The sequence below is a fragment of the Harpia harpyja genome, chromosome 20, assembly GCF_026419915.1.
Source record: "Harpia harpyja isolate bHarHar1 chromosome 20, bHarHar1 primary haplotype, whole genome shotgun sequence".
Taxonomy (NCBI): Eukaryota; Metazoa; Chordata; class Aves; order Accipitriformes; family Accipitridae; genus Harpia; species Harpia harpyja.
In genome coordinates this window covers 6,712,878-6,853,486 of record NC_068959.1, presented here as the reverse complement: position 1 = coordinate 6,853,486, position 140,609 = coordinate 6,712,878, and the positions used below count along the sequence as shown (strand labels likewise).

Here is a 140,609-nt window from a genome sequence, read left to right as displayed (position 1 = left end):
AGCCTGCCTAATCTCACCCAGCTACAACATAATTACTGCCAGCGGCGAGTGCATGCAGCACAGCCCTGATGCTGCCCGGCCGTCGGCTTCCCGAAAGCTAAGGGATGCCCGGGGCTGCTGTGGCAGAGCTCCCCACTCTTGGTGGGTCGAGAGGAGCAGGCATGGCACAGGCTGTGGCAGCCTGAACGCCGCGGTGCAAAAAGACCTCCCCACGCAGCTAACAGATCCCAAAGCAGCTGAGGGTCTTCTTACCCTCAAGCACTAACTACACCCTGAAGTACGAGGATGGGGAAATATGAAGATGGTCCCCTGCATTCTCCTGGGTTGTGGAAGGCTGCGCAGCCCTGAGCAGAGGTGCCAGGACCCACTGTGTGCACCACTGTAACCTCAGACCCTGGGGTATTTGCACACTCAGGCTGGGTACACATAAATGCCTGCACAGGTGTCCCGGGAGCCTCATGTCCTTTCAAACACAATGGGATTATTCAAAGGGTCTTTGCAGCCCTAAAGCCTTTCCCAGTGGTTGGACTTTGATTAGGCAAAAGCGTGTCTGCTCACCGGCTCTTCCGAGAATACAACAATGAATTTTGTGCTTCAGGGAACAAAAATCATGTCAAAAAGCTGAGAAACGGGGCAGAGGAGAGGGCTGCCTTTTCATCGGCCCATAATCTGCTCTGCCTCAGAGAGCAGGCAGGTCCTCGGTCTGAACACCCTGCAGCTGTAAACCATACTCTGTAGCTCAACTTCTGTCATATAAGGAAGGCATGTTATCTGATCGCTCCCTGGGAGAAATCTCTAAGAAATCTGTTACCAAGGCTTCCAGATGCTCCAGTTCATCCTGCTTCATCTGGAGCAGCAACACTGACATACTTAAAAAAAGCAGCTTTTCATTTTTCAAACATCTGTTTAATTCCACCTGCATGTAACCAAAATATTTCCACTGCTCCTTCCTGCAGCGTCAGGCCTGTGTTTTGCTGAGCAGCCTCAGAAGCATCAGCATGTTGTGGTAACACTAAAGCCACTTTTCCATTTGAGCCCCGGAGTTCACGGATGCAGCGGATTTGGGAGTCTGTGATGCATTTGGGAACTAAATTAGCCACAAAGCTGCTCAGAGGTGGGAGGGAGGATAAAAAGCTGTCTGCACCCTCTCTGAATTTAAAAGCAGGTTCTCATTTCGTAACTGCTTTTTGTCCCCATATGAACATTTCAGGAATTAGTGGAGGAGCAGAGATAGCATCAGGGACAAGGTTTTGCTGAAATACCTGAGCGATCTGATACTGCAATGAGAGGCACTGGAGAAGCAGGAGGAGAAACGAGCTGTGTGGGTCGGCTTGGAACTGCGGGAGCTCTGCTCTCGTTCAGGGCAGGCAGCAGATGTGGACACTGAGTGTGTCTTCAGGACGAGGGTCAGTGAGCCAGGACAGAAGAGATCGTATGGAAAGAGATTAACGGGGTGTGTTTCCTACTGAAGAGGACACACATCACCACGCTTCAGCTCCTGGCAGAGCTGGGAGCAGGTAGGGACAGGGCTCTACTCGGGGCAAACTCACAGGGTTCATTTGATTAAGTTGATTAATGCCGATGAGGGTTTACCCCTTCCACTCCCTTCCCACCCCTGGATCTCCCTCCAACACACAAAATCCCCTGGTCATCCTCACATCGGGGCAGAAGGACTCTGGGCAGCTCGGCAGGGTTCCTCCAGGCAGACACCAGCACCTCTGAGCCCAGAACCAGCCCCTGCATTTAGTTGCTGTTTCTGCAAGTCACCGCGCTCAAAGCTTGGCTAATTTATTAGAGGGTTGCTTGTTGTTTGTGTACCGAGCCAGCTAGAAAACAGCTTCTGCAGAAGAGCATAATTGCAGTCAGATAAGCTCTTCGAAGCCGGGATTGCAAAAATACGACACATTGTACACCAGCAGTTGTCCAGATAAACTAGAAATCTGGATGAGTTTTTGGGTAAGAGCGTGTTTCCCACTCTGTCACAGACTCCTTGTCTGACTTTGGGCAAATCCCTTGATGTCTCCAGTTCCCTGTAAGTAAAAGAGGTAATAAAAATGCTTCACTCCGGCACAGACACACATGGAGCAGTGGGCTACGTGCACTATGGGAGACTGGGTGCTTGGATGTGCCTTGCTAGGACAGCTGAGGGAAGACACTTTTACCCCAAGGGATTTCTTTCTAAGTTGCCCATTTCATTTAGGCAGCGTGTTCTGCGATCAGGGTCTTGCTCTCCCAGGCTGGACACTCCTGCTTCATAGTCCCATGGTGAAGTTACAAATCTGTGGCCAGTCTGTCACTCTCAAGATGACAAACAGTGCTATAAATGTTGGGTTGCGGCAGTGAGAGCAGGCAGAGCTGGATGCGTTGATGGCAGCCCCAGCCTAAACTCTACCTAAGTGTCAATACCGAAGGCGATGCAAGTGCCTGGGAAAAATTGAGGGTATGGCGTGTTTTCTGTGGGCTTCATGCTGCCGAAAGGCACCAGGTTGCCAGGAGCTGAGCTCTGGTGCTCAGCACCACCGTAAAGGCAGCAGCATCGCGTTTGCTGCTTCACTACCTCGCTTCCTCTCTCCCAGTCCTGTAGAGACCCACATTAGCTGTCAGCAAGGAGCAGCTTATCCACGCCACGCTCAGCTCCGTGGTGCTGGGCCGGCGGCAGTGTCGGCGCACACGGGCACTGCTGGTGGCTTTTCACACCGGGGCAGGAGGGTCAGATCCACTCCCGATACAAAGCCAGGGATTTGGCTCCCTGTTCCCCAGAAACGTGACTCAGAAGCCACCATCTGACACTGAGAGATAGGTATGACACCGAGTCCTCCAGGAGAAAGAGCAGCATCCCCAGGGTACGAGCAGAGCATGCACAAGCTGAGCGGAGACTGTGCTGGAAAGCACAAAGCCTTATAAAGGCAGTGCTCCGGGTTTGTCCTTCTTTCAGCTCTTCCAGGCGATGAAAAGGACGGCTCACAACCCTAATTAACTGGAACATGCTAATACCACTGAGCTTCCCTGGCCAGCAAATTTGGCACGAGGCACGTGGGACACTTTCCAAACAACTGCTCAGGGGAGCGCGTGCCTGCAATTTATTATTCGATGAGCAGTGTTTCCTCTCTGCCTCCACTGAAGAGCTCAGACCAGACACATGAGGAAGGTGAGTCTGGAGCCTGCAAATCCACTTCAAAAGCCATTTCATGCTGGAGGGAGAAGAGACTTATTTCTCCCCAGGTGCTAAAGGTATTTAAGGTGCCAGGGGAAATACAGCTTTGCGCAGCATTACCTCTGTGAGCACTCAGGGCTTTCAAATGCTGCAGCATGTGGTGCTCAGCTTCCAGCAGGGAAAACCACATTCCTTCAGGGTGACATTCACTCTGGGCAGAAGATGCACAGCCTCCCATGACACCCTCGTTCGGGAACCAGAGCGGTGTGCATCGTCGTTTTGCAGAGCAAAGTAGAGGAGCGCAGCCAGCCCTGGTAGCCGGAGAAAGGGGAAAGGTAGCAGGGGCCCTGGCACCATGTCTCCGGAATGGGTTGTTCCCTGTTTTGACAGCTGTCCTGGGCAAGGCAGTGCCTCAGCTTATTCCCCTTGAAAAGGAGGGAGAAGGAACCTGCCTATCTCCTCTTACAAATTAAATCAGTCTGCAAACCTTGAATGAGGAGCAAAGACCAGGGTTCTGAAAAAGATCCATTCATCCCCGTGGTAAGATCATCACTCTCGGTGTTTACCGTGCTGTCAAAACCGGAGGCAGAAGATGCAGCCGCCTGAAGGCTACCGCCTGCCTCCGGCCTCGGCTTCAGCCTGGCTGCCTCCCACGGTGGCCCCGGCCCCGGGGCTGTTCGGGACTGCTCCAGCACAGGGCTTGGGTGGCAGCGAGCTGCCCGACCGAGCACCACCACAGCCTCACCAGTACGGACACTGGGAACGGGTCAGAAGATTTCTGCAATATGCCCAGGACCGCACTGGTTTGACCACTCATCCTTCCTGTACTCCTGCCCATCACCAGCAGCCTCCTTCATGCCTGTGCATTCCTCATCCTCGGCATCGCCTGCAGCCATCAGCTGCGTGGCCAGGCATGGCACCCTGTGCTTACAGAGGGCACGTCTCTGCCCTCTCCCTCCCCATCGCATCCTTTGCAAACTTCCATTGTTATGGTGACAGCTCCAGAAGGAAAATCTTTTTTAAGATCTTCTAGATTTTTTAACAAAGATAGAGCCACTTGAATTATTTTCCTCAAAGGAGGTGGTTATTTTACTCAATGGCAACTGAATTACTTTCATTTTGTTTCTCGTGGCCACTTTGGTAATGCTCAGGCTCTGGCTTTCACTATGTGGCAGTAAGAAAATGGAAGGGGGAAAGGTAGAGCTAAGTGTGAAGAGCTGCTTTTAAATCCTGCTGGGAGTCACAGGAGGGTGTCTCCAGGCTGAGGCTGCTGAGCTGCAGGCAGTGATGAGTCTAAGTTTCTCCAAAATGAGTGAGATTTTAGAGCACATCTGCATCTTTCTCAGATAGCAAAGTCCAAAGTAAATAGCAAGGGGGAATATTTATGCCCAATAACCTGCGCTTTGCGTGAAATGCTGCACTGAGAGATATTGTTCTTGTGGGGTCTTCTACAGAAACATCCCTTGGCTTTTGAAGGCTGCATGATGGTAAATGAATTCTCTCCATCTCCACCAAATGGGCTGAAAACTTTCATATGTGGCATCAGGGGGTGCTGCAGAGAACTGGGCTCTGTGGCCGTCTCTAATGCAAGTAATGAATATAGCAAACAGCCTCAGACCAGCCAGGGGAAAGCAATCTGGGGATCTGATGTGACCACAGGGATGGATTTCTTGGCTACTGTGTTCTGACCATGGAATACGGATACTAACCAACAAAAGACTCGAGCACCTTGAGCAGCCAAGCCTGTCCAGCCCATTTTTGTAGGGTTAGCTCATGAAGATCTTCCCCACATCCCTGCTGTACAGAGCTGAGGTCAGAAACCTCAAAAAAAACAAACAAAACAACAACAACAACAAAAATCTATGTGCTTCAGGCCCTGCAGAGGCAGCTCGACACATCTGTGAATGCTCAGCAGCCTCACCACGACCCAGGCATCCAAGTGCAGGAGAAGAGCATTCCGGGGCATCCTTCACCCAGGGACCAGGTAATGGGCTGGCTGAGGAGCTGAAGCATGACCCATCGCGTGGAAGGCTGAGAGGACAAAGCTGTTTTGGCCAAGCCCTGTGCTGTGTGTGGAATATCAGAGGGGTTACATGCATAGCTCAGAATAAACAGGCAAACAAGTGGCAGCCAGAAATGTTAATATTTGCAGAAATGTCCTGGTTTTGGCGCCTGGGTGTGGGGAGCTGAAGGATGCTGGTGGAATGCAAATGTGGATTCCTGGCTGCCCGGAGGGGCGGCATGGGGAATCTCACATCTTGGCATGTCAGACTGCCTGGTGGGCCGGCTCGTGATGGTTTACATGAGGAGTCCTGGGGAGGGAGACTGGGCAGAGAAGTTCGGCAGCCATGTGAATCTGGTCCCTAGGAATTCAGCTATTCGAGCATCCCTGGAAAAAAAAACCACGATTAAGCAGTGCTTATCCTCCTGTGCCTGTTCCACGACCTTTTTCCTACCTGCCATCACCAGTGGGCTGTGGGTTAAACCCTCCCACAGCCCCACTGCCCCCAGAGCCATGCAGCATCCAAGGGCTCAGAAAAACCCCAGTCCCATGGTGCAAACTCCCTCCCTCCATGCAGTAGGAGATGGATTTGTCCATGCTGATCCCCAAACCTTCTCCACAAGCTCCTGGACACACGAGGGACAAAAATGACACAAACTCTTAGACCACTGGCCTTACTTGACCTGGGTCCTTTCATAGCATGTTTGGGATGTTTTGAATCTGCTCAACACCTCTCACCATCTCCATCTGGCTCTTATCTGGACCATGGTTGCCAGTTCATGGGGGTACTTGGGGCCAGTCGGACAACTTTAGAGCACAAGGCTCTGGCCTTAGCAAAACAGCAGTGTCATTTGGGCCTGGGAAGAAAATATTGGCAAATAACGGCCTACCCTTTGGTCACCCTCCTCCTCCAGCTATTTATCCAAAGATATCATATCTCGGAGCATTGCTTCATTTCCTACTCGCTTTTCTAACCGAGGCCTTTAAATCATATCCCTGCAGCTGAGGTCACAGAGGGACGCGTAATCCTCATTAATGGTGACGCAGCTGTTACCTTGATTTACCTCATCCCTTCTTCTTTCACTTTTTTCTTTCTGTTTGCTGCTTTCCCTTTCCATTTCTTCCTCCGTCTGGTCTCAGCGCAGGAGAGAGCTGGCAGGAGCCCACCAAAGCGGAGCCTCCTGGGGTGCAGCCTGCTTTTGGGGATGTCAGGAGTCTGGGGATTTCTCCTGGACCGGCAGCACCACACTCCCTCCTGGCCAGGGATGCCGTGGGCAGCGGGAAGGACTGGCTCCAGGCTGCCCCATCCTCACCCCCGTAGAGTCCTTCCCCTGGGGCTTGTCCAGGTCAACACGTGGAAATGACCAGATTTAATTCAGATCCGTGTCTGAAATGTGGAAATAAGGACCGCTGAAGGGTCTCAGGGTAAGGACAGAGGATAGGACTGATAAGTCTTTCGACTGTGTTTAAAACAAAGTCCCACACATGGACCTTCAAACCCAAGTGCTGCTGCTCTTCGTTCCCTCACAGCCGCACCAAAACCACCACCGTGCCCCGCTGTCCGTGGCTGGAGGAGCCCCTGCCTCCCGGTTTCCACTCTGCAGGGGACAGGCTGGTGGGTGCAGGGGGGCACAGACCAGCGAGCACAGGAGTCACCCGCTGAGGGGCTGCCCAGCACCTCCCCACTGCAGGACTCAAGGACTCCAGCCCCAATTTACGCCTCTGCCCCCTCCCCTGCCCTGCGGCCGGGCACCGCTCCGGCAGAGCCGTGGGGGAGAGCAGGATCCAGAGGAACCAAAGTCCTCGGTGTGTATTTGTACTCAAACCAAAGGGAAACAGGGAAATGGAAATGCAAAGTGTTTCAAACCCTCTTGAGCTTTCCTGCCTGCGTTTGGAGAGCCGACACAAGGGACTGATACTGCGGATCAGCAGTTTCTTCCCCTTCCACTCATGTATCGCTGGGACCCCGGTGAAGCCCTCCAGCAGCCGGACCCATGCCACTTCCCACTTCATCCCCTTCCTTCTGTAAGGCCAAACAGTGCCTCTGCCACCCGTCTCCAAGAATACATGTTTACTGCACGGAGCAGAGAACCACGAAGGGGTTTGGACCCAATCCATGAGCTTTCAGCCAGACCCTTCCCGATCCACGTTATCCTTCATCTCCCCAGTGCATAATCAGGCTCTCCAAACACAGCGTTCTCAGGTCCCAGCCCAGAGCTTGGAGCCTCCCGAGAGGAATATGCTAAAAAAAGAAAGAAAAATATTACATTGCCAACTGAAGCGAGTGCTGAAAGGAAGGAGATGCCAGGAGCACTTAAACAAGAATTCAAGACCGAGGGGACGCTCGGGTGTGTGTTTTCAATCCGCAGATGGGAGACGTGTTCATTGGGAAATGACTGCCACTCACCGTTTGCTTTAGACCTCGTAGCTGATGTCCCAGAAAGTGAAATGGCCATGACGAGGACATCCCCGCCTGTATTAGAACTTTCTCCTGGGACTGATGGATTAGTGCAGTGCATAGTAAAATGGTGCCGCTCCTCCTTTGGCTCCAAAGCCTGCATTTGCAGCTCGAACCTGCAAAGGTGGAGGTGAGCAATTTTACATGGCGATCGGTCCTGTCGGCAGCAAGGGGAGTTATTTGGGAAAATCGAGTCAAGACATCAGGGGGTCCAGGACTCCCTTGGGTGCTGCGGGGTGTCCTGCAGCACCTGGACCCAGCTGGCAGCACCATGCCCTGGTGCAGAGCATCGCTCCCATGACAGCAGCATCCCGCAGCCCCGTGCCAGCCCCAGAGGCAGGGTATCCGCTGGCACGGACCCAGCCTGGTGCCGCAGCAGTGGGATGCTCCCGCTGCTCCCGCTGCCCAGAGTGCCCAGGACCAGGCTCCAGCCGGGGCTAACAGGGGAGCTGACAGGGGAGCTCAACATCAGCTGAGCTATCCCAAATTCTGCTGTTTAAGGGTGAAGCTTCAGTTATCTGGCTACAGAGGGACTCACTTTCTCCAAACAACACGCCTGCCGCTGCCCCGGGGTGTATGGAGGTGCAGGCTGGGGGCTGTCACCTCCCTGGGCTCTGTAACCAGCCCCACGGGGAGGGATGAGCTCTCCAAACACAGCGCGGATGCTGATTCACAGGGACATCTCCCAGCACTGATGGCTGGGGCTGCTGGGGGAACATAACCTTTTGCAGCACATTCCAGAGCTCTGCTGCAAAGCAATTACTGATGCTTTTACCTCTGTGCAGAGCTGCACAAATAATGGACCATGGTGCTGCAAGCTGCAACAGGTCAGGGACAGCACCCTGGCTCACCCCAGGCTGCGTGTCCTGGGCTGGTCATCTTGTCTGCTGGTTTGTGTGTGTGTTAATGTGTGTGTCTATGCATAGGCTATAATGCCTCCTGGAGAAACAGCGGCAAATCCAGGAGATCAGAGGCTGGACATGGATGATGAAGCTATTTCCCTCTCAAAAGGATGCAGCTAAACAGATGATTCAGCTCCCATCCAAAATCCACCAGTTCAAAGCCAGCTATTTCTTGGGGATTGCTGGCGCGTGGCGGGAGGATGACACATAACGCCTGCCACTGTCCCGCTGCGCAGGCGCTACCCACTGGCACAGCGGCCGCAGCACGATGGGCTGGCAGCGGTCACTGCTCCCGGCAAGTCCTGGCCTGTTCGCACGGTGAGATCCAGCCTACTGGAAGCACAAATCTCTGTAAATGTGGGGAGCGAGGTTCTGCCGCATTAAGTCACAGCTAAGCGGAGATTGTTCAGTCATCCCTGCATCCCTGTGTCATCCCTAGGTCCCAGTTTCACTGTCCCAGTGACATTCCCAGGGGGACCCCCCTGAGTTGTGCAGTGGAAAGGAGAAAAGGGCAGCAATGGGAGCCGGTTCAGCCTGTTGGAAACAATTCCTGCCCAGCAAGTGCTTCTTGTCCCCAGCGCTCGGTGAGCAGCAGGGGCTGAGCATCTCTGTCCCACTGCCACCATGGGGACCAGAGCAGGAGGGTGCAGCCAACCCCTGTGTTGCTTAACCAGCTGGAGCAGGTCCTGAGCCCCCAGAATAACTGTGTTAGGGCCAGCAGCATATTTGGGCATGGCCTGACCTTGTTGGTGTCCACAGATGCCACTTGCTTGGCTACCCAGAGGCCTCAGGGCACTTTCACAGCAGCCCGCATCCTCCCCACTTGTCCATGGCACCTCTTGGAGCTCAGCGCTTTCCCTGGGGGCACCCCCAGCCCACCCCACCCCACGCACCCCAGCATTCACGCTGCCTACGCCGGGGCTCTGCAGAGCGATGGTGAGCAAAGAGGAGCTTCAGCTCGTCACTGCTTTGCGCCTGGGTGGTTGCAGGAGGCTGCCTGGGGTGCACCTCGCCTGCCCATGGCCAGCATCCCCCAGGACCAATTGCTCCTCATGTAGTCAGTGATGCTTAAAGTCCAAACGTCAGCGTGGGGCTGTGGCTGAACCTGTGAGCCCGAGGGGCTGGCGGAGACAAGGGGGAGGCTGATGCCTGCAAGCAGGGCTACTGCAGCCCCATGCCACTGAGCAAGCACACACAGCGCAAGAGAAAGCCTGGGAAACTCCCTCGGACAAGCAAATGAAGATGGGTGGAAACATTTTCTGCATTAATTGCACTGCTCTAATGGTGAGAAAACACAGAGCAACAGTGGCAGGAGGAGGGTGGTAGATTTTGGGGGGATGCTCTGATTCTAACAGCAGTTAGAAGATAGATGGCCTGTGCAACTGTTGCTTGTCGCTGAGCCTCCCCTCCTTTTGGTTCTATTTGTTTTTTCTTGCAGCATTGAAAGCTCTTGTGATTTTTCTCACATGTCCACCAGTGTTTGCCACTTCCCACAACATCCCAGGGCCCACCATCAGGTGACCACACAAGGCTGAAAACCCTTCCTTCTTTTGCTAACAAGCCTGCAGTCCTTGCGATTGCTGGGCAAAACCTGAAGCCGTGACCCCAAAGCATTGCTTGGAATTGCCCTCCTGAAAGCCCTGTGACTTGGCGAGCTGGGTCAGTCCCTGCAAGCTCCAGACCTCTGGCTAAGGGAAACCGGGGAGGAGAGAGGAAGGCTTTTCCCCGGGGCTTATTTCTAAGCTCTGGTTGCTGAATGCAGCAGCGGGGCAGCGCAGGGGCAGTGCAGTTCAAGGGCAGTGCAGTACAGGAGCAGTGCAACGCAATGAAGTGCAACGCAATGAAATTCAACGCAATGAAACGCAACGCAATGCAATGCAACGCAATGAAATGCAATGCAACGCAATGCAATGCAACGCAATGAAATGCAATGCAATGCAACGCAATGCAACGCAATGAAATGCAATGCAATGAAATGCAATGCAATGCAACGCAATGCAACGCAACGCAATGCAATGCAACGCAACTCCGCACAGCACGCGCCCTCCCACGGGCGGCGCCCGCGAGGCGCCAGCAGCTGCCCCGGCCCCCGCACACGTGATCACGTCACGTGCCGGAGCCCCTCCCGGCCCCATCTTCCATCCAATGAACGGACGGGTAGGCGGTACATCCGCAGGGTGATTGGTCGAGGTGGGCGTCAGTCCGCGGGCGGAGCGGGGCGGAGGTTCCAAGTTGGGAGGCTGCGGTGCGGTGCGGTGCGGTGCGGTGCGTGGGTTGGAGGGCGCCGGGGGGGACATCGAGGGGCTTGAGGGCGGTGGGTGCTGCGGGGTGCCCGGGTCTGTACCCGGGGAGCGGGGGTTGCGTGGTGCAGGCCGGGGTGCGCACCTCAAGCTGCAGCGGGGGGTGCAGGTGGGCTCCCCTTGCAGCGGAATGGCGGCGGCGGGGGGGGAGGGTGTGCAGGATACGGCCCTGCCGGGCTGTGGGGTTCAGGAGCTCCCCAGGCTGCAGGGTGGCTGCTTGCAGCCCTTGGGCCGGGTGACCCCTTCGCTGGGGCCCTGTCAGGGACACACGGCCAGTCCCTGTGAGTAGGTTTGCTGAAGTAATGGGAAGCGGAGAGTTGTTATTCTGCAAAGGGACTGACCCTTTGCCAGGACTGTTCTCTCATTCCCACCGTTTGGGGCTTTCCAGGGCTGGATACAGCCCGAGGGACACCTGGGCAGGTCCTGTGCCTCTCACCCAAGGTTTGGTAACCAAACCCTGCCCCAGAGCACCCAGCAGAGCCCAGCGTGAGGGGAGGCAGAAGTCTGCTCTAGCTCAGAGGGAAGGGGATTTGGGGATGGCGGTGGCAGGAAACTCAGGGTGGTTCCCGTGTGCCAGCAGGGATGGCCGGCAGGAGCCAGGACCGGAGCCTGCGGGAGGAGCTGACGTGTGCCATCTGCTGCGAACTCTTCAGCGAGCCCGTCATGCTGGACTGCATGCACCATTTCTGCAAGGCCTGCATCCAGGGCTACTGGGAGAGCTGCACCCGCGTTCCCTCCTGCCCCCAGTGCCGCCGAGAGTTCCCCAGCCGGGCTTTTCGCACCCACTACCTGCTCTCGGGGCTGGTGGAGAAGGTGCGGCGCTGCGGATCCACGGAGCACCGGCACAAGATGCAGGTGAGCGGCTTCTGCTCGGCTGGGGGAGAAGGGGACAGGCACCATGTGAGCCCTGTGCCGGGGACCCCTGTGCGTGCCTCACCTGACCCGAGTGCGATGACATCTTTGTCTCTTCCTTACTCATTCCCTCTCACTATTTCCTTCCAGCTGCCTGTCTTTCGGACACTTTCTTCTCTTGCATTTGTTTTCCCTCACTGCTGTGCCTGACTTCTGCTGCAGCCTTGTTGTTTCTCGTGTAGGGACCACGCAGCCAGGGCTGAGGACTGCTCGTGCCAGGTGTACTGCCTGAAGGGTCAGTCCCTGCACAAGTTGGTTCGCAGCATACAGGGTTTAAACCTTCTGCAAACAAGATATCCCAGGCTGGAGCTCCCAGTCTTAAAAATAAATTTGTCTCATTATGTGCACACTTACAAGGTTCTCAAGCCTGTGCATCAGGTGCTTTCTTCTTAGTACCTTTCTTTATAAGAAGTCTTGTTGCAGCTTCCCTCTAATGCTGGCCTCAGGAATTAGGATTGCTCCTGAATCACAGCAGAGCAGTGAAATGGTCTCCTCACCTTCTTTTCCTTGTTCCTGCAGAAGCACCTGGAAGATGCTTTGCAAGCTCGTCAGAAGGAGATGGAGAACTTCTTGCGGAGGAAGCGTGCGACGCAGGAAGATATCTGTGGCCTGACGGTAAAGCCCTGTGATAGCTGCTTTTTGTACAGCCTCTCGATTAATGTTCATAGAGGATCTGTGTGAGATTTAGCTCAGCTTCTTGTACAAATCTAGACGAATAACTATGTAGGGATCTGAACAAACTCCCCCATATGTAGGCCAAAGCCCATCACGACTGAACATTCAGTAGAGGCTTTGCAAAGAGCCATTAAGCACTCGTTAATGCAGCATTTACAAGGTGCGTTGGTCCAGCAGAGCTGGGACAGGGCGAGTGGTGAGAGCTGTCGGCTGAGCAGCCTGTTCTGGCCCTGCAGCGCTGCCACTTTGGGAGAGGGTTAATTCTTGGAAGCTCTAAAATCCTGTTGTGTGTCTGAAGGGGTGGCAGCAAAGCTGAAGAAGCTGGGTCAGCGGCAGTGTTGGCGCTGCAGAGAGCAGTGGACTTGTCACAAGGACCACGTTTGGATTCTCTGCAAAGCTCTGAGATGATGTGAGGAGCCTGAGTGCTCTCTATGGGCTTGAGTGGCACCAGGCTGCCTACTTGTCGCTGATCAATGAAGCAAGAACAGCCACAGGCTGACTGCGTTTCCTTCTTGAGTGATGTAAAAGTATTAAAAGCCAAGAAAGGAGAGTAAGGAAAATGGAAATAGTTCAGAGGTGAGATAAAACTGATGGGAGACTGTCTTCTGATGGGAGTCTCTGATCCCCCTGCCTGCACTGTTTCATACCTCTGTCCCACTGCCAGATTTGGAATAGACCTTTGAGGTTAATGAAGAAGTATTAGCAAATAACCACATGTGGCTGATGTCCTGTTGCAGTGGAAGAGCTGACTCAGACGTGTTTCAAGAGTAAAGGAGCAAATTGCTGATCTGAACAGGGAGACCATGCATGTCCTCTGCAGTTCTGGTGTGTCAGCACAAGCACCTGCTGGAGCAAAGGGAGGCTGGGGTGCTGTGCCGGCTGGTGAAGCTTCAGATGTACTCTGGGGGAGATGGGTTTCCTGCTGGTAGAAAGGGATGTGCGTTTCAGGAAGCGCTCCTCAAGAAAATAATGAGGGCTAAGGTTGCACTTAGAGATTAGAAGCTCAAAGATTGGGAAAATAAAAAGTCATTGGCTGTCTCTTGTAAACAGGCAGGAAGGCAGTGAGAGCACCGCAAGGTGGGCTGGCCGACTAAACAACTGGAAAAAAGTGACCTCTGAAAAGAGCCGAATGGGATTTTATCAGCCTTAACTACAGAGATTAGTTTGTGCAGCTCCCCTGTCTCTCCCATACAAACAGAAGCCCTGAGAGACAGAGGTATCGGAGAAAAAGAACAAGTTGCCAGTGTCAGGCAGCTCTGCGCAGAGTCTGGCACGATTTGAAATAAATCCTAACTAACCTGAACAGCTGAGTCTGCAGCTCCAGAAAAGCAAAAGAACTCCAGTATTGCACACAAGCAAATTCCTGGTGGTGTGGGAGAGGGCTGTGGGCTCCCACTGTGGCTGTGTGCAAGGATTTTTTTTTTTTATTATTATTATTTTTTCCCCCTTTGGCTCTGCAACCTTGAAAGTTGTCCTTGTGTCCTGTTCTCTATCCAAGAAGTTGTGGGTATGTCTGAGACTCTTTGATTTCCCAGACTCTGTAAGCAGGGTAACGGGCCCAGCCATCCTGTGTACCTCCTTCTGTGTTGTAGCTGCCAGAATCATCTTCTGCCTTTTCCCTCTGCTCAGAAGGTGTCTGGGGAGCTGAACTTCAAGATCCGGGCAGAGTTTGCCCGCCTTCATCAGATCTTGGAGGAAGAGGAGAGAGCTGTGCTGGCAGAGCTGGGTGAAAAGGAAGAGCAGTCGCTGGCACAGCTGCATGGGGATGTCCACCGGTTGGAGGAGGGAATGTCGGTGCTGCAGAGGGACATAGAACGCATAGAGCAGACCCTGAGCAAGATGGAAGACGTCTCGTTGCTGGAGGTGAGTGTGCTTGGCTGACCCTGGCAGGAGGCTGAGGGATGTTTTGGGACCCCAGTTTGGGATGGGGAAAGTTCCAAATGACAGCACTAGGCTGTACCTGGAAGTTGTTCTCACTGCCATCCCTCTGGATTATCGACCCCAATCCCTTGGAGTCTGGAGGCTTTAGCCACAAGGGATCTGGTGATCTCTTGGATGTGGTGGGTCTTGGGAGCCTTACTCCTTCTCTGTCACCCCTGTGAAATTGCCTTGGCCCCAGTGCCCTCTCAGTTTCCCCCAGGGTGTGGGTCCTGGTAGGTTGGTTTCCTCTCTCTCTGCTGCATGACAGCAGGAGGCAGGACAGGGAGTTTATTTGTGCAGCTGCATGAATTACAGACAGTGACTGCTAATTCTCTCTGCTCCTCACTGCAGGTGGAGAGCCTGGATATCAGGTACGTGTCTGGCATGAAAGAAGCCAATTCCCTTTTCAGGAGCTTATCTCTGTCCCTGGCTGGGGCCACACGGGGGAGGGATCTTATCTCAAGTTTTAAAAGCATCACAAATTGCTCAGCAAGCTGCTGGTGGTGTGCCGTGTGGGGGCTGGTCCCCAGCATGTTGGACGCTCTTCCCAGGGAGCATGTGTGTTTAGATGGCTGGGCTGGAAGAGCAGGTGGAGGAGACGTGCTGGTTTGGAATGGATGCAAGAGCCATGCATGCTGCAAGCAGGAGCAAGGCTGATACCGCAGACTTGGGTGCTTTGGCATTTCTGCCCTTTCTTAGCTTCTTACAACGCACAGGGCTGCAAAACTGACCCCAAGGTCGGGTTTGTCTGAGGCTGCAAGTAGCTGAGGGCCAGAACTGCCATAGGGGAGTGTGTCCCTGTCCCCTCCCTCCCTGGGAGCTGCAGTGGGATGCAGCCTGGCTCCGCAGGCCTGGTCTGTTCACCCGTGCAGGAGTCCTGTTTGGGTGTGCTGGGTGCTGGTCTGCCATGGGTCACCGCTCCATGAGCGGTGCTGCCAGATCTGTCTCAGTCCACACCACCTCTGCCCCGAGCCACTTGCCATGCTGGGGGTAGCACTGCAGCAGGCGGAGCAAGCAGCTGCCAGGGAGGTTTGTGTCCCATCTTTACCAAATCTGTCACATGCTGGTAGCACGGTGCAGTCCTGACCATGCTCTTCCCACGTGCCTCGCTAGCGGCACAGCGGCGTGGTTGACTGCCGTTCTCTCTGCTCCAGGCCCTCGGTGCGCGTTGAGACCCAGCCTGCCTTCAACCTGGAGCACTACAGGGACAGCCGCAGCGGCCCCTTGCAGTACATCTTCTGGAGACGGATGCTGCAGTCCATCTGCCCCGGTGAGTGCATCGGTGTGAGGGATGGATGTGCTGGATGGTGGCAGGGCCGGGGATTCTCTGCAGAGGGAATATGCAACAGGTAAAATGCCATGCTCGATGTCTCTACAGCTCCTGCCCCACTCACCTTCGACCCTGAGTCAGCCCACCCCAACCTGGTCTTCTCCAGAGACCTGACAGCAGTGACAGAGAGGAATCGAGCCCAGCCCGTCCCCAGCAGCCCCCGGCGCTTCCGTCAGTGCGTCAACGTCCTGGGCTCACAGACCTTTGACAGTGGCCAGCACTACTGGGAGGTCTGGGTGGGCAGCAAAACCAAGTGGGACCTGGGGGTGGCCGCCGAGGCTGTGGACCGGGCGGCAAAGGTCAAGCTGTGCCCGGAGAATGGCTACTGGACGCTTCGCCTGCGGAACAGGACGGAGTACTGGGCCACAGCCACCCCCTGGGTGCGCCTGACTCCCCAACGGCCCCCCCGGAAAGTGGGGGTCTTCCTGGACTGCCAGGAGGGCACTGTCACCTTCTTCAATGCCGGGGACATGTCCCACCTCTTCACCTTCCACCAGGTCTCTGCGGAGAGATACTGCCCCTTCTTCAGCACCTGCTTCAGCGACGGGGGGGCCAACATGGAGCCCATGCGCCTTTGCCACCTGGCCCTGTGAGGGACGAGGAGCAGGGAGCTTTGGGGACACCAGCCTGGCTCCTTGTCTCTGCCGGCTGGCTGCCTGGGGCCATGCTGGAGGCCAGTTTTGCACACACGGACCTGGTGGGTGTTGGAGGGGCTGTTTTGGATTCAGTTTCGAGAGGAAGGAGGGGAATAAGTCTCTTGCGAGCTCCCGTCTGCCCTCCCTTCTCTGTGCCATGGGCTGCGGGTGCCACGCTGCATTCCTGGAGGTGCCTGGCACCCCTTGAAGAACAACCTTCTGTGCCTGAGCATTGCACAGTTCGGTAACCACAGCCACAGGACTGCAGTGGAGATGGCAGCAGGCTGCTTGCACCTCCTGTCCCTCCATGCTCCCACCTGTAAACCCTGTGGAGGAGGGCACTGGTTCTGGAGCACCATCAGGTGCCTCTTGACGCTCGGCTCTGTGTCCCAGCGATGGGCTACCTCTGCCCAAATTGCTTCTTGGGGAAGGGCTCCGGGCTGGCGGCAGAGGGAGCTCGGTGAATGGTGTGGGACCCACTACGGGGCATGGTGGTGCTGCCTCCCTTCTACTTGATCACCATTAAAGCTCATTAGACAAACCACTGCCTGCTGGACCTGCTCATGGCTTGCATGCTGGGGGAGGTGGAATCTATGGCACTGGAGTGTAGCACAGCCTGGGGGAACAGAGCAGCCCCCTGGTCCCTGTTTCCAGCCCAGGCTCCTTCTCTCCGCTTGCAGCACAGGAGGCACGAAAGAGCCACTGCTCTCACTCAGCCCTTCCCTTGGAGTGTTTCCTGCACATCTTGCAGTGGCTCTTGGTCTTTTGCTTACCCCCCCCTGTGTCAGGCTGCTTGGGAACAAGGTGGGGGTTTGGCAGCCCCATGGGCTAGGGAGGTCTGTCTGAGCCCAGACCTGGCCTTAGGCTCCTGGGTTTTAAGATTTGGTCTCTGGCCTGGCTGGGTCTTAAGGATGTGTAGATGTGAAAAAGGCAAAAGTTCCATTTCAGGTCAACTTCACAAAAGCCCAGGCAGCCTTTGCTGCTGGGAGCAGGTGGTCCCAGCGTGGCTCTTTGCCCCACTGGCAGCCCTGCCCCTGTGGGAGGGTGGCCTGCGGCTCCTGGGGGGGGGGCAGTTCGAGTGGATTTGGCTGCTGCGGTTTGTGCTGGCGGGGGTGCTGGCCATGTCCCTGCCTTGCTCACAAGTCACCGGAGTGGACTTGAGGCAGAAGGTGCTGGGGTGGGTCCGAACCTGGCTGGTGGGAGTAATGGGTGGGAGGGAGGATGGCAGTGCCTGGGGTGGGTGGAATTGTCGTGTTTATCCCACTCAAGTCCATTCCAGGGTCAAAGCAGAGGCCAGAGCTACCCTGATCCTGTGTAGCCCCGGTGCTGGCTGGAGCCTGCAAATTCCTCCTCTGCAAAGGCTCAACTTTCTGTGCTGTGGAAAGGGCTCAGTGTGAGGGCTTTCCAGCTCCCACAGCTGGGCACAGGGACACTTGTCAAAGCAAGTCTTTCACTGGTCATCCCCCTGCCCAGTGGGGATGGGACAGGGGACCCTGTCCTCCCACAGTGCCACGAGTGACATTCCCCCTTCCTGTGCATCACTGCTGCAGTGTGCCAGGGCTGGGCTCTGCTGTAGTACCTAGTTTTGGGGTTGCTTAACGCCTGTGCCGGGGCAGGAAAAGACTGTGCTCAGCCGGAGGGGAGGATGATCCATGCAAGATGCAGGCAGACATGCCCTCCTGTGCAGAAGCACTAAGCAGCCCGGAGCTCTGCAGGCATGGGGTGGAGGTGGGTGCAGAGGGGACCCAGTTATTGGGAAGCTGCTGCTCTGTGCAGCCTTACTCGGGGGTTGGGTGTGCTTGGAGGGGATGCCAGGGGTTTCTGCTCCCTCCCGGTCCCCAGCTGGGCTTTAGCTGGTGAGCGAGCTCTGTTCCCTCCCTGCTGAGGCCCTTGGCTGGACTCAGCCTCCTCTCCCACCTCCTGCCTCGTCCTCTCGCTGCCCTCCAGCCTCAGCTGAAATAAGAGTAGAGAAGAAAGAGCTGTTGGCTTGGAAATGCTGCTGTGAGTGGGGCTGTCATCCCCCCTGCAAGGGCTGGGAGCCTCAGCGGGAAGGTGAGGCTGGTTTGATTGCAGCAGGGAGCTGCGGCTGGGGGGGCTGAAACCCATCGCCTCCCCGACCTGCCCCGAAACCACAGCCATCCCCCAAGCGTGAGGGGGAACGGATCCACCAGGCACTGGCAGGCGGCGAGCGCAGCCGGGCTTTGGCGGCTGCCGGCAGGGAGGAGGGCGGCCGCCAGCTCCCGCTGCCCACCGCTGCCGCGTGCCGCGTGGGCCGGTGTGGCGGCACGGGCTGTGAGCATCTCGATGCGACGTGTGCCAGTGCCATCGCTGCCACCTCCTACACCTTCCCCTTGCCAAAGGCAGAGCTGGAGAGCAGTGAAACCTGCTCATCCCAAATCCCTGGGCTGAACAGGCTCCCGAGGAAGCACATCCTTCCTCCTCCTCCTCCAGCCGGGCTGTGTGCGGTGGCTGTGGCGTGCCGCTCCCAGGCAGAGCTGCGTTTTGGGGTATAATGTCCTCGCCTGGCCCTGCCGGCGGGGAAGGGGTCTGGCAGGAAGGCTGGGGCAGGCAGAGCCCCTGCCCTGCACGCCGCACGTACAGCGGCTCCTACGTGCGGGGGAAAACGCTGCTCTGAGCTGCTGTACGTGCAGCGTTAGCCCGGTGAGGAAATGCTACCTGCTGTTAAATCCTGCCTGAAAAATGCATTTCACTGATAAGCCGTAGCACGATGGAGCAGAAACCACAGGTGTGGTGTGAATGTAGCGACTGGCTGGGCCTGGCCCTGGGTTCTGGCAGGAGGGGATGGGGATGGGAATGTGGGCACCATGGGGGCGAAGAACCCCTTTCTGCTCCGGTGTCCGGACTGTGCACCTGCCAGGGCTGGCTCTCGCCGCCTGCCCCCAGGACCACGCTGTATTTTCCTTGCAGGTTATCTTGTCAATTTGTCCCTGGGTGTCCTCAGAGCCACCCCACTCTGCCTCCCCATAGCCGTGTCTGGGGCTGGGCAGTGTCCGGCAGCTCCTGCCCCAGCCCCCTTCTGCGACGTGTCTGTGTCTTTATCCTGTGCTTTGGGGAAGCCTTTGCTTCCTCGGGTCCCCCCCCACGTGCTGGAAGGGGGACAAGATTTTAAAATAAGATCCTTTTGTTTCCCAGGGCGGCAACAATGGAAAGGTCCCATCGGTCCCACAGTCACCCTGTGTTTGTGATGGAAAATTCCCCGTCGTCGCGGGGCGAGCCCTCCCCGGTGTCCTGCCGTTAGATGGCAGCATGGACGGGCTGGTCCTGGCCACCACCGCCTGCACAGTGCCACATTTGGACTGCCATGGATGGGGGATGCCAAAATCCCTTGATTTTTGGGGTGCCAGAGGATCCCCCTCCCCGCAACCCTAGGTCACACCCTCTGCTCTTCTTGCATGCAGCTTCTCCAGGCAGCCCTTTGACTGTGCATTTTGCCCAGCATCTCAACGGTGCGATGTGATTCATCCCTCCATCGCTGTCCGCGCCTCACCACCTCGCTGCTCATCTCTCAGGTACACGATGACCCCTGATGCTCACAGTGGCCCCCAGTGTGGCTGCGCTGCCATGGCAGGGAGCCCGGTGGCTGCCCCATCTCTGATCACAGCCCCTGGCACCGGGAAGGGGTCTGATCCCACAATCTCAGCTCTTCTCCCTGCGGCAGTGGGCAGTGCTGCCCCTCTGTATGGTCCCCAGCTTTGCCTCATCACCCCATTATCATGGTGAGGTTTAAAAAATCTCTCTCCAGAAACTTGCAGGGGTTTGGACACCCAACTGGGAAGGAGGGACACCTCTGCTTTCTGCTCCTTTGGGATCAAAGAGGGAGGTGGTCCAAGATGAGTGTGCCGAAGAGTGATGTCATTGGAGCTCTCGGGTAAAATCTCACTAATTGGGTTGGGGGGAGTCGGGTAAAATAAACTCTGTGGCTCAGAGTTCCTCTGAGGGCTCCAGGAAAGGGACAGGGTGATTTCTTCCACGAGTTTGGCAATGAGAGCAGTTGAGCACACGAGAAGTTTTCATGCCTTTTCGAAGCCATGAGCACACGGTTCTCATTCAGGCTCTTTCTTCGCTGTCTGCAAGCGTACATAATTAATAACCCTCCGGGGTGCAGCGCGGGGCTGTGTTAATTTATCTATTCAGCGCTCGTTGGGTGCGCAGGCAGCTGGCCAGGGCTGTGCCCTCCGTGCCACCGCGCTCCCAAAGCTCTGCCATCGCCTCCGTGTGCAGCGTGTTCGCAGTCGGTTCGCACCGAGCCGGAGCCGCTGTCGCTGGCAGTGGCAGCGGTGTGGGGGCAGCGCCGCTGGCACGCGTGGGGCGGCACCATTCTGCTGCCAAGGCCGCGGTCGTGTGCATGGGTTTCGGTGTACACCTGCCAGAGAGGGGTGCGTGTGCTGCATGTAATGGTGCTGGGGGGCAACGTGGCTGCCCCACGCAGCTGGCAGCATGCACGGATGGACGGCATGAGCGGGGGGCTCTAGTGCACCCCCAAATGAGTAGGGGTGCGAGCGTGTGCACGCAGGTGTGAGGAATTGCGCGTGCATCTTTGTATGCCCCTGGGGGGTTGCAGGAGGAGTGGGGGTTCGGGGGTGCGTGCATATGGGTGTGAGGTGTGGGCTTTGGGGGGGGTGCACGCAGGCACGAAGGTATGTGCGGCAGCAGATGTGAGACGTGTATGTTCACGAGGTGCGCGCACACCGGTGTGAGAGGGTATTTGCGTGCATTCCCTCTGGTCCGAGAGGTCGGGACGTGCACCCAGACGCACACGGGACAGAAAGAGATGTACAGGGGTGCGCACAGGCGTGCAGGGCGCGTGTTCGCGTGAATATGCACACAGGTGTGGGGGGGGGGTGCTCCCGTGTACCTGGGACCGGGATGATGCACACCCACGCCCCCAGCTGCGGGACACCCACGCACCCAGCTGCAGGGGGGGATGCGCACCCACGCCCCCAGCTGCGGGACACCCGTGCTCACAGGTGCAGAGGGATGCAGGCACCCACGCAGGTGCGGCATCCCCCCCCCACCACCACCACCTCTCCCGGTCCCCCCCGTGTCCGCCCCCCGCCCCGCCCCTCCCCGCCCCGCCGCCCGCCCGCCCGGCGCCCCGCGGGCTCGGCGGAGGGCGGCGGGCGGCCCGGGCGGAGGAAAAGGAAGCGGCCCCGGTGCTCCCCGCCCGCCGCCGCGCGTTGCCGCAGCTCGGGGCGCGGCGGGAGCAAAGCTCGGGCAGCGGAGCCCTGCGCTCCGCACCGCTCCGCATCGCTCCGCGCCGCCCCGCACGGACCTGCCCGCGGCCCCGGAGATGAAGAGAGTTTGCACGCTGCCCCTCTGGCTCTGGCTCGGCATTGTCTCGGAAGCAGGTGAGCGTTGCGGGGCTGTCCTGCCCTGCCCGGCCGGGGCTGGGGGCTGCCCGCTCTGCCGCCCGCCCCGCACCTGCGGGGTGCGCTGGGGGTGGAGGGCTGCCCCGGCGGGATGAGACGGGACCCGGCGCTTCCCGCCCCGGGGTCCCCCCAGCCCCGACGGGGACCGACGCAGCCCGCCCCGGGGTCCCCCCAGTCCCGACGCAGCCCGCCCCGGGTGTCCCCGACGGCTGTGACAGCGTCCCCGCAGCGAGAGGACGGGACGGGAGGACCCTGCTGTCGGCCCTGAGGGGTCCGGGGGCCGCGGGGGTGAGGCCGTGGGTGAGCCCACGCTGTGCCCGTGCCGCGGGTGTGCTCGCTGCAAGCGGGGAGAAACCGCACCGGACTCTTGCGGGAGGGATTTCTCTGCGCGGGGAAGCGCCCGGCCAGGAGGGCAAACTGGAGGCCGGCTCCCTGCTCTGTTTATTTATTTTTTCATGCACAGAGTCATTAATTTGTGAGCGCCGGGCAGCGCGTTGGGGGGGAAGGTGTGAGGAGGCGGTGGTCCACGCGATGCCGTCCAGCCTGCCTCTCCCAGCCGGTTGCTGGCAGCTCTGGTCCGCCTGGCAAGTCACCCAAGGCAGATCCTGGTGAAATGCTTTTCCTTCCCGTAGCGCTTCTGGGGCAAAAGGCTGTTGGGCAGCGAGTGGAACCCCCTGGCCACAGCTTGGGTCAGGTGGATGTGGGATCGTGGTAGAGATGGGTGTGCAACGCCCTTCCAGAGAGCAGAGACAGTGGGGCAGAGCAGAGCTGGGTGGGTGCTGCCAGGGCGGCGGGGACGGGGCACCAGCCCCACCAGCTTCCCCCAGGGAAGCTCCTGCTTGCACAGGTCAAGCAGTTACAGCCCAGATCAGAGCAAGACCGACAGAAAGTTAGTAATGCTGGAAGCTTGCGACATGGGGAGATGAATTTTGGGAGCATAAATAGAATTTTCTGTAGCCTCAGCTCAGTGACTCACTGTCACTGGTGGTGTTCGCTGCCATGGTTGAAGTGAGCTCATGGGAGGACTGCAGGTCTGGCCGCAGAGGTGCGGTATGGACAGCATCGCCGGCAGTGGCACTGTCAACCTACTCTGCCCAAAATGCTGCTGATGGCTCTGGTGCCACGGGGCCGAAGGACCCACCGGGCTGCCAGAGCTCAGGGGGAGCTCCAGGAGGCAGGGTAGAAAGGGACCTGCTGCTGGTGGCATCGCGGCGGGAGCTGCGGCTGTTCAAAGCTCTCTCGTTAGCAATTTGTAAAGCATCGTGTAGCTGTTCTCAGGTTCTTTCATCTCCCGGAGGTGTGGGGGGAGCGGTGCCTGGGAGGCTCTGGCCAGCGCGGCTGCGTGATGTGTGGGCCTCGTCAGCACAGGGCTGTGCAGAGCTTTGAAGCTCTCCAGCGCTGCCTGATTAGTGCAGCGACGAAGGGCGATGTGGAGCTCAACTGGGAGATCGTGCCCTGGGGATTTGCTTCCTCTTCTTCCGTGCTACCTGGGACCAATTTGTCAGTGCTGAAAGGACCCACAAATTCCTCATTAACCATAATCCCGACTGGGTGCAAATATTTGATCCCCTTGGAAGCAAGGATGGGGGTGTGAGACTGTTCTACCTGGGAAGGGCGAAATACTCAGGATCATGAAAGGTCTGTTCTGGCTCTGCGTCCTGCTTGTTCCTGTGCGCCGGTACCCGGTTAAATGGGCCAGTGCTAGGAGGGGATGCTGTGTGTAAGAGCACGCAGGCTCTCCCTGTGTCCCAGCTCCGCAGTGCTCCCAGGATGGAGAGGAGTTGGGCAGCTGCCCTTTGCAGGCAGTGAGACGGGGGGAGCAGGCAGAGGTTCAGCCCCAGCATCCCAGGGCAGCTCGGGGTAACCCTTTGTGGATGACGACGAGAGCGTGCACTCCCTGAGCTGCCACGGTCTGAGTGCAGAGCAGCACTGGCCACCCCACAGCCAAATAATCCCGTTGGGGGCTCCAGCTTGCCGCTTTCAAGAGCATAGGTTCTTTGCGTGAGGGAAGGGCCCGTGCTTGTGTAGGACCTGAGCCGATTACGTTGGCTGCCGCTGCCTGCCCTCCTCTAAGATCGCGCAGACCTCCCCGGCCGGGTGCTCAGACAGCCCCACGCTGACCGTGCCAGCAGCAACATTCGCTTTCGCAGCTGGGATTTGAAGCAGTTGCTTTATTGCAAGTAATAAACACGGGCCATTTCAGCAACACCCTTTCATGCAAAAGCTTGCGAGTATACAACAAACCCTCCTCTGGCTTAACCCAGTCACTCGTTAGCAATGAAGCAGAGCCAGGGCCTCCGAAGAGGAGGTAGGTGATGGGAGAGACGCGGCTCAGGGGCTGCCGGGGAGGGGGCAGCCACGGCCCTTGTGCCCCGCTGTCCGCTTAGGGACAATTTCGGATTAATGGGCGGCAACTACTGCCTGGGATTTGGCTTGGGCACGCAAGCCCGCGGCTCGCTGCCTGCACAAACAGGGTGTTTGTTGCTGAGCTCAATTTGACGTCTGGTCAGGGGGACACTCCCCCGGCAGCACAATGTCCCCAGCCGGTGCAAGCGGGGCGGGAGGGGGCTTCCTCCGGTGTGTCCCACCCCACTCCACTGCCTCTCTCCCGTGGGCTTGCTCCACGCAGGATCGCTGTCCCCTGGGTGTCTCTTGGCCCCGCGTTGGTGCGGTGTTTTCCAGGGCAGGCGTGGGAAGAGCAGGTGCTCCCGGCCAGCCAGGAGGGAACAGGCTGTTCCCAGCGTCCCAGGGCAGTTCCTGGGGAGGGAAAGGGAGAGCGGGATCCCACGGGAACGGCTGCAGGAGGAGGCCGTGGCCAGGCATCAGTTTCTCCAATGCCATACAAAGCATCCACAGCACTCAGGAGGTTGCTTTGCAGAGTGGCTGCTGAGCAGGAGGGGGCTCTTGATGGGTCCCCAGGTCTGCCCGGCTCTCAGCAGCTTTGGGGAGCAACGTGAGCCCTGGAGATAGCATCCACCTCACCCGCCTTCTCCCCAGCCACTTGAGCTGGTGCAGCAGAGGCGTTTCCAAATGAACGTGGTGTCTTTGCATTCAGCCTGCTGGACTGAAACAGCTCCAAGCAATGGGGTCAAGGTGGGGGGTTCCCTCACCCCCGGTTTGGGGGGGCTGTGTATTTAAACACAGTGGTGGGCGAAAGCTGCAATAAGCCTGGGGTGATGGGGATCCTGGGGGGTCCTGCAGGTGTGGGGAGAAGCAGAAAGCCCTGCAATGGCCGGACCCTGCAGGCTGTGCTGCTTATGGAGGGTGGGGAGCTGGAGCAGAGGAGCAGCGGTCATGGAGGTGTGAAGAATGACTAAATGTCACAGGACTCTTCCACTGGGAAAGATGGGCTGGGACATCGCGACAGAGGGCTGCAAAATCACGTCTCACTGGGAGGAGGCAGTTCCCAGTGGGTTCCTGTGCTGGGGGGATGCGGAGCGTGGTGGGGGGGCCGGTGGCTTGTCACACTCCACCATGCAGCAATGGAGCTCGTCACCACGGGGCCTTGTGGGTGTTAGACGTTTGCCTGGGTCCGTGGGCAGTTGTGCATGGAAAAATATGTGGGTTTGCAAGGAAAAAAGCCACAGGTGGTTAGTTAAAGCTGAAAGCCCCCTTTTCCCACCCCAGACTGTGAGCCAGAGGTGCCCAGTGCTGTTTCACCTTGACCTGCCCCAGCTACTCCTGCACAGGCAGCTCCTGCAGATCTCCACCTGGGCGAGGGGCAGCAGGGAGCTGGGCACACAGCCCCCCAGAGGGTCCCACGCCAGCCGGGTGCCATGGTGGGGGAACCACGACCACCTGGTATGTGCCAGCGTCTGCTGGGGAGACCAGAGCTGAGCCTTGCCCTGGGCCAGAGCTGGAATTATCTTTTGTCCTTCATTAGGAAAAGAAATACTGCTGCAGCTGCACTGGCATCTAGTGACTGGTTAAATTAATTCCAGGGGTTTTATTGCCTCTGGCTATCCCAGACCTTTGTTTCTTGTTTCACGTTGTTAAAAGAGAGGGTTAGCTGGGTCCCAGGGGGGCTTTTTCTCTCTGGTCAAAATAGTTCTGATGTTTTCGGCACACAGTATTATTGCCCATCTGCGGTGCCTCATTGTTAACGCAAAATAGTGGAAGCGGAGATGGCCTGTGGTCAAGTCGGCAAGGAGGCACAAGCCCTTGAGCCTAGCGTGACCGCTCGTTTTTTTGAGCAGCTACAGGCAAATCACTCCATCTCTAGGTGCAAGTTGTGCAGAAGGAGGGTGAAAACCTGGGCCGGTGGCGAAACTCCCACTAAGTTTTATAAGCTGAGGATATTAAGTGGGGAGTCTCTCCTGGAGTCGTTTCCCTGCTGAGGTAGCAGAAACAGGTTTCAGCCAGTGACTTGTATTTCACCTTACAACTTCTCCCACGTGTGAATTGTTTTTCTTGCTGTGTTTCTGCCCCCTCCTTCCAGGGCAAGGATCTCCAGCGCAGGCTTTGCGGGCCAAACCTGGAGGTGCTGTGGGACAGATGTCATGCTAATGAGGGAGGATTGGTTTGGGGGGGTCAGGAAAAGACTCCAAACTGGGGAAACACAGAGAATGGAGTGGTGGGGAACGGCAAGAGATACGCTGAGCAAGTGCTATGGTTTCCCCTTCTCCGAGCACATAATAATGAGGTGGCTGCTGCTCCCCTGCTCCGCTTCTGTGCGGTGAAAGGCAGCAAGGACCCCAGGGCTATCCCCAGGAAGGACCACGAGAAAGAGCTGAGCAGATTGCAGACTGTCTTGGTCCCCGTTACCGATGGGCAAAGCCCTGGAGTGAGCAGAGAGAAAGAGGAGATGAGATTTTACCTGTCTGCAGCAGCCAGTCCAGAGCTGGTTACAGCTCTCAGCAGAGCCTGGAAAACCCCAGTTGGGTTGCAGAGGGATAAGCGAGAGAATAAGCTTGGCCGTGTTCCCGATCTCAGTGCGTGCAAAGAGGGAAGTGATCAGAGTAGCTCGATGGTGCTTTCGGGACCTGTTGCTGCCATGCAAGGTGTAGCCACCCACCCGCATGCAGGCACGGAGGGGTTAAGCCTTCTCCTGGCCGTGGCTCCAGTTGGCTGGGCGAATGCCAGCCAGCGCGCCGAGTCCACCCACCTTGGTCTGCGGCGCTGTCGCCGGTGACGCAGCACCCACGCACCATCCCACCGTGGCCACACCGCGCGGCACGTTGAGGCCACCCACCTGGGCAGGCTCCGGGGGCCAGGGCATCCCCCTGGGGAAGGGTTAAGCGAAGACGAGCGGTGCCAATGCCAGGCTGGGTGTCCAGGTTCTCCCTTGGCGGAGGTCAGTGGTGGTTCATGGGAAAGGAAAAATTGGCAGCTGGGCCGGATGTCCCTGCATTTCCCCTCTTCCTGCAGCCGCCTGAACGACGTTCCTTATTTAGCTTTCCTGACGGACAGGAGGAATCTGATGGCGGAAACTGTCACTGCCTGATAACAGCTCAGGGACCCCTTTATGATGGGCGGCACGGCAGGGAACGGGGCAGCGCTCCTCCTCGCCGGGAGGGGAGAGCTGGGCAGCCGGGGCTGCCCTTTGCACCGGCTTTTCGGGGGTGGCGGCGGGTAGGGAGGGAAGGGTGCTCGCAGCCCTTCCCTTTGTGCTGGTTTGTGTACAGACCCCCTCAGCGCTATTTAAAAGACTCTCAAGGCCAAGAATGTGTATATATATTATATCGGCATTTTTTTCTGCTTTTTGGTGAGGCATGTGAGCTGGTGGATAGGGCCACGGGTGGGGAGAGGGGAGGCATGGAGCAAAGCCACCCTGCCAAGGTCTGAGACCAGGTGAGGCTTTCCACTCACTGGCAATGAGGATGTGAAGGGCAGCCAGGGCTGGGATGCTTCAGCAGGAGCTGGGAGTGATGAGCAGTGCCAGAAGTTGAGCACACACTTCAGTACTGGGACCGGCTCCCATACAAGGGTGCTCTGACCAAGCAGATAAACACTGTAAAGGAGATGTTACTGCATGTTTTAGTGTCCCCTGCTTTCTCTCCATAGAAGATGGCATCTTGCTAGTGTCTGAGCCATTCTCTTATATGTGCCCACGGTGACCAGCCCCAAAACCACAAAAGGTCCTGAAATACAGCCTGTATTTCAATGTATCCGTTGATTTTTATCTTGCATCTGTGGAGGCCACCAGGCTGCTCCCATACCAATAAGAGCATTGTTTCCATGGCAATTAATGTATTTAAAAAGGGCAGAATGTACAGCGAGACTGTATTTTTTTTTAAAGAGCAAGCCCTAAGCAAGGCAGCCCTTGCTGCTGGGCTGGACTTTGGTCTCTGAGTCTGTGCAATGCACAGACTGGTGTCGCTGTGCTCTGCGTTGGGATGCAGGGCTCAGTGAGCCGGCTCAGCTGGGCTGGGTGGCACTGGGCTCACGCAGACCTGTGCAAAGGCCCCACTACAACCTCTCAGCCCTGAGATCACTGGCCCTCTGCTGCTCAGAGGGTTTTGTGTTCCCTGGGGTGGTTAGAGCTGCGTGCTCCAAGGTGCCTGTCTGACCGTTTCAGTTTTAGCTGAGCAATATTAAAAATCTCCCTGCAAGACTGAAGACCTCCGCAGGAACTCGTGGGAGTTGTTTTGGTGCTCTCTGAGCAATCCGCTATATAACCAGGTCACCTCCCTGAGCATCCGTGAGCTGCAGGATTGAGGTTTAGGTCATCAGACTATGCTGGTACCTCAGGACCAAATGCTTCTTGCTTCAGCTAAGTTCAAATTCCTTTTGTGTTTGCTTTCTGTCATCAAGCGGCACAGGCAGGGAGGTTGGTGCGAAGGGAATTGCTGTATCAGTCCATTTGTGTTCATATATTGCTCTATTGGTGCCACAGGTGTCTGCAAGGCTGGTAGACATGGGAGGGAAGAAGGAGCTCCTGTCTCCTGCCCCAAACCCCGGTGCCTGTTTTGGATGGCCGTGGTGGGGCTGAGGTACCCATGGGGGATAACAGGGCTTTGCATCCTCCTGGCTATTCTGAGGCAGAAAAAGCAGCAAAATTCATATTGCAAGTTATTTGTTTAAAATTATGTGTTTCTTATGGTGTCACTTCCTAGCGTGATGCATAGTTGCCATTGCAGTGAGATGAGTTAACTTCCTGCTATACCTTCCTGGGCAGGAGTCACCTCACCCAGTCCCGGTCACGTAAAAGTTTAGCGTATAGCCTAAGGCACTTGCTCTACAGTCTCGGGGGAAGAAAGGCTCTTTTGAAGGCACTCCATCCCATCCTCAAAGAAGTGTTGGAAGTGTTGCCTTTGGGGAGGTGATGGCTGAGACTGCTCCCAGCCTGCATGGTGTCCGCACACATGCATGTCCCCAGGACCGGCACTGCCCCTCTGCCGGGTTGCATTTCACCCTGCGATCCACCCTCTTCCTCGCCAGCCGCCCCGGCTCCCTCCACCTCAGCAGCTTGCGGCTGCATGAGGGGACAGGCACGGTCTGGCAGAGGGTAAAACGAAAGAGCAGCATCAACCGAAACAACTGATGGCCCCAGCCTCGGGAGACGTGGCCAGGAGGAGGCTGGGAGGTAGCGGGATCATGTGGAGTGAGCAGTAGACAAAGGAAGGAAGTTTTTATTACTGGGCCAAATCCTGAAGTCCTTCAGTTGTATTTAGGCCAATGCCTCAATGACTTCAGTGGAGACTGGTCTGAGTAAAGAGAGAAGAAAGGGCTTCAGGATCTGGCCTCTGGGTAATTGTGTCACGTGGGAAGCTTATAAAGAATTTGCAAGCTCATGATGGCTTTCCTGAGCGGCCGATGCTAGCCAGGCAGCGGTGCCCGTGGCAGCCAGGCCTCCCGCCTGGGTCACTGTCCGCTTCCTCTCTGGGGATGCAAAGCACCCATCCTGCAGCGCGTTCACCATTTTGGCCACTGGCAGGGTTTAACGGGGCTCAGCAACGCCCACAGGGCCCAGCCGGGTGCCCCAAGTTGGGTAGTGGCTCCACAGGTTTGTCAAGGTCTGTCTGCGCATTCACGAGACCCAGCAGACTCACGGAGGGTTTTGGGGTCCTCCGTCAGCTTTCTGAGTTAGAGGCACGTGAGCTTTTCATGTGGCAGGGAACTCTGTAAAAGGTTTACTGGTTTCATGTGTTCCCCCCCCCCAAAAAAGGTACAAAAAGTGAAGGGCTGCGTATCAGAGCCTGGAAAACCCTCTATCGGTTTCCCCGCATATGGAAGGTCCTGCATTGGCTGGGGGAAATGTGTACGTGTCTGCACAGACACACGTGTGTGTGCCCGACAGCGAGGTTCGGCTCCGGGCTTGGCGCTCTGTCTGTGACTTGTTTTCCCCATTTCTGAAATGCTGGTGTCTGCTCAGATGGATGTTAGATATAGTGACCTACAAAAATAAATACTGAAAAAAGTGAGGGTCAAGTCAATAGTTTCAAAGGACAACAGTAAATCTTGATATTTACTAAGGCAAGAAGGTTGGGCACGAGTTGTGGTTTATCCTCAGATTTGGAAACTGCCAGCTCAGAGTAATGGCAGTAAGGAAAATTGCATCCAGCAGAGGTGACGGCATCCAGCGCCCACAGAAATCCATCACGCACGTGGTGGGTTGTCCTAGCCTGAGCAGAGTCCCCAGTGAGGCGTAATTTGGTCTAAGTGGCCATCATCCTTTCACCACACTGCAGTGCTTGGCCCTCGGGAAGCAAAGGGCAGAAGTTTAACGGCATGCCCCGAAAGCATGGTGGCTGGCTGCAGCGCGGGATGCTCCCGTGGGAGATGCACGCATTCACACCAAGAAAATCCCCGCACCGCTGGGCAGGCAGTGTGCGGCCCTTGTGCTGGGATGAAACACGGGGGAAGCAACCACCTTGCCTGCAAACGGAGTTACCCGGTGATGCCTTTGTAAAGCAATTTAGCTAATGTAGCATGTGTCTGGGCCTGATGACTCCCTCATTTGGTTTGTTGGCTGTTGCCAAACTATCAGACTCGGCAGGTCCTGGGCTGCTGTCTGTAAGTGCTGGCTCTGGCAGTACCACCGGTGCTGGGATGGGATCAGGGCATACCCTGGTCTTCATCTCCTCTCTGTGCTGTGACATCCCAGTGAGCAAGTGCAGGGGGGCCACAGCGTACCCCGTACTGCCCTGTTCTGGGCAGACAGGCTCAGACCCAGTACGTGTCCCCTTGGGTGACAGTGTTGCGGTGGGATTTTCCCACTTGGTCAGGTAGATCCACTGCATTTGCTTGCTCGTGTGCTACAAGGACTAATGGAGGCAACCAGAAGGCACGGGTGGTAGCTTGATGTCGCCAATTTGAACACGAGGATGGGTTTTGATATCCCCCAAACCTCCTGTGTTGTAGAGAGGCAGGAACGTTTCCAACGACATTGGTCACACCAGAATTGCACCCAGCCCAAGATACGATGCCCGCTGCCATGGTGCCTGCGTTGCCCAATGCTGCCCCTCCACAGCACTCGGCATTTCACAATATTTATGGCCGCTCCTCACCCTTGGCTGCTTAGACAAATAAAGCCTAATGCAGCCTGAGGCAGTTAATCCCTGGCTCTCCAGCCTCCCAGCAATAACAAGGCCTGGGTGGCATTTCAAAGAATGTACTAGGGGAGAGGGGGAGTGCTGGGATCTTTTTTTTTTTTTTTTTTTTATATGGTGGTGGAAATACAACCCTGCCTTCATTGAAGATAAGTGACATTGGCCAGGCTGAGCTCCTGCTCAGAGGTTATAGCGGTGATGGAAGGCAGGAGACTCTGCATGGTGTTGGCCCCACAGTAACCTTTGCCAAAAGAAAAACACTTCTTAATACAATAGTAGATTAAAAAAAAAAAAAAGAAAAATAAACAGGGCCCCATGTGAACTTGGGAAACCTGTGCTGGCATGAAAAGAGATGCGCATGGTGAAACAGCATGAACAGCACCTGGAAGGACTCTGGCCCCCGGACCCACATTGCTGGGAATGGGAAAGGGCCTGTGTCTGTCCTTGGTCCCTTGGTCCAGCGTGGTGCCAAAACGGCCCTGCTGCCAAACGGCTTCTCCTGCCTTTGTGGTCCAAGCCAACGTGTCTTCCCTTTGCTCACACCTTGATGTTCCCATGGGGCTGGGAAGGCCATCCCCAGCCTCACCGCATGGCTCTGAGGACCACGTACCTTGCAGTGACCAGATAGGGACAGCCAAGGAAGTGGCATGTTGTCTCTTTAGCACAATTTCCCTGTTAGTACTTGTGCTCCTTTGGTGGAAGTCATTAGCACGTGTAAACGCTTCCTTCCCATTGCGTCCGCTTGCGTGCTCTCCCCGCTGAGCTGCGTGGCAAGGGAAGCACCTTGGAATGGGAAAACAACAGTCAACCTCTGATTATTAACAAGAGAGTAACTGGGTGTTTATGAAACTTGGTAACCTTCTTGTAAGCTATTTTTAAAAAGCAGCATAAGGTGGTTTAGCTTACTGGCTTTCAAATGGCACCAGAGTCCAATGCTGCCATTTAGGCTAGGTGTTTCATTGTAGGAATTGTGCTATGATATACAAAGTGTGACATTTCCAACTCAGCCTTTCTTGGCAGGGAATTAGATGAGTTTCATAGCTGCGTGAGGGGTGTTATGTGAAGGTGGAGAGAGAAATCTGTGCAGATGTTAAACAGCCAGCTAATCTCAAGTGACGCGAATGCCCTGATACACTTTGGCTCTCGGAGATGATCATTATCATCTCCTGCTACGGCGGGTCCTGGCTTGCGGTCACAGCTCTGTGCCAAGAGAAACCGAGAGTGCGTGCGTTTGTAACTCGCCATCAATGCCCTGGACAGCCCTGTGGGGCCGGCTTTCCCCCCAGTGCCCCGAGTCTCTCCATCTTCAAGTCTCTTTGCCCAGCAGGGAGCAGCTGGGATCACTGACCTGGGGATGAGGAGCAATCCAGCAAAGCCCTGTGTGGGGGGAGAGCTTTGCTGTGCTCTCTAGAGCCCATCCCTCTTGGGGATCCTGCAGAGAGCAGAGCAGTATTTTTATTAACCACATCAGGGAAGGCTCTAGGTTTGGCCAGCTCCGGCTGCTTTCAAGGATGGTAGAAAGCCGAGCTGTGCGGTGTTTTTCAGGAAGGTTGAAATGTCTTATCTCCTATGTTGCCGTAGGTGCATTTACCCCAGGGAGTTGCACCTCCTGTCTTGCTCGTGTGGATGCCAGGAGGGCTCTTAGGTCTGCAGTGAGCGCTCAGAGCTCTTCCAGCAGCCTTCTCTGCTTGTGCACATCTGACCTCGTACCTGACGCTTCCTTCCTCTGCCGCTACCTCTGATGACTAATTCTCCTTTGAAGAGCATATGCCTGTGATCTTCCTGCCTCCCCTCATGCTCACCCCGTCAGGGGCGGCAGAAGGGGTCGTGCAGATGCGCATGTGCGCACGTGCAGGTGTGCATGCGAGAAGCTGCGCCGTGGAGGAGGGTTTGTGCTCTCCCACTCCCCAGGCAGCAGCTCTTCCTCATGCCCGTGACGACTCTTCCCTTTGCTTTCTTATTATTATTTTTAGATTATACTTGATGCTTGAAAATCCTGCTTTGGTAATCAGGAAGTTTAAATTCCTCTTGCGTCTTTCTTATGCTTCCTACTTTCTGGACCCATCCACATCTAATGTAGCTTTTTCATGTCGCATTGGCTCTGCGATAAATCCATTTTCTTTGTTCCCTGTTATCTATCGTTAGAAGGAATAAGGTTTCCTCCTTTCTTGCTTGAGTATCTTTTTTCCCAAGCCAAAGCAGCTCAGTTCCTGCTGCCCTACGCTCTGTGGCTCAGGCAGGGATGGAGGTACAAAGAAGCTGCATGACAGGCTTGCAGAGAGCCTGGAGCACATGGGGAATTGAATCCAGGTTTTCCAAGGCCAAGATAATCATCTAATTGCAAAACTGTTTCATCCCACTTACCCTGTTCATCAGCTTCTCTCGCACTCAGCAGCTGGAGATCAACTTGAGGATGGGTTGCTCTGCAGAGAAGAACAGGCACTGCCAGCTCCAGGGCAGCTGTTTGGTTTGAGGGCTCTGAGTTGATTTCAATTCACAGCTAAGTAGCAAACATCTGGATGCAAACTCCAGGAACACGAAGACAGAGGAGCAGGTCTTTTCCACTTGGCACGGTGCCTCCCAGTCCAGCTGCATGGCTTGCAGACCCCTGAAAAAGCCCAGCACGGTCAGCCTGGCTGCAGCAGCCTGGGTGGGAGGCAGGCAGGGTCTGCAGGCTTTGCTCACGTGGGGGGAAAAAACCTGCCCTGAGTGGGGTACAAGGATTTCTTCAGTGTCCTGCCCTGCCTGTCCATAAGCCAACAGTCTTGGGAAGAGCTAAACTTCAAAGGCCAGCAATTAAGCCCACACACATCAAGGAAAAAGCAAACCTGCGACTTGCTTTTTTCTTTCCAAATGCTGCTGCCCTTTTCTCTCCGTGCTCAGTGCCGACCCTCAGGCTCTGTCTGACTTCCCGGTCAGCTGCCTCTGCCTCCTCATCTCCCAGCGAGAGTTGGATGCCAAGACCTCACTTAGCTTGAACTCCATCTTCCCCCAACAGAACATCTGCAGCTTGCATCAATGGGAGCTTCACCTGAGCCTCTGGGAACAGCTTATGATGGAGCTGTAGTTAATGATGGACAAACCGAGGGTCTCCTCTCCGCTGCTTCTCAGGCTTTTCCCTTCCTCTGTGTCTGTGCAGCAAAGCCCCAGTGCTGCAGGTGGAAGTCCCTGCCCAGGCACTGGAGCTGGTCCTGGCTCTGCCCAGGCTGTCACCAGCCTCAGTGTGGGCAGCTGGGGCTCCAGGAAAGGGGACGATGCCCTGGCATGGGCAGGGGGATCCTGCCCTGATGCCCCTGCTTTGTTTTGGCAATGGGCAGTTTAGAGACTCCTAGACCTGGATGTCTCACCTGGATTACTGTGTGTAAGAGCTGGTGGTGACTTGTCCTCCAGGAGCTTATTCCTCTCTTTGGGAATGTCTCTGTGGGTATACAACAGTGGCAAAATCCACAGTTTACCTGAGTTGCATGAAAAGGTACTTTGTTGTCTGCCTCGTAAGTTCATCAGGTACAGCATGAGAAGCAGTGGATAATAATTTCCTTTAGTTGTTTACCCTTTGTCACTGTATAGGCTATCATTTCTTCTTAGCGGCCGAAGGTGTCTCTTTAGTGTCCCATGGGTTTGTACCCACTGCTGCCAGAGGTACTTCAGCCCAGTAAAGCCTCCGGTGTTACACCTGGATAGACATGGGGTAGAATTAACCTCTGGCTCCTGCAATAGCCAGGCAACTCCTGAGCAGTCCCAAATAGGTTAACTGGAGGTAGCAGCAGTACAAGCTTTTCCCAAGCCACTTTCCCAGAGATCTCAGACCCCCAGGGCCCACGGAGGGATGTCCCCGGCCCATCCTGGCCCTCTCTTTGTGCTGGCAATGCCTGTCTGCCAGGTACCAGATTTGGACCAACACTCATTTCACACGAGCTGTGGACCATCCATTGCGTCTCTTCAGGTTAGAGATGTAATGAACAGTGCTAATTTTTGTTACCCGTCCCCTAAAGCCATCCGATCCCTCTGCTCTTTCTGTGCCATGTTAATCACATCCTGCAGGGGCAGCGAATGTGAGCAGGCCAAGATTTTGAAAGAAGTAAATTAAAACAGGAAGAGAAGCAACCTGACAGTCCTTAAGATGTGGGAGGATAATTTTAATTGAGTTTTGCAAGGGTTTAGCCATGCAGTTAATAGGGGCCACTGGAAGAGGGGTGGCTATGTATGCTAAGCAGGGCAGCTCGCCTTGGGCTCCTGCAGAGCCGCGGCCGTGGCAGAGTGGGAGCTGCCACAGGCATTTTGGCAGGTCTGAGGATTTCTGCCCCTTGGGGAGTGAATCCTGTGGACAGAATAGGTCCTGTTCCTGTCTGAAGGCGCTGGGCTCCCCTTCCCCTCCCTGCGCATCCCGCTGCGCTGGAGCTGCCCTCCGAAATGTCAGGGAGAGGAAGCAATCCTTGGCTTGTTAGTTTCTACAAGGAAATAAAATGCACAGATGGCTCGAGCATCCTCTGTCTCAAAGGCAGGAAAAGGATTCTCCGGGCAGGAGCAGGCAGCCAACAAACCCGGAGCGATTCAGGGAACGGGGGACCAAACAAAGCGGCGTCTGGCCAGCCCCTGGCCAGCAGCAGAAAGGGTGGGCCGGCGGCCCGCCGAGGGGAAACGAGCCTTCTGATGTACGGGAGCATCCCTCGCCCGAGCGAGAGCAGCAAACAGCCGGCTCCCCTGGGGCCTGGGGAGGCTGCTGACAGCAGAGATCCTGGAGGAGGTCTGCAGGGTGGCCCCGGCTGACCCGCTGCCCCAGGCCGGACATGTGGCTACCTGACAGAGGCTAACTTTGGCTCAGGACGTAGCCTCTCGGGGAGGATGGAGTAGGGAGCGAGCGCGGGGCGGGGGGGCTAGGGAGAGGAAAGACGGCAGGAGACAGAAATGCAAACATGGCCTGACAGCCGTGGGGCAGGGGGAGGGGAGGAGGAAAAAGCAGGGTAAACCTGGCAGGATGGAGCAGGAAACCGGGCTGGAGCGAGGCAGGGCGATGGTGAGATAGTGCTTCCTGCGGAGGGAGAAAGGCAGACAGATAAACGCTCCCAGACGGGCGCTCCTTGACCCCTCTTTGGGAGGACGTGGCGGCAGGTCCCTAGGGCGTGGGTGGCTGTGCCCCTGCAGACCCAAAAGCAGGTGGCGGCATCCTTGGGTGTAGCCCTGCTCTGCTGCCTCGGGGCAGCTGGCTTGTGAAATACCGTCATTTAAACCCCTGCCTGGAGGCACCAGGGGTAAGGGCACAAGGGTAACTTTGCTCCTCGGGACAGCCCAGCTCTCTTGAAAGTGGCTCCTGCTTTCGAGCTCCTCTGTTTCTGTCCCCTGATGAGACTGCCGGCTTGGAAGTCCAAAAGCTGAAGGAGCCCAGAGAGCTCGTGACTTTCTTTGCCTCATTCCCCATCAGTGCAGGTGGTTATGAGATTTTTGTGCCTTGCCAGAAAAGAACCAGTTAATTAAAGTTTATGAGCAACGAGAGGCTAAACAGAGCTGTTGGGGTTCATGCGTTGAGGCCAGAGCAGCCTTTTGGACTGAGGCCACAGGCTGTTTGGCCGGACCTGCGGGCGCTGGATGCACGGCTGTGGTGCCGCAGAGTGCCAGGGGCTGGGGGAGCAGAGCAGAACGCCCAGCTTCGCGGTGCTGCTGGTTTGGCTGTGAATTCTGCTTGTGTCGAGGCCATGCTGCCATCGCATGATGCTCTGTTCGCGTCTCTGCCCACCTCATCCTGCTCCCCGCTTGGCTGGCAGGCAGGGGGATGCTTTGGCTGGGGTCTCCCCTGGCCGCAGGTGCTGAGCTGGAGGAGAGCCCTGATTTTTGCATTCCCCAAATGCCCTGTCCATTTGGACACGTCCTTCCTCCTCACCTGGCATTGCTGCAGACCCGTGGTTCTTGGGGCATCTCTGAGGCTGGGGCCGAGAAAACAGCATTTCCACCAGCTCTCGTGGACCCTTCCTCAGCCCTCATATTGGTCCCTGCTCGGGGGGCTCTTGCCACCATACACCAACTTACCCACTGGTGTCTTGGGGCAAAGTTAGTGTCTCGTTATGCTTTTGGTGTTGGACGGGAGGGATCAGACACCCAATAATGATGATCACTTCTGTGTTTGTAAGTATTGACTGAGTCCCTTGTGTCCCCTGAAAGAGGACAGCCTGCCTCAGCTGGAGCAAAGGAACATCTGATGCTTTGTGAATATCCTCACAAAATGGTGAGGACACGGATCCACTTTGATTTGGTGACATTTCAGGGCTTTGAGGTCCAGGGATGAAAATTGCTGGACCAGAGGAGTGTTGTCTCACCATTGGCATTGCCCGCTGTGAGAAGGGGAAGGGTGTTGCCCCAGGCCTGGGGTGAACTCTGGGTGCGTGGGGGTCAGTTGCATGGCTGGGACAGTGATGCTGCCATAGCACAACACAGGGCACAGAGGGGCTGATCCTGCACAGAGGAGCACAGCTCCTGTGTTTAACCCCTTCTGGGACAGATCTGAAGTGGTGGTCAACCCTGGGTAGCAAAAAAAGGAACATCTTTCACAAACCCCATAAAAGAAGGGGCCTGCTTCCTCTGCTGTTGTGCAAATACATAGTTTTGGGGAGATTTCCGGTTTTCTATCATTATGATTTTTAATTTATTCACTGCTTACACCTCAGTCTGTTTCCATGTTGCCCACAGAGCCTTTTAGCATGCCACCTCTCTGTTTTTCCCCCAGCCTCACCGTGGGCATGGGTGGCTGTCACCCTGCCCTTGCAGCTCCCGGGCAGAAGCTGCTGGGCAGAACCTGCTCCATTTTGGTGTGAATTCCCGCCGTGGTTTGGGGCTCACCCTGCCCGCTCTGAGGCTGGAGAGAAAACACCTGGTGTTTCATCCCCACGTTGGCTGGAGCCTGCCATTCATTTCTCAGCCTCGTGCGATATCTCACCTCTCTGCAAAACAAGCCTTCCTCCGTGCTGGCAAGAACTGGGAGGAGGAAGAGGAGGAGCTCACAGCCCTACGTCCAAATTCCCCCTGCTGCTCTGCCAGCTGCCTGCTCCTTGTGTGACGTGACACTCACGCTTTGCTGCTCCAACCCACAGCTGGATGCTTGCCCCGTGCGTGAGGAGGAGTCGCTCCGTGGGGGAACTTCAGCCCTGTAGGTGGGAAGTGGGGCTGGCTCTGCCTCCGGCACGTGGACTTCCCGTGCGTCTGTGGGCGGCCGTGGGTCCTCCAGCTCCAGGCACCAGCACAGGGCAGGTGGAGAAGAGGTAACTGGAGCAGAGGGGGAAGATGGCACCTGTGGTGCTGGGGTTAGTTCCTGCAGGGCAAGGAGAAATGTTGCACATGCATTTTCGCCAGCAAATGCTGCTAATTTGGATAAGCCCAGCCTGGAAAGCCAGAGGAGAGGTCTGCAGAAAAGGCAGAGCAAGGTTCCTTCTCCCTCTCCCCCCGTGCCAGCTATTGCTGCTCTTCTGCATCAGAAAAGGTCATTCAGTCCCTGTTTCCCCAATTGCCAGCGAGGTACCAGAATTTTGTTGTTGGCTGTCCAGGAGCAGGTCTTTACTCACATAGTAACTACGGTGCGTGATTGCACATCTAAGTGCATGCCTTGCCCTGCTTGCAAGGGAAGAGTCCCACCACTGGCTTTGCAGCCTGCAGGGAGAGCTCAGGGCAGCTAAAGGTTTGGGCTGGGGGTAAAACCCAAGGGAAACGGGAGACACTTTGCAAGATGAGCCACATCAGGCTATATGGTAGCACTGAGCCCTGAGCAATCCCAGGGCATTCAGAGTGCTGTTGAGCCTCAGCCAGGGACAGGCCAGAGCAGCTGCCTGAGCCTGGCAAGTCAGAAGAGGCTCATCCATGGTGCTTTGAGTTGCAGACTTGGGATGTGGGTAAATTCAGGGGCTCCATCCTGGAGCCTCGGTCTGGGGATTCGGTTACCTGGTACAAATCTGCCAGAAATCTCTTTTGTAGAAAGTGTCCAAATCTCAAGTTCCTGCCGTGCTTTGTTGGGATGTTCGTTGACTGGGAATTTTTGCCTGAATACAGCAACGTAGACATGGGGCAGTAGCAGGGTCAGGGTAGCTTTGCTGAGGGAAAGGACACTCTTTTTTTCCATTCCAGCCTATCTTTTGCCCCAGTACAGCACTGGGGTGGGCGGGCTGGGTATGCGAGGTGCAGGGAGACAAGCAGGAGCATGCAGCCTCATCTGGACCAGCTTTGCTCTATGCGTGTTACTTTGCAGCTCTGGTCACAAAACCCCAAAGCAGTAAGTTTGATGGCAGGAGCATGAGCTGTGCCGGTTAGCTGGGGACACGCGGCGGCTGTGGCCAGAGTGATCCAGTCCAGCGCCGGGGAAGGAAGTCAGCGAGAAGGACAGAGTGTGAACAAAATCCCTCTCCGGAAAGGCGCCCCGTTAATCAGTCAGCAGGGCCAACTCAGCAGAGAGGGAGGGAAGGGGAAGCAGAGCGGGGCTGAGGTGGTGTGCGGGGGCTCGGAGGGAGGATCCGGTGCCGGGCTTCCTGCGAGTGGAAGCAGATGGGGAGCGGGAGCCGTGTCGTGCCGTGCCATGCTGTGCTATGCCTGCACCTTCACCCACGCGCAGCCTTTGCCCGGGTTTCCAAAGCCATCGCTCGCTGTGGCGGTGCTGGCTCTGGCACAGACGCTGCTCTGCAGTGATTTAGCTGTCTGCAGCCATCGCAAGGGAAAACCAGGCCCCGTGTGAGGCTTTCTGGCAACGTGCTTAAGGGTGGAGAGGTGAGGTCAGGCACAAGGCTGGAGCCTGTGGGCTGCTCAGTCTCTGCGAGACACCCTAGGTTGGGTAGCACTTTCCAGGGCGAGCATGGCTTCCCTTCCAGGCAGGGAGAACCTTGGGATGCAGGACCCAAGTGGGCAGCCCTGCCGCTGTGCTGAGAGCAGCAGTGATTTCAGGGTGCAGAAAGAGGCAGGGGGGGCCTGGAGAAAATGAAGGAGCCACCAGCGATAAGGAGAAGGCCCTCGGTGCAGCCTGGCCCCTTTCAGAGCCACGCGCTGAGAGATCAAGGCTAGGAAAACCGCTGGGAAACACACTTCTCTGAAAATAGACAAGGTGTGAGTGGCTGTGGGATCCTGCTTCCTCTCCCCGCATCCCATCAATCCCCCTCTGTTTATTTTAATATCCCGCTGCCAACCTGCTTGGAAACGATCTTGAAAAAACAAAGCTTGCCGGGGCTGCCGCATGCCTTTTTAATTACATTAATGCTCTCCCCGTGCAAGGGCGCAATTTGGTGTGCACGAGAGAGTGGGATCTGTTCGGAGGGCTGAGGAGATAAAGCATTGCTGGGGTTGGAGGTGGGGAAGGAGAGACTCGGAGGAGAGGAGACACTCCATGCTCTGGAGGCATCTCCCTCGCACCCTGGGATTTGCCGGAGACACAAACCATCTGTATGTCGGTTAGCAGAGATTTAATGGCCAAACCCAGCACCAAGTTCAGTGCTGGGGAAAGTGAGACACGGGAGAGAGCCATAGCAGGGCACACGCTCCCCCGGAGAGGGAAAGGGCAAGGGCAGCAATGGGGTGGATCCATCTGGCAAGCACAGAGAGGGATGGAGAATTTGGGGGGGGGAAAGCTGATGGCCTTGAAGGTGCTTTTGCAGGCTGGGAATGGCTCTGTGCATCCCTCTGCCTGTCCTGGATGCCACAGGTGGCTGTGGGCAGCAGCATCCCAAGATGCCAGGCCCAGCGTGGGACTTTGGGGTGAGTAGTGGGTCCCCAGTGTGCACCAGTGCCTGCTGCGGGGAGTCCCCGAAGCTCCCAGCAGTCCAGGGCCAGCGAGGAGGCTGGACAGCCACGAGAGCCGGCCCAGCGCTGGCTGCCAGCAGCGGGAGCGTCCCCAGCCCCGCGCCATGGTGCTTTCGGAGGGAGCAGTGGTTCCTTTTCCTGTTGTACTCGCGGAGGGCCGTGCACAGGATGCATCTGCAGGAATCCCACAGCCTCAACCTGCACAGATCGTACTTTTTCTTTCTTCCCCTCCACCCCCTGGCGTTGTTTGCTAACAGGTCACCAGGCAGCACGTGAAGGATGGCAGGGGGTTATTTCTGCAGCCATTCCGCTCCCCCAGAGCCCGGTGGTGGGGCAGATGCAGTGCACAGCATCGGCCAAGAGGCTCCTGCCACATTGGACCGCTTATTTAGTGATTCAAGCAAGGGGGACCACTCCAGTTTTGAGACCCAATTCGGTGCCTGTCGCAGCTAGCCGCAGGGATTGCTGTGCCAGGATTTTGGGGATTAGCTTTCTGCTCGCTGCCCCAGAACACTGGCAGGATGAGAGGGTCTGCTATCCCCATCCAGCCCCATGGCAAGCCATATCTTTTGCATTTTGGGCTGAGCACCACGGGGGTGGCAGGCACCCCCAGCTGCTTGCTGGGGTGATGGACTGGCAGGCTGTGGCCGTCTGGAGAGCGGTGTTTGCACTGGGATAAGCATGTCCGGCATTAATAGGAAATGCAGCTTAGCAGACAGATTCCTCACGCCCCCCCCCCCCCCGGCCTTTTTTTAATAAACCTTGTTACATTTTTAAGGGATTTTACCAAAAATGCGGTCATTTATTTTCACAGCCCCAGGGCACATTTTTGTGTGTGACATCTGACGTCTCCTCCCTCAGCGAAGGGGAGGTTGGAGACAGGAGGCAGGGTGTCCTCCACGGGGGCCGAGGGCCACCCGGCCCCAGGGCCTGCGGTGACGCCGACCCGCGTGTCGAACGACGAACGATGGCGGCTGTTGTTGTTGTTGTTGAGAGAGGGGTGTCTCTAGGATGGGCCATGGGGAGCGGGACCCCTGAGCAGGTGGAGGTGGGCCGGGGCGGCTGACGCCGCCTCACACGGGCAAGGGAAGAGGAGGCGGGAGATGGCGGGGGGAGATGGCCGGTGCCCCGCCGTTGCCATGGGGGCAGCCGCGGGGACACCACCTCGGAGCCGTGCGCAGGCGGGAAGGAAATGGAGAACAATCGGGGAGAACAAGGCCGGCAGCCCTAGCCCGGCCGTGCTGGCGGTGCCGCTCGGCACGTCCCTCCACCGCCATGTTCCCCTCAGCGGCCTCTCCTGGTGGCGGCGGACCCTGGGCACCCCTGGCTTCTCCGTGGGCCTGGCTCCTCGCGCCGCACCTCGGAGGCCTTGCGTCAGAGGGGCTGGCGGCCATTTGGTGTCTCCTGGGGCAGGTTTCCCCATAGAGAAACATTAATCACGTGGCTCTGCCACAGGGCTTCCAAGGCCCGCGGTCCTTAGGCCATGGTTTTGGAGGAGAGGCATCATACGGCATTCCTGCTGCTTGTGAAACCCATGGAAACACCATGTCCTTGAGACTTGTCCCGCCCTGCCAGATCTCTCTGATACATGGGTTTGAATGTTACAAGGGAAGGAGACAGACGTGCATGGAACGCCATTGCAAAAACCTCGCGTTTCTGTAGAAAATTGAGCTAGCAACATACTTTTGCATTCTTTTCTTCCTTAGCATTTAGCATCTACCTGAGTCACAGCTTCACATTTTGCAACTTTTTTTTTTTCCTTCTATTTCTGGTTAGGTTGCTTGCTTGTTTTTGCAGTCACCAAGACTTTTCTTTTGAACTATCTCACGTCTCCAGAAGCTGGAGTTTTACGATAAAGATCAGAAGTAATGTCAGTCAGCAACACCATGCTAATGAAAAACAACGGGCATGTCTCTGAGGTTAACCGGTACTTCGAGATGTTTTGTCCATAAGGAGGTCGCTTAGGGTGTGTGTCTGGCATGCCGGAGATGCAAGCACACGAGAAGTGGGACTCTCCCAGATGAAAGCTGGGAGAAATGCGTGATAATGTTTAACTGCCCGTCCTTGAGCCTGGATAATTTCACTCCTGGAATGCCTGTCCAGCTGTGGTGCAGGGAAGGGGGCTGCTGTAATCCCCAAAGGTTTGGTCCTGTTCAGGTGACTGCCTGTACCTGAGAGTGCCCGGCAGGAGAAAGGCATTCAGTGAATGCCTGCTGGCTCCTAAGAGCATCTCTGTACAAATGCAAGAGTTTTGCATTTGTAGTATCTGGGCAGCCCTGATTTGTCTCTCTAATTACAGAAAACTATGTGTGTATAGAAGAATCTCCTGCCAGACTCCTTCCAGTTAGCAGATAAGATCACTTCAGAGCCCTAGTCCAAGTAAGCTCAATCTCAGTCACCTAGTGAGGAATGGCCACACCTGGATTCCCTGATTTCTGGTCTTCCATTCTTTTTCTGGCCCTCATCTGTGCTAGTCTGTCTGTCTGAGCCGAGGGGCTGTCTGGCCCCAGCCCTAGAGCTGTTGCTGAAGAGCAGCTCGCTGGAGCCAGGAGGGCTGCAAATGAACCACTTGTGTCCCAGTGAGCCAGCATTAAACTATCTTGTAGGAGCAAACTCCTGTGAGATGTTTCCTTCAGGAGGCTTTGCCCCTCTCTGGGCTGGTGATGCCAAGTTAGCTGCTGCCCACAGCAGTGGGTCCAGACTAGCAGATGTCTGCATCATCCCCTCTCTCCTTTCTCTCCACAGATCTGGTGAGCAGCTATTCTATGACCCCCCCTACTCTTAGCATCACTGAGGAGGAACACGTCATCAGCGCCAAGGATACGCTGACCATCACCTGCAGGTAAGGCGCGAGCAAGCGTGGCTCTGCTTAGACTGCTCTTACTTCATAAGTGTTGGAGGACCAGGCAAGGAGAGCCCACAAGGGATGCCTTGGCTGCAATACACCTGCAAATTAGCACGGCTGACTAGAAAGCTTCCACATTCACCAAGTATAAATTCATCTAATAATTGAAAAAGAAGCTGAAGATGTCTCAGAGGAGATGGTGATAACCTCTGCTGTAGTCTTGCAGGCAGAAGGAGGATAGAGAAACATTTGCGTGATCTGATAGCTTCCTTGTAAGCTCTTTAGGGAAACTGGCCTTCCTAACTCTCCTTGTCTTTCTCTGACGTTGCTTATTCTCACCTCATCAGGGGCTGCTAGGGTTGTAGTTCTGGTTTCTAAATCTGGCAGGTCATTTTGGGGGACGTTGAGAAATATCCATGGGAGAAGGCAAGGCTCCACTTACTGGTGGCTGTGAGAGGCTTCCAGCTTTTCTAGGAAGCTGGGATTTAATGCTCTGCCTTATACACATGGGGGTGAAGAGAAGCCCTGGCCAGGCCAGAGGAGTAAATCTGTGAGAGGAGCTGGAGAATCTGTGGTCGTTTTGGAGACTGTGGCTCTGAGAAGGTGATGTGCCTGAAATGATTTATCCCACGCTGGGACAGTTGGCTGTACGTTTTCAGCACTACCCCCTATCTTGGAAAGAAAAAACAAGTGGGAGAATTGACCAAGGTCAGTTTTCCTGACAAAGCCGGAGTTTCCCTTGAGCAGCTGAAAGCAGATCCATGCTTGGGATCTGAATGCTAGGGCCCAATGGGGGTATAAATTCAGCGTGGGCCTCAAATGGGTGTTTCTCAGTGTTATATATAACCATGGAGCAATTACTGCAAACACTTGGCTGGCATTGTGTTCATGTCTTGTCACAAACATATTTAACTTTTCCTGGAACAGATGGCATTGCTTTACTTTGTGAATCAGTTCATAGCCAGGGGAGAGAGAGAGAGGAAAGGTTGTTGATGGCCATACTGAACTGATTTCACTTGGTCTGGGAAGCTAAGCAGTTGTGGGCTTGTTCATATGGTGACCTGAGGAGCCATGGTGTGTGCTAGGTTGTAGGAAATGTGTGAGTTGGAGGACTGTGGTCAGCCATATGGCTGCTGGGGGGGGGGGGGGGGGGGGGGCATAGAGGAGGAGGAGGAGGGAGTCTGGGGACTCCAGTGCTCTGCTGTGGTAATTCTCTCCACAGAGGGATGTGGGAGCTGATACTCTCTGTTAAAAACTTGGAAGAGGGGAGATTCAGTGAGATTATTCTGAATGAGCTTATAATCAGGCCAGACCCTTTCTCAGCAGTGGCCCAGGGAGGGACACAGAAAGTGGTTTCAAGACCGTGTTGCTTGCAGATTGAGCCAAGGCTAAAGAACATACTGAAGTTAGAGGTGTGGTTAAAGAAAGCGTCTTCTGCAGTCAAGCATGAACGTACCTGCTTAGCACCATGAAGCGGAAAGCCTTTCTTTTTGGGTAACCCTCCTAGACTGCAGACAAGGTTGCCCTTTCCTTGTGCACTTATTAGGTATCGATTAATATGAAGGAAAATCACATGAAGTGGAAAAAAAAAAATCTTATTTTCAGTGCAGACTCTGCATGGCCTGCCCTTGCAGGGAGCATCATACAAGCTACAGTCTCTCCAGGTGGCAGCAAGCTCCCTGTTTCTTGCTGCAGTGCCAAAGCTCATCTTTCAGGCTCACTAGGGCGGCATCCATACAGCATGCTGGCATGGACACAGCTGAGATAAGGAACATCCCTACCCTTGGCTCCCAGGTGTTGTGCAGGCCTGAACTGGCCAGCCGAAGAGCAGCAGGGCCATCTGCAAACAGTACTAAAACCCATGCACCCTCTGCCCATGTTGCTCCCTGGCTGCCCCCTTCCTCTGCAAGCTGCTGTCCCAGATGTGCTCCTCGGGGGCTGTGCAGTGTCCTTCGCACCATCCACAGGTAGATAAGTCTCAGCATCTCCTGCATAGCTCAGAAGTTCCCCTTCTCCCTCTGAGCTCTCAAGCCTGTGTTTGTCTGATGTCTTGAGGAAAGGATTTTGACTGTGGGACACTATTACTTCGTTTGAATGAAAAGTAAATCTTTCCTGGTCCCTGGATCTCTAATTACACCCAGCTGCTTCTCCAACCTCTCCTCTGGACCATGGCCCACCCTGGGAAGACCTGGCTTGTGTTAATGGCAGCTGAAGGGAAAAACATGCAGACCACCAAGAGAACAGGCAAAGGAGAGGGTGGTGGGGCAGGGTAGGGCAGAAACAAATACGAAATCAAACCCAGGATCCAGGGATTTCCTGCTGAGCATCGTGCTGGAGGTGGCTTCAGTTTGACCCTGGTCTTCCCTTGAGAACAATGTCCTCTGGCTGCTCTTCGAGCTGCCCTGGAGCCAGGAGTATGGGCCTGCTTGAAGCAGTGCTGCAGCAGAAAGTTGAGCTCAAAACCCCCCACATGAGACTCCCTGGAGACCTTTCAAGCTTCACCCACTGAGCGTGAGAGTCCCGCAGCCAACTGCACTCTCAGGCTCCCTTGCAGCATCCTGGATCTCACACACCCGCAGCTCTGCAGCCCCCATCCTGCTCCGCAGCCTGCCTAGCCTCACTGGTGACCAGAGTCCTGCCAGGCCATGGGATAAGTGATGCCTCTGGAGCTGGGCATGCTTAACAGACACCCAAAGACACAGCACACCTGCAAGGAGCCACCAGGTGCTGGAGCTCTGCTTTTGCAAATGGCATCACACACAGGCACGTTCCCTTGTCACCCAGCACAATGCACCCTTGAGAGGTCCAGACAGCAGAGGGCCAGTGTAGGAGCATTCCCCAAAATACAGATCATGCCAGGGCTGGCAGAGAGCCCCAGTGATGTTTTGATCTAAGCATGTGGCAGAGCAGGGCAAAGGGGCTGATGCCCGTATGGACAGTGCATCTTTTATTAGCTCCCAGCCCGAGAAGGAAGGAAAGAATATTGTGAATCTCTGCATTCATGCCCTTGGCAGCCTGAGCTGGGGGGAAAGTGGAGAGCTTGTACTGTTCCGGCTCATGAATATTGGAGCAGAGCCCACAGGAGCCGGCTGCACAACAGCAGAAACCTCCGGAGGGATCGACTTGGTGCTGGCTGTGCCGTCCCATCCCACAGGTCCTGGGCACTCAGGTAGAGAGGGAGCATCACTCAGCCGTGGTATTTAGAAAAAGAAGGGCAAGGTTGTCCTTTGCTGCCCAGTGACTTGTTAATAGAGCTGACTTGCAGATGCTTGCAGATGCACAAACCCTACTCTGGCAGAGAGGCAGTATTTGACCCCGGAGCCCTCTTGGCTCCCGTGGAGGAAATGAGTGCTGTGGCAGGGCTGAAGGAGCCTGAGGATAAGGCAATGCCCCACCATGGCTGCTCCGGACACACAACACCTGCTGCTCTTTCCTACACGTGGGTGACTGCTATGAACATCCTCTGTGGTGCTGAGGAGGGATCTGTCTTATCCCAGCTAAGCCACAAAGCCACAGCCAGCTTTGCCCATCATACCACGCTTGGGAGCTTCAAAGAGGATTGAAGAAAAGTGGTGCCAATTGCAACGTCTCCCTTGAAGAGCATCTGTCCTGAAAAGATTTAGGAAAACAGCTGTGGAGAAGCCTACAGTGCATCTGTTTCCAGCTGGCACCAACAGGCTCCATTGCCCAGAGGCACATTATCACAGCTGAAAGAAAACAACTTGGGAACAAATCTTTGAAGGTGACAGATAAGAGGGAGGAAACCATCCAAAATTGCTGCCTGGACCTTTCCCCAAATGCAGAGGGTAGATTCAGAAATAAATCCAAGTGAGCCTGGCTTGCCCTCATCCATGCCTTCTTCTGGTCCTCTTAACACACCAGGAATGCTAACTTGGACTCACACAAATGCCTACACCTTCTGTGTCCCCACTGAATCTGGTTGAGCAGCACATGATGCAAGGAATGCCTTAGTTTAGAGTTGCCCGCGGGCTGGTCAGCAGGTCTGTTTGTACTGGCCCATCCGTGTTTATATAAATAAGTGTCATTCAGCTACTACTAGCCTTGATGGTTAATAAAACAAGTGGATCTGATAATGCGTGAAAATCCCAGTGGGTAAACAAACAGAAAGCGGAAATACTGGAGACTTGTACAATTACCCAGCTCCACGTGGAGCGCCAAAAATGCCTGAGCAAACGCAAAGGGCTTTGGGGCTCCTTTGCGCAGTCAGGGTCTGAAGCTCTCGGTTCTGGGTTGAGAGCGGGGCCATCCCCATGGTCTGTGCCCGGTGCAGCGGGCCCATGGGCACAGCAGCAATGGCCATGGCAGACACCACTGAGTGTTACTAGTTTGGTGATCAGATTTACTGATAATTTCCCTGTGCGTGCATAGGATGGGAAAAACTCAAAATTCATGAGTCTTATTTTTATTGAAGCGTTTGTAAGACTCTGATACTTTGGAAAAGCCTGCCCGTGATTCATGGACACAAGCCACTGGAGCTGTACTTCCAGTCTTGCTTCAGGCACTGATGGCATTTTTAGTGAATGCAGAAGTTTGAGCTGGGTCAGAGGGGCTGCGTGGCTGTCCCCAAGGGCACGTCACTGCCTCCAGAGCCTTGTGCCTGGTGACACAGGGAGAGTGCAGCACACTGTCTCTGAACTCATCTGTGGTGAGCTGGGCAGCAGGAGCTGGAAGAGAGCAAAGTCTGCAGGAAGATAAATCAGCTTCTGAAGACAAACACAAAGGGGCATGTCTTTCCCCCACGCTTGGACAGAAATCCTGTCCTCATTGCGTCTGAGCCATTGTGCCCTCCGATGGCACCTTATCTTGCTTCCTCCTCACTGTCCCTTGCTGTCTGGATCCAGCTATTGGTGACGGTCACAGTCTGGCTGCGCTTAAAAGCATCTGTCTGCTGAGCTGCCCTGGCAGGGTCCTGGCAGAGGAGCTGCATGTGCCAACATGCCTATTCCAAACTTGCATAATAGATGAACCCAGTTTCCCCTAATAGAGCAAATGGTGCTGGCAAAAGGCCATTTTTACCCCCACAGCTGTCTCTTGTGATGTCTTCTTTTTTCCCATTTCTTTTTTTTTTTGCACATTCTTAAGTGACTTTCAGCTACACTGGCAAACTTTCAAGTGGGGACTAGGCCTTCCTCTGAAAGGGGCTCTGATTTTGCAGAAGGAAACTTCCAGCATGGAATAAAAGCTTGTTTTGTTTGTAGTAAACAAGTGCAGTTATAGCAAGCTATGGTGGTGCGCATGAGTGCGTACATGTGCATCTGCAAACCTCCTGCTCTGGAGATCCTCAGCTATATATAAAAACACACGTGCATGCTCTGTCTGGGGTTTCTTGCAGTTCCTGGACTTTTCCGTTTGTCTTTGGGCCACTGGTGAACAGGCTCTGCGGTCGTGCCAGTGGAGAGTTGTCTGTAGCTCAGTGTCTCTGCAGAGGTGGGAAGGGGCAGCAGCCCCAGGCCAGCTGGGGGAGCGTGCTGGGGGGTTGAAGGGGCTGCAGGGTGCTGTGCAGAGCAAGGGAACCCCCTCTCACAGCAGCAGGGAGGGAAACAGCTGGCAGCTGGACAGAAGGCAGTCGGCTGAGCCTCCCCTTGTTTTCTCCTTGCTGTCTTTTATCCCTGACTCCCTCCTGCTTTTCTCTTTCTCATTTTCTTTCCAGTCTGCTCTCCTTCCCTCATTCTCCTTCCCACTCCATTCATCACACCATGAGCCCCAGCCAGCAGCTACACTGAGCCAAGAGAACTCATCACATCCGTGTGTTTTCTTAATAGCTCTGGACCCTCTGGACCCTTTTAATAATGAGAGGGAATAGAGAATAAATGGAGCCTTTCCCTCAGGGCCCTATGTGGCTCCCTGTCCTGGTATCAATACCAGTAAGACAAAGTCATGAGAGGGGGAGACCTGCTTGTGAGTGGGCTGATATCTCACAGCTTAGCATGACCAGAGATGTGGCCTGGGGAAGGGGACGAGCCTCTGCTTGCCAGAGTGAAGCTGCTTGCCATTTCTTCACACCTGTTTTTTCTCCTTGGAGGATGGCCATTCATCCATGCTGCAGCCTGAGAGTGGTGGCTGGCTGGGCCCTGTGCAGATGTGCGCAGTCACACAGGGCAGTTAAATCCCCACCACATTCACCCTGCTCAGGTCAAAGCTAACTCTCCTCTTTGCCCATGTCTAGAGGCCAGCACCCCTTGGAGTGGTCGTGGCCTGGGGGCAAGGTGGACCCTGCCGGGAAGGAGAAGGAGACCGAGTTGGTGGCCTCAGCAGCCCCCAGCAGTGGCCGGGCAATCCGAGAAGAAGACTGCGAGGGGACTGGCACGAAGCCTTATTGCAAAGTCCTGGTGCTGACAGAGACCCAGGCAAATGACACAGGTTACTACCGCTGCTACTACAAGTACATTGATGCCAAAATCGAGGGCACCACAGCAGTCAGCACCTACGTGTTTGTAAGAGGTAAGAGCCATCCGGCGGTGTGCACCTTCAGGCTGGGGGAGCTCAGGGGCAGCCTATGCACCAGCATAATATCAGAAAGATTAAAAAGCCCGATGTGCCTCCAGGTCTCCCAGGGCAGAGTGTGGGTGCTGCAGGCTCAGGGAGGGGGCCAAGGGCTGGCTCCCTGCACTTCGAGGGAACCAATATCCGTCCATTTCTGGGGGATGGCGGCAGTGCCTAGGATTCAATTACGTCCTGGCCCGGGGGCATCGCTCCAGCCAGGCTGGAATGCAGGAATTTAAGGAGCGAGAACCGGGCCTCAGAGACGCTCCACCGCTAAAAAAAGCACAAGAGTTAGCTTCTGGGCAGCTGGGGGCTCTCTGAGATGCTAGTGGCTAGGAATGATAATGTTCCGTAAAGCTGAGACAGAGAGGGAGAGGAGGAGTGGTACAAACCCGCCACGTGCAGCCTCCTCCTTTCCCTGGGCTTGATGGCCCTGGAGCTGCTCCACGGTGGCAGACCCAGATGCTCCTCTCCACACTGCGCAGGGGCTGCCTGTGCAGGCAGGGTTATGAGATGTGTTTTGGAGGAGGAGGGCTGTCCACCAGGCTTGGAGCTGGAACCTCAGCTCAGCAAGTGGCTGCAGGGCCAATACTCAGCTTCTTCATGCCCCAGGGGCTCCTCCTCCGCTGTCTCCCCCACTGCTTGCAGTACACTCCGGCAAGATAAACGAGCACTGTCCCCTGGAAACAGTTGGCTGAGCTATTTCTCTTTCCGCCCCCATTTATTAGTTGGTGCAGTTGTCATAAGCCAGGCAGGTCATGACATACAAGATGCATTTTTCAGAAGTCCCAGAGCAAAGCCAAATTTGCCTCTGCAGCTATGCAGAGAAAAATGCAGGGGCAAATCAGGAAAGCTGGGCAGCTGCTGGAGAGGAACTGAGGTCTGTTTGGGCAATTGCCTCCTCACAGGCTCTGCTGACCATCCTAGAACAGGACAGAGGTTCCCTAGATCCCAGACATGTTGCAAGGAGACATCTGTGAGTTGGACAGGGGTGTTCAGATACTCTAGAGTGTTGTGTCAGGATGGAGGCAGAGAGCTTCTTACACACGCTGAAAATAAGTACAACCTAACAAGCTCACGTGCAGGTAGCGCTTTTGCGAGAGCCTGATTTTTCTTGTGATCCAGCAAATGCCACTTTGCCCCCCTCGTCCACCTTCTATCACCTCCAGCCTCATCTGAAGCTCAGTAATGGCTCTCCTGTTTACCAGAGAGCAGCAAGTGTGCACGTGCGGTGTAGCTTAGGGGCAATAAATCCCACACTGTTAGGGCCCATGGGACTCTCAGTGCCTGTGGACAGCGTGTGTGCAACAGATCCAGCCAACACCTCACAGCATTGCTGTGCACATGGCTACACAGCACACGTTCATACTCATTCCGATCAGGCTGTGCCCTGTTATGGCTATCAAGCATCCGGGAAACCTCAGAATCTGCCTTTCCAGACAGGACAGGCTTTCAGGCAGAGAAGGGACATGTCAGGAAAACCCAGGCATACAGTAACCGCAGCCATTGCAGAACATCCAGATAAAGCCCTGCCTGTTCCTGCTGAACTGGGCTGCAATGTGAAACTGTCCCTGGAGAGCTTGGAAGGGCTGATGTAAGTGTCGGGGATGTTTGGAGACAGCATGATCAGACCACAGGTTTATCCATCAACCTCATTTCTCCTGTTAAGAGCTTGGTGGAATTGCCAGGAACAAAATATCTGTGCTTGGCTGGAAAAATGGGTTCTTCCATATTTTACCTGCAGCTCAGTTCTCAGACGAACTCTCCACCGATCTGTCTCATTTCCCATGTGTCTGGTTAGGTGTGTATTTTATTACTGCTACAGATAGCACTGTAAACACGCAGAATGCCTCATCAGGGTAGAATAGGATATGTACAGCCCCCATCTCATAAAGCTAAGCATATATTAATGAAGAAGATGCTAAATTATTCCCATCCGACCCATTAAGACAGCCTTATAGAAAATATGTGATGTGGTCAGAGAGGGGAGTTAGTGCATGAATCACAAGCTCATTGGCAGCAGGACCAGCCCAGTAAATCAGTTAGTTCTTGGCTGCCATCTGAGCTTGGACGGGACCTCATAGTCTCTCACCTCTGGGAGTTGTGTGCTTCCTCCCTCTCACGTGCCGAGAGCTCAGGAGAAGAATGAGGAACATGTTGACACTCGGAAACAAATCTGTGATTTCAGAAGACAGCAATCCTGTGGCAGCACAAAACCCCAGGAAATAAAGAATTCTCTGCGCAATCCATGTTTTCATAAGAGCTGACCAACATCTTCCCTATGCATGGCTTGTTTCACCTAAGCTGTAGAAAAAAGTGCTTCACACAGAGTAGGTCTTTGCAGCATGACTATCACTGAAGCAACAGCTTTATAGATCAAAAATTAAAGGAATTCCCTTGTGCACTTAACAGTGGGAGCACTGGGTTGGACTCTGTTAGGCCCAATGTGATTTGAACAGCAGGATCCCCAGATGGGGATCATTAATAAATTAATCTCTGACTTGTCATTTTAGATGGGCAGCTTTAGGGGTTGGGTAGCAGAGGGAAAGAGTCTCAGGTTGGACAAACAGACATCCTCATGCTACAGTCCCTTGAAATCAATGGTTTAGCTGCAATCCGGGTGAATAAAGAGTAACTTTTAAGGCCACTGAGATCATTTGGTCTGATTCCAGCATACCAGAAGCCATAAAATCTCCCCTAGTGGGTCCCTGGGGCAGCCCCACATCTCCCAGATGGGGAACCACCACCTCCTTATGGAGACCCCTTCAACCAGGGGACAATTTCCATGAACAAAACCAATCATGACCACATGCTGGGTGGATGTTTCCAGAGACATGACTTTTACAGAGGAAAGATGCTGACAAGACCAGGCTTCGGAGATACTGGGGACCAGTCCCTATTCAGGGCATCCTGTGAGGCAGGCGTCCCTGTGGAAATGAGCAGGCAGGGGCTGATACTACAGAACAAATTATCTGTCAGTGAGGCACTGCCAGAGGACACCAAGCAGCCTCGCAATTTGTTGTCTTTTCCAATTTTGTCTTTATCCCATTTCGTCAACCTAGGTGGTTGTTGATTCTATGCCCTGTTTGGGAGAGTCCAAAGAGTAGAAAAATCCTCAAACCAAAAGCGCTGCCAAGCAGACAGGTGAGCAGGTGCCTCAGCAGCAGCTGGCATGAGGCACTGCAAGATAAACCTCGCCCTTCCTACCTTCTGGCCAGCCACGGCTTGGGATACAAGTGTATTTTGCATCTTGGTCTCACCAGCTCTTTCCAGTCTATCTGAGAAAGAGCTAGAAATGGGGTCCATGCTGCCCTGTTAGCTTGCCATCTCTTTGGGATCAGGTTGGTCTTTGCGCTCTGTGTCTGGATGGTGCCTGACACAATGGGTCAGGGCCACGACATGTCCTTTATATATGCTGCCATCAACTCTTTCCACTGTGGACCCCCGCTTGGGCTATTCTCATTTGACACAGGTGACGCACTGAGCAGGATGGGGCAGCCCCTTCTGCAGACACTCTGCTTCTTGGTGCTAGCTCCACATGGAGTGTAATGTCCCTGGCCTTGCTAAGTTGTTTCACTGATTAATTTTGGGTGGTTTTGTTCTTCCTGTCAATATTTGTGCTTGCAGCAGTTGGGAGGCAGTAGGGTGGCAGCCCTGGAAAGCTCAGCTCATCTGTTTATCTGCTGGCCGGGATAGCTGCAGGATGACATCTGCATGCCATTCCACTGCAGATCACTTCCTCGTCCTGGAAGGTCTCGCTGCCTGCCGCTGCACCAGGGCGGCACAGCCGCGCACTGTCCCTGCCATGGGGCCGCACACAGTCACCAGCTGGGCAGGCGCTGAGCCCAGGACGAGACCTGCCGGTTTCACAAAGGGTCAAACCCAGGCAGAGACCTTGAGGGGGCCAGGAAAGGGGAGGTCATTTCCAGCACTGCCCAAGTGTCACACAAGTGCCACTCCACCGGTACAGTGTTTGGTGTGGAGGAGGCAGCTGGCCCAGGCACTCGCCTTGGCTGCTCCCTTTGCATCCCCAAGCTCCAGGTGTCTCCTCTGACTGTCACATGTTGCAGATAGGGCTGTCCAGCTCAACACCACTCCCTCTGGCAAGCTCATGCTGTGTTAAAGAAAGGCAGAAAACCTCCTTTTCCTCTGGTTGGTCCCTCCTCCCAGTTCTTTTCTTGCCTCTGTTCAGTTGTTCTTCTCATATCTCTTCTTCAGATTTTGAACAACCATTTATCAACAAGCCAGAGACCCTCCTCATCAGCAAGAAGAACACTTGGGTACCATGCCTCGTGTCCATCCCAGATCTTAACGTCACGCTGACCTCGGTGAGAGCTCGGCCAGTGGGAGACTCTGGACCGAGATGTATTGCATTTGTTCTGCATTTGTAATTGCCTGAGTGGAAGCAGGACAGGCACTGCCAGGAATGGAAAATGCATGGGATACATTTTCCATGGAAAGTACAAGCCACTGGCTTCCTTGTTTTATTTGCTGGTTGAAGCTGTGCTGTCCAGTTCCCTTGGGCAGACCCCACGGGTTTCCTGCCAACCTTACTTCTCTTCCCTGGAGCTCTATGAAACAAAACAAGACTTTGTTTTAATCCCGTTTCCCCACAGCATCCCCTGTTTGCTGTGGTCTCTGTGATCTACAAACCCTCTAGGTGGTCAGCATCCCCACAAGGGAGGAGACTGCAGCCCTGGGGCTGATGACTAAAAACAACTCTGTTATCAGTTTGCTTGTGCCTTTTTTTTTCTTTTTTTTTTTTTTTTTTCACAATGTAAATACATCCTTCCAGGATGAGTGTTACTATTGTACAAAGGCCTCCAGGGACATGCTGGGGGCCAGGGGCCTTTCCCTTGCCCGGGAAGGACACTATCCAAGGTCAGCACTCATCCCGGTGGAGCTGATTTTTGGGACATCAGCATCAGTTTCCTTAGCTATCACTAGAAGTTTCCATTCCTGGAAGTCTCTGGCCCACTCTGCAGATGGAGACACTCGTGGTGCAGGATATGGCTGCTCAGGGTATAGGGGAGGCCACGATTCCTAGATGACAAACCCTCGGGTGGAGAGGGCAGGAGGCCAGCACAGCATGATGCTGCATCGTTTCTTCCCACAAAAGGAATGTGTTAGCCAACGTAAAGCCTGGAAGGGGTGGGGTGGGAATGTTGTTCCCCTCTTATTTCAGTTGGCAAAATGTTGATTTTTCCAGCAAAATTCCGTCATCCACCCTGATGGGAAAAGCACTTTCTGGGACAACAAGAAGGGGGTGCAGGTACCCACACACTTGATCAGAGACTTCTTGTTCGTCCAGTGTGAGACTGTCATTGACAAGAAGGTCTTCAAATCTGATTTCTTCATCATCCATATAGCAGGTGAATATTTGGGAAGGTGCAGGGTGGCAGTCTGGATGACTCTGAAGTCCATCAGTGTGGCTCATGGGGTTACTATGGTCCTCTCTGGCTACAGAGTCTGCATGGTGCATATATCTCCTCTGCTGTGTGCCAGAGATACACCGAGCAGCAGGAGGTCATATCTAAGTCTCCTCTAACTGCATAGTCTGAGTCAAAGAGTTAATAGATGAGAAATGTCTTTTTGTTGCCTCTTCCACATCAGGGAGCAAGCTGTATGACATCCAGCTGTATCCCAAGAAAGCCATGGAGCTGCTGGTGGGAGAGAAGCTGGTCTTGAACTGCACAGTGTGGGCCGAGTTCAACTCTGGCGTCCGCTTCCAGTGGACTTACCCTGGCAAACAGGTACCAGTAAACAGAGTGGCTCCCCATGCACTGAACCACTTCGCTCTGAGTCATCCCCTCCTGCCCCATCATTGTTCCTCTTCACATCATTGGCAGGGCTCTGCTTCATGATCCTGACCATGCTGTGCCCTGGACATCTTGGTCAGAGTGCTTTCCCATTTTTCTGTTCTGCAGCAGAAAGCAGACAGAGGGAGGACCCCTTTTCCTGTCAGAAAGCACCCTCCCTGCCGAGGTGTTACTGCCCTGGGGCTCTTCTGGGCAAACACTGGCTTCACTTCTACCACTGCAAATCCAGAGCAAACAGAATTGTCTTAAAAGGAGCTATTCTAGTCACACAGCCCTGGTTACTAAGAGCCCACAAGGGCATCCCATCGCTTCCCTGCTGTGTTTTCCCCATGTTGTAGCCCCTGGCTCTTGTGTGAACAGTGACACAGGGGAATCCCCTGAGGGCATCACTCTCTTCACATATTATAGGGCTCCTAGCCTGGTTTTTGGGCTGCAGATCAGAGCAAAACATGTGCTAAACTCTGACCCCAGCCTCAGGTGGTCAGTCAGGCAGGGCTTGTTGCCTTTCCATCCCTGGGAATGGCAGTCAGTGGTGGAGATGCCTGTCCAGGGAGAGGCAAGCACTGGGCAGCAAGAAGCACAGACATGAGGAGCCAATCTGCACAGCCCCATCCCACTGATGTCTTTCATCCCCTTCTCTCTGTTGTCTCCCGCAGACACAGCGGGCAGTGATGGAGCCCGAGCGCCGGTCCCTACAGACACACACAGAGCTCTCCAGTATCCTGACCCTCCACAATGTCAGCCAGCAGGACCTGGGAAAGTACACGTGCACTGCCACCAACGGCGCCCAGATGCTGGAGGAGAGCACTGACGTCATCGTGCATGGTACGGTGCCTTCCGCTCCCTCGCAGAGCCACAGCCAGAGCTGAGCTGCAAGCAGAGCAATCCCCAGACTGCTTCGGCAGTGTTTGGCTCAAGGCTCAGTGGAGTGGCTCCTGCACCTCCATCCCACTCTGCTTAGTGAGACCCAGCCTTCCTCCGGTCCCTCAGCCCTTCTGCACCCCAGCACCACACTAGGAGCACGATTACATGCGGCAAGGTGCCAAGATGACAAGAGAGAGAGATGCAAACACCAAATTGGCCCAAATGCCAGTGGGATGGCAGGACACACAGGTCTCACAGCCCTGTGGCAGAGGCAGCACCCTTGTGGCATGGCTGGCCTGGGAGGCACACAGCTACGGGTGCACAAGGCACCATTGGCACTGGGCGGCTGTCTCCTGACAGGACGAAGTCACGAGGCAGCACAGCCTCCCGACACCCCCAATGGCTCTCAGCGGCGAGGCAGAGGCAGCTCTTCAGCTGCCAGAGTCACAGCACTGTGCTGGCCTGCCCAGCCCTGCCTGGCACCCACTCCCTCCCTCCATTTCTGCTCCAGGGAGGGGGCCCTGCTGGGAACAGGGATGTGGAAGAGGGGCTGGGGGTCATATGGGCAGACGAGACAATAGTGGATTTTGGTTATTTTGATTTCATCATTGCAGAGAAGTAGTTATTTTCAACTGCACTGCCACAACACCCCGCCTGTCCTTGGTTCTTGCTGTCAGGCCCTGTGGAGAGCAGCAGAGCTTGATGACAGCCTGTCCCTTTGTGCTCTCCTCTCCTCCATGCTCACCTTTTTTTCTTGCAGAAAAGCCGTTCATCAATGTGGAGTGGAGGAAGGGCCCGGTGATAGAAGCCACGGCAGGAGACGAAGCCGTGAAGCTGCCGGTGAAAGTCGTGGCTTACCCCCCACCAGACTTCCAGTGGTAACGCACCTTTCTTAGCCTGAGCCACCTTCTCCTCTCCTCCTTCCCTCTGCCAAGTAGGGAAGCCTAGCCTGGACTCCTTGCTAGGTCCCTCTGGGGCCAAGATTGTCCCACATGTCACTTTTTTCCACCCATGGGGGTCATTTTTCCCACCTGCCCTCGCTCTCAGCTGCACAGCTTGGGATGGGAAGAGTTAAGGTCTGGGGGAGAAGCAGCAAAGGTCCTGGCCTGGCTTGGCAGCTCTGCACTGTCTGGAGGGGCCAAGTGGAGCTCCCACAGGAGCTGCCCCTCTCATCCCCCTGCAGCGCGGATCATGGCTGCCCAGAGGAGCAAGAGAGTGGGCCAGGTTGTGTACCGTGTTGTGCACTGCATTGTGCTGCGCTTCTGCCAGAGCTGGCTGGGAGCTGGGAGCTGGGAGCTTTGCACCTGCATACTGCTCAGGGCGGAGCTACGACATCCCCAACCCCACACACATCCATACGAGACAATGCACAGACCTGTAACTCTGGAAAAGCCCAGGGGTCTCTCCAGAGAGGTCTCCAGTGCTAGCGAGGGGTGCCCTGACTGCACTCTAGTGGAGACCAGCAAACCCCTGCCCAGCTTGCCAGTGGGACACTTCCTCCCCATGGCTGCATTTTCTCTCTGCCTCCCCGCAGGTACAAGGACGGGAAGCTAATTCCCAAGCAATCTCAATCTTCAATGCAGATCAAGGATGTGTCGGAGCAGCACGCTGGGACGTACACTCTGGTTCTGCGGAACAGGCTGGCGGGGCTGGAGAAGCACATCAGCCTCCAGTTGGTTGTCAATGGTAAGGGAGGAGGCCAGGGCTGGGGCCGGGGGGAGAGCACTAAGCCCATGGCCCCAGCCTTTGGGCTGCTCCGAGACCAAGTCCCCATTGCTGTCCTAAAGCAGTTGGTATCAATATCATCTCCTCCCCCATTGCTGAGGGATGCTCTGGTTACAGCAAGGCTGGTTCCCTGTGGCCTGGGCAATACAGCACAGTTTTCTTCCTGGCTCCATCATTCTGGGCAGGATGTGTCCTTGTTCAGGGGCCATTTCCCAGCTGCAGTTGGAGATGCTGCTGAGGGTGACCCTGACGGATGCGAACTTGAGCACAGGGGGGCTGCAACACACATGGAGCCTGGAGCTGAAGCAGTTCCTCTGGGTTTGAAGCTCCCAATGAGTTTTCCCCTGGCAGAAGCTGGTCCCTGTTGTGCAGGAACCAGGTGCCAGCACAAAAAGTGCTGGAAGGGCAACTGCTGCTTGGAGATTTGTCTCCAGCAGGCTCTGTAGCCTTGTGCTGGGGGCTGCTAGACAGTGCTTTGAGCCCTGCAGCATCCAGACATCACACTCAGCAGAGGAAGGAGAAATTACATCACTAGAATCTGCCTAAGTATAACCTGCTCTGCCTTGCAGGCCTGAGCTCCCCAGGAGCTGCCCTGAGAGCCATAGTGCTTTAGTGCCCAGTCTCTAGATGGGCCTGGGGAGGGCTGTGCCTGGCCTGGGGATGCAGCAGCTTAGCCTGCGGCCACTCACACTGTCACTCTGATCCTTGCAGTTCCTCCACGCATCCATGAGAAGGAAGCCTCTTCCCCGAGCATCTACTCCCGGAGGAGCCCCCAGGCCCTCACCTGCACAGTCTATGGCATCCCAGCGCCAGAGGTGATCCAATGGCAGTGGAGGCCGTGGATGCCCTGTCGGATGTTCTCCCGACGCAGCCTGTAAGTGCCATTTCTTCCAACACCTGTATCTTACCGGGCCACCAGCATGACATTATGGGCTACTTGGGCACTGTGGCTGCATCCCAGATCCTGTCTTGCTTTTGCTCTCCCAGCCATAACATTGCAGGAGGAGGACAGCACCAACTGATAACTCAGAGCACCATACTCCCACTCACCCTGTAAAGAGGCAGAGTGGAGCCCACCGGAGACACTTGTGCTCCACATGGGAGTTTTGCCCAGCCTGACTGGCCCCAGACACCAAGCGCTTCCACAGCTTCCCCTGCATCCTTGGTCATCTGTGTCTGGCAGGGGATGCCCAGCCACACCTCACAGCACCTGCAATAAAACCACTAACCACTGTGCTAATGGGGAAACTGAGGCAGATTGCAGGAGCGATTGTCACAGCCCATTGGTGAGACCCTGAGACAGCAGCTGGGGCTCACTCCATTCCTGCCCCAAGGTCCTGTGTTTTTTTGGTCTTTCGTCTTCTGCTGGGTAATGATGGAAGCAGAGGGGAGCAGAGCTGCTGTGTGCGGGAAAGAGTGGCTGAATCCAGGGGAAGCACCGGATCTCTGCCAGCTGCTGGGGTGGTTTGCCTGGACGGTGTTTGTGCAGGCAGCGCCAACAGGTAGGCAGGAAGGGTGCGTGTCCACTGCCTGTGCCCTGGGAAGCTGGGGCAGCACCAGGCAGGGCTGCAGTGGCATTTTTTAGCAGCAACCTCACAGGAAGAAGGAAAAGGGATGCTGGGGAGTTGTAGCCAGAGCAGTCAGGGCAGAGGACATCAGGGTGCCTGGAGGAAGCCAGGTCCTGCAGCCCTGTGCAGGCTGTTGCCGAGCCAGGGACACCAGAAAGCTCTCCATCGCATGCAAGTGCACTGTGGCCCTGTCAGGAAGCAGAGGCCCATGAATTATAAGCACTGTCTCCCAAGGCCACCATATTTCTGCCTAGCATAGCTCCAGAGGATGCAGGAGGCTTCTTTTGAGCTTCCTGTTGTTTACGGAGTTCGCTGACGTGCTCGCCCCACTGAGCGCTCTGCCCCGCGCTGCCAGCACGCACCGTTGCCACTGCTTTTGGGTGCTCAGCTCCCCCCTGCTTCCCTGTCACTGTAAGCCCTCTCCCTCCACACCTCCCACCCTGGATTTTGGGCAGATCCTCCCATCTCCCTGCCCCACCTGCATTTCAGAAGCAGCCTGAAGTTGCAGCATCCTGGGTCCCTGACAGATCAGGGCTCTTCTGTCCCCTTGCCTGCCTTTGCCCCAAAAAGGTGCTACCATGCCCCTGTGAGAAACCAGCAGCATCTCTACTTGGGATGTTTCCCTCCTGATTTTTGTTGAATCAGGGGCAGCAGGTGCACCCTTGGGTAGTACACCCTCGGATGCTGCACCATCTGCTCTCCAGGCCAGCACCCAGCCAGACTGTGACATCCCTGACTCACAGTCCCAGCAGGGGTTTAAGGCCTTGTTGCTCAGCAAAGTGGCATCAAGAACTGCCCCGGACACACGTGAATGGATTTCACTCCAGCCTTTCTCCACCCCTAGCAGGGAAGGATGAAACCACAGGCCTGAGAGTGAAGACGCTGCCTGGGACACCAGTATCCATCCCCTGCCTCAATTTTCATATCTATAGATAATGTTTGCCTCACTAGTGATTGCAGAGCACCCTTATAAAGCACATTAAAACTATGTAACCAAGAGACCCATGAAATTTTGCAGTCAGAGGACAGGGGCATCAGTTCTCAGACACAAAGCTATTTTTGCTGCCTTCTTCCCAGCTGAACCTTTCTCCATCTCTCTCCTCTTTCTCCTGCTCCTCCCTGGCTGCCGGATTAGCAATAGCAGGCACCGGGCAGCAAGGCGGCATCAGCGGGACCGGATGCCTGAATGCAAGGACTGGAAAGATGTGTCGCAGCAGGATGCGGTGAACCCCATCGAGAGCATTGACACCTGGGTGGAGTTCGTGGAGGGGCGGAACAAGGTGAGGCTGTAGCCCCAAGCCTGTCCTGGAGTGGGGAGCTGGAGGCAGGCACCCTCGGAGGGGTCCTTTGTGATCAGCCAGCAAAAGTGGCCTGGAAATAAGCCTGGCAGAGCCAGATTTGGGGAGGGCTTCACACCTCTGCTTCTAAAGTAAATCATCAGTGGCTGTTCTCAGCCCTGGGGCTCCGCAGTACCAGGCAGCCCCAGGGCGAGAGAGAGCTGTCATCTTTGAGAAATTACCCTGCGTGCAGAGAGGCTCCTGCTGGGGCTGACTGCGCAGGAGGGTTTACACTGGTTGCTGTTGAATGCAGGGCACCCAGCTAGGGAGGGCATGGGAGATGTTTGCTGTGGGGGCTCCCGTGGCCACTTCCGAGTACTCTTGCATGAGCTGTTCTGGGAGAGCCAAACCCTGCAGAGCAGCCTGGGCAGCTGGGAAGGGACAGCAGGAGTCACAGACTGACCAGGAAATCTCTGGCCTCAGGAACGTGCATGCATGTGGTGGGACATTTCATCCAAGTGTCCCCATCCCAGTGGGGCGAGGGTGGTATGGAGATGCTGGCGTCCACCCGCTGCATGTTTGTGAGTGAGAGCACATGTGCCCCACAGAGCCCACTTCTCCATTACAGTGTTTCCTCTCTGGAAGGAACATCTCTCCCTCACTGCAGCATGTGACCTGCAAACACCCGACACTGCTTGCTGCCTGTTTCTTTCTGTCTCTCTGGTAGCTGCAAGTGTCAGGTCTGCACCATGACGGGATTCCTGTTCCTGCTGGTGTCGGGCACCAGCCGCTCGCAGAGGGATGCAGAACAAACAAATGGGCCCCTGTTTCCGAAAGTCACTTCCTGTTTTCCTACACACCTCCAAAGGCACTTCCCGTCCCCTGGCCTGGCCGGGAGTTCATCGCTCTGCCAGAAGGGTGGCAGGGGCAGATGTTGCTCCTCCCAGAGCAGCTGAAAGGAGAGGCAGGGATTGGTGTCCCCTGGGGAGACAAGCAGGAGTGATGGGAGCTCCTGGGTGAGAAGCCCTTGTGTCCCTCTCTAGATGTGACTCTTGTCTTGGTCCCTTTTGATCTTTCCCTTTTTTCCCCATTCTCTTCCTCCTATTCCTGAGCTGTCTTTCTCATTCCATCTATTTGGTTGTAACTGTCCTGGAGGTCCAGCTTCGGTTGTGCAGCCCAGGGACATGCAAGAGCTCTGGGAGAAGACAGTTCTTCCACTTGCAGTGGGATGCTATGTCCTCAAATCTGCTTTCTCTCCCTCTCCTTCTCCTTTCTGCCTGTCTTGTCTTACCATCCTCCTCTGGTTTTTATTCTGTCCGGAAAGGCCAGCCATGCACTGCAGACAGCAGAATGATGTCAAATCCAGAAACACCAACTCAAACGTAACAATGCAGATTAGAAGGAAAATCCCCAAGAAACAGGAAAGGCAGCACACAGAAGTGCCAGCAACAGGGTCACTTCAGCTATATTGAATAACCCCAAGAAACGGAAATGGCAATGCACAAAAGTACTAGTAATAAGGTCACTTCAGCTGTATTGACTACACTGAATGAATTACTATTTCTTCTGATTAACACAGACTAATGCGTTGCCACTTAGAGTGGAAATGTTTCCCAGAGTCTATGGGATGAATAGTAAAGGCAAAGTAGTTTCCCTGTAGGAAGGCAATTTTTTTGCATTTTAAACATTGTCTCATTAGAGGGATTTTTGCATGTGATTATCGTGTCATTTAAACTAGGAGGGTGGAGAAACCTGCTCTTCAAACTGCAGATCTCCTCTAAGGGGAGTGCTTGTAACACTTTTGGCATCTCACATGTGTGCAGTGTGAGCTGGGAGGAGGAGAGCAGTCTTACTCCCCAGCTGCCTTTCCTGGTTTATTTGGAGGCAGCATCTCCTGGGTCTGTGCTCCCAGGACAGCAGCCTGGCTGTTTGCCCAATCTTGGTCATGTCTTGCTGGAAGGAGCGAGGAGGAGGAAGCTTCTTAGGACCATGTCTATGTACACTTGGAATTTAAAGGGAGAAGGTGACAGCTCTTCCTGAACAGGTGAGAGCTGGGATGCTTTCACAGGCTTGATTTCCCCTTATGGATAAAAGGAGTGCTTGCAGGTCTGTAAGTACCTGTAAACTTCACTGAACTCTGTGGGACACTAAACAGTCACTTCATTGCAGAGCGCTCAGAGAATCAAAGCCTTGGTGTCCTTTCCCTTTCTCCCCACTGTTACAAAGCCTGGCAGGAGCTTAGCCATCCCCTCAGCCCTGCATCATGTTCATGCCCCCCTTGCTGGGCACAGGTCTGTCCCCGTGGTGACCCGAGGGGCTTAGCAAGAAGTTTGCTCCCACGGAGAGGCATCTGTGCTGGCTGCGCTCCGTAAAAAGGAGCAGAGATCAGGAATAAAAACATGTTGCTGTTGCTAGAGCCAGCAGATGAGGCTTGAAATACACAAAGGGCTATTGAATAAGGGGCTATTTTTGCATAACCCTTTCCCAGGTACAGCTGCTGCCTGGAGCCAGGCTTGCTGTGTGCTTTGCTGTCTGCCAGAGAGCAGCACCGATCCTACTTCTCTTCCCTCTTGCTCTTCCTAACTCCTCATGCTCTCTTCCCCCATCAGACAGTCAGCAAACTGGCCATCCAGGAGGCCAACGTCTCAGTCATGTACAAGTGTATCGCCTCTAATAAAGTGGGTCGAGACGAGCGGCTGATCTACTTCTACGTGACCAGTGAGTACTGCGGACATCCCCTCCACCTGCATCAGCCAAGCTCTCTGCTTGAAATAGGCAGGTCCCTAGACCTGCCGGGTCCTGTCATTCACAGCACCTTGAAACAGTGACTGGAAAGCCAGCAGGAAAGCAGGGCTACCCTAGAGCTCTGCTGGGTGGCAAAAGCCTGGAGCCCTGGCAGCAGATAGCGCAGGCAGAGTTTGGCAGGCAGATCTGGGGTTGAGCCAGCGCTGCCTGTGCCTAGATCCTCGAGCAGCCCTGGCAGGTCCTGGGGCTGGGGAGGTCCTGCTGGCTCAGGCCCAGGCAGCTCCCTGGGCTGGGGACGTGCCTGGTCCAAGAGCATCCTCTAGTGGCACTGCCCGAGCCGCTCCCAGGCAGGGTCCTGCTGGCCCGAGCCCCCCGGCAGGGTCCCCGCAGGATTTTGGTGCTGGGAGGAAGCTGAGAGCCCAGCAGTGTGGGCTGGACTCGTGGCTCATATGGGGCTTCATAAGTTTCTTGCCAGCGGTACTCTGTGCTGGCAGGAGTCTGTCCCTGCCTGCTGGGGACAGGGAGCCTCGCAAGGGCACAGCACGGGCTTATCTTCCTGCCTCTCTGGACAGATCCCAGAAGCCTGGGCTCATGGGTAGTACCTGTGCTGTCAGAGCCACCAGCTGTTGTGGAGGCAGATGAACCTCTGCAATCACTGCTCCAGTAATGCTCTGCATGTGCAGTTGTCCAGCCTGGCTGTGTAACTGCTTGCACTTGTAAAAGCAGGTGTGTGTGCAATCCAGAATGCTGCAGCTGAGCTGAGAGCAGTAACAGCCTAATTCAGACCTCCTAGAGTTGTTTCACCTGTGACCCCATCTTAATTTGACCCTGGGACTTCAGCATATCCCTTAGCACTCGCTGGGCTTAAGCTGTTGGTTGCTAGCAGTTTGCATGTCACAGTTCTGCTCTAGATTGGCTGAGGACAGTGGGGTCTCAGAGAGCTGAGCCCATGGAGACAATTTCATTGTGTCTGGCAGCTCAGCCGTGAAAACTCATTCACATGTTCATTTCCTTCCTGAAAGCCATTCCAGATGGGTTCGAGATTGAGTCCCAGCCCTCAGAAGAGCCCATAGAGGGGCAGGACCTACAGCTGAGCTGCAATGCAGATAACTACACTTACGAGAACCTGCAGTGGTATCGGCTGAACCTCTCCAAGCTCCACGACGAGGAGGGCAACCCTCTCGTGCTGGACTGCAAGAACGTCCACCACTATGCCACCAAGATGCAGGGGGAGCTGCGCTTCCAGCCTGATTCCAACGATGCGACCTTGCTGCTCACCATCCCCAACATCTCCCTGGGCGAGGAGGGAGACTATGTGTGTGAGGTGCAGAACAGGAAGACCCGGGAGAAGCACTGCCACAAGAAATACATCTCTGTGCAGGGTGAGGGTCCACAGGGCAGGCGGGAGTGACAGAGGAGAGCTGGTGCTCTTGCTGCCATCAGCTTGCCATTCCATCCCCAGGGGAAGCCACGCAAGCAAGCTAAACTCAAGGTGGCAAAGGCAGGGCACCTGGGTTCTCAAGACACCCTTCAGCAGGGGTCAGAGACCCAAAGCCCCCCAGGAACACAGATATTCTTTTGATCAATCAGTTTCCCGTTTTCCCCTCCTCCTCTTTGTGCTGCTCCTCCAGCCCTGGAGATCCCCCGCCTCAAGCAGAACCTGACAGACATTTGGGTGAACATCAGCGATTCCATAGAGATGCGCTGTAAGGTGGACGGCAACCACATTCCTGAAATCAGCTGGTACAAAGATGAGAAACTGGTGGAAGAAGTGTCAGGTACAGTGGGCTGGGGGTGAATCAGAGGCAGGGCATCATGTCCGGCAGCTGGAGAGCTGAACACTGCTGGGTTCTGGGAGTTGCTGTGCCCAGTTAAAGGCACCCATTCTCTGAATTGGCTGAACTCTGGTTTTAATCATGTTCTATCCCAGTCTGATGCAGTCTTACTGGCCAAGTCTATGCCCTAGGCTCTGGCTCAGCACTGTCTGTGCATGTGCGTATTCAGCTGGAGAGCAGAGAGATATAAATCATTCATCTTCTTACTCTCAGCCCAGTGTCTGGCATCGCTGGTCAGGCAGGGACCAACCCAGACCCCATGGAAGGAACATGGAAAGAATCCAGGCACATTGCAGAGGGAAAGGAACAGGTCCTGCAGCTGAAGCAGAGCTTGACACACCAGCTGGACTGCCTAGGCACCATTCCCATCCAGCATTGTCTGCAGGGGTTTTGTCCCCTCCATACACTGCCTGGGGAAGGCCCCTCCAGGGTATTTCTGGGGCCATCAGGCCCCAGAAGAGAGCCTCGACCAGCTGGTGCAATTTCATTCTGCCATCTAAAATGAACCAGCCAAAAAATAGGAGCCTTATTTCAAGCCTGAATGAGTCCAGTATACTAATCCCCCCTTCCTGTGAGTGACCACCACAACCCTCTGTGCTTTACAGGGATTGACCTGGCAGACTTCAACCAGAGGCTGAGCATTCAGAGGGTGAGGGAGGAGGATGCTGGGCTCTACCTGTGCAGCGTCTGCAATGCTAAGGGCTGTGTGAACTCCTCGGCCAGCGTTTCTGTGGAAGGTACCAGCAGCCACAACACCCCTGGGGATGAAGGAGTGGAGTAGGAGTGTGGCCAAGGTCCCATGCCTCTTCCCTGTGACACCAGGCAGCAGGAGGCAGTGAAAGCCCCTAGGCCTTGCTGGTGGCATGGTGCTTTCACAGGAGGACCTGTAGTCCAGAGCATGTTTAGCTCAGGCAAACACACCTCCCCAGTCTCCCCACGTCCTGAAGCAGGCCACAAGAGATGGCTGAGCTGGGGCACAGAATGGGAATCTCTGAAGCTACGGTTTCCCTCCTGCCCCACAGGCTCTGATGACAGGACCAATGTGGAGATTGTCATCCTGATTGGGACTGGGGTTATCGCTGTTTTCTTCTGGATCCTCCTTATCCTCATCTTCTGTAACATCAAAAGGGTAAGTGACTGTCTCTGTCCCAGGGAAGGGGAGGTGGTGTAGCAGAGCTCGGGGCAACACCATTGCTGTGATGTGGGGCTGTATGACAGCGTCTGCTGAAAGGAGGTCATTGAGTGATGCTTCAAGCGCTCTCACTACCAAGGACAGGGTGCATAAGGGCTGTGGTAAAGGAGGTGACAGGGAATGGCCTTTGCCAGGGGGAAGCAGGTCCCCTCTGGGAGTCAGCACCCAGTGCAGGGAGGGCATCTCCTCACCCTTTGTGTTGACTGATTCCTGCAGCCTGCCCACGCTGACATCAAGACGGGCTACCTCTCCATCATCATGGACCCTGGCGAGGTGCCCTTGGAGGAGCAGTGCGAGTACCTGCCCTATGATTCCAGCAAGTGGGAGTTCCCACGAGACCGCCTGCGCCTAGGTGAGCCAGACTCCCTCCCTGCCACTGCATGCTGCAGCCAGGGCTTCCCACCAGCCCTTCAAACTCAATCTCCAGGTTTCTTACACACTTCTATGTATTTAATACCTTCGCTCTGCCTCAGGACTCCCATCTTCTTCCCCAGACTGTCCCTAAAGCCCAGCTGTGCCTAGGAAATCTCTTTGGGTCTGACTATGGACAGGTCTGAGCCAACTGTAAGCCCAGGCTCTCCCAGTTTACCCACATAGGCATCACTGAGACTGGAAGATCCCTGGGCATGCTTTAAAGCACATCCCCATATTCTCCAAGCAGCAATCTGGACAGAACAGCCCAGTCCACAGCAGGTACCCCAAGTTCAGGAGCAAGACTGCATCCATTATCCTCCTCATGCTGAGACACCCACCTGCAGTCTCTTCCCTCTGCCTCTGAGAGTTAAAAGGGCTGCAGACTACCTTTGAGGCACAGAGCAGTGACATTACCCCTGGCTGCTCTGCTGCAAGGTGTCACATTTACCTTTCCCACATGCCTTGCTCGAGGGCAACAAACAGCTCCTCACTTCTGCAGGGCCATTTCCTTCCTCTGCTTTGTCCATGCCAGCTCTGTCTCAGTTCCTCCCACCATCCTTTCTCTTATTCTCACCGACAGAGCAAGCAGCCACCTGGGAAGGGCACATGTTCCACTCCTTCCTTTTCCTTTATGATGTTTTTTCTTTCTTCTTCCCATGGTTTCCTGTTGGGTTTTTTGTTTTTTTCATTCCATTCTGCCTGTGCTGCACCTGCCTTCCTTCACACTGCCTCTCTCCTTGCCCATAGGTAAAGTTCTGGGTCACGGTGCCTTTGGGAAGGTGGTGGAAGCATCAGCGTTTGGAATCAATAAAAGTAACAGCTGTGAGACCGTAGCAGTCAAAATGCTGAAAGGTATGTGGACAGTGAAGCAGAATATGCAGTCTGTGTGGACAGCAAAGAATGAGGCATCTGCCAGGGAATGTCCACCCTGTAAATGCCTGTCTTTTGCATAAGGCATTTGTTAACACCCTGGAAAATGTTTTCTCTCCCACAAGCACTCCTGGTTGCTTCTGCTTGAGCCCGCCCTGAACTAGGGGAGAGGAGCTGGAGCCAGCCTTTTAATTTATGGCTTCTTGGCCTCAACACAGTTGATCCTCTTGGCCTCCCCTCGTGCATGCTTTAGCCCAATTCAGCTGCACTGGGAGGCAAGTGGCAGAGCAGACAGCAGGAAGTTGGGGAACTCGGCTTTCAAGGAAATTCAGCTGTCTGCAAATGCAAAGAATGAAAACTGTCTCAAAGGATGAACAAGAATCCAGAGCCCCTCTTTGGCAGGTCACTCAAGGAAATGTTGCTCCCAGTTGCCTTCTTCCAAATGTGCCTGTATTTTGTGTTTATGGGCCAGGTTCAGAGCTGGGTAAGGAAGCAGGTTGCAGCTCTTACCCAGCTCTGACGGCTAGATTGGCTTTGCACCCAAAGCCTGGTCAATTCAGAGTGAGATTTTAAGCTTTTATAGCCACTCTTTCAAACAGGCATCCAGAACATTATTCTGTAATTTGGCACCCAACAAAATACTGAGGCAGTCTCTGGCCAGCAGTAGCCTGTATGTGGAAACTGAGTCATGGCTCATCTCAGCAGCGCTTAATCACTGCAAGCATACAGATGATCTGCACAGCAATTGCAGAGAGAAGCCTGGCCATGCAAGGTTGCTTTACAGTCCTTTGAGGTGTGGCTCTCACCTCGCCCATCAGCTGCATTTCAAGAGGATGCTACTGTCTCTCAGACTAAATTTACAAACTCCCAAGTAAGGCAAAATGCATATGGGGAAGCAGAGAAGTCTGAAAAAGGCACACAAAACCAGAGAACAAACCCTGAGGGTAAAACAGAGGATCAAGAGTTGGTGCGAATTAGGCACTCAGAGAAAATGCAGTACAGAGAGCTGGCAGGGGCACAACACTGTGTTTGCTATTGGAGAGGAATCATAAAAAGATATTCTGGGTTTGAGCTGAGACAGCTTCTATCTTCAGTCATGATCAAAAGACTCAAATGCCTTTTGTTTCTAATTTTCCTTCAAATTGTTTTATGGCTTGTTATCTCTGTTTGGAGGCCAAAAGGGCAGAGATTCAAATGTGTATGTAAGCCTCAAGTGATCTTTTTCCCTGCACAACTATCACAAGGAAAAATGTGCTGGGCACAGGTTGTGTTGTCCTTTGCTCTGGGTTCCTGCACCTGCAGGGAGCACCCTACGTGTTACAGCAGGAATCCTGGGAGCTCCAGACAAGGCTCTGATATTTCATATGGAAACATGCAATAACAAAATGTACTAAGACTTTGGGGTTGCCGTCTCCTCAGCAAGACTCACATTAACACTCTGCTAAGAGAAGGGTGGTGAGAGGGAGTGACAAGCTATGAGGAGGCATCATGACATGGTCTGTGTGTTTCCAGAGGGAGCTACTGCAAGCGAGCACAAGGCACTGATGTCAGAGCTGAAGATCCTCATTCACATCGGGAATCACCTCAACGTGGTGAATTTGCTGGGTGCCTGTACCAAACCCAATGGTAAATATCCCAGGGCAGCAGGCTGTGCCTGCTCCCAGAGATCAGTGCTCATCCCCTGTGTCCTTTCTGCTGGCCACATGTGTGACCACAGGGACTGTGGGGATGTTATCGGTGTGTCTGTGTGCACTTAGGGCAGGTGCCACAGCTCAGCGGGGCTGCACATAACATGAGCTGGGGCAAATTCTGACCATCCCAAACCCTTACCTCTTCCCCTGACCTTTGGTGTCTCCTCACCAGGTCCTCTCATGGTTATTGTTGAGTTCTGCAAGTATGGAAACCTCTCCAACTATCTGCGGACCAAGCGGGAAGGATTCAGTCCTTACAGGGTAAGTAGCTTCCTTTGCCCCTAGGAACCTGTCCCATGTTTAGGGAAGGAAGACGTGTAGCCTGAAACATGATGTGACAGTGGGACAAAGACACCCTCTGTCTAGCAACAGATCAACTTTACACAGTGATCTTGGTTCATGTGCATGTCGGGGAAGTAATTTCTTTCTGCAATGGAAGATAGGTGCTTCCAGGCCAGAATTACAGTCTGAGAACAGGAAAAGACTGTGCAGCTCATGGGTGCAGGGGTTACAGTGTGTGTTGCCTGCTGAGGTTTTTGTTTTGGTCTCCTTGCCAGGAGAAGTCTCCCAGGCTGCGTATTCAGGTCCAGTCCATTGTGGAGGCAGTGAGAGCAGACAGGAGGAGTCGTTCTGGGACTAGCGACAGCGCTATCTTCAACCGCTTTCTGATGCACAAGAGCCAGACAGTGCAGCCGATCCAAGAAGGTAATACTGCAGCCTTGGTAGCGGCTCCTCACCTGGCCCACCAAAGAAATGCCAGACTTGGCTAGCTTGGGGAATGGGTAGGGCATGACAGTGGGGAGCTGGGACCCAGCCTTGGAGCTGATCACTCCACTGTTGCATGTCAATTCCCTGAACAGGGCTATTACAGTCATCTGTTGTCTCTTGTAATAGGCTCTCAAAACCCAGGAGGGAGATTAAATACCTTTGGATTTTTTTAGCCTAAAGAAAGGACAATTGAGGGAGATCTCAGTGGGTCCTCCCTAGGACAGGAATGATGAGCTGACTTTCAAAGTCCCTCCAGCCCTGTTACCCACAACTCTAACTGATGTGTGCTGGAGGCTAGACTCATTCTCCTCATACTTGAGCGGGTTCCTGCCATGTGCTTTCTGCCACCTAAGCAGAAAATCCTAGAGGGGAGCTGGTTACTCCAGTCAGCACTGAGGACTAGCTGTATCTCACCAAGGGGCTGGTTGTATCCCACAGTCCTGGAAAGAGGCAAGGATGACAAAAGACCGCTCACTGTCTAATCATTTTCTTGTACTCCTGGACAGTGGATGACTTGTGGCAAAGTCCCTTGACAATGGAAGACCTGATCTGCTACAGCTTCCAAGTGGCACGTGGCATGGAGTTCCTGGCATCCCGAAAGGTGAGTTCACTCTTTCCTTCGCTCCCCTCTTCTTTTGTGCATGCCTGACCAGAGAAGGCCTGCCTACAGCCACTTTACAGGTGACACAGAGAGAGATTCAGTGATCTGCCTCACTTCTCAGGAAGTCTGAGGTAGCCCTCTGTACACAAAGATGGGAAATTAGTCCTCTTGCATTTCAACCTCTCCTTAACCATCTCCTTTTGAAATTCTTATCTTTAGCTCCTTCCCACTTCCACCATTCCCCCATTACAGCTCAGGTTCGTGAGGGGAGGGGGGTGCTCCGTACTTTCTGGTGGTGGTTACTGTCCCTCTGATTTTGCCCCTTCCTCTTTGTGTGCCTTCAGTGTATCCACAGAGACCTGGCGGCTCGCAATATCCTGCTATCAGAGAACAACGTGGTAAAGATCTGTGACTTCGGCCTGGCACGGGACATCTACAAGGACCCTGACTATGTCAGGAAAGGCAGTGTGAGTGCCATCTTCTCAAACCCTATACAGATTAGGCCTCCTTGAGGTGTTCATAATCTACTCTGGGGATGGAATAAACTGAGGAAAAGGTGAAAAAGGAGGAGTGGAACCACTTGTGTGGCCGGGACCCAGAACCATTGGCCCAATGATGTATGTGCTATCCTCCTCCTCCACCAGCAGACCTCTGTCTCCTTCCTTCTGCCCCTCAGCCTGTTGTTAACTTAGTCTTTATACTCTTTCCTCCCCCTTTCAGTGTCTTCATCCCTCCCTCTGGCCTAACCAAACCTCCATTCCTCCATGGAGAGAGGAGCAGGGCTATCGGCTCTGGTTTTCTTTCATTCCTTTCATCCTGTTGCTACAAGAAGGGCTGTCCTGGACATGTCCCTAACTGAATGCTTGTGCCTTGCCTCTCCCTCCTGCAGGCCCGTCTCCCACTGAAGTGGATGGCTCCAGAGAGCATCTTTGACAAGGTCTATACTACCCAGAGTGATGTCTGGTCCTTTGGGGTCCTCCTCTGGGAAATCTTCTCGCTAGGTGAGTGCTAATGAGGGTGATGGGAAGAGACATCAATGTAGGCAAAAAAAATATGGAGGCCATATCCACCCATGAACAGAGTGATGGGGAGACAGGCATGCAGAGGTGGCCTCCAGCTCACTGAGGCAGAGGAGCCTGTCTCAGGCAGCACCGAGGACATGGGCTGTTTATGAGAAGTGACCACATCTCCCAGTGTTTGGGGAGGAAGGGCAGTCTCAGAAGGACTGGTTTCTGATGGCACATTTCATGTTCCCACTCCTCTTTGAACCTCCTTTAGGGGCATCTCCGTACCCTGGAGTCCAAATCAATGAGGAGTTTTGCCAGAGGCTCAAAGACGGTACCAGGATGAGAGCCCCAGAGTACGCCACAGCAGAAATGTGAGTCAGAAACCTCACGGATCCCAGCATTGGTCAGAGCAAAGCCCTCTGTTAGATGGTAGAAACTTCCCAGATCCCAGCATAGGGCAGGGCAGGCCCCTCTGTGGGATGCAAAGACCTTTCAGCCAGCATGGGGGACAAGCCAACACACCCTTCACTCCAGGCCGCTGCCTGGAGGGCAAGACAGATGGGTTTGAATCAGGGCTATCTAGGTACCCTTGCATACCCACACTGGGATGGGTCTGTAGGTGGGCAATGTGCTTTCCTGCTCCGAAGGGTATCAGAGGTGTCCGAATTAGCTCTTTGTGCACTGTTATATTCAGTGCATAATGAACCAACCCTCTTTCCAGTAGGTCCACATGGCCAATGTGCTGGGGGGTGCCGAGCTTTCCTTCACGGTGCAGGTACATGCTGTCCCAGTGGGCACCACATGGGTAGGAGCTGCTGAGTGCAGTAGGAAGGGGTTTCTGTGGCATAAAACCAGCATCTCTTCTTGGCAGTTACCGTATAATGCTGAGCTGCTGGCATGGCGATCCCAAGGAGAGACCAACTTTCTCCGACCTGGTGGAGATACTGGGGAACCTTCTTCAGGAAAACGTCCAGCAGGTGAAAACCTCTCTGTGTCCCTGCTCAGCTCCAGACAGCTCTCTCTTTTCGCACTGCTAGCTCCCTCACTGTGCCCTCCTCTGACTCCCTGGCCAATGCAATACCTTTGCATAGGCCAAGGGATAACACAGGGTTTCCTGGACATCTGTTTCCCAGAGCTACTGGAGAGCTCATTTCTGCAATAGCCCTCCAGCTGCATCCTAATATAGCTCCACTCTTTGCAGGGTGGGTGCCCTCTCAGTCATCATTCCAGTATTTCCATCCTAATACCCAGATGATTATTTGAAATTTTTCAGCTGAGTCAAGGCCCTGACACTCCAGCCTCCCACACGCCTGCATAATGAAAACCAGGACTTCACCAGAGTTTCTGAAACTCTATCCTTAGATCTAAATGTCAGGGCCATGTGAACCAAACAACTGTTCCATTACAGCAGTCAGATATACAAATTTCTATGAAACTATTACTAATCACTGCCATGCAGTAACTCACCAGGACTTTTAACTGTGATGAGTGTGCAGCTCTGATTTTAATATTTTCTTGATGTTCCATTTCGTAAGATGATAGCTAAATGCTTAAATGTGAGTACTGTCTCATCCCGACGTCCCTAATTTTAACCTTTGAGCACTGGATCCCAGCACAGGCATGACTAAGCTGCAATGATGTGCCCGTGGAGCACACTGCTCTGCCCATGTAGGCTAGAGAACTGTAGGTGCCATAGGACTGGGTTGTTTTCCTGCTCACACACACCTACCTGTACCTGCAACATTCACAGCTGCTTAACACAGAGGGCACAGAAATCTCCAGCCAGATATTTTGTCCCAGAGAAACAAAAGACATGAACCAGAAATTTTCCTCCCCAACTCTGACAGCTTCTTCTTGTAAAGCCCTTTCTTGTGGGAAAGCCCTCCCCTTCTTGTAAGGCCACTCACTCTTCTTCCTACCAGGAAGGGAAGGATTACATCCCGCTGAACGACTCTCACAGCTCAGAAGATGATGGTTTCTCCCAGGTGCCTTCCTCTGCCCAGCAAAACTCAGATGAAGAGGACTTTGACATGAGGATACGCTGCCACAGCCTAGCAGCAAGGTGAATCCCCTCTGAAAAGGGCAGAGAGCACCCAGTAGGCAGCCAGCAGCCTGAGCTGTAAGGGAGCCTGAGACATATGGGGAGAACCCTGTAGCAAGATGCTGAAAAAACCCCAGGTGATCAGGTGTGATCCAAGCATTTACACCATAACATCTTGCTTATAAAAGCAAAATCACTTTCCTTTGCTGATGAGAAAGAGCCCTTGATGTGTAAGCCTGTGACATTCCTTCTCCTGCCTGCAGCTACAGGTCCCACTAAAGGCATTGTGGCCCATCGGGTAGATGAGGAGAGAAGGTTTCAGCTGAGTCTCTGCCCTTCTGCTAGTGCAGGAGCTTCATCCTGTCTGTTCCTAACTAACCTGAACAATTAGGCCTAAGCTTCTTGTCTCCTGGGAGCTGTGATAGTGTGATGCCTGGGATCTAGATAACATTACTGTACTTATCCCAGAGGTAATCAGGGCCTGATGCAATCAGGAAGTCTGGGTGCTCCCCACCGCAGAAGTAGTATGGGTTTAAGAGGCCTAAGGTGACCCCATTCCCCTCCCAAAATCCACCATTTGGGTCATATGCCTCCCTGCATACTTTGGTTGCAGGGAGAGGAGGTTGGGTTCAGGTTCTGTTTATTCAGGGCATTGACTCTGTTGGTTTTTACTGAATACAGTATGCTTCTGTCGGCAGATACTACAACTGTGTCTCGTTCCCTGGTTGTTTGACGGGAGGAAATCAGATCAGGTGTCCATCCAGGATAAAGACATTTGAAGAGTTTCCCATGACACATACAATGTACAAGGCACACCCGGTGAGTAGCACCTGAATGGGGTAGAGCAGGGGGCAAAAAAATGTTCAGCTGTTTCCTGACACCTTTGCTGTTAAGATCATGGAAGGAAGATCACTCCTATCTAATGTCAGTCTGTCTGTGTCATTCCTGTTCAGTCCGTCCAGTCCTATGCACATTCATTTCTCCACCTGGCACATAGGGGTTTCTCTACAGCACAGCTTGTACTGCCTGAGTGTGAAATAGGGAGGTTAGATCTACAAGCAAGGACTATAAAGGACCTCAGTGAAAAGCCTGCTCTTCACCCTTCTCAAATCTGTAAACATGGCCTGGTTAAGCATGCTGAAATCCAGCCAGGACTAGGTAAATCCAGAGTGCTTGTCTGTACCTCCCCTATCTTGACCCACATGGCAGTGTGCAGCAGGAACCCTCCTGGCCTCTCCAAACTGGGCTGGTACTTCTATAGTGGCAAAACTTAAGTTGTGTCCTTAGTCTTAGAGGAAAATCTCACCTCTCACAGATTTAATGGTAATACATCTTCCAGGTAGGGAGCGCTCTTTTTTTCCCCAAAAAAGTGGTATTGAACTGCACACACAAATCCTACCTTTGTACGTACTGCTTTTAAGAAAGCACCTAAGAAAATCAGTTCCAGCAAGACCGTAAAGCATGCTGGTAAAGTGCCCCTACTCCTTTTTTCCCATCACAGATACACATGATCTCATCTCCTGAATGATTCCTCCTCCCTTCCCACTCTGATCAGTCGACAGGGATGTTACTGATAACTCCTGTTGCTTCCTTCCAGGACAATCAGACAGACAGTGGGATGGTTCTGGCATCTGAGGAATTTGAGAGGATAGAAAACCGACACAGAAAAGAAGGTGGATTCAGGTACTCCTTAAGTCTAGCCACTCAGACCTCCCTGCTGCCAAATGCAGTGAGACTAGGAGGCAGCTCTTGGTGTCTCCCCGTAGGGTATACCTCTTGGGGCTCTCAGCAGCAGCAGGGCTGTGGGCCCTGAGCCAGATAAGTCCATGCACACATTAATGAGAGGCAAAATGCACGAAGAACAGACCTGCCTGCTGCTTCCTAGGGTTTAAAAATATGAACTGTGCCCATTCAATGAGAATGTGTCCATTAAGATAATGAGGCACAGTGGAGTGACGGTGTTAATAAGACTTTCAATGCTTATTGACATTTTCTGGTGAAATATGTCAGGGCTTGTTCAAGCAGTGGCAGGTGGGATGGATGGAAACTATGTGGCTGCCACCTCCCTCTCCCAGCCCTGACCCATGTGGTACAGGGCCCCGATGTGGCATTGCGGGGATGGTACAGGCCTTAGGACTTCCCGCGTGCCGGTACTGAGCCTGGCAGGTTGAGCTGGCACTCTCGGTGCTGAGGATGTTATGGATGGTTATGTACTTGCACCAGGCTTGGAAACTGGGCGAGAACCTGTCCAGCTCATCTCTGCTTGGTGCTGGAGCAGCCTGGGACCTTGTCTCCATGACAGTGTGTTGAGCGAGCCATGTCAGCTCATGTGTAGACAAGGCCAGTCCGAAGCCTCTTCCTCACCTCCTCTGCCTCCCAACATGAAATCAGACTGGTCATTGTCTTTTCCCTTAGCCATAGCCCTGTGGTCTCTCTGCTGTTGTATCAGACTGTCTCCTGCTTCTTGTCCTTGTCCTCTTTTCCTTAAGGCACGTTCCTGTTGTCTCCTACAACATGGGCTACTGGGTGTCCTGTCTCCTGGAAAACACTGCCCTTAAACCTCTCCTTGAATGTGTCCCTGCCCTCGCTCTTGTGACTTCTTGCCAGTCACCTGGTATTGCAGGTGCTGAGATGGGATTGCTGATTTCCTCCTACATCTTCTTTGTCATCTTCCTTCATTTCCTTTCCCCCATCCTGGCTGTTGGTTTGTATCAGTTTCTGTGACTCCTGCCAGGTCTAGGACCAATTGAGGCAATGTCTCTTGTCTCTCCCTGCTCATTGGGGTTCCAACCCTTCCCTGGGCTTCCCGAAGGTATCTAGAAGAGCTGAAATAACTCTGTCACTGGGTTATGTGCAGATTTTTCACAAAACATACAGGCTGTGCTTAGGTTTAGAACAAGGCCTAGTGTTGTGCTTTGAAATGGAGGTGTAGGTCCATTCCTGACCCTGCCTCTGCCCCGTGCATTAGCAGATGGTGTTTCCTGAAGCTGGGATCTCTCTAAGCAGGACAGAGGCTTTCCAGAAGTGCTCAGTTTGATCTTCTATGTCTCTCTCCCTCACAGCAGTAAAGGGCCCAGCCGAACTGCGGAGCTGCCAGGGGAACAGTCGGACCTGCGGGGCAGATGTCGGCCATCATATGGGTCCCAAGTCGGAGGCCAGACTTTTTACAACAGTGAATACGGGGAGCTGTCAGAACACTCTGAGGATGGCAGCTGCACCCCGCCTGGAGAGGGGGCCAGTCCCCCCACTCTCCACGCTTCCTTCTTCTCTGAGCAGTACTAATGGCATCAGGCCCTGGAGGCGCCTGCTGAGGCAACCCTCTCACCCTCAAGGCATGTCATCAGGGTCACTCAGAGCTTCTCCTTCAACCTATGCCCAACCCCAGCAGGGAACCTACCCCGAACGGATGGGGAACACTAATGTCCTTGGAACCGCAGCATGATGGCCCACGCTGCACCTCCAGCTGCAGCTTCCCCGTGCCAGGACTGGAAGGAGCACCTCGCTGATTCCTCATGTTTCTTTTCTTCCTGCGGCTCAGACAGATGCATTCTGCCGGCAAGTGGGTGCCTGTGTTCAGCACTATAGCACCTTCTGCCTAGCATCCAGCCTCCACTCAGATCAGCTTCCCATTCAGAAAGCCCATTTCAGGTCAGATATAAATAGACCTGTCTTAGTCTCAAGTTTCTTCCTGGTGTGCAGTCTGAATGTTTTTCCTTGGATTGCTTCCTCCTCCTCTCCTCATGATGTCAGCTGCTGAGCTGTGGAGCAGAATCAAAGGGAAGAAATCCCTAGTGGTATTAGGAGCAAGAGCAGGACATTTAAAAGAGGTGTACGGAGACATCCTGAGGGATCTTCGTAAATGTTCATGCACACTTCATTCCAGGTAGGTGCCAGCCTCTCCATCTCCTCTGCAAGCAAGACCCACATCCCTCTCATCTCTGCTGGGGGAAAACCTGTCAATCTGCCATATCACCAGGATTACTTTAGCCATCTCAACACAGCTAGTGCTGAGTAGGTCAGCAGCTGATGGCTACAGTCCTCCCAGTGAGATAAACAGCAACTATTTTTGCAGGCCCTGTGAAAAACAGGGTTTTATATGATCTGTGCTGGGACCTGGTTACTCACAGGTCTGCTGCTCTTGCCTTCCCCTTCTCCCAGAGCAGTGCTGAGATCATTTGTTGCTCGAGTGAGAAATTAAAGCAAAGCTGTGTTAATTTCAGCTGGCTTCTAAACATAGAGTGAAAATGGGTTGTTTGCTGGGAGGAAAAGGATCAAAGTGGTAGGGAGTGAAATGTTTATTTTCAAGTTGCTGCAAGGGTTTTGGAAACAATGGAAGGAACAGAGCTCCAGCAATGAGGTGCCCTGGGTTGCATCCCCTTGTGTGTTGGCATCACTGAGCACGTGGAGGGCGGCACCTGGCCAGGGCTCAAGCCCCAGTTCTCCTGGATGGACTGTTCTGCACCATGACATTTCCTCTCTGCCCAATGGGCTCCTCTCCAGTTTCTGTTGCAGAGCCGCCAGCACAGTGTACCTATCTCTGGAGGATTGAGGAACATTTATTTGCTAAGGAAACATCCCATCACTTGGGCCTTTTGTTTCTAAAAGGTACCACGTGAATTCAGAGCTCTGGGGAACCTCCACAGCCCCTCTCTACAGATTTCTGCGCTGCTGCCTCACCACTTCCCACCTACTTCTTTCCATCCTGCTCACAATCCGAGAGCTCAGCCACAGAGCACAGTTACGTCACCACCAGAGGAGTCTGGGTGAAGAGGCTCATCTGAACAGCTTGTCATCATCTCTTCTCCCACATGCCCATCCGTGGCTGGCAGAGCTCCTTGCACCAGGGCATCTTAGCACCGGGGAGTTTCTGCTTGTGGGCCACACCTCTGTGCACAGAGCCAAGGGTTTGGTTTGGACTCTTTAAATTGTGTTTCCTGTCAGACGTACTGCTTTCCCAAACTGTATTTCTTTTCCAGCAGAGGGTTTTATGCGTTTCCTGACGTGAGTCCTTATGGATGACTTTCCCAAGTCTTAATTATAGTTCTCCGCACAAGTGTAATGGAGAGATTTATTTAGCACATGGGAAATGCATGCCTGTCAATCAGATTCTCTAAGCCTGTGCAGAGAGCTTAATGTTCCCCTCCCTTTTCGCGTCAGCAGGATGACATGGCTGTGATTTCCATGGCAAAAAGAGGCACAAAGCCGGACCAGCTTGAGCCAAACTGGCTCAGGATGTGGAATTGGAAACTGCATGTGACAATGAATTCCCTGAATTCTACTGGTGTCCCCTGAAGTTGCCAGGAATTTAAACATCTTTAAGTAATTGTTATGACTCAGTAAGAATCCTCTGGCAGGAGATGCTGGAGAGCCAGGCCAAGGAAGTAGGACAGCCAACGGAGTGTAGGCCAGACCAAATTCTCCTGCCCTTATCTTGCCCTGGTTTTTGAACTGGTGGTTCCCTGACAGAAGGAAGGCTGCATGTGCCCCATGCTGCTGGAGGTCTCCACCAGCATTCACATGGGTGGAAGGTGACAGACGGCTGAGTTAAATTCAGGCTGCTTGCTGGGTGACATGCATCCAAAGGACCCAGGCTCTCTTGTTTCCAGTGCTTCACAAACAGTTCTCTGCCTGGAAACACAGCCCCATCTGAGACAGGGCCCCAGAAAGAGCCCTATAAATAAAATAATAGTTGAAAAACAAAATTCCAAAGTAGCTGCAAGTCCTTGCCCTTATGCAAGGGATAGAAACGTACTAGCAAAGCCCGACACTTTCAGGGCACAGGCAGGATTCCTCAGCAGAAAGAGGACAGAGGCATCTGAGTGCCCTGGCTGGCTGTCAGCACTCCCAACCAGCCAGGACAGCTGCACTTTGTCTCTAAGGTTCACCTGTAAATTGCCCACAAGCATCCTTGTGGAGAAGGGTTACTTCATTAGAGCCATTGTTAAGATCCCCTCCTTCACTCTGGGGAAAGCACTGGTGTGGCACCTGGTTTTTGAACATTACAATCATTCGACTCCGCAGAAGTTTATTTTCTCTCTTTTGCACCATCTTGATGGGGGGGTGGAATCAGATCCTATTGTATCTGCATCAAGAGCGTTGCATGAACAATGCAACCATGATACGAGCAAATGCTGGCTCATCTTCAGACACTCCTGCTGCTGAAGAGCAATTGTAGTGTGGGATATTGAAGTGCTGTTGAGACAATCGTACTTTTGCTGTCTTAAAGGTGTACTAAAATTAGAGTGTACAAACCTGATACCGTTCCCCACACTCTTGTGTTATTTCTGGCATTTTTTTCTTTACAGTCTCGAGATAAGTGTGAGCATGAAATGAAGCTGGTCTGTTTTGGTTTTAAGACGTGAGGCAACAGTGTTGTCTGTCTTTCCACAGCAACAAAGGAGTATTTCAACTTTTAAAACCCAGGGTTCAATAATTGTGCCTGCTCCGTTCACAATGCACTCTGTTTTGTTTGGGCTTTTTACTGGAACTCAACATTGAAGCTAAGCTATTTATCATCATCCTCCTTTAAAATGACTCTTCCCAGTCTACGTGCAGTCTCATTTTTCCTTACAAAGTGTTGGTGTTGAGAGGACATTCCTCCCTCACGAAAACAGAGCGTTGGGTCCCCTACTTGCAAATACATGTGTGTCTTTGAAGAAAAACCTGTGTATCAAGTAACACTTCATTTATATTGCAATATTTTAGCCTGGTACCTGTTGTTGCTACAGCAGCATTCAATGTTTCAGTGGGCTGCCTTTGAAGCAAGTAGATTACAACATGGGTTATGTGCGAGTACAGAAGTGTGGTCTGTGTGTGTGAGCATGTGTTTTGTGGGTGCGTGTGTGGGTGTTTGCAGGTGAGAAGTTTTCCTACCAGTCAGCGTATGTGAGTGTTTATAACTCACGTTGAGTCTTGTCTCTGGAAGTTCACGGTTATGTATCAAACCAGTTAGAACACGGCTTTCTTTCCTCTCCTCCTATAGTACTTGTTATCCTTTGTCATTAAGAGTTTTGTTGTAATATCTAAATGTGAAAACGAATAAAGTCATAACTGGCAGCGGCTCTTTGCTTCCTGGAGGCCACCGCTGCCGCTGCAGCACTCCCGGCTCCCCACGCAGCGCCGGGCAGCCCGACCCTGGCCTAAGCAATTAGCACATTTTGGGTTTATTATTTTTACTTTTGTGTCGCTTTGCATTTCCCCGCATCCTCTAGGAAACAGCTGGTCTTTGTGGCATTTCCATCCAGGATGAAACTCGGTCTTTTCTCATGATGAAGGCGGATATGCTTCGGTTAAGCTTGCTGACAGGAGCCGGCGACCCACCGCCCAGCGCTTCGCCCCGCTGCCATCTCCCACAGACCCGCCACCCTTCCTCGCCGCCTCGTCCCCGGAGTCTGGGACACCCCCCCCCGGCCCCTCCTGCCCTCCTTCACCACACAGCGCCGGGAGGGACCGACGGCGGCGGACACCCGTCCCTCCCGGACATCCCCTTCTCCTCAGCGCCCGGAGCCCCGTCCCCAGGCGCCGTGGCGAGCCCCTCAGCGGGCGGAGGGAGGCGCGGCGGCGGCGCCCCGCAGGTGGCGCCATCATCCTGGCGGCGGCCGCGGGTCCCGGGGCAGAGCCCGGGCGGGAAGATGGCGGCGGGTGGCGCCGCGGGCCTGTGGCAATGTAAAACCTGACAGGAAAGCGAAGGGCGGGCGTGAGTCACGGGCGGGATCGGGGCTGAAGGAAGTGTTGCGCGCCCGGGGAGCGCTGGAAATGGAACATAATGGATTTATGACCATTTTCCCCCCCCAAAATCACCAGGAGCTGGGGTGAAGCCTGAGGCACGGCTCCCTCCTTGCCCCTGTGGTGACCTGCAAACACCTCAGTGCCATTTGCCTGCCAAAAAAAAGGCCTCCTGAGGAGTGGCCACTGGCAGAGGCATGGCTGCCCTATGCAGGGCCGGGAGACGTGGTGATGTCCCCTCAGCTCCGGCTTCTCCACCACCATCCATCCCTTCATCCAGCTCCACCACCAATGAAAGTGGCCAAAAGGACCTTTTAGCTCTCCTCTTCCCATCCAGGGACCCGTCCATCTGGGGAACGAAGAGACTGAAGCTGCTCTGATGATGAAATACCCCATTTTTGTGCATCCTGGAGCAGCGCTCGGCTGCTCCTCTCCTGGGGTTCCTCTCCTGGGGCCATGAGCCCTTGGCCGCTCCTCTCCTGCCTCCCAGCCTGTCCGTAGGAGAGGAGAGGCCGAGGGCTCGTGGCCCCGCCTGTGGCACAGAGCAACCTCCTGGCTCTTGGTCCGTGAGGAGGGATGGGATCAAGTGGACAGCCCTCACGCAGGGAGTCGAGCACGGCAGACCACCTATCGCCGGCAGAAACGCAGCCCAGAGGAAACTGGACAGGGCAAAATGAAAAGCAGCTTTTTGTTGTGGTTAGAAAAGGGAACTGGGAAGTCACTGGCTGGGCCCTTTGGCTTTTTTTTGTTTCTAATGTGGCCAGTGAATGTTTTCGCACTGCTTTTCAAAAGTGCTTTGAGATCCTTCTCTGAAGGTCAATGCAGTAATAGCAAGGAATCCTTCAGGTTCCTAGGACTCCCTGGCCCCTTCTGAGGACATTTCAGCAATAAAGCACATCACTTTGCATCAAAACGATGCAGAGCTCTTACTGCTGAAAAATCAAACTACTGTCTGCACTGCAAGAACGACGGCTCCAAAACATGTGCACAGTGCAGTATCAGTGTGTTTACCACAACACTCACTCTCTGGCTGGGGTGAAAGTTTGGGTGAAATGTTGAGGGGCCATTAATGGCATCTGGTTCCTCACCCAGCATTAACCAAGAAGAGCAAAATTAAATTTAAAAAACTTGGAGGCAGAACATTCAGCTGCCGTTTCAGAGGCATTTCCTGGATTGTACTGACATTTCTACAGAGCTTTTCATAAACAGCTTCTCAGAGGATTTTACAGAGCCAGACACTACATGCCTTTAGCAGAGCCCATAGGTCCACTCTGCTCCGAGATGCAGGTTTGCAAGCCTGCTGCTTTCCTTGGGAATGGCACAGGTCTCTCCAAGGCCAGGATTACAACCACCACTTGCATCTCAACGAAATAAACAGACTGTGCTCTGATGGTGTTATCTTACACGCGCATGTGACCAGGTGCATCACAAATGGATAAATTACAAAACCTTCCAAAAGAGAACAGTTTAATAAGATACTTAGGTTAAACACCAGACTTATCGCAGGGCCCTCCCGAGCAGCTGGGGAAGTCACCAAGGAGACCGTATCTGAAAAGAACAGCAGCACAGCTATTTGTTCAGAAATTTAGAAAATATCCTAACTCACAGCCCTGCAGTACTTGTTTTCTTTGCCACAAATAATTTGCAGATAGTTTGCCTTTCAAAGTCCAAGAAGGCCATTACATTATTTTGTTACATCTCTGAACAGGCTTAAATCCTTAAACTATGACGATAGTTAAAGACAGAGTAACTCATCAAGTCCTGTTTTACAGTATTTCATGGGATTAATGTTTATTTAAACATTTGAGTGTTTGTAAGATTTCCCATTCTAGTACACCAGAAGTGAGTAGCTCTGAATTGGGTAGAGTGACCACATCCTGACACAGAGGCTGTGTTCCTGCCCCAACAGCCCTTTCAGCGTTAACTGGACAGACTGAACACACTCCACCTCTTTTTCACACATACAGCCCTTTTCCCCCCCATGTCAGAGACCCTTTTAAACCGCCTCTCCTATCTTTTTGATGGCCAGCGCTCCCGATCTGGAAATTAAAGACGCCGAGGAGCCACGGGAGCCCGTATGTGTCCCTACATCTAATTCCTTGAAGAACCGCGGGTCGCTAGAGCCAAGCGTTCCTTACAGACGTCGCTGAGGCACCAGGAGCGGCCAGGCCCGGGCACAGCCTCCTCCGCACCGCAGCTCCCACCACCGCCATGGCCACCCTCCTCCACGCTGCCACGGCCCCGGTGACGTCATTACAGGACGCCCCGCCCCTCCCGCTAACCCCGCCCATCGCGGGCGTGGCTTTCGCTCCTAGCCCCGCCTCTCGGCCTCGTGGCGCTGGGCGGGGCGTGACGCGCCTGCGCAGTGTGAGGAGCGCCGGGCTGCAGTCGAGGCGCCGGGCGCGGAGCCGGCGGCTTGAGAGCGGCGCGGCTGCGGGAAGGCGTGGGGGGCCCGGCCGCCCCCGGGACGGGACAAGCCGACCCGACCCGAACCGAACCGAACCGAGCCTAGCCTAGCCTAGCCTAGCCTAGCCTAGCCTGGAGCGGCGGCCACCCGCTGCGGCTGCCGGCCCGGGCAGCGGGATGCGCCGCCCGCCGCACTAAGGCGGCGACGAGCCCCGAGACGAAGCGAGGCGGTGCGGCGCGCCGAGCCGAGCCCAGCCTGAGGCGAGCCCCGCGGCCGTGTGTGAGCGCGACTGAGGCGGCGGCGGCGGCTCCTCCCGGCGGCTTCCTCGGGGCCGTCGCGGGGCTGTGCGGGGAGGGGGCCGCGGCGCCGCCCCCGCCTCCTCCCCTCGCCCGGCACGGGCAGAGGCAGGTGGGCGGCCGGGGCTCCCCCGCGGCGGCGGACGGGCGGCATGAGCGAGGCGCCCTGAGGGGCCGGCGGAGAGGGGGTCGCCCCGAGCAGCCTCCCCCCCCCCCACCTCGGGGGGCCGCGTTCGACGGATCGGACTCGGCCGGGACCTGCCATGACTCCGCTGGCTCCTCCCATGGCATGAGCCCGTGCTCTCCTCCCCCCCCTCCGCCTGCTTTCGGTCTTTCTCCGCTCCTGGGCTGTCAGATGGGATAAAATACACCCGGGCGTGTGGGGCTCGGCGCTGCCGCGAGGGAGCGGGGGGAGCGGCGGAGGCAAGCGGTGACGGCCGTCGGCTCGCCCGGAGTCGAAGATGAGCTGGCGGTGGGCTCGCCAGCACCGGAACGGCGGCTCCTCCGTCCTGCTGCTCCTGCTGCTCTGGCACTGCTGGGTCCGGCCGGCCGGCGCCGACAACGCCAGCCAGGCGTACTACACCGCCCTCATCAACGTGACGGTGCTGAGCCCCGAGCGGGGCGGCCCCACGCTGCTGAGGATCGACCGCGGCCGCTACGGGCAGGATTCCCCCAAGGTGGAGGTGAAGGGCCTGCTGGTGGCTCCCGTCCCCATCAACGGAGGTAACGCTTCCTTCGCAGCCGTCGGTCGCTTGCTGTCGGGTGCCTCCTCCGCAAGGCCTTTGTCTGAGCTTTGCAGACTTTCCTAGAGAGCTCTGACAAACGAGGAGGAAGAACTTGCCCGGAGGAAAATTAAAAAAAAAAAAAAAAAGAAAAAATCCATGATCTGAGAGCGCTGGCTTTAATAAGGGCTCTGCGAAGCATGGTGTGTTTCCCAGCATGGATGCCAGCAGGCTAGTCCTATTGAGCGATGAAGGTGTTATTTCTAAACTAATTCCAGAGAGTCGGTAGCAATAGTTAACAGGATTCGGTATCAGCGTTGCCATGAATCTCGGAACAGCTGCATAGCTATCTCACCGTGATAGATATGCATCTGGATGGCTTTTGGAGCTGCACGAAGTCATGGTTGTTCAGTGTACATTTCTTAAAAATGCTGTTTAAGCTGTCCATTGAGACGTGGAAGGACTGAAGCTGTCAAGCTGTTACTCTTGTGGCCAGTCCAAAAGGCACTTGTTTGCGGTACTGAACGCTGTGTAGTGCTTTCAAATAAGTTTTCTTTTTATTAAGCGAAGCTGTTGTCCATCGATTGTTTTTTGACAAATGTTGGGTTTTATAGAGAACACTAATTTAAACAGGTAAGAGTATTGTCTCGATTTCTGCCTGAAATGAAATCAACTGCTGCAGTCATAGTGATGTGGTTTTAGGAGTATCTTATTTTGAAAACCCTTCTTGACATTATCTAAACTGCCATCTTTAAGAAATGGATCACTTTATGGATCACAGTGGTCCCAACCTGTCTCCTGGACACTAAACCTCTGAATAATGCATTAAGTGAAATAATGTAGTCAGTTAAGACTAGACTCTAAGTGGTGAATATTAAGAGGAGTTTTTTAAAAGAATTGATAAGGCAGAACTACGGTATTATTAAAAGCTTTTGAGAATTTACCAAATCTTAAGATCAGGAGAATACTTTGATGCTTCTTCAGAACAAAATGCATCCTGCTAGGCAGCCAACTATAAGCTTCTAGTATGTATGAAGCAGACTGCATCAGCAGATGCTTGCCAGTTTCATTGAAGCTCAGCTTCATTAGCTTTACAAAGTGTTAACTAGAATATATTAATTCAGCATATTTTGGGGTGGAAGGGTGAGGAAGCAGAAATCGTTGAGCAAGTCTACTGTAAAATGATTTTCATTTGTACTTCAAATCCTACCTTCACCATGCTCTCGCAGTCAGCTATCATCAAATATCCTCAGTCTTTCTTCTGCTTCCTGGTATTCCTCACTTAAACACAGACACCCCAACCGCCATATGAAATCGGGAGGCTGTCCTGAAAGTGTTAGGCATGTAAACACTGTTGATGCAAGTAGTATTTTGGGGGTTTTTAAAACTGCTGTCTTTTAATATATCCAAGGTATCAAAATGCTTGATTTTTTTTTTGTAGTAGCTACATTATTTGTCAATAAAAACTTTTGATATTAATTACTTTTTAACCTGCTTCTGTAACTTTTTCTGCTTTCTTCTGATATGGTCTTCACTAAAGTGTGATGAAAACATTGAGGAAGGCTGACAGCATTTTCACTGGAAGCTAGTAATGAGAGAAGAGCTAAATAAAATTGAGCAGTCCATAAGCAGCATTTTTATACCTTACTGCTAAGTATTATGATGAATAACTTCTGTGAGGAAGCACAGCAGGAATCATGAAAGTGCAGACCTCAATTTCTGCAGTTTTGACATGCTGCAGTCATTAAAGCTTTGCCATCAGTTGTTGGGGAGATTCAGTTTTGTCCTTCTGTTTGTCAACAGAAGACTGTTAAAGCAAAGACTGCAGCAGTTGTCTTCCTTGAAAGTTCTTCTGAATTGTTCTATGTAGGTTGTTATATAGTACACATTTTATCTGAATTTTGCCAAGGCATGCTTCATCTGGCTTAAAAATATTTCATGTAGTAGGAGAGACTGGAATATCTTATGCTTTTAGTTAAGATGTTCTTGAATGCTTAAGGGTCTTATGTTTGTATTCTTCTGCTTTTTTCTATCTAGCTCTGATAAGACGATGCTGTCATGCAGAAAGTAATTGCTCTAATGCCTTTTTATCAGCCTGCTAATATTGCTGTAGAACTTGTTTGCAAAATATTTTTTTCTGATAGCTCTTAACACGAGTAGCTAGCACCAGCCTCTGCTGTTAGAGTAGTAAATGCTCTACCCCAGTTCTCATGTATCCTAAGAAGAAACGACTCTACAACTGTTAACAACTATATCTGAAGATACCTTGACTTTGAAAGTGCTTTGATGTCAAGCATTCACCCATTTATGGGCTGTCCCTTGAAATTTCCACAGACGTGGGTCATCTGTTAGCACCTTGATGGTGTAGACTGGAGCATCCATGTTTTAGAGCTGAAATGTCCTTAGTGTCACATTTTTGCATGCTGTGTTAAGAAAGGATTCATTGCCTGCAGGGAAATAAATGAATTTACTAATTCAAGATTTGGGGCCAATGATCTGCTGCTGAACATACACCATTCGTAATAGCACAGCCTGTGATTTTAAGTGGTGTGTTCTGCAGTGGTTTTTTGTTAACGTGTTCTTGATTATGCCCAATATTTTATATACTATTTTTGAAGTTGCCAGTCCATGTGATTACACATCCTTTAAATCTCAGTGCAGAATGATATTTCAATTGCTTCTCCTGTTTCATTAGCAGAATTCCTTTAATCAAATTCAACCTTGTCATGTTAATACATGTATTAAAACTCCCTTTTCTTTTTATAGACCTCTGTATGAAATTGATACTGGCTTTCTAAAGCGATGTTCCCCTGCAAGTGATACGGCAGTAATTCGCATGACCGCTTGTGAATGTGACTTGTGAAAGTGTAGCTCCAGCAAGCTGTCGGTCACAGTTGCCACTGGGTGTAAATACAGCACCTGTGTACGCATCTCTTCAAGTGCATTAAATGCAACATAGCTGCAGAGTTTCTCTATTAATCTCTCTTCCGTTCTTCCGCTTCTAGTTCCTTTTCTTACTTCCTTTAACTTGTTAGTCTTTTGTCATTACTTAAATAATTTCCTATTAGAAGAGGTTTTTAAACAGGTTCTGGATATGAAGATTATCAGAAAATGCTCCTCTCGTTCTGCATGGAAGGGTGATAGCAAAATGCATCTTCACAGCCTGATGCAGCTTTTCTGATAGTTTAGTTCAGGTTTATGTCATCTCTTTGGTGATGTTACTGAGCATTTCTCATTCAGTCCTGTCCTCAGTTATTTGTGACTTTCCAGAACCATGCATTTCAGCGCAAACTTCTCACCGTAGCTGCCTAGGTACTTGTGGCAATGTCTGTACACGCACTGTGTAAGCGTTCAGCCCTGTGCCACTCTAGTGACCTCTGCTCTTAAGCATCTTTGGTATTAGGTGCCTGACACCAGTTGTGGTGCTGACCTTTAGGTGTCAGGCATACTCCTCTTGCTATGACAAACCAAACCAGAAGCCATCAAAAACTCACTTTAACAGTTCTTGGTAGAAACTTTGGCTTAGTTCCCTCAAAAATGTTCTCCACGGTGAACAGGACTCTTCTGTTGAATCTGGGTTATTGCATGTCTTTCTGGGTTTGGATACAGAGTTGAGGAGTAGAGTCCTGTGTCCTCTCAAAGTCCCCTCGCAGATGGTCGGACCTTGCTGGGAGGCGAGGTTTTGTGCAGCTTGGCTGGCTTGGGTAGCGGGGATGCAGGCAGGGTGATTAGGACTGAAGATGGGACTGATAGGAAGTTAAATAGCAGCAGACTCAAAGCCAAACGTTAGGACTCGCTGAGCCAATAGGCCAGGAATGAGGGGGTGGAAAGGGACTGGAGTCTAAAGGGCGTGTGGGGAGGTGATGGTTGTATGAAAGCTGCATTGGAGAAAGAGCTCATTGAAAGGGGAGATCCCTGCTGAAGGGGTAGTAGGGTTGTGGCTGGGCAAGGAGACTGAGAATTTGAGGAAAAATGTATGTTAGAAAAAGGTGGAAGTGGGGAAGAAATAATATTGGCACAGCGTTAGGAATGGAGGTGTATCTTGGCATGGTACTGTAAGTATATCATTTTGTAGCATCTGACACTTCATAAACATGTTGTGTGAACAAGTTTTAGCTGCAGAAGGTTTAAAATGCCAGTTTCCTGGTAACTGTGGAGCTTTAGGTAACATTCAGACAGAATTTTGTGTTCCTTTCTAGCCCAGAATCCAAAACAATAAGCTGTAGGAAAATGCAACAAGCAAATACATCAATAGAGTAGTGGAAGAAAAATCTTGTGCCATGCATCTTTTACCGTTGGTCTCAGTATCCAGCCTAATTAGTAGTTACTAATTGATAACAAAAGTGGAGGTTATATATTGGAGTTTATAGCCAAAATTGTGGTATACTTAACTGAGCTAACAAGATTAAATCTGAACTATTACAGGACTCTTACAAGCTTCAGTGATTTTTCTTTTGTTTAACTTAGTCCCTGAAACAAGATTACCTCTTGTTCAAAGAGTTTCTTTTAGTGTTAAAGCCAGCTTTAGTCAAAGCAATTACCTGAAATAGCTCTTGAAAATAAAATATTGCTGTACATAACTCATTGACATAACTTTTAAAAAGTGGAAATTATAAGTGGCTTGAATAAGGAGTATATTGATAATAACACAAGTAGTAATGCATTGAAAGAAAAGATATATACTACACATATTAAACCCTAATGGGACAGCAAATAACTAGTACCCTTTGTTGAAACAAGAATCAATCAGTGCTGCTGTGTAACTTCTGTAAATTTGCCAGCTGAATTCCTTTTCTGGAAATTTTATCACAGGATTATGATTAATGTGTTGCACAAGGCTGGCTGTTTTGCCAGTCAGGTGTGGTACGTAGCACCTGCCTGGGCAGTGCCTGCTGGAGGGAGGGAGTGCTTTGGGGCACAGGCTGCATGGCACTGCATCTGCCCCTGTGCTGCTTTCTTTCCCAACGAGTCTCTTGATCTGCTGCCCCTCAAAATATTGGTGGTGTCTCTCCACCTGTTGTATTACAGTGATTGAAGGTCAGACTTTAAAATGATTTCTGTATGTGTAGCTGAGACACACCAGCTCTGGCAACTGTTGCTGGCTTCAGAGAGTAGAGTATTAGCTAAGATGCAATCAATATCAAGGTATCTGACCTTTTTTTAAAAAAAGAAAAAAAAACATGGAATAAAATAGTTAATGCCCAGGGTGTGGGATCATGGCACTGGCCCTTTTCTGTGAAAAGGGGACAAAGTCTGATAACAGTCAATGCAGCAACCTTGGCTGAAGTGGGACGTCACAGCTATATTCCAAGTAATGGAAGAGCAACATAAATGCACAGTATATGAGAGAAAGCAAATCCAGTCACGGTTCAGAAGTAGAAGGAGACAGTCTGCATTCAGGCAGGTGCGTGCTTACTTCTGACAAAGCCTCTGACAGCTAACCTATTAATTTCATTTTTGCTACCACAAAATGGCTATCCCTCTTATAGGGGGAAGGCTAAAGGACCTGGCCAAGCAATTGGAAAAGATGAGGACGAAAGTACTGTTGCTATTCTAATGTAAGCTTGCCAATACTACTTCAGTAGTTGAATAAGCCTGGTTGGATCTATTGCATTAACAACTTACTTTCACATGAATCCTTAAAATGCTGTCACAAACGTTAGTCCTTTAGCAGGAAGCGCTCTTGAATTTAAAAACAATGCTTAAAGAGAAACAGTTATATGCAAGTTGAGCACTCCTGTGTGTTCTGCAGGAGGAAACTGAAGCTTTCCAAAAGTCAAGAACAAAGATGCAGCCTAATGGTAGATGCTTAAATCGCACTGATTCCTCTGTTAAGAGACTCTTTGGTGTTGGGGCTTACAGTAGGAAGGGGTATATTTACAACAACATAGTACATAGCTCTTTAACCCAGCAGGCTGCCACTTCTAACAGAAAATTGGTTTTTTGCCAACACATTCATGGTACATAGGTAGACATGGAGAAAGGAAAGGCAGAGTAAATAACTTTTATTTCAAATAAGCCAGAAGAGTAGCACACCTATAGGGAAACATACTTAGATGGCTTTCTCTATGCTTATCTTCTGAAATTATGGCATTATATGAGTAACTTCTGATCATATCTTTTTATGTGCAAGTGATTTGTTTTAGAATAACTTTAATTTAATGTGAAGATGCTTTTCATTCTGGCATGGACATCATCCAGGTAATACTTGCAAGCCCGAGTCTTTTAGGTCCTAATTGGACTTTGGACAACAGACCATAGATGGCATGATAATGGAGAGCTATCGATGATGATTCTTGCTGATACTGTTCTTTATCTATGTCCCTTACAAAGCCAACTGATGTGCCTGGTACGTTAGGTGTGTAGCAGATGTTTTATTTTAGCCAGCTCGCTATGCTAGAAGGGTGACTGTGATTATAAGACTTTCACTCTTTTCAGAGTGTATTAAGTCTACTGAAAAGACGAGCAGAAAAAGTCAGACTTTCCACTATTGTTCCTGAACTTTCTTCAGTTAAAAGTGAAAAGATTACTTAACATTTGTATGGTGTAATAGGATGCTAATGTAAAGAAATGTGGGTTGTAACTTTTTATTAAATCTCAAGTGACTTGCAGTTACTCAGTTCAGGTTTATCTAAAGCAACCAGATTTTCCGTAATGTTTTTGTATTATTTAAATAGTACTAAAAGAATATTGTCAGCTGTTAATTTTTCATCGGGACATACTGAAGCTACCTAGTCAGGAATAACATGCTGTATGCATTTGAGTGGTGTTTGTTGGTCTATATCTGGAAAGCTTTTATCTCTTAATATCTTGTTTCCTAATCCTGTTGCTCTATCCAGTAACATTTCATAGCTCTGTCCACAGCTGAAAGAGACTTTGATCTCGACCATGTAGAAAATTTTGTACTACGTTTCCCACAGAAGCGATTTCTGTTATCTCTTACTGCTTTCTTTGTCAGTTTTTATATTTGTATGGTTTGAAATTTTTAGCTTAAAGGTGCCTACATAAATTTTTGTAAAACTGAACTGTGACAGACTTTTGAGAATGCTGCCTCCCTTTATAAGGTGCCTTTTGCCTTTTATTGCTTTTATGATTTTTTCATTCTAATAGCCAGTGGCCCTATTTGTGGCCATTTTTGTTTTCACTTGGTATTTTAGTTTTGAGCATGATCGTAGTGAAGCAAACTGTACATAATCCATAGGATTACTGCTCTTCATCCATCCCATATATTTTAAGTAAATTTATGTAGGCCATAGTGTCTACTTTCAGAGTTATTTTTGGCAGTTTGAGGAGATTCCGTGGAATTGTGGCTGTTTATTGAATGGTATTTTCCAAAGGATGTATCACACCTGAGATTTTTTAATCTGATTTCACTGGGGAAGGATGGGGTTTTTAGCTTTCAAGGCTTGAGAAACTTACTATCACAGTCTGCTGGTGCTTTCCCCCACCCACATTTTTAAGTGGAAACGTTCTGAAGAAGGGGGAAGTATGCATTGAACTGCTTTTGTCTTAACAGAGGACATCAAGGTTGGTTGCACATGTGCCATGTTACGGTTCTGTCACATTTTCAAAAAGTACTATAATTCCTTTAAAAAAATGTACTGTTCTCTTAAATTTAAGACTATAAAGACAAGCTACAAAAGTGCAGTTGATATGGAAGTGCACTCCTATGATCATTGCTGTTCATGATGGCCCTCACCAGTGCTCCAAAACAATGTGTGTGCATCAGTGCTAGCTAGCAATTTCCAAAGGGATTTGAGTAATAATGTCAGGGAAATGGATGAAAATACGCTATAAAATTTGGCTTCAGGCATCTATATTTCAGATTTTCCCTGATCCCTGTATAGAACAAAAGCATAAATACAAAAATACAGCCAATAGCCCTTCATGTCTGAAATGTCTAATGCAGCCTTGAAAAACAATTGTGAAAAGGATGTGCTTCTATCTGGCTCCCCACCCTCCTTCCAGGGGAACAGGGAGAGGCACTTCTTGTCCAAATTAAGAGATGCAACGACTTCCTGTATGACTGCCACAGTATAGATTCATCTGCACTAGTTTTCTTTGGCAAGCAAAAGATTTTCTTTCTTGTTTCAGAAAAGACCCTTTAGCTATTTGAATCTCCTTTGTTATAGGTTTTAACCTGAGCTTTGTTAAGCTGAGAGTGCTTAAAAAGATCTTTTGTTTTGTTTCTAGCTAATATGTTAAACTGGATATTTTTTGTGGTAGATCTCTTGCTGAAATCTCATAGTCTCTGCTGAAGAACTTGCTGCTTTTAAAAGGAGAAAATTATGGGACACTTCATTTGAATTGCTCTTATGAACTGTAATGTTTTCAGAGTTATTATGCAAGTAAATTGTTTGTTTATGTCTTGAAAAATCACTGTTTATCCCAACCATTTTTAGTAGTCAAAGATTCTTACATTCTTGGCATTTGAAAGGGTAAATATATTTGTATTATGAGATACTGTTAGCTCTAAATTTCTAAAGTCCTTTAATGATATTACCAGTGTATCAGACTTAGCTGCCTGTTTCCAGTTGTGCAAACAGAAATGTCTTTCATCAGTTTCAGCTGCTGTACTGTGAAGTTATCTTCTGCGTTGCATTTTGTGCCTTTTGTACATAGCTCTGTGTGGGTTTGGGCTGTTCAGGATATATTACAGCATCAGAAAGGACAAAAGAGATTTGCATACTGTTGAATTCAGACATCTGGCATTTGCCATTTCTGTTACTCTTCCTTTATACCACTAATACCTGTTTAGCTGTCAACTTGAGTGCATCATGTTTGCAAAACCGTTTGTTTCTCTATGAATTTGAATGCACTTCCTTGTAGACAAAATGTGCATACATAAAAAGCTGATGTTGGCTGCTGGGGTTTTACAAGATCAGCTTTTAATACTGTCCTTTTTTACAGTAGCCTGCACATGGTAGATAACTCTGAAATCTTGTTTTCATAGCCTCCTTTGTTTAGTTGTATTTCCCACTGCAGTGGTATTTATGACTGTGTTAGAAAAAAAAGTTATATTCCCCAGAATGACTGATAAACAGCTGTTTTGTAAATGCCTATAGCATATGAACCATATTCTAATGTTTTTCAGCCTCTGGGCAGGTATTGATTCAAATGTGAATTCATTGTTCTAGCTGCACTAGAGTTAAAAATAGATTGTGTTAGTGAGCCTAATTCTCAGGCATATAGTCACAGCTTTAAATGTGTAAGATTTGGGGTTTTTTAAGACTTTTTTTTTATAAGAATACAGTTATCTTTAAGCTTTATAAATGTGAGGATAGTGGCTTCCTAGTGCATAACAGTTGAGTAATTCAGCAAAACTTGGAGTTAGTTTTTTCTTTTTTGCCTGTTTGAACAAATTGCCATCTGTGTAAGTGTATTTCCCATTTCAGTTGCAGATCGCCTGGGCTGTGACCCTCGAACACGTTTCCAAGTTCCACCAAACACTAAGCAGTGGATTGCTTTATTACAGCGAGGAAACTGTACGTTTAGAGAGAAAATACTGCGAGCAGCTTCACATAATGCCACAGCTGTGGTCATTTACAACAATATATCCAGTGAAGAACCTGTCACAATGACTCATCAAGGTAAATAAAACGTGATCTCTTTCACTATAAATTTTTTGCCCAAGTACTCTTTTGCCATATAAACTACTGCTAAAGAGCTCTTGGCAGCACACAGATGCTATTTGAAATAGCCTGTTCTCTGATGATTACATGTATGCAATATAGCAAAATAAGCCAATAATTCTGAAAAGTTATTTTCCTTCAGCGTACATTTTATCCAATGTGGAACACTTTCCTCTGTGGTGGGAATATGGGTGTTTTGGAGTGAGGAAGTATCTGTAAGATCTTAGGAGCAGTCCATTTCAAACTTTTCTGAAGAAGAAAATCTAATGTATAATGGAAGGTCTAGAATTTTACAAAGCATCTGTACCTGAAGAATTTTTATAGTAGCGTGTCTTCAACTGGCTGTTATGGTGGGGACTTTCAAATGTTAACAGTTATATCAGGATCTGAGCTTGCATGCTTTTTTTAATGACAGTTTACAGAGGGTTCTCTTTCTATGATGTGTCTTTGAGTGCCATACAGGAATCAACAAAACTTAGTGATTTGGAGAGCAGTTGCCTCCAAATTGTCTAGAAATAGACTATTGCTGGTTTAGAATAATGCTGAAAATCTGGATTTCTACAGATTTCTACTTTTTTTAGGGCTGTCTGTGTAAAATTGTGCTGTCACTAGTGAGTTACTTTAGCCAGTGGGAGCCTCATATGTAAACATTTTCCTTGGTTAAAAATGATTTTCACAATTCTGATAACTACATTGTTCATTTTCCCAGAAGGTTTTCTCAATTTGGAATTATTTAGCATAATCAGAAAAGGCATATATCTATATTTGATGGCTGTACTGCTGGCTGGGTTTTTTTTTTTCGTAGAATATCTTCAGTCCCTTTTCTTTAAGCATAGGGTGTTGCTTGGAAACTGGAATTTCCTAATTATTGCTCCGCATATTGTCATACAATTAGAATTGAATTCTTTTACTAAGGTCCTACGGTTGCTTCTTTCTGTCTTGTGGCTGCTTCTGGTTTAGTGGCGTTTGACCTTGCCATTTCTATATACCACAGGAATTTTCCAGGGAGATTTTGACCCCTGTGTAGCAAGTCAAAGCCTGTTGACAATCCATTTTTGTCTTGGGTATCTTCCTTAGACACTTTTGCAAATAATCTGCAGGTAAAAAGTCCCATATTCTAGTGAAATGCTTTTTACCACTTTCCTTTTGTGGTTTTTTGCCACTTTTCTCTCTACTGATGTAGTACCCTCCTAAACCTTCAGGTCTGGTCTCCCTTTGAAATACCTGTAAGATTGTAAGGTCTGCAGTCTGTTTAGCAATGGTTTGTGACTTCTTTGGCCTGGAATGCCTTATCGTGGCAGAAAAAAAGGCTACCAGTAACAACACAGCTCTAGTGTTGTTTGCTCTAATACGTGTTAAACCATGTAATAGGTTTGATGATAATTTTAGGTTCTGGTAGATTGCAATGATGTCTTAAGTTATAAAACATGAGAGCTGCTGTGGGTAGAAAGGTGTCTTCTAAGCTAGCCAGGCAACTGTTTGGATACTTGGATATTTGGAAAAAAGCTAATACTGTCTTCAGCATGTTGACTTCCAAATATTTACTTTTACTCATGGCAAGCTTTAAAAAAGTGTTAATTACTGGAGATGATGCGTATTTTATCTTTGAGTATTTGAGATGCTGGTTTTTAGCTGCATGTACTCAGTCACTGGTGTACTGGAATCTCTGTCACTGATTTGGGCTGTAGGCCCTATCTCAAAATTAATATTGGACTTGCAGTGTTCAAACTACACGACAGACTAAAAGTAATTAGAACTGAAGTACCACCTTAGCACCACACTGTAATGAAGAGGAATGTCGCTCCACAGCTTTTGTTTTGATTGCATTATGGTCATGTAAAGGATCTCTTTAGCAATCCGTGCTTTGCAGAGCTTCCTATAAATAACTTCCTGCTTGCTTGATGTAGGAACTGCAAGTGTGTGTAACTGAGATGTAGACTAGTCCTTTGGTGTTAGTCTCAGTGCAGGGACAGTTTGGAATCCAGCATCCCCCTCAGTGAGAATTATTCCAAGTGGGATATAGATTCACGAACCTACGCTTATGTGATGAGCCTATTCAAACAAATGTTGTGTGTAAAGCAGTCTTAAACACATTCAAGGTACTCTCTGGTCTTCCTTTTTCTGCCGTTTCAACCGTTACCACTGCCTGCATGCTTTTTAGGTGGTGAATGACCACATCATCTGCTAATTAGATATTCCAGTGCAGTACATCTCTTTAGTATTTTCTATCCCTAAATGTTGGAGAGGAGTTGACCCTGTGTATTTGACAGCTGTTCTGCTGCTGATTCAGTGAAGTATGTGTTAAATAGAGTTGATATAAAGTGAAAGTTCAGGTGAGCCACTGAGTTGGTCTTATTTCCATACGATGTCTAGTGCTGTGCAGTATTCCTTTATTCTTTTAAAAATGCATTCTTCACAAGACAGTTTTGCAACTGTATTACGATGACCAGGTTCATGGCTCTACGTTTTCTTTCCATAGATAGGTGAAAATAGACCTCATGTCATTTTATATACTGTAACATAATTTTTATACTGCTGCGTACCAAAGCTTAGGAATATTCTGTCTTCCTGATGAAGCAGAGAGGAAAGCGGCAACTGCTGATAATGCACACTCTGTGAACTGCACGCTTTCCTACTTTGATATTCTCATGAATTCCAATCACCAGCTTGAGCAACGTCTGTGCTAAAAATAAGTCAAATATTATATGGATTTATGGATGTTGCCTACCTGCAGAGAGGTGATTCCCGATGAAAAGAACTCAGTAAGCAGTTCTCACCTATGGGATTAATATTTTATCCAAGTTATTTTATGCTTGAATACACATTTGAAAATTTTAGCCTTATGGAAATTTGTTCTTAGCAGAATATAAATTCCTTCTGGTGGCTAGATAACAACTGTCACTCTTGAATCAGTCTATCATCACCATGTCAAATGAAGTTTCTATTGCTAATATCAGAATTTGTTTTTTCTTGTGTGATAGTGCACTAAGCCTCTGCCCCTTTGACTTCAAGTTGAGTTTTAAAACTCAAGTAGGTGTTGACCTTAAGGAGTTGGTGAACTTTTTACATTAACAGATGTACATATATATATATATATATTTGCAACATTATTTTCTTTTCTCTGTGTATATCCTTGTATGTATTACTGTGTGCATGTAAAATAAATTTTTTACACATTCTTGTAGATGTCCTCTATCAACCTAAGTGAAGGACGTCTTTCCCAGCATAGGTTATGTTAGACTATGATATCACTGGCAGGAAGGCAGTTTTATGAGTGGTTTTGCTTGCTACTTCTGTTAAAGCAGAACAAATATTGTCTAATGTAAAAAAGAGCCTGTGTGGTAAGAGAAAATATATAGTAGCTGTCTCCTTTATTATCAATTATGGGAATAGGAAGGAAATGCAGGTAAAATAGCATTTTAATTCTTTTTTTGTTTGTGTGTGGTGGAGACAGTCTTGTCAAATACAAAATAGTTAAATTTGATAATGAACTTCTCTATTAAAATCTAGACTTTTATTTGGAATTATAGAAAAGAATATAAGCCAAAGAAGCCTCTAAAGTTAAAATTTCATACTCAGAATTTATGGAACAAATATAGACAGGAAAAGATAAATATAGAATAAAAGAGTGTCAAAATGAAGTTGCTGGATTCTAATAACTACTGTTTATCAGTGCTGAAGAAATTTCCTGAAGTATTTAAACAACTTCTAATGTAATACCTTTTCCAGAGGATTTACCTGATACAGGTAAATCTTTTAAAGTCTTTAGAACAAGCTGTAGACATCTTATCAGGATCAATCTTCATTGTACTTCTGAAGAAACGATGCATTCGTTTTCTGCAAGAAGGTTTTTCTGTTCCGTGATGTGCACAGAAGGTGATGTTCTCCTGCTGTAGTACTGTGGGAGAGCTGCCCAACACGGGCTCCCAGAAACAGTTTCCTTTCAAGGGGAGGATTTCTGATGGCCCTGTATTCGCTTAAAAAGCACACTAGCACGGGAAGCAAGGTCTGTACTTGCTTTGAACTCTGATAAAACTGCATGTATTTTATGTGGATTGTTTTAGGTCACTGGGTCAGAGGCAGGAGGGACAGGAAGTAATTTGAAGTTGTTGCCATCTAATGGCTATTTCATGTTCTTGCCCTAATTCAGGGTGGGTAGAGGAGACTGCAGAGATCTCGCAGTCGAAATGCCACTCTCCTCTGTTGTGGCACTCGCTGCGTGCAGCACATCTCTTCCTCTGCTGCTTGCCTTTTTCTCACAAATGTCTTTTAATGTAAATGTAAGCTGAACCCATGCATGAAAGCTATGGCAGGGTGCATTGCAGATTATTTTGCACAAACATGTGCTGATTAATATTTCAGCCCTATACCAAAACCACTGCAAAACTTTCCCTGGATTACTGAGGCCTACTTTTAATCCACAGCTCAAAACTAATTTTATTGTATATTACAATATTGTTACTATAATTTATTATTATTAATTTACCCTGGAATATTAGTGAAAAGGGAGGAGAGATGAGTCATTGAAGTTGAAGCTTTAAAAAAGGCAAAACAATCAATAGTCTAATGATAGTTTATGTATCTTTGATCATTTTATATTGTTTATTGTTTATATTTGCTAAATGAAAATGTGGGGAACAAATGCCAACAGCACTGTAGTTAATCCTGTTTCCCACTGCATTTCTTGGAGGTGTATCCATCAGGAAAATCTGTCACACAGTAGATGGAGGTGTCTGACACTTAACAAGCCATGGAGAGGAGTGTGTTTGAAGCACAGATTCTGGACCATAAGGAAGCACTTGTCTCTTCAAGACAAGCCAGGGAAACCCCTTTACAAAGCTAACATAGCCTCAGTGCCTTGCAGAACTTCTTACCAGTGTTTCTGCGTGGTGTATGCCTCATCCACAAATGAAATAACAGCAGTTAGGCTCATTTTTCCTTAGCCAGCCGAAAGGGTAATTAGTTCTGTGACTGTGAAAAGGCCCATGGGACTGTTAGTGACTGTAAGTAATTACATTCTTTTTCTTATCCAAAGTCTGAGCTCCAGCAGCAGAGTAATTCCCAAAATCTATGGATTCAGTGGAATCAAATTTATGATATTAATCTATGAATATGCTATTTATGAAGCTCTAAAAATATTTTGTAGTGTCCTTGGGTAAGGCTCTCTTGCCATTTCTTTCACGCCTTGCTGAATTTGTTTGGAATGACTGTCCAGATTGATGGATCTGTATGGAAGTTGTCTGTAGATAGAAGAAAATACATGAGCATGACAGATTACCCTTCTTAGAAATCCCTGGGTTTTTTAGCTCCAACTTCTATTAGTGGGAATATGAACTGCTATCCAGAAACAGCAAAATGGAAGCCACCTGCTAGCACTTGGTCACACTGCAGAATGCAAGATTACAGAGACTTTCAGTTATCAAAATCCAAGCGTGTCTTAAATTGATGAATGGACCAGTAAGGTCTGCATTACATTAATATTATTGATTAAGCAAGAATGTGACACTGTAATCAGTGATTGGGTGTTAAATCCAAGATCTAAGGTAACAGGTTTTGGACATTGTTCAAAAGTATATGTGAAGAAAGGTTTTTTTTTTTTTTTTTTCAAATAAGCAGAAATACCTTTTGAAGATAGAAAGACTTACGTATTTCAGAAATATCTGAAATTGTGACATGAGGAACCTTTTCTTGGTAGTGTGTTATGTTAGGATTACACCATTTCCCTAGTCAAAATTTAATGTGACCCTTCTGCTTTTTATTAATTTGCATTTGTTCAAGGTTTGAATATAAAATTTCATCTACTTTGTTAGCATACTAATACCTTAACAGTAAAAGTGTTCCTTAAATAGGACTGCAAATGCAGTTTACTCACCATAATACATAGTTAAATGCCTTGTAAAACTGTCTGAATGGGAAAAAAAAAAATCTGTGCACAGATTGCAGAAAGGGGATGATAAAATGATAAATTCTTTTGTACCGAGGGGTTTTTTTATTCTTCTGGCATTATTTAAGTGGAATGTCTGTTTCCTTTTCAAAAAAATTGTAGTGCAAGTAGATACAAAGAAGCATTGCTGAAAGAGAAAAAGGTTGTGTGAAATGTCTGTAAAATCCTTGCAACATCTGTCTGCTTTTCCCTTATCTAGGCTTGGTTTTCCCTAGTGTGAAGAACCCAAAAGGTCACATGCATTAACAAATATATATAAATGTAATTCCCAGAAGACAAAAGTCCTTCTACAGAAAGGGAATATGTGATATAAGTAGAATGATCAAGGCAGTCAAAAGTGGGGGGGGGGGAACACAAACAAAAGCCAAACCCCCAAACCCAGTGTCCTTACCATTTTAAGTGAACTCTGCTGCAGTTCTGGTCCCAGAGATGTATAAATTCTGCCTTTGGGTGCTCCCCCCTTCTCAGCCCAGCCATGAATCTGTCTTCCTGGTGCCCATCAGAAGCATTGAAATAGTGTATTTTTGCTTTCAAAAATCAAGATGGAGCAGAGATTCAGGAACTTGTGGGAGGCTTAGAGAAGAGGTGGGTGGATCTTGTAGCTTAATAGAAGGATCTTAATTCTTCTAATAGTGCTTAGTGTCACATGACTTATGATAGAAGATAAAAAAGAGCTCGATGGAGAGGAAATGATCTGCAGTGAAGCTGAAGTCTTAACACCTCTCTTCTACATACTAATACTGTATTCTATCTTTGAGACGCTGTGTCAGTTTTCTTGAGTAGGGTATGCTGGCTGTATCAGAGACACAGATGGACCTTGTCAGGCTTGAGGAAATGCAGGGGCATAGCTCCACCATCTCGCCTGTATCAGCATGATTTGGACTTGCGAATGAAGCAGAAGGATTTAGCTGTGACTACCTGTTTTGATCTTACACAGATTTCTCCTTAAGAAACATCTCCTTCGGTGTCAGAATAGAGCAACTGGGTTATGAAATAATGTGTCAGCAGTTGTCATCTAAATATGGCCCAACAGTTTCCTCAACTGATTTTGCTATTTAGCTGTCCTTTTAGGAGCTCTTGGTCATAGTAGATTATAAAGCTGATCAAAAATATGGCAAGAACATTATACTGAGGCGGCATTTCTTGTTTAATGAAGGAGGGCGGGCATCGGAAAGATAATTCCAGCTTATAAGATTATTATTTATCACCTATGGACTTAATTCAATGTGCTACAGGCTAGCACAACAAGAATCGGATTAGGGTTTAGTATTTTTTTTGAAGTTAATTGTGTCATACCCATCTTTGGAAAGCTACTCTTGCTGTTTCTGGTTTTCTAATCATATGCCTGTTTTTCTTAAAGGAGCGGAACTTTGTGAATGTCCATCACATGTCTATTAGCAGTACAGCAATGAGTGGTACGCTGCAAAACACTAAAGTGTACGTAATCGTGTTTAGAGGGCATAGTGCTGTGCCCTTTCTTAGCCTGGCAGAGTAAAATCTGTTTTGCTGCAATCGGAGAAGAGTTTTGAGTGTTCTTCAGACATAAATTGACTGTATTTTGGTTGCAATTCATAGAAGCCTGTTCCTCACTGAACTTGGAATATCTACTTCTTTGTCCTCTTAAGACAGTCAGAATACAAGTTTTAACTGCAGAAGCTTTTTTTTTTTTTTAGATTGTTTTGCATAGGTTTGTGTAGCAGACTTGTGGTTTCTGCAAATATCTGCTTGATTTTGGGGGGGGATAGCTACTTGTTCCACTGGTTATATTTAACTGATGCATCCTGTGAAAGCCTAAGTTTCAGGTAACAATTTCATATACTACTGTCCTTTACAATTTTTCTCATGGTAGTGTTGTAACATCTGTTCTAGTGTCTGACACTACGTAAAATAGGCATCCTAAAGTAAATGTTTGCATGCAGACAAGAATTCAACATTTTCAATATTATAAAGGCAACAGGAAGACAAATGTTTTAAAATGCTATCCAATCTCATTTTAAAATTGATGTATATTCTTGGCATTAAATTCTTGCCTTGTTTAGAACTAAATAACTGACAAATATTATGGGCTTTTTGTGTTTTCAGAAGTAGTTGATTTGGGACATCTCAAACAACATATTTTACTCTTGAGACTGCACTTGTGTTGACAGCTTGGATGTGCTCTTGTTTACTTTCTGATTAGATCAAAATAAAAATATGTGCAGCTAGACCTGTTTTAATTACTCTGAAGATATGCCAAGACTCTTCCTCTTGGTGTCTGCTTTTCCGAAAGCCTGTTTTAGAATGTAAGACTTATTCTTCACAATGAATTTCTCTGTTTTGTATCAGACTAAAGTTTTAAGGTATCAGAATAATTTGTGTATTTTTCTGCAATGTTGTTAAATACTATGGAATTTGTATTTAAAAGCTGTGCTCCCCAAGCCCACCTTTTGTAGCAGTGCAGCTTTGCATCCAGCTCAGTATGCCTTTTCCCTTTCCCTCACCTCACTTTGTGGATTCCATGGATTATATCCCTATCTCTGTGGCTAAATCCCTTACCTTGTAGGGGTAATTCTTGCTTCTGCCTCTGCTCCCTTGCATCTCAGATGTCTCTGGTGTTTTCACAGAACTCAGGATCAGTCTCTCAAAACTTCATATATAACCATAATACTTCATTTGTGCTTTCCTGTTTTCTTTGTCGACATTTTGTGGGCTCCCAAATTCTGTTGGAGTGTTTTCACTGTTACTTAATGTTATTCCAAGAAATCTCTCACTCACAGTAATAGGACTGATCCCTTTTCTGGGTACTGAATAGTATGTGTTGCTATATTTTTATTTCTGATATAACATGTCCAGAAATGCTTAACATACAGTTACGGGATTTTAATAGAAGAATAGGGAAGTCTAGTCTGTGAAGATGAGCAGTTTTATTTCCAATTACATTATCATTATGATGTTCCTATTGTTGCAGTTGAATAGACAGTGGCATTTCGATGTCTGAATCATGCCTTGATTCCAGCTTACAAGTGACTGCACCATTCTTTTCCTTTATTAGGAAGGTAGGGATTTTGTTTGCTTTTTTAAAGGAAGTACTCTGAATTTTTTTACCAGCAGAATTATTCGGGTAAATCTGTATTAAGTTTAAGTTTTTCAGAATGAAGTCATGAAAGGATCCAGTTACAATTAAATATTGTCTGTTATTGAAAGAGAGAACGATATTCTTTTGCAAGCATGAGATGAGTGCAGTCTATCTGCTTCACGCTGTGTCTGCAGCATCAGCAGGCACTATCAAAGACTTAGGAAATTACAAGGACTTTAGCTGAAAATATCAGCCATTAGAAAAGTGCTAACCTTTGTTATGAGTATCTGACTTAATTCTCAGTTCTCTGCAAACCTTGCTACATCAAATCAAAATAGTTCAGTGCCTGTTACAGGTGGTCCAACATTTGCCACGCTTGAGATGAGATCTAAGTTTTTGCCCTTCCCATCTGCGAGAAGGTGGCTGAAGCATTGCAGCAGTAGCAGCAGTTTGGTGCCAGGTTGCTCATATGCCCAGGAGAAATTGTCTCACCTGTCCTTCTCCCAGAGTATTGACCAAACAGCTGCTTGGGCTATTCACAAGCCCAGAGGAAAAAAAAATAAATCAGCTCTTTGACAGTTGCATTTTGCCAGGCTGCCATTCCCTGCATCATCCAAGGGATGGTAGATGGCTGGAAAGTGTCTGAAGTCTGCTTTTTGAACCATGCCTGTCTTTAGCTTGGTATCCTGGCCATAGTTGTCCATATTTTGAGCTTCAGGCAAACATTTGGTAGTCAAGAATCAACAAAGCAAACACAAAAGGAAACCATTATTTGCTTGTAATGAGACTAGTAATTTTTTCTTTGAGATGACTTTCTATTGACTTTCTACATGTGCTCTTTTAGAATTGCTAGGACATGTGGATAGATTAGTGAGAGCGCAAAGCAGTTTCCTTAGGAACTCTACAGGAGACTTCTGGATGTTGCTGTTTTTCCCATCTTCTCGTTTTTAGTGTCTTCTCAGCTTTTAAGTCCTTCTCTTCTCTCCCAATGTAATATTACACAGATTTAGTGATTAATTGCAACTACATCCATTTTCATACATAGAGTTGTATAACTATCCTAATTAAACATGCACATGGTAAAATTGCAAGGTAGAAAGAGCTGTCTGGTCTTGGATGATAGCAATTAAATGATTTATATTTACAGGTGTCAATATTTCTTATGCCTACCGTCTGTCCTAGCTTGTCATCTATGGTTGAGTGTATAGTTCATTGGCTTTAGTTAGCATTCCAGCTTCTTTTCTCTGGACACTGTGTTCTTGGCTGAGGAGAGTATTGCTTTTCATAAGGTTATATAGAAAGACCATATTCTAACTTTTACAAACACCATTAGTCTTTCTGTGTTCACCTGAGGATTTTTTTTTTCTATTTAAGTTTCAGAAATGCAAAGTTTCAAGGTGCTTAAAATAAATGAGTCGGTGTCTCCTCCTGCTCCCAATTGTTCTCAAACAGGGAGCTCTTGCTAAAATTATTTAGGGTGATGCCCCTGACAAAAATATGGATGAACCAAGTCCCAGTTTCCACTGAGCTTCAGTATGTTAAATAGGCACAATATGTTTTTCTTTCCTGCAGTTCTCCTTGGCTCTTGCAGGGTCAGAAGCAGCAGTAGCACTTTGGCTGTTCCCAGTTGAGTCATTTGGAATGCAAATCACTTTGCAGTGATGCCAGAGGTTCCCTTTGTGCTAGGCTTTATATAAAACACATGACAGATTGTCAGCTTTGTCACATTCCCTGGGCAGCAGGGAATAGGTAGAGGCTTCAGCTTTTGATTCAGACAGAACTGGACTGGTATCAGAAGATCTTAGTCAGCTTTGCTTTGCAGATAACCGTAAATCATGTCAGAATGCTACATTGAGTGCTTCTGACTGATATTTTGATATTAACATAATTCCTCTGTGCAAATAAATACTTCCTGGGGAAGCTTAGCAGAACATGTGCTCTGGGGAATACAGTCCCACACACACCCTTCCCCGCCTTTCTTCACTGTCCGAACTAGATATGAAGAACAGAAGTGAAGCCTAGGGAAAATATCAAGCCGTATAAATTATCTGCTCCTGATTGATCTTGTACCATTTGAGCTGCAGGGTTTGGGGGTTGCAGGAGCATGTGCTGCAACTACATACAGAATCTTGCAGGAAAGGTGGCTCTTGTCCTGTAATTAAGTGCTGCAAGCCTGGGCTGAAACTCTCTTCTCAACTGGACAAATAGGAATCTGAGTAGATTTCCTCTGAAAATAAAGCAAGGGGTGGGTTTTCACTCTGTTTCTGAGCTTTGCTGCCTATTAAATATCTTGGTTAATTTGTATGAAACCAAACTCAGTACGTCTTGAACTGAAGTCTCTGGAAAGCTGAACTAAAGTGGACCTTGTGTGAATCTGTGGTATACTAGTAATTAAATAAGTTGTATCCATAAATTGTCTTGGGTTTTGGTTGCTATTCAAAGCTTTTGAGTTCCTGTGACACTTGTTTCAAAAATACTTGTTCAGAAGGGAATGCTGAACGTTCTTCTCCTACTTAGACCCATGTTACTAGGACAAGGCATGAATGTCTTTACCATTTCAATTTTAAATGAAGAAAAGTTGAAATTGCTTGGGGAAAGCAATTTTGGGGCTGTGGAATATTTTTTTTTAATTATTGTGCAAATCTTGATTTCTGAGATTATCAGCTTTGATTCTTCTGAGTAGTTCTGTCAGCACAATCTACAACACCAATGTTAGGGAACTGGCTCTGAAAACTGAGGATAGTGACTGTAAAAGTTACTATTTGGCATGGTGAATGGAAAGAGTAATGAGATAACATTTAAGACTGTTACACGACTCTATTAAAGCCCCCCTTTTTGGAAAATTATGTAGCTGTCTGGGTCTGTCACCCTGACTTATTGTGCCCTGGGTTTTAAAGATTCTGCTTTTTTGGGTCTTCTACATAATTTTGTGGATACAATAACTCCTTAAAAATCAGATTTTGATAAAAGACTTTGAACAAATTCCTTGTGTTAAAATAGGACCTCATGTTCTCTCTTCACTGTCACACTAGGTTCTCTGTAACTTAAATCCACTCTAAACCAGAATCTCTGTGCTGAAGTCACTTGCATTATACGGTTCCTTTCTGAGGGAATGTGAATTGGAGCAAGCAGATGGAGCAAACAGATGAGCAGACTTTGCAAGCATTTTGAAAATAGGTCTTGAAAGGGGTTTTAGTATAGGAAGCAAATAGATCTGGATGAATAAGAACAGCACTTATAAGGCTTTTTTCTTTCTGGTTTTGGTTTTCCTATAAACTTTGCTTTCTTTGAACTTGGATCAGAACTGCTCTGAGTTCAAGATCCTCTTCTTTATGGGGCCTCTAGTTTTAAAACATAGGTGCTCCCTCTGCTCTGCAGATGATTTTGTTCTTTTTCAGCAAGTCTTGTGGTTTGATTCTCTTATTATCCTTGTACCAATAATTTTCCCTTTGGGACAGAGGATAGTCTAGAAGGAAGACACTATGAAAACCAGATGGGCTACACATTCAAAATGGAGCTGATGAAGCTGACAGCCTCTTTGTGATCTTATCAAGCATGCCTTTGTATGGGTGATAAAATCAGTGCTCAAACTTTTGCCAAGATTTTCATTTGTCTTCTACTTTGCAGCCAGACTTACTCGCTTTACTTTCACTTCTGTCTGAAGTGATGTAGGTAAAAGTTTGGCTTTGTTGCTTCTGTGCTAGAATTGCGATTTACAGGTCCGAGACAACCTTGGTGGTATGTGAAAGCCTCATAACCACACAGGGGAATTTGCATAACTCTCCAGAGCACCTTGTAGGCAGCACTGTGTATACTAAGACCCCTCTAGCAGTATCATTGACCTTATCTTCTAAATGTTTTTCTGTGAGTTGCCTATTTAGGCACTCACAGCTTCAAATCTGGAACAAATGTACTTTTTAAAGCTAGTTTAGACTGCACACAGTAATTATAATGTGGGAAGTACTGTGTAACCACCGGTAGAGATCTGTTACTATGTGTGGAGCTGCAGACAGTTTGTATGTTAAATGCCCTAATTTGAAAATCTGGGTTTGAAGGACAGCCTGTGAGTTGAGTGCCCAGTAGCATGTTCCATGTGCCATAGATGGCTTAGATAAAAATCTCTAAGTTGTCAAATGGCTTTGCATTTGGAAAATCTTGTGAGGGGCATGCCATGTTAATTTTAAATGCAAATTAAATAATTTTCTCTTTTTGTAGGAACTGGAGACATTGTTGCTGTCATGATTACAGAATCAAAGGTTAAGGAGATCCTCAATTACTTGGAAAAGAATATTTCTGTCCTGATGGCAATAGCAGTGGGGTCCCGTGTTCCTCCAAAAAACTTCAGTCGGGGCTCTCTAGTCTTTGTGTCAATATCATTCATAGTTTTGATGATAATTTCTTCAGCATGGTTGATATTTTACTTCATCCAGAAGATCAGGTACACAAGTGCACGTGACAGGAATCAGGTAAGGGGACTTCTTTTTTTTTCTCTAAGTTCTGGAGGTGATATTTTTGTGTACAGTAGTCAATAGAGAACAAATAATTTCTAAGGAATGTCCATCAAACTAGTGTTCAGAACCTCTTTGTTGTGAGGCAGATCATGTTGCCGGACAAGGATTTTTATACAGCAAAGTGTTTTCATCCTGAGCAGCACCAGTGCAAGATCTTATTACGTGACAGGAAAGAATAGAACTGAAGCAATGTGTTTTGATGAGTGTAAGTCCAAGAGGAAGATGGAGTCTATGTTGACTGAATAATACATACTGTATGTACATTGGGAATGGGGAGGGAAGTTAAATTGTGAATGAACTTGTGTAATGTAGGGGAACACAGAGCTAATGTTATGATTTCTATCCATGTTCTTAAGGATAGCTTCAGTAATAGTTAAGGTAATTCAGAAGTTGTATAAAGGTATTTCCAAAATATAATCTGTCATGAATGTTATGTAAGAAAACTAAGGTGTATAACTGCTTAGTGATCTGTGTTAACCTTCAACTTTATTCAAGATCACACTTGGTATGGACTGCCTAATTCTCCTGGTCATATATTTTAAGTAAAATTTTGTACAATATGCCTTTCTTATATTCTTTTTAAACTCTTGATTTGTTTAAGAACTGAATTGAGTATGGCCATACCCCGAGATCTTACCTAAATCAAGTCATCAACTCAAATATGGATTAAACTTTAGAAGTAAATGTTTTACTAGGGTGGACTTAATGACCCACTGCCTCCATAGTGTGCCTTGGCTTTTATTGAGAAGGGTCAGTAAACCTCAGGAAATCTGCTGTGCTCTCTTTGCCTTTGTATCTCTCTGTCAAGGCTAACTTACAAAGCTGCTGACCTCTAGTCACTGTCCCCCCCTTTCCCCCTGAATTACGGCTAATACACAGGAGCTCACAGTGAGGCAGTGCTTTGGTGTTTTGTCAAACTGAAAGCAAATGCAAACTTATAAAGCCTCAGTTGTGACAAAGGATTTCCTTTTTAGTTTCTATAAATAGTGTCTGATGCTGCAGGTCCCATGGGCATCCTGTAGATTTTTCCTACGGATGTCATTCTTAAATGACCACACTGTAACCGGTACTTAGTGTGGTCCCTTGGGATGGTGAAAGTTTAAATATAACTGTTACTCAATGAATATCTGTGGAATACTAAATTGTGCCTTCTGCATCCCCTACATGGTTCTAGGCTTCTCCCAAATGTCCGTGTTTCAAAACAATTGCTCCATGGGGAAAGGGCTCTTATGACCTTTTTTCTTTCTTTAGATTTTTACAAAGGTCAGGAGAAACTTGATGAAAATTTTATGTGGTTTAAAAAGCTGAGCTTATTAAACTTTAATGAGAAGGTGGCGACAGCTACAGCTTATTTTTAAAGAGCTTTGAGAGCTTTCACAGAGAGAAGGCTGTACTGTTAGTGATGAAATAACTTGTTTTAGGCTATGATCTTGTTTTTAAGTTATGTCAAGGCACACTTCAAAAAAAAAAAAATCAAAGCATCAAACACATGCTGTGTTCTGTAGATAGTGTAAGTAGATACCAGTATTTCACATCACTGCTCTTGTGCGCTTCCGCCAGAAGTATGAAACTCTTTTGCATGTGGTGCTGGCCTTTTCCATCAAGACAGTTCTGGGTTTTAAAAGCAAGCATATGCTGTATGCCCATGCCCTAACTTATCAAGGTAGGAAATCCTGAGCATTTCCAATGTTGGCATAAAAAAGTATTTGTTAAAATTAGAAAATGGAAGGGACGGATCTCTTAAATGGAAGAGGTGAAAAGTTATTGGTTAGCAAATTTATTTACATAAGAGAAGACGTATACATTTTGAAAGAGTTTTGCTGGAATATTACACTTCCAGTAGGAAAGTAATCTTTCTTTAAGATTTCTTGTAGCACATATACAATCACATGCAGTACAACTAAATACAAATACTACCCATAATTACTTAGTTGGTAGTGTTGAGCATTTAAGTTAAATGCCTCTTCAGCCTTGTTCCACTCTTAGTAATCATGCTTCTGGTTATGCAATGATTATCTACTCCAGCAATGTGCCAGTGTGTTCTGTGTCATTAAGTACTCAGGCCAATATGCTTGTTCCAGGACATGTAATTTAGATTTGCTTAAATTGACCAATTTCTCACATCTTGAAGTTAGGATGAGATTTCTGACTTCAGGAAGCATATAATTTCCCCATCCCAACTCTGTTCCTGATGCTGCATTTCCTATGTGGGTATACTTCAGTAGTTGGGACTGAGTATCTGATTTATTTTTTTTCAAATCCAAGCTCTAAAAAATATAAAATAAGAGCTGTTCTTCTGTGGAAACCACAAAAAAATATGTGCTTATGTAATTCTAGAACAATGGTGGTACAGTTGGTTGTGGTGGACTTCTGAGGTCTTTGTGTTTCTCGAATAGAAGCAGCCGCCTTAGTTTCAGTTTGTATGCAGAGAAGGTGTTTGATACAGAGGAGTACACGTTATGAAGGGTTTGATTTTCAGCTGCGTAGAAAGTGGGCACAAAAAGCACACATTTGTTTCAAGCTATACAGGAGCTTTTGATAGGTGCAGTTTACATTCTCAGAAATACCCCATCTCTTTCGAAGGAAGAGTACTTAGTACAAGATGGAGGTGAAGGATGAAATACATGAACTTCCCTTTTTCCAGTCAACATAAACCAAATCTGATATCTTGGGTTCCTGAAACAAGAATACATGAGCTTTTTTCTACTCAGTGCCCTGACTCTGGGATCCCATGGACCAGCTGGCAAACAGCCATTCTTTGTTGGCTGGGAACTGGGCATTGTGGTAGGAATCAGCACTTGAATTGCAGAAATGGCTCCTTCCATCTAACAGTGGTGGTCATAAAAGCAGCATAAACAACAAAAAAACAGCTTGACCTCTGCATTCAGATTGAGGTTCATCTTCACACCAGTATTCATTTCAGCTTTATTTAAATCTGTATTGGCTTATTTAGATTTTGTGACCCATAATTTTTTTCTTTGAGATCCTGGTGGTTTCAGGTAATAGCAAAAGAGAAACTAGGTTACACTGAGAGGATCTCTTACATCTCAGAATAAGATCAGCCTGCTCCGGGTGGGGGGGGTGGGATGTAAAAAAAAGTCAAGCTTAAGAAGAGAACAAGGGTATACTACAGCACACTGAATAAAAAGCAATATGAACAGGATATAATGGAAATCACCGGGAAGGCATGTTGCTTCAGCTTTTATCCTGTGGTCTGGGTTTGGTTAGTTTTGTCACACAAATGCTAGATCACTTTTCTGGACTTTTATACAGACTATGAGGTTTATGCCCATGCTTATTGAGTGCATGAGTATGGGCTCAACTGTTGGGGCTTTTTTCTTCCTGACAAATCTGTGTGCTTTGTTGTGTATGCTTTTTGTCTTATGTGTTGGCCTGCTGCCATAGTGTGTATTGCAATGTTAGTATTGAGCCCAAATAAGTCATTATAAAGGACAGTAATGAAGCTTGATTATCAGGGTTAATTTGTGTTCTTTTCTTTGTCACTTCATTAGCGTCGTCTTGGAGATGCTGCCAAGAAAGCCATCGGTAAATTGACAACCAGGACAGTAAAGAAGGGTGATAAGGTATAATAATAAGATTTCAACATGGTAAACTTGAGCATCATGTTTAATTTTTGCCGAGGGAAACAATCTCAGTTTTTCCTTTCTGCTTCTGATTTATGACGTTGCCTTCCTTGTTGGAGGCTTACTTAGTCCTGTGGCACAGTGTTTTGTGTAACTTTTAGTATCAATGTATGCTGTAAGTCTGTACATTTCAAATAAGTTTTTCTTGCTTAAATACTACTTGCACTCCATCTGGCAACTGTGACAGAGTGGGTTTGTGTGCTAGCTGGCTGGGGGTTTTTGCTGGTAGGAGTACATAGGACTAGCATTGTTTATGTGGACTTCTGTAAGCTTAGACTCATTCCATATATAAGTTATATAAAGTAAAAATAAGTTTAAAAGACAGGTAATAAAGGACAATCTCTTATGTAAAATATTAATATCCAGTAATCTGAGGGGGGTATATAAACAGGTATTTCATTAAAGATAGTAAATGTTACTCCAAGAATATTTCTTGCCAGTATACAAACTAAAACATATGGTGTATTAAGTCCTAAACTTTTTCCACTTTTATGAGCAGTGCTGCTTTGTCTTTGATTCTGAAAGGGAAAAATAGTCACTTAATCATGCTTAATTTTTGATCTTTAATTTGCAAAAGGCAAGGGAATTCTGGCTATGATTGGATTTTTAAGAGAAGATTATTTCCTTGGGCCTTTTTAGTGCCATTCCTTTTTATCTTATCGACACCATCAGCAATGGAAGATTAGGAAGTGATGGAAAAAATTGCTTCCAGACAGAAGGCAGAAAAAATGTCTTTCTGCTCTTTCTCCCTCCATACATAGTTTTATTTCAAGACAGCTCACTGCACTGAATCTTTTCTGTAGGTATGGGAGTACATATAGATAACAGGAACTTTTCCGTATTAAAAGAAAAGAAGCTGTCGTCTTGACAGCATCAATTCAAAACTGGCAAGTGACAGTACAGACAGTATGAGATGCACACGTAGGTGAACAGAGAGTAGGAGAAAACCTGTCCTTCATCAGAGCAGCCCATCGGGATTCTCTGCCTGCAGCACTGACTGGTGCTGACCAGGGAGTGGCTATTGTCTTGCTGTGGTTCCTGTCTCAGTGTCTTGCTAGTAGCTTGCTGGCATCAAAAAGAATAATGAACTTGAACTAAGAGAAGGCACAGTCTGTTTTGTGTGTCAGGCCCAAACATTTTAAATAGATATTGCTGATGCCATATCTACATACAAATGAAGTCAGCCCTTTTTCATTAGAAATTTTAAATTCTCATGTTTAAAAAAAAAAAATAAAAAGAAGCCATAACTTCTGGAAAACAGAGAAAAGAGAGGAGCCAGTCAGTCAGTGATCCTCATTTTTATGTCTGGATAAGAATGATGATAATTCTGCAAGTAAGCAGCAGTCAAAAATATGGGACTACTCTGAAATAAGTAAAATTTGCTAGTTCTGGCTATAAAGGGGAATCCCAGGATTCTTATTCTGCCAAAAAGACCCAACCTCTGAATAAAATAGAAGTTTTGGCTCCAAGCTGAAGTAAAGCCTCTAGGAAAATTGCCACTATATTTTATGGTGATTGAACTGAATATTAAAATCATCTTAGGCCTTAGCTTATGTTTTAAGTGATCACTTACCAGCTCCAAATGAGGGGAGAGTTTTGTGTGTATGAAATACTTTTCTTAAGTCATGATGGAATATAATAACCCTGGCGTTGGTTTTGCATCTTCTTAGTAACTGTCACTTGGTACAATGCAGTTCATGTACTAGTCACAACTACTTTTACATTTGTCATAGCCTCAACTCTTGACTTGAATTTTCATTCTGTTCGTTTTAGGAAACAGACCCAGACTTTGATCATTGTGCTGTCTGCATTGAGAGTTACAAGCAGAACGATGTTGTTCGCATTTTACCGTGCAAGTAAGCTAGTAAAGTTGCTTTGTTTGGAAACTATTCTTTCTTTGTACTCCTTTGCTTCATTTCATGTAATATGTGCATTGTAATTTACAGACACATTTGTTAGATGTTTCCAGTCCTAATAACAGCCACTTTATTTTAGACTATACCAGAAGGTGTGAAGGTGGGTCCTGGCACTGTTATGACAGAGATTAAACAGAAGGTTATGATCTTGGAAGATGGGCAGTGTGGGCATACCAGCAGTGGAGCTATTAAGATTGTAAGGGGGGGAGAGGGTGGTGCAGATTTTAGGACCAAGCGGTGGGTGGACACAAAAAACTGAAGTATAATGAACCAGGTGCAGCTGCAGCATTCTGCACAGTAGACATGCAACATTGGCTGCTGGTTTCTGAAATGGTGTAGGAAACAGAAGTGCAGTCTTTCCAACCTTCATAGCTCCTCTGACATCAGTCAGCCACTGTGCTGTCATCTGTCTTTGGTCTCTCCAGTGCAGCGTGTTCTTGGCTTGTGCCTGAAGATTCGTGCTTGCTGGGTATTATGCATTGGTGCTTAAAATGTAACAACTTCTTCCTCCTTTTATGCTGTTCTCTTGACACTTACAGGTTTTCAGTTTGTTTCCTTTCCCTTTCCATTCTTGAGTTGTTTTGGGATATTTGCTCTTTGAGAGATGCTTTTAAGTATTTTTCCACCTGGTGATTGGTTCTGATGAATTGGGACATTTTGGTAGCCTTAAGCATTACCAAGGACATCTTTCCCTTGTATTCTGAAATGCAAAGCTTTCTTCTTATCTCCATACACAAAAAGCACATCTAAGTTATATTGTATATATGCAGCCAAGATCCAGTAATTTGGCCTGTGCTTGGTATATAAATAGTGTTCTGTGTGGTACTCTAGAAGCAACAAAGTCATGGTGTTGGAGTCGATCTCCAGTCACGTAACAGCAGCGCATAAGAGCTCATTATTGGTCATCTAAATCCTCCTGCAGGCTGTTCTGAATAACTGGAATATTTTTCTTCTAATGCATAATGAATTTCTATCATCATAAAAGGAAAACAGTATTATTTTATATCTTATTGATCAAAATACGTGTGCATTCTACTTCTGAAGCGAGAAGTTTAATTCAATTTACTTTTCTCTGTGTTCTTTACCTGTTGGGCTGTGGGAAACAATGACCTGTTTTTGATTCTCATTGTTGTTGTTTAATTAATATACCCTACAAATGTTTGTTTAGAAACTCCCATTAAAATATTTGGGAATAGAAGAGTTTTGTCTCAGTTCTGTAAAGATTTGGGAGCTTTTGGTCATAAGGATGTGCATGCGTTTCTTTTTTACAATTCGGTCATTTTTACTCAAAGACGATGTCCTCTTGCCCTAAAAAAATGTACTCCCAAGTGTTAAGTAAAGATTCCAGAGAGTTATGTCCTATATTGTAATCTCAAGTAAAGCTTGCATATGTAAATTAAGCCCTAGTCTTTGATTTGTTATGTAGAAAATTATTTGGGAATTAGAGGAAGAACTTCTCGAAACTGCACACCAGTTTTAGATGACTAAGATGATTGTTTGATGAACTGCCTCTTAAGAAAGCTTCACTTGCGTAGTTCAGGCTGGTACTGTGAGACTCAAGGATGTGGAATGGAGGTTCACAAGTACTGCTCCTCTGTGCCTTTCTCTTGATACTGAGCAGATGTCGGAGGGAGGTCCTTGACAATGAAGAGAGAATGAGTCTTTGGTGGGAAAGCATCTTCTACCACTAAGCACGAGGCAGAGTTGAGACTAAAAGTTAACTTGCTTAGTTAAACAACTGCCACTGTCCAAGCAATAGATATGTTCCTTGTATCAGCAGATACAATACAGACCATTTAACCAAGATGATCATTGATTATTTTTTTTTTTAAGTACATTTCCTTCAGACACCTTTGGTGATCTGCAGTCCTGCAGACAGGAAGCTCCCTGCTCTCAGGGATAGTTACAGCTGCTTCAGGGAGCTGGACAAAGGTGCACCTGACTGCCATGTCAGCACAACCTCCCCCAGTGCAATCTCCCATGTAAAGGAGATATCAAGGCTCTTGTGTAGATCCTTTTCTGTTCTGTTTTTCACAAGAATATAAGGTCAGTGAAGGGTCAGATTACATTCCTGCCAAAGGCTGCATGACAGCTTTTATGTTCACTTTCTACTTCTCTTTTTTTACAATATCACTTTTTATCTGCTGCAGCTCAGCTTTGAGTTGAGTGCAAAACCATCTTGGCTAGACAGAAACATTGAGATAGATACTTTCCACAAGACACTTTTATATATGTAGATTAAGAACCAACCACTACCTGCAGAGATGAGCCCAATAAATTTCAGATTGCATGTAAGACTTTTCAGTCTTCAGCATCTGAGATACTTCTCCCCACATCTTGTTTTGGAGGTTTAGTCCCTTTCTACTTCCTGATACTTCAACCTCTTGTTTTAGTGCAACATGCAAAGTTAATTTAAAAAAAAACCAAAACAACACCACCCACACAAAAAAAAAAAACCCTACAAGAGAGTCTCTAAGCCAGATGAGAAAATAAATTGTGAGAAAACCATGGAGAAAATGGCTCAACCAAGAGGAAGCAAATGAAAGGCTAGAAGTTTTTCTTACTGTGCCTGTTGAGGAAGCTATAATTATTAGACAGTAGGAATCACTGACATACGACATCCTTGCTGCTTTCATCAATTTAAAAATAGCATTTCCCTTTGATACTACAATTGTTCTCTGCAGTAAAGTATGGTCTGTCACTCTGTACCTCAGCAGAGAGGAGTCTGGTCTGGACAGACACAGCAGGCAAAACCTACCGGCAGCTGAGCAAGTTGCACCTAAAATTCCGTAGTGAAACACCATATTTGTGATGTAAATCCTTTGTAAAGGTGGGAAATTGTGGCCAATTTAAAAATAAACTAAAGTGAAAATGATTGCAAACAATGCGGTTGAATTTCTGTCATTCATTTTGTGCTTCAGAGAGAGAAACAGGCTCAGTACCAGCAGTCTATGGACATACCTATAGCTTTTAGTGAACAGAGGGATAAGGCAGCCATCTGTCTTAAGCTTACAAGCCTGAGGAATGACTCTTGTCTTTTGTGGATATCGTTATGTAAGTTAAAAGTAAGTAGAGTAAGCAAATGTCAGAAGGATTCTAGCAAAAGGCAAACCTCATGGACAGTTTTCATTATTCAGATAGTTTTACTCTACCATCACATGGCTGCATCTAGGAGATGAATGGGCACTAGGTGAAAAGTGATCAGGAGTGGGTAGCATGAAGGACTCTAGTGAGAGGTAAGGGAAGGGGAGAGCAAAGTGGCAGGTTAGAGAAAAGCGGAGAGAGTGACATTGGTAAGGGCAGAAAGATGGCCTGGGAAGGAAGGAGTATACAAGGTAGGAAGAGAATTAAAGGAGTAGTGAATATGTTAAAATAAATGACTTTTGAGCCAAATTCTTAGTAATTCCTGTATTGGGCAAGAAGGTGGAAAGTGACAAAAGTGACTAAGCGAGATTTTTATCTATTTGATTCTGTGCTGCTGCAAATAGCTGCTTTTGTTTGTTTGTTTTTCTTAAGAGCAAATTAACACAATATCTCAATGCCATCCTTTCTGCTTACTGCACTGCCTCTGCACAACCCCCATTTTCTCTGCTACCTGCTTATGATGGCAGTCTCTCTTTTCCCCCAGCAATACTATGTATTTGTGGAATGCGCTGAGGCTGCTCTCTCCTGGCATTGCCTGCTGGGTCAGGGAAGATGCGATGCCTTCCTCCCCGCTGCAGCAGGCCAGACATCTCTCCTTAGCTGTTCTAGGTGTAATGGGCTGTCTGCAGCAGGGCAGGAAGATGCTACTTCGCAGCAGCACGTTGATCAGGTCCCTTTGGTGGGATGCCGCACTGAGAGCGGGGAAGTGTAGTGAGCTCTTCGGAAATAGCACTTGTAAACTCATTCAAACCCTTCTCCTTGTGCGACATGCGAATTTGGAGGCATTATACCACCAAGAGAGATTTCTAACTCACTTTTTCCCTGTGAGTTGCTGCAAAGAAGCTGTGTTGTACAACAGAGTCGGCGTTAACGGTGTTTATTACAAGCTGGAGGGCAACTGGCTTGGGTATGCTGACAGAGTGGAAAAATACCTGCAGGTCACCTGTTTGGAGTTATGCCCGCATGGGAGACTCCTTCAGTGCTACCAGCCTGGCTGCCAGCCATGCTTCTTCCAGCCCCAAGGCTGGAGAAGCAGCAAAAGCTGTGTCACACTTGACTCCCCGGTGTGTGGCTCCTGGGGGAACGTCATCAGCTGCCATGACCTAGAGCAACTCGCTAGGAACTCTTCAGATTTATGGTTTTGGAAAACAAGTGACAGAAATATTAAGATGGAGAAGGTTTATGATACCAGAAAATGCAAGGGTTTACTTTGTCAGACTGAGTTTTTAAAATAATTCATGTGTTTACTATCTTCATTGCTGTATAACTGCTTTTTTCATGTGTTTACTATCTTCATTGCTGTATAACTGCTTTTTAACTCTTGCAAGCCAAGAAATCCAGACAGAGCCTGAGCCACAGTGATGGTATCGGCAAGCTTTTTAAGGAGTAGATAAACTACATAAGTAGTAGGCAGAGCCATGCTGATGCAAATTAATAATTAACCTTTGGAGAACTGCACTTTTTTTGAAACACATTAATAAACATCCTTGAAGGTTGAGGAACTAAAAGCAAAGAATTAAGAGGTCACAAAAATAGTTGAGCTGTTTTGGTGCATTTGAACTATATCAAACTGCTAATGACTCTTTAAAATAACTCATAATATTTAGCGGATGCACGTTAGCATCCATATCAGTTGCCTGCTTCACTTGATCTGAGTGCTTCTACAGCACTGATTAGCCGATAACGATATATTAAAGCTGTTTTCATACTTCTGTGGAGTCTTGATGTCTGCTGTTTCCCAAAATATTAGATTTTCAGGTTTGTCCTACTCTAAAAAAACAGACTTCAGAGACTTAAAAGGAAACATAAGCAACTAAAAGCCATGATTTGCCTAACATAGAAAAATAGCATCTCTCTATGTTACAGAAGATTTCAAACCATTTTCTATCACCCAGGATTTCTAAACATTGTTTCCTGTAGTTTTGTGAGTAACAAAGAGAGTGTGTTCAGACCTAACAACAATAGAAGTGTGTCTGTATTTTGTGCAATTGTTTGAACAGTAGGCAATATATATATCCTGTTTTTCATGATTGCTGTATTGCTAAGGGACACAGGCCAGCAAAATGACTGGCTGAGATTCTGTAAGTTTCTATTCCTGCAGTATCTGGGATATAGATAAGCAAAGTTCTTTTGCTCCCTGTCCATCTTCTGTTGACTATATTATACTCTGTAAGTCTATGCATCTTTAGTTAATACAGGTAGGATATATAGTTGTAGCTGACTGGAACCTAATTATGTTGACATACTTTAGTCCCTCCATCAGTCTTAGTAGCCATAGACAAAACATAATTGTATACTGTCTTTTTCCATGTTCGTTAACAATTTCAGGAGGCCTTTCAGGTTGCTTTCCAGAGATTTAAAAGAGAATTACTTGGTAACATGCCTCATTTGGTTTCTGGTTTTAAAATCCTAGGGGACAGGGAGCAAAGAAATCCCAGACCCCATGAGGAGCTTACTGAGGCACAAAGCAGCAAGTATAACCTGAGGATGGAGAGTATCTCAACTTTTTGCTGTCTTGGGGGCATGTATGACCTCTTACAGAGCATGCTGATGCCTCAAATAGATGGCAAGAACTTGTTCCCCCACTGCCCCTTCATCCGCTGGTTTCAGAGCACAGCTCTTTGCTGGCTAAGCAGCCCTTGTAATTGTTGATCTTTGCCATGATCACCAGTCTGTTGTGTTTGGGTGTGCTTGCTCTTACTGGCTTTTATTCTGCAGTCAGTACCACTCGAAATGCAAGATCTGGGTTCTTACCGTAGGCAGTTATTCAGACTAGGTTATTAACAGTATTTGCAAAAGCTGTATTGTGTAGACAGTCTAGTGATACCCATTTCTGCCATGAATATGCTCTGAAAAGTTCTTTGCCTTTTGAAAAGCCAAGAGCACATTTCCTTTCATTCCTTTAATTTAGGTACGTTGTTTTGGTCTCTGCATATTCCTTCCTTGTTATATTGGTTTATATCAATCCCAATACTGTTACATGTATATTCATGTATGTGACTAAGATTTTTGTATGCAATGTAGGTGGCAATTCAGGCTGTTTTCTATTGCAGAGTTCCCTGCTGTGCAAGTCGAAGCCCAGTGTGCCTTTATCTTTGAAAGTTTCTTTTTTTTTTTTTTATGGCTATCATATGATGATGGACATGTTTTCCCTCCTGCCACCAAGAAATACTGATTGTAGGAAAAGCCTTCTTTTTACTTAAAAGTGATAATTAGAAAAGACCTTTCAAAATCAAACATAAGTGTGTTTGGGTTCGTTGCACTGACTTTTGAATAAAATTGACTGCTGGTGGATCTGTGCTCTTCCTACCCAACTTATGTCCAGGTTCTACATAGAAATTGAGACAAGACGTCACACAGGGTTATGGTGGGGACTTTGTTACCCTAGTTATTCTGCCCATGTGCGTACTCATATCCACAATAAGGGGGGGGGGGGGGGGGGATTTTAAAAAAAATCTTCCTTTTCAGTGTTTCTTCCTAGTTGAACTATTAGTAAAGGGTGGCAACAACGAGCAAGAGGTTTTGATTATTTTTTTTCTTATTGCAATCAGCACAGGATACTGGCTATTCTAGAATTTGTTCTCCTGGCTTAATTCAAAAAGAAACTATCTGAATGTTGGTTAAAGTAGTTCTAATTGTATAAAATAGAATTGTTTGCAAACTATATATGTGCCTTGTCTGTTCTTCTAGGCATGTTTTTCATAAAGCCTGTGTGGACCCATGGCTTAGTGAGCATTGTACGTGTCCAATGTGTAAACTGAACATTTTGAAGGCACTGGGAATAGTGGTAAGTTGCACTGTTGGGAGCTCTTCTTCCTCCCATGTCTGAGACTCAGAACAGGAGGAATAATTGTAGGGGAGAAAGGGGGAAGGGTACTCAAAGTGTTTGGGTTTTTTTACCAATTTCTTTGCTGCTGATAAAGCTGATTTGTTGTTGTTCCTTTCTCTGGTTGGTCACTGAGTATATATTGTTATATTTCCATTTATAACAATTTCTTATCTACTGGAGGTCTACTAGGTTCTCTATAATCTTCCCTTTTCTCAATTTCTTTCAACCCTTCTTTGATAAATTTACTCTGTAATTCTCTTGTTCTTTTTGTGGTCTCCCGTAGACACTCTTAAATTTGTTTACACATTAAAAGCCATGCCCTAGCCGAGGCCAGCGAGCTTTCCTCAAGCAGCTCATGGCTTATGGGATCCTTGAGGACTGCTTTTGTTGACCAGTTCACAAAGGGATAGAAGTGAAGAACCTCAAAGAGGATTTTTCCATCTTTCCCATATGAGGAAAAAATTATAAGGTGGGAGCAATGCTCTTTTCAGAAGAAAGAAATAAGTAAGAGAAGAGCATATGAAGATACTGTCTAAAGCAGCTTTTGAATCAAGCCAGTGAGAATAATCAGGCCTCCATTTTTAGCTGAGTCAGTTGCAAATTTGCACTTTCTCTAAGAAATAGTTGCAGATATATTGTGGATGACCTGGTTTTGTAATTAATAACATATCTGGATTTTTAGGGGAGGTACTATAGAATTTGGTGCATGTCATCATTGCTCATGGTAGTAAACCACACAGGCATAGGCTATGATACAAGTATATTTGAGTCCCTTTCTTGAATCTCAGTTCCATTTCCTGCTTCTTTCTCCACCTCTTTAAGGTGGTCTGAAGGAGCAACTTGGGATAGAACTTGCTAATTTGTGTGTTTCTCTCCTGTGAAGACAGCCATGGTGGCTGAATAGTGTGTGTGTGTGTGATATTACTCAATTTATAGGTTTGCTACATGTAGAATATTCACCATTGTAATGTGGAATCGCTTGCTTTTCCAGCCAAATGTGCCATGTACAGATAATGTAGCCTTTGACATGGAAAGGCTCACCAGAGGCCAGCCAGCTAGCAGGCGGTCAGCACTCGGTGATTTTGCCAATGATAGCTCTCTCAGCCTGGAGCCCCTGCGCACCTCTGGGATGTCACAGCTTCCACAGGATGGAGAAATAACGCCAAGGTCAGGAGAGATCAACATTGCTGTGACAAGTAAGTTTTCTTTGGCTTCCAGTACTGTTCTATGGTTTTCCTGGTATGTGGCACTTGCTCTGGCTGTAGCTCGGTGCTGCAGGGCCATGGTGAAAGATTTCCCTGCAGGGACAAAGGTGACCGCAATGCCTCTGCAAGAGGCATACGCTCTATATTGAAACCGTTAACTCTAGATATGACAGTGCCAACGCTTTCATTATTAATGGTATATCCATTTAGATCTGCATGCAAAGAATAGTGGATGAACTAAAATGACAACAAAATAATCTTCCTGAATTTGGTAACCAGTACAAGAAGCTGGATTGCCAAAACCGTTATTTACCCTTTCAGAATATTTTCCTTGCAATAATTTATACAAATATAAATATTTTAGCTGATTACTATTTCTGCAGATGTTTTTTCCCCTGAGAACATTACTACTGGAATTCTGACATCTCTTAGATGTTTTTTCTTACAAAATTTTGCATTAAGAAAAAAAGTATTTAATGTACCAACATTTGAGTATTGTCCAAGTGTTTTATGACATCAGAAAACTGTTCCTGCACTGCTTGCAAGCTCTTATCCTTAAGAACAGCATGGGAAATTTCCACTCACTGGATTTTACCTAGGGTTTTTAATGTATAATAGCACTATAACAAATACAATATGTGTGGAATTGCATCATTTTTCCATGTGCTGTACAGTCTCAGTTCAATGCATGAATGGTTGTTTTTCTGGCTGAATTGAAAAAACAGAGTCCATGCAGTACAGCAGTCTAATTTTCTCCTTGTATTTTGCTTATGTGCACCTGTGATCTAGATTTTGAACTTAGTGACACTGTTTGCTACTGATACATGTACAAGAGGCAGTGTGACTGATACAGTCCATTAGAGTGTTTCTTTAGATGCTGTAGCAAAGTGTCTCATTAAAAAAAAAATCTCATCTTATGAAACACATAGTCTGTATCCAGAAACATCCTGATCTGAGAAGGAAAAATCCACATACAAAATCTAGATCCTTCACAAAGCCAGTAAGTCACTTTGTCATGCAGTGTTTGACATCTGATTCTTCTTGTATTCAGCTCTATTGAACAGAGAGCAAATCTGCTGGTGTGCTGCTTTCCTTGTCATGGGTGGGAAAACTCTGTAGTTTAACTGAAACGTTTCACTACTTGGTTTTACAGAAGGTATTTTTACTGTCTGTTCCCAACCATAGTACTGCTCTTGCACAGATGGGATGCCAGGGTAGAACAAGAAATAATCAGCAACAGTTCATTCTGACAATGTTTATAAAATAAAGCTTTAGAAAAGGCTGTTCAAATGTTTGGATTTTATGGATGACATATGCATTCTTTAATGCATGAGAGTTAAACCAAAAGCTCTATTCAACAAAAGTATTTGTATTCCGAACTACTACTATGTGCCAAATTGATCTTGAGGAGGGAGAACTTTTAATAGTGAACGCTTTTTAATAGCCTTCTTTATACTACTTTTTTTTAAAATGTGTCTGTATGTATACACTAATGTTGAAATTATTTTTCCATGTTGTATTTCTGTCTATTAAATGGAAAACTCCAGTTATGTTTTACTGTTGAACAAGCTATCCTGGTTTTTTGTTGTTTTTTTTAAAGTAACACGATAGCATTTATTCAGAAGGGAGGGGGCGAAGACACAAGTTAAGTGTGAAAGTATATTGGGTATGCTTATGTGAAGGGCTTCATCTTAGCAATCTAAACCAATCCTGACAATCTTCTTTCTGACTTGGGGGCGGACAGAGTTTTCATTACATTTTCCCTTGTTCCTGCATTTCACTTTACATTGTTAAGTAATCTTTCTTTATCACTAACCCTTGGGCTCAGCCAGGAAATATTGTTGTGCCATGCTTTTTTTCCACACCTCTCTCCACTTCTTCTTTGCTAGCCTTCTCCAGTCAGTAACTCTGTGGCTAACCTCCTTCTGCTTCACCTCCTGGTGCCAGTCATGGCTTAGAAGCCTCTTGCCTTCCGCCAGTGGTGTTTGAGGGAAATATTGGCATCGCTTTGACATAAGCCTTCTCCCACGAGTGATTTCCTCCCTTTCCTTTGTCAACAGAAGAATGGTTTATTATTGCCAGTTTTGGCCTCCTCAGTGCCCTTACACTCTGCTACATGATCATCAAAGCCACAGCTAGCTTGAATGCTAATGAGTAAGTAAATATTCAGATGTTTCTGTATATTTCTGGTGGGTGGGTGTTATGGACAGCATTGGGAACAAACACCAAAAGAATAGAGAAGGGGAAAAATGCAGTTTTCAAACAATCAAATGCCTTTTCTGCTTTTCTCAAATGTAAGCCTCTCTGTTAACAGTAGGTTCCAGGGTAACCTCTGAAGTCCCTCTTAATTTATATTTAGCTGGATTGTCCAAGGAAATCTCCTTGTTAAGTGGAGACATGGAACAGGGAAAAGAGAGAATATTTATATTTGGTTTTTGATCAATGGTCTGGGTAAACATTGGATTTCTGCCATTAAATCCCCACATTCAAAATTCACCTGGCGGAGCCAAAAATTACTACCATCAGTTACCTTTGACAGTTTTCACCTCAATTTTATAGTCAAATGTCATATTAAAAATAAAAATCCATATTCCTAGTTGGCACACTTTCAGCTAAGAAAAAAAGGTATTTAAATAGATAACTACCTTTTTGCTCTTAGGAGAGGGAGAGATGAAAGCAATGAATACACTACTGTTTCTTCTCTCTAAAGTGAAGAGGGCAGACCAGTCTTCTGACCTCTCATTTTAGTATGCTTAAGAATTGCAGTCAAAGGAGTGCTTAAAGACATCCATGCTTTCTTAACTTTTATAGACACCCCCAATGCCTCCCTTCAGACAGGCTGGACAAGAAATAACTCTAGCATGTGACTTTCAATCTTTTTTTATAGTTCTGTGTGGGGGCAAGTATAAATCTGTTCCGCAGATATATTAACTAGGTACATCTAGCTATTTTCATTTAGGTGTATGGAACATCTGCGCTCATGACATATATTTAATCATAATTTATTTATTTGGGGAGGGAATGTGTCAACATCTTTCTTTGTCTGAACATCTTGATGCAGCTGAGTTTCCATTAATGTGTTGATCTCTTACCAATAGTGGGGTGAGATTCAAAGGCAGTCTCCTGTGCAGCCTGGAAATGTAGCTTGCTTGGGGTTTTTTTGGTTGGGGTTGTTTAGTTGGGTTTTGGATTTGTTTTTTTTTTTTTTATTTTGAGGTAAGAGAAAGACGGGGTTTTTTTTACTTTTATTGCTGTCTGGAAAGTATAAGGAGGGGCCATAATAAGTTCTTAGAGGTTTTGGTCATCAGGGACCTTTGATTACCACTAATTTGCAAATCTTCCTTTCCTCCTCTTTTCAGATGTTAATTCCAAAAGGGCTTAATGAAAAGTTTTAGAACTTCAAATAGCCCTATCAAGTCTCCTGATTTTACTTTTTTTTTCCCATTTGTCAAAATCTTGAAATTGCAACTATCAGTCAGCAACTTGGCAACATAGCTGTAGCTGAACATAGTTAATCTGCACTGAAAAATAGCTTGAGAAAGCATGGAGCAGGAATGTCTGCGTTTCTGGGCATTTCCACATCATTAGGAAGAAGACAAAGGAACTGTAGCCCATGTAGTATCATGCAGATGTGGGCACTGATAGTTGCATTTCTGCCTTGCCCTGCAACTTTTCTTTTTGTTGTCTCTTGCTCAGTCGGATCTGGGTCAATTTTTACTGAAAGGGCAAGCTTCTTCACATTGGCAGAGAGTTAGGGCCTCCAGTGAAGTGTTTTCACAGTGATGTTCCCTTAGCACAAACAAAGGGTGTGCTGATGTAAGGAGAGCTCCTTTCCCCAGTGATAGCAATGAAAATGCGAGCATATACAAGCGTATGCTTTGAGGCAGACTTAAGAAAACCAGCAACCGCAGAAACCAGAGCTGTCAAAAATCACTTATTTAGGTAACTGAGGTACTTAGCTGTAGCCTTTAACCTCAACAGCTTTTCAACTGAATTCTTTGGGATCTAAGCAGACTTCACAAGTGCTGCTAGTTTGACTACTCATTTTAGACAGTTTAAAATGTGTATGTATGAGACTAATGCTTAGATTTATTGTTTCATTGACTCCTTATGTTCCCCAGTGCCAGACAAAGCATTTCCTGTGCTGAATATCGTGCCAAATATATGGCAGCTCCCTCTCACTGTGATTTCTGTTAAATGTCATAACTGCATACCTGCTTTTTATGCTGTTCTCCATATCAAAAGCAACGCTGGCATACCCTACTTCTGCTATGGTAGTGTTTCAAGAGGAAGCTGAGGGTTTTTCTTATCAGAAAACAACAGTAGCAAGAATGAGGCCACGTAATGTGCTGATGCAAGTGAAAGGTGCCAAACACTCTGCATTAAAACTCAGCTAAAACCAGGTCCTGATCCTTTTTTTTTCCTATGTCCCTCCCACAGCTTAAATGTATTTATTTAGAGCAATAGTTCTGGAGCTGTGTGTATGTACATATCTAACTGTGTATATATATATTTGTTTGTATGTGTATATACACACACATACATGCATTTTTAAATAGTTCCTGATAAAAGTAAACATCATCTAAGTGATAAGAAAATAAGGAAACGGCTGCTTTCTCTTGGTCTTATAATATTCATGCACTATTACTATTAAACGTTTTAGGTAGTGATTTAAAGGAACAAAAGCAGCACATTTTGCTTTGCTTCTTTAGGAACAGTCAGAAATTACTGTATAACTGTGGTTTAAAGTCCGAAAAGCCCAGATGTTGGATAGCACCACTCAGAGGAAGTTTTCAGTAGCAGATGGAGTTTCCTCAAAAGTTTAGAAGTCCTCAAACCTCTGGCTGTCTTGTCTGTTTTACTGGTCCTGTAAGAATGATGTGAGGAGTACAGACCTCTTTTAATGCTCTGGGCTTGTATAATTAGTCATTTCTCACTAACTTACTTTTACAGGAATTTTTTTTTTTTAAGTATTGGCAGTATTAACTTTAATATAAATATTTTGTTCCTTTTTTTTCTGCCCCACAGAGCAGAATGGTATTGAAGAAACGCTTTCCGGCCGATTGCCTTGGAGAGAGACACCTATTTTTATGCATCATTTATCGATCATGCAGCACAAGCAATTATTTAGTACATTCTATTTTTTCATAAAATTTGCTGATGCCAAAGCTTTGTATTAAGGAAAAAGTGAAGAAATAAAAAAAGAAACTTTAATTACGAAATTTTACTCTGTGAGAATTTTATTTTTCTTGGACTTTGTGTTAGTACTTAAGTCTGACAGCCTTTTGTAAATTTTATAAGTTGCTTTATTTCCTTTGAATGATTTCATCTTTGCAGATCTGTAGTCTTCTCCTTTCATTTTGGGACATGCAAGCTAACAAGTGGAAATCTCACACAGTGCCGTTCTTATGATGCCACCCAGCACTGGAATGACTAACAAATACTATTAGCAATTGCTCCACACCAACTTGCTAGGGAAAAAAGCTGGGCCAAGCATTCTAGTATGTAACGGGCTTACCTTGACTCCAGCTGAGAATTAGTTTGGAATAAGAACTTTTTTTCCGTTTCTCCTCCGGTAACACTCCTGTGTCACACTTGGAGGACTGCAGTATGATTTTTGTCTTCAGGTCAGGCGTTGCTGAAGGTTTGCAACACTCTTTCTCGACATACAAATCATAAACCTTTTCTGCCTTTTGCTTTCACCGCACCCTTCTTTCTGATAAAAGTGAAGCTACTCTAAACCACTTCTTCCTTCCTAATACCCAATGAAAAGGTAGCGGTTTCCCCCACTGTCATCCGTGAAGCCTCCTTTCGTATTAGTGACAGGGGTTAGTTTTTGTTCAAATTCAGATCATGAAAGATTGATAATGGTCTTTACTGTAATGTAGAAACTCTATGTAAACATGTCCCTTCTTGCCATGTCTTCTTTACTGGTGAGGAGGCAGAGGGAAAACATCTCATCACTGTCCTCACTCAGGCTGTTTCACGCAAGTTCACTTATGCAAGCAGTGTATGAGTAATTTCACAACAGTCAGTTAAAACATGTGGATCTGATTCGCAGCCAAATGCTAATGCTTGAGTTAATGAGATGGGTAGATGAAGGTAACAAATCGGTAAGGAAAATATAATTGATAGAAGTGAAAACCTATTCTGTATTTGGTTGTTTTTGTTGTTCTTATATCAAGATGTAGACTTTTGAAACTTAATGTTTTCTAATTTAATTAAATGAACAGAGAACCAATTTTACTCTAAGATTTAATTTTTTTATGTACTGGGAAAGAGAGGATTTAATTTAATTTCATTTTTATGTATAGGCACTTTTAGAATTTAGGAATACAGCCAGCGTCTACATTAAAATATTTTCTTAATTCTTATCTGTCCAGAAGGCTTCAGCTGAGAAGGCAGCTTTTATAATAAGAAATTAAGTACGTGATAGCTTCAGTACATTTAATAGAATTATTTTTCAGTGTGTCCTTGTGAAATTTTGAAAGAAACATGAAAACAATCAATAGAGCATTAAGTGCATTTTGAAAGACTGAAAAAAAACCCATTGGACTTAGTCATGAAGAGAAAAAAAACTCAAACATACTGTGTCTGAGGACTGTCTCCATGTAAAATACAGTGTTTGTCAACTGGGTGGTGTTGCCAAAAATGGAGGAATGTGGTTAGAGCATGATTTAGGGTACAGGCTATGAAACAAAAGGGTGACTTTTTTTCACCCATCTCTCAACAGCAATAGTAAAATTGGTAACTTGGTGCTTGTCTCCTGAAACAAAAATCCTTAAGTGGTTTTTAATGCTGTCAGGAGGGATGCGCAGGGACAGCCTGAACAGTGTGGTGACCTGGATGCAAAAGGCACCACAAAGAGTTCCAGTTCATGTTTCTTCTACAGAACAGCAGCAGAAGTTGAGTGGTATTGGGAACAAAATGACTGACAGTGCTTCTAGTGCATTTCCCTCTGTAGAGGATTTAAATAATGCAGGGCCATTCTTTTAATCTTTCTTTTGAGACTCTTAACAGTTACCTCAACAAAGTGCTAATAAAAATACAGACAGTATCTGCTAGGTTAATTACAGGTCAGGCTAGCAATGTAAACTTATCCTGTTATGAAATAAACATATTCAAAGATGGACTCTGCACCATCCCAGAAACTCTTTTTTTTTCTCTGGATAGACAGGAAATTACCAAAGTTTTTGTTGCCTGCCATGCTTTTAGATATCCACACATAAAAGATGAGTAATGTTACTCATATGCATAATCATAATAGAGGAAAGGAGAAGAGCTGGTCCCTCTTTCCAGACGTTGCAAAGATGGCAGGACTGGGCTGACAGAAGGGAGTAGCAGTGCCTTGCTAAACAGCTGGCTTTGAGGAAAGAATACTTATGAAATAATCCTGCTCAGTTGTTCCTTAACCAAGAGGGTGTCTGAAACAGATTGTCTGAGATAGGGAGTGTTCTGATCAGATTTCCACATTAAGAAGTCGTTGTGCTGGAGGGGCTGTGGAGGGACTGCAGCTTGTGGCAGAAGGTGGCCCTGATTAATAACTGAGGGCATTAAAATACTTTCAGATGGAAAGGGAACACTAGGTGATACTTATTCCTGATGCACCTGCAATGCTACAGCAACGCTGTGTCTCTTGAATTTTTGGGCTTGGTGTTGTGCCCGCTTCTATAGCATCCTATGGTAGGTATAAAGATCAATTCCAGGGTAGTATGTTTATTTTCAGACTCAATACAAGTTATCTGAAAAATTCTTTGTAAGTATATAATGAAAGATAGTGGCGGAGAGCGCTGAAGGATTCATTTTCATGTATTAAAACTGAATGCAGACTTCCCATTTGTTTTCCATACCTAAGGGATAAATCTTGATCTTTATTGTTAAGTGCAAAATAGGAAGAAGATATTAATAAGCTGAATTTGGAACTGTGGATGTTCCTACTTGTCCTTAAAATACATTTATTCAGTAAATTTATCAACTGGACTGATGCCACATTTTTAAACAAACACTCGCAATTTTCTGCATTAAGATGAGCGTAGCTGGGTCACTGTGCCCTGCTGACTCTGTTTCTCTAGCTGTAAGTTGTAGGCAATGATACCAACCTGGTTATTAGAGCACCTGATGATTGAGTGTTGAAAAGCACTGAGCAGCAGCTGGATTTTCAGCACCGGCCAGGCTGTGTGGAATGGTAGAGGCGAGAGGCATTTAGAAAAAGAACTAATGATGTGTCCCAAAAGTGGTATGAAAGCCAAGAGATTTGTATCTGTATGAAAACATGCAGCCCCCCCTGGAAGTGGGTGGCTGAAATTCCTTTTGCTAAGCAGCAAGAAAACATCACACTAAAGAAGTTTAGAGGTGTTGGATATACAGTGCCTTTTTCCAGATTAATTCAAAATATTTGTTGTCAGATGACCTGTCTGTCTGTTGGTTAAATCTCTCCCTTGAATCTGCTAGAGTGGAATTCTGGGTGCACACAGAGGAAATGACAGCCTGGGCTGTCTGCTTCCTAATCCCTTGTTTGATTTTTGTGTAATAAAAACAAAAGCAACACCAAGCTTTCAGAATCCCCTTTGTTTCATTTCAGCATTGGCTGTTCAGTATGTAACGTTGCAGCGGGTGGAGGAAAGGGAGATGAAACATCCAATATTGATGGCTTATTTCAACTGCAAGCTGAGACTCAGTCATCAAAAATTAAATGATCCTGACCCATAACACATTTGAAGAAGAATCCTGAAATCAGTTTTATCTGGTAAAATTTCAAAGTAGAATATTTTTTTTTGTTTGAAGACAGACTATGATCAGCTGGAAGTCATAGTTCCAAGTTTGTTCCTTCAAAAACTCAACGTTGTTTTTTTTTTTTATTTTTTATTTTAAGCATTGCCCAGTTTTAGAAACCTGTAAATCTGGGAGAGGGTTCAGATCTAGAAAGTGGGTGTTCATCATCCCCTACCAACTGTTTCTGCAAAGTATATTCCACCACAGTACACTTCTTCCAAATACCTGGATATATGTTCCTGGCAGATTGAGCAATTCACTCCTATACAATGTAACTACTGATATCACTCTTGTTTCAGTTAACTACAAGATCAAAAATAAATCAATTTGCTTATGGGAACTTCCACTTCTCTGTGAATGGTGAAGTGAGCACGTGTACTGGCTTTTGGTGATAAAAGAGGGGTATGGAGGGGGTTTAGGAAACTGGCAGCAGATACGTTGCCCAGCTCCATTTTGCTGCTGTTTTTAACAAGGATTTGACCCGGGCACACAATTGCTGTGCAGCTCAGGCTGGAGTTTGCTGCAAATCAGGATGGCAGCTTGTCACAGCTTGCAAAATGAGTTTGCATGGAGCCTGTCTACAGTGTCCCTGGCTCTTCCAGCCAGTGCTGTAATGAGGTCTCTGCTTTGATAAGTGCAAAATTCACGTTTGCTTTTGCTCTTTCAACAATTCTATGCATTTGAGTATAACTCTAGCTTTTTCTTTTAAATCCTAATAAGTGTTTCTTCCTTTCTTTTCTGAGTCTCTGTCTTTCGGGTGAGTGGGGAAGGAGAAAAAGTGTTTTGGACAGTAGCAGCTAAATTCTTCCTCCCTCGTATCTTTTGTAAGCTTTTTATTTCAGAGGGGCATAGGGTAGACTCAAAATTTGCCAAAGAAAGGAGGATTTAAGCACCTAAATTCTGCCAGGGCTAAAACTGCAATCCCCTAAGCGTCTTGCTCCACTGATGCCTGAAACTGGAGGCACCTTGGTTTGCTGAGTGCCTTCTTGATGAACTTGGAAGCTTTTCAGTTGTCTCCAATTTGGCTCATGTGGCTGCCTGGCATATTGTAATCCAAGCAGCCTTGCTCCCAGCTAATCCCCCCTGGGATTGAGAAACTGAGTAATGAAACGTTTTGGCCAAGGGCCTGATCTGATAGATGCTTTCAGAGAGAACCATTTGTACAGCAGTAGGGCTGGGCTCCTTGCAAAACACATCTGTGGGTTTGGAGAGCCACGGGAATGCCAGGCCACCGAGGAGAAAAATGAACTTCCATTCCCCCCTCTATCAACAGCCACTTGGTGCTTGTTTCAGGTATCACCGATGTTGGAGAAGAGAGTTGGGTCTCCTTTGGTTCTGTGTAAGGAAATGCGTAGGTGCCTGTTTGTAGAAGGTGACTCCAGGAGGATGGAGGTTGCTGAGCTCTGGAGGAGGTCAGGCTTTCAGCAACGTCGGTCGGACAATCCTTGGTGACCTTCTCGCTCAGCCTGCTCATTCCTTTCGGCCCCGTGCCGGAGCGCTTTGTGCTGATGCACAGCATAGGGAACTGGGTGCCTACCAAAGGTTTCTGGAGGAAGCACGTGCCTGCTTTACAAGGCTGTAAATCAACAGCCAGCACCGAGTGCGAAACTCCTGCCTGCCCCAGCCTTGCTCAGACTTGACCTGTTTTATCTGAAAGAACCCTTTGAGGTGGGATTGTTCATGCATATGGAAAGCAGTTGCTTCGAACTGGCAGGGGAGCACACGGACGGAGGTGAACTGTTTCATATGGCTGTTACTGGTTTGCGTTAAAGGGTGGCTATTTTTTCCATGCATACTGTGCTTGCGTTCGGCACCTGCGTACAAGGATGCTTTACTCAGTTCTTATGTTGTTTGTGTGTGTTCCTAACGAGGCTTTGTTCTACCTCTTGTAGGCAGTCACTTCTTTCATCGTAACTCTCTGTCCCCTCGAAGCCTGGTCTACGAGAGCGAGTTCTCAACCATCGAGCCTGCCTTGGACATGTATGACGAGAACAAAACCTGAAAGGAATCCATGCTCCTTCCTGGCCCTTTTTCCGTTTTTTTCATTTCTCATTCCTATTGTTGTGTACTCTTTCCATGGATCTCCTTTGTCTGAAGAAGAGCTGCTTTTTCCAGAACACGAACCCGCCTTCTCGATTGCAAAGATGAAGACCAGCTGTGGTGGTTTCTGAGGGTGGCATCTTTGAGCTGACAAAGAGTTGCGCACAAGCAAGATTGTCTGATGGAAATTGCTGAGTAACAGCATGGGAAGCTGTGTTGGTCCAGCCGCGGCGCTGCAGGAGAGGTTTTACGGTGGTCCTAAGAGTTTGTGTTGTACTGCAAATGCGTCTCTTACGCAGGCGTCTGCTGTTGCCATTTTTTTAATTGTCCAGGTGGTTGGGCAATGCCAGAAAGGGAACTGGTTGTAGAGGAGATGGCCAGTGACTGGTAAAAGCACTCATATATCTCGGTCAATCCATAACCTTACTGTGAAATAGCCCCTTCTGAAAGGGACCTTTATAAGTGCATTGAGTTTCCTACAACCTGTGTAACCCTGTACAATAGCAAGCCAGTCTGACATTAAAGCTGCAGAGAGGACCTGTATTTGCAGAAAGATTTCAAGGAAATTGATGCTTGGTTTTTTCTCCAATTTGATTGAAGCAGGAGAAGAATGGCCTACACAGAATATACTTTTGGTCCTTCGTGTGCTCAAGTGAGTCTCTTTCTATAGAGAGGACATTCACAGAACCAGCACTTGATCTACCTGAAAACCATTAGACTTTTTGAAATATGCAGGAATCTAGTTATCTTTCTTTCTCACTTAACTTTTTTGGGGGGGGGGGGGGGTAAAATATCCACCGAATTTTTCACTGAGGTTTTTTAAAAGCCAGCATCTTGGCATTACACAGAGAAGAAAAGAGGTAAGCTTCTTATCCTGTTCTCCCGTTGAGATCTGCAACAGTTAAATAACAAACACATTCTCTAAGCCGTGCCCTTTCCCACTGACATCAATAATGGGAATGCAGAAAGCAGCAGAAGAAAGGAAAGCAGCAACCGCTTTGACACGCTGCAGGAAAAATCAATTTTTACCAGCGTGTGACAAAAGCGGTGGGGAAATGGATATTGTTTGCAAGCTTCTGAAAGAGTAATACAGAAATGGAGAATGAGAGAGAAACCTCTGGAGTTAAGTCGTCCACAGCATTCCTCAAATGAGCAGACGTGGAGGAGCGAGCGCTTCTGCTCCACCTTTTCCTACTGGACAATGCATAGCTGTTTAATTAATGTTCGGATTTTTCTCCATTGCAGTCTAAGTTACTGTAGGTATAGAAATGCATTTGTGTCCTTGTAACGTGAAACAAAGCTTCACCCTCTGTATAGGAATCTTGAGAAATCAGTTAAGCCAAAAAGAAAGGTAAGACATACTCTGCCACTCTTTAATTTCATCTGCTTTTGCTACAAGCAGGGGTATTTCCCCTCCTTTATTACGTTTTTTAATTGTATAGCCGTCTGCTTGAGATATATCCTTACCTGAAGCGTGGTTCAGCTGTGTCTTTAACACGGGTGTTTAAGAGAAAAAGAAAAGCCCAGCTCTGTAAAATGAGGAAATGATCCTCTTTGCCGAGCATGCTTTGACTTTTGTTGCTGTGCGTCAGCTTTATTTAATCTGATAATTCAAGAGCGGGTGGTGTGAAGTGTAGGGAGGTTTTTCTCATAATACCCACATTTATATTTACCAAATGCACTTCTACTGTCATTCAGCTCACTCTAGAAATACGCTTAAACCCCAAACTTTTTAAGAGCACAATTTTAACACCCGCTTTCTCCTAAAGCAGAAGTGAAGGTTGCAGAAAATGCCAGCCGGTGGCTTGAGCAGCAGCAGGTCGCGGCCAGCATCTTTCCTCTCCTTGCAGATGTGCTAAGGGGGGCAGCTCCTGACAGCGCCGGCGAGCCCAGGCAGAGCTCCCAAACCCAGCCTGGCTGAGCTGCGCTCAGGCCCATACAGGGCTCGGGAGCAGCAGAAGGGCTGATTGAGCAACCCCTGTTTTCGTAATTACATCTGCGAGATCACAGCAGGCAGGCACGTAAAAGCGGGGGCCTTCCGAAAACAAACGCCCGAGAGAAAAAAATCACCATTTCTCAAGGATGTTACAGGGCTTGTTTTTATCCGGGGTGGGCTGTGAGGTTACAATAAACCGACAAACACCTGGGCGTTCGTGGTTAAAGACAAAAATGTCTGGGTGTCTCCCAACAAGCACGCGACAGCCTACCCTCTGTCTCAAGCCCCGGGCACCGCAGCGAAAGGGTGAGCTCGGTGCAGAGCCCCGCCAGCGGGGTTTTGGGTAGGAGAGCCCGTTGTAGCACCGCGTGGGGCACGGATGCTCTTGAGCAAATCCTTCTTGCAGGGGCTGCCTCAGCCCAGCGCAAGGATTTGCCCCAAGGCCACCGGGAACGTCACCGGGGCATGGTTTCGGCAAGAAAACAAAACTGATGGTTTCTCAGCTCCAGCTGAGACCGTTTGCACCGGCTGTGTACCAGTGTGTACAGAAAAGCTAGAAAAGGCATGGAAATTAAAAGAAACATTAGAAAGTACAAAGCCCCCAGAGACAAAATAATAAATAATGTCATTTATATTTTGTTAAATCTCCTTATTTCTAACCTAACATCTTGGTTTCAGTGACAGGGAGGGAAGGTTTGCCTCTGATTCTGGAGATCGGGGTCTGGCATAGTGATATAAAAATGGATTTGTGTTGTAGCATCTTGGATAAGGGAGCTGACAATTATAACTGACGTCCTGAATTTGGAAAATCTTTCAACACTGGAAAAATTAAAAGCTAGTTCAAACAATTGATCCCTACATGCCTGCTGGGACATGCCATAGCAGGCGTTCTTCCACTTAGTCATATTTAGGATGGGGAGGAGGCACCACAGCAACATGGGTGATTTTTCTGGGCTGTGCTGGTAAGTTTGAGGTTTTCCTTTTAATATTAATCAGTATATAAAAAAAGCTTGATGAGCATCGTTGTTCTTGTTCTGCTGCAGTGGTGCTGTGTATGGTTGAGTCATTTCATAGAAGTAAAATATACTGCAATCTACCAAGCACTGTAAGTGCCAATAACTTGGAAAATCATTTTTAAGATCTAAAAAAAAAAGTGCTTTTTAACAGAAAACATTAATTTTATGACTTATACGTACAGAAAAAGCTTTTATCTCCAAGTGTTTCCCTAAACTATTTAAACCCTAGCACTTCACCTTCTCTTTCCCAGCCTCATGTTCTATGAAAGTTTTGCATGTTCCCGTAAGACATTTGTAAAATCAAGGTTTGCTTGTGTTCTTAGAGGATAATTGCCAGTAAAAAAACAGACTGTAAGTGTGCTTTTTGCCTATAATACTAACATTAAGTATTAAATTTGAAGCATGTTAAAATTTACTTAGCAACGCTCACGATTACTCCCTCCAGAGAGCTCATGCGTTGGTATCTGCACTGTCCCCTTGCTTCTAGGATGCTTGCCTTGGCACCTGGGGATGCTGTAGGAATAGCCAGATAGCCTACATAAGCCAAAGAGAGACCAAAAATAGTTAAATAAACGTGTTTAGGACTACGTTAATGAGACTTTTGCGCATCTTCTGATTTCTTTAAACACGCTTATGTAAAACAGTGCAAAGGCTTGGGAGAACCAAGAGCTTTACCAGCTACTGAAAAGCGGAGGGAGGTCTGCAGGAGGCAGGGGTCACGCTGAGGCTCCAGGACTCATTTAGCCCAATTTAGGTTTGAGATAATGCCACAGTCACAGGTCATGAGCTGAAGAATGAAGGCACCAGGGTTGAGCTGAATGAAGTTCAGGCAGCTCTGCAGCCTGATTACTGGGGAGTGAGTTGACTTAATTGTTAAAAATACTTATTTTTTGCTTAGCAAATAGTCACCTGGTTTTTACAACAAAGAAAGTAGCACGGCAGCACACGGGCCAAGGCACGGCGGGGCAAATACAAGAGCCACGGGGCTGCTGCCAGCCCTGCAGGGTGGGGAGAGGAGGGCAGGAGGACTCGGGGCAGGGACCTCAGGAAACACCTTGAACTTCACAAGTGAAGCTTTCGCTCCTTTTTCACCCCGTGTTACACATCCATAGGTGACCTAGTTTTCCAACCCGAGCCGTGCAGAGGAGTGCGTGATGTGCATATGTGTTGTTATATTTAAAGATATCTTCACTTTTTTCCCTTCCCTGCTAGACTTGCTGCACCGTAAGGGCAGCCTGTGCTCCGGCGCGCTGGGTGGAAACCGCTGAGCAGGGGAGGAGGTGAGAGAGGGAAAGATGCTCCAATTAACCAGATTGGGGCGAAATCAGGAGAAAGGTAGACTGTACTTCTGCAGGTTGGTGCTCATTTCTGCTTTGTTTCCAATGTCTTTGAAATAAGCAAGAGGAAAAAGTGGTACCCCCCACAACCCTTCCTCATGGGATGCAGTGACAAAAGCAGGGCTCCGGCTGGAATTTTGCTCCCGGCATGGGCCGCGGTGCTGCGTAACCCCCAGTCAGTGATGTCCTGACCTGTTGGCCAAAACCCCGACGTCGCAGGGGCCTGTCAGGTTTTCCTGGTGCTTGTAAAGTGCTTTGGGGAGATGAAAGCTGCTCGCATGAGCCTTTGCAAAGCAACGCTAATCGACACCTTTTTATCTATGTCAGTTGTTTGATCCTTTTGTTCACCTACTATTTTTAAAAGCCTGCAACGTTCCCAAACACTCTTAATTCTCCCCAATTAATCTCTGCCCTTCCACCCCATCGATTACTACCGGTTTTCTCCTCCTCCTCCCAAGAGCTGGGTGAAGGTCCCCATTGTGCAGGCACTGCCATTCCCCAGGTCTCCAGCATCTTCTTCGTCACCATGCCATGACCATGTCGGCTAGCCCCTTGAAGGGGATTCTTTGCTCCAAACCAGCATCAGTGTGTGGGAGCTCGGAGGTTTCTGGTGGGTTGTTCTCAGCCAAAGCTGGCTGTGTGCTGTGTGGGATGTAGGCTGTTGTTGTGGGCTGCTCGCTCTGTGGATCCCTGCATGGAGCATCCTTTTGCTCCTCAGCCCGCTAGCCTCATGGAGATGCCCAGATGAACAGAGATGGATGTGTAGGTTGTGCAATAATGTCTGAATATTTATTCTTTTTATGGCAATAATGTCCAGGGTCTCTGGTCAAGGGGGCCCTGTGGTATAAGGTGTTGCCCAAAAATAGGCCCTTTCCTAAGAGTTAATTATTAAGTATTAATATTCCTGCAAAGTAAGAAGTACATAGGGTTTTACTGAGTGATAGAGTGATTTCATTGCAAGGCTGAGGTTTAACATGAGCTAGTGTCATACAGCTGGGACTGGGGCTTTGCAGCTCAAAAATCCAGTAAGCTGCTGGATGCATACGTGGAGGCTCCCTTGCTCCTGCTGGGCACAGGCTATTCCCTTCTCCGCATGCATCCACCCGCAGCTTGCTGCGGCTGAGCCCCTCAGGAGCATGAAGCTTTTTAATCTTTGCCCTGAGCTCAGCTGTGTGTGTTTGCTGTGCCATTTGCCTTTTTTTTCCTGCTTCCCACGTGCTCCAGGGCTCACCTTTGCTTGGCTCTGACTTGGTCTTCAGCAGCCCGAACCCCTCAAGGGCACAAGAGCCGTTAATTCCCAACAGAGTTGTGGTAAGGACATGGGATTGCTAAATTTGCTCTCGATCTACCATGGCTGTGTCTGTAACACCCTCTGCCTGTCTCGGGCAGTAAAGGCTGTATCTGCCTGAAGCCTTTGCAGGTACCTGGGCTGCACTGGGAGGATCTTACAGAAAACAGCTCAACAGCTCAGCAACACTCCCATGCTCCAGCACAGGAAAGTCTGGGCTTGAAAATAAAGTTGATGATCTTTGCTGCTCTTAAGCCAGGAAAGTTTAATAGGGCGTTCGGGGGTGTTAAAGCAAAGCTCCTGTTTGCAGATTCGTGCGGTTCCTGCATTGCAGCCAGCAAGGCAGCGTCCCAGCCTGTCGCCTGACAGGGCTCGCTTTGTGTTTGCACTGGAAGGTGCTACATGAAAAAAAAGCCTTCTTGGTTGCCATCACATCAGCAGGTAGACTTTTTCCACCCCATATGTCTAGACTTAACTCCCAGCGCTGGCAAGATCTGTCGCGCTAGTCCTATAAAGGGGAATAACCTTTCTGAGCAAACTGAGTGATAGCATCGCTCTCCTGCTTACCCCGTCAGCCCTGCTGTGGTTTGCAAGTGGATGTTAAATACTAAAAGCTTCTCTGTACGCCTGTGCCTATTCGGGATCCCCTGCTCGAGGCCATGGCTAACTATGCACAGAATCCACCGCAACAGGATCGTTTTATCCCAGCAGAGAGGGGACACCCCAGCCTTTGGGCTTGGGAGACTGCAGCAAACAACAACAACAAAAAAACCCAATTTGTGTGCGTGTAAAATGCAAAAGTCTGTTTCAACTGGCTTGCTGCAAGGTGGACGACACTGGTGTGACCACATAACCTAAAAACACCAGCAGGTCCCAGGGGTCTGGCCGAGCGACGGGGACGCTGCGGGGGCGCAGACATGGCGGGTGATGCGGTGCCCTCCCGACAATCAGATCTTTCCAGCCCTTGTGAAATTGTAGCTTGACAGCAGCAGAACTTCTTGACATGTTTTGATGTAAGTATAACACTGTATTGTAGTTACGTGGTATATGCCAATATGTTAACAGTGTATACCGATTAGTTAGGGTTTGCTAATGTACTACATTTCAATAAAAAGCAGTTTAAAAATAAGGAGTTTGTGAGCTTGGTGTCTCTCAAAATACAGGAGGATGAGAGCATCGCCCAGTGACTCCAGTCCCTCCAGTATTTCTTATATATGTCTCTCAGAGGACAGTGTGGAACAACATTGTCAAAAGACCCATTTTCAGAGAGGATTTTTCCCACTCTGCAGAAAATATTGTTTTATTTTGCTCTACTACAGCCTAGAAATCTCAGGCCATTAAAGGCCACATGGTTCAAAGTGGCTTATGAATATACAGGAGACACTAAGCCACCTTCCCACAGCATTTGCCACCTGAAAGATGGCACACAGTGAGCAGGAACAAAGATATTAACACAGAGAAAGGTCCTTCAGCATCTTCTCCCGGTGCTCGAACCC

At 48.8% G+C, this 140,609-nt stretch overlaps 3 protein-coding genes across 12 annotated transcripts; all 3 read left to right on the top strand.

Annotated features, from left to right (window-relative positions):
• Positions 1-10,728: 10,728 nt before the first annotated feature.
• LOC128134356 (zinc-binding protein A33-like) lies at positions 10,729-16,829 on the top strand. 6 transcript variants are annotated; one of them, XM_052771994.1, is made up of 7 exons: positions 10,729-10,766; positions 11,397-11,671; positions 12,248-12,343; positions 14,033-14,266; positions 14,675-14,694; positions 15,478-15,593; positions 15,702-16,829. In XM_052771994.1, the coding sequence occupies exons 2-7, from the start codon at positions 11,399-11,401 to the stop codon at positions 16,244-16,246; spliced, it is 1,284 nt and encodes a 427-aa protein (XP_052627954.1). In that variant the 5' UTR covers positions 10,729-10,766; positions 11,397-11,398; the 3' UTR covers positions 16,247-16,829. The 6 variants fall into 6 exon arrangements, with proteins under 6 accessions (XP_052627954.1, XP_052627953.1, XP_052627958.1 ...); XM_052771993.1 differs by having other exon boundaries at positions 10,729-10,771; XM_052771998.1 differs by having other exon boundaries at positions 10,731-10,761.
• A 4,582-nt stretch (positions 16,830-21,411) lies between these two features.
• Positions 21,412-81,750, top strand: FLT4 (fms related receptor tyrosine kinase 4). Of its 3 annotated transcripts, none has more exons than XM_052816665.1 (30): positions 21,412-21,657; positions 43,674-43,770; positions 49,961-50,235; positions 54,496-54,605; positions 55,487-55,649; positions 55,891-56,030; positions 56,753-56,921; positions 57,721-57,838; positions 58,495-58,646; positions 59,397-59,559; positions 61,389-61,533; positions 64,140-64,248; positions 65,298-65,657; positions 65,907-66,053; positions 66,716-66,847; positions 67,133-67,239; positions 67,519-67,654; positions 68,464-68,568; positions 70,099-70,212; positions 70,450-70,538; positions 70,835-70,982; positions 71,552-71,646; positions 71,991-72,113; positions 72,536-72,647; positions 72,925-73,024; positions 73,525-73,630; positions 74,639-74,715; positions 75,393-75,513; positions 76,292-76,377; positions 77,757-81,750. In XM_052816665.1, the coding sequence occupies exons 1-30, from the start codon at positions 21,600-21,602 to the stop codon at positions 77,974-77,976; spliced, it is 4,077 nt and encodes a 1,358-aa protein (XP_052672625.1). In that variant the 5' UTR covers positions 21,412-21,599; the 3' UTR covers positions 77,977-81,750. The 3 variants fall into 3 exon arrangements, with proteins under 3 accessions (XP_052672625.1, XP_052672624.1, XP_052672622.1); XM_052816664.1 differs by having other exon boundaries at positions 21,413-21,657; positions 74,576-74,715; positions 77,760-81,750; XM_052816662.1 differs by having other exon boundaries at positions 21,413-21,657; positions 74,576-74,715.
• A 3,538-nt stretch (positions 81,751-85,288) lies between these two features.
• On the top strand, positions 85,289-140,242 carry RNF130 (ring finger protein 130). Of its 3 annotated transcripts, XM_052816179.1 has the most exons (9): positions 85,289-85,845; positions 95,240-95,434; positions 108,691-108,941; positions 112,499-112,570; positions 114,404-114,486; positions 121,381-121,477; positions 122,511-122,715; positions 124,785-124,878; positions 127,753-127,946. In XM_052816179.1, exons 1-9 carry the CDS (start codon positions 85,584-85,586, stop codon positions 127,766-127,768), a joined length of 1,275 nt encoding a protein of 424 aa, XP_052672139.1. In that variant the 5' UTR covers positions 85,289-85,583; the 3' UTR covers positions 127,769-127,946. The 3 variants fall into 3 exon arrangements, with proteins under 3 accessions (XP_052672139.1, XP_052672140.1, XP_052672141.1); XM_052816180.1 differs by lacking the exons at positions 124,785-124,878; positions 127,753-127,946 and adding an exon at positions 133,389-140,242; XM_052816181.1 differs by lacking the exons at positions 124,785-124,878; positions 127,753-127,946 and adding an exon at positions 124,614-124,778.
• Positions 140,243-140,609: the final 367 nt, after the last annotated feature.

What these genes read in the sequence shown, in the direction of transcription:
- LOC128134356 (XM_052771994.1), top strand. Translation starts at nt 11,399, where the DNA reads ATGGCCGGCAGGAGCCAGGACCGGAGCCTGCGGGAGGAGCTGACGTGT. An exon ending in AAGATATCTGTGGCCTGACG is followed by an intron (nt 12,344 to 14,032) that starts GTAAAGCCCTGT and finishes CCCTCTGCTCAG; the next exon opens with AAGGTGTCTGGGGAGCTGAA. An exon ending in AAGACGTCTCGTTGCTGGAG is followed by an intron (nt 14,267 to 14,674) that starts GTGAGTGTGCTT and finishes TCCTCACTGCAG; the next exon opens with GTGGAGAGCCTGGATATCAG.
- FLT4 (XM_052816662.1), top strand. Translation starts at nt 21,600, where the DNA reads ATGAAGAGAGTTTGCACGCTGCCCCTCTGGCTCTGGCTCGGCATTGTC. An exon ending in CTTCATCATCCATATAGCAG is followed by an intron (nt 55,650 to 55,890) that starts GTGAATATTTGG and finishes CTTCCACATCAG; the next exon opens with GGAGCAAGCTGTATGACATC. An exon ending in AGAAAAGAAGGTGGATTCAG is followed by an intron (nt 76,378 to 77,756) that starts GTACTCCTTAAG and finishes TCTCCCTCACAG; the next exon opens with CAGTAAAGGGCCCAGCCGAA.
- RNF130 (XM_052816180.1), top strand. Translation starts at nt 85,584, where the DNA reads ATGAGCTGGCGGTGGGCTCGCCAGCACCGGAACGGCGGCTCCTCCGTC. An exon ending in GTTCGCATTTTACCGTGCAA is followed by an intron (nt 114,487 to 121,380) that starts GTAAGCTAGTAA and finishes CTGTTCTTCTAG; the next exon opens with GCATGTTTTTCATAAAGCCT. An exon ending in GATCAACATTGCTGTGACAA is followed by an intron (nt 122,716 to 133,388) that starts GTAAGTTTTCTT and finishes TACCTCTTGTAG; the next exon opens with GCAGTCACTTCTTTCATCGT.